General features: G+C 47.2%; 37 protein-coding genes across 37 annotated transcripts; 14 read left to right on the forward strand and 23 right to left on the reverse strand.

The window, feature by feature from the left end:
- Positions 1-16,209: 16,209 nt before the first annotated feature.
- On the forward strand, positions 16,210-16,978 carry C8R40DRAFT_1074413 (uncharacterized protein; the record flags this gene model as incomplete). The annotated part of the gene is made up of 5 exons (XM_046226705.1): positions 16,210-16,218; positions 16,269-16,421; positions 16,476-16,622; positions 16,679-16,747; positions 16,802-16,978. 5 exons carry the CDS (start codon positions 16,210-16,212, stop codon positions 16,976-16,978), a joined length of 555 nt encoding a protein of 184 aa, XP_046080015.1.
- Positions 16,979-17,265: 287 nt separating this feature from the next.
- On the reverse strand, positions 17,266-18,297 carry C8R40DRAFT_1074414 (uncharacterized protein; the record flags this gene model as incomplete). Its single annotated transcript, XM_046226706.1, has 7 exons — positions 17,266-17,457; positions 17,516-17,575; positions 17,629-17,691; positions 17,737-17,793; positions 17,846-17,881; positions 17,929-17,982; positions 18,034-18,297. 7 exons carry the CDS (start codon positions 18,295-18,297, stop codon positions 17,266-17,268), a joined length of 726 nt encoding a protein of 241 aa, XP_046080016.1.
- Positions 18,298-19,279: 982 nt separating this feature from the next.
- Positions 19,280-19,501, reverse strand: C8R40DRAFT_1060595 (uncharacterized protein; the record flags this gene model as incomplete). The annotated part of the gene is made up of 1 exon (XM_046225364.1): positions 19,280-19,501. A coding segment is annotated over one exon (222 nt), but the record flags the coding sequence as incomplete, so codon positions are not given.
- A 709-nt stretch (positions 19,502-20,210) lies between these two features.
- C8R40DRAFT_1074415 (uncharacterized protein) lies at positions 20,211-21,049 on the forward strand (the record flags this gene model as incomplete). The annotated part of the gene is made up of 4 exons (XM_046226707.1): positions 20,211-20,382; positions 20,495-20,560; positions 20,616-20,711; positions 20,925-21,049. 4 exons carry the CDS (start codon positions 20,211-20,213, stop codon positions 21,047-21,049), a joined length of 459 nt encoding a protein of 152 aa, XP_046080018.1.
- Positions 21,050-21,863: 814 nt separating this feature from the next.
- Positions 21,864-24,028, forward strand: C8R40DRAFT_1155932 (uncharacterized protein). The gene is made up of 9 exons (XM_046229607.1): positions 21,864-22,093; positions 22,144-22,185; positions 22,238-22,319; positions 22,373-22,417; positions 22,470-22,568; positions 22,618-22,776; positions 22,826-22,872; positions 22,922-23,600; positions 23,662-24,028. Exons 1-9 carry the CDS (start codon positions 21,997-21,999, stop codon positions 23,780-23,782), a joined length of 1,371 nt encoding a protein of 456 aa, XP_046080019.1. The 5' UTR covers positions 21,864-21,996; the 3' UTR covers positions 23,783-24,028.
- An 82-nt stretch (positions 24,029-24,110) lies between these two features.
- C8R40DRAFT_1220178 (uncharacterized protein) lies at positions 24,111-25,356 on the forward strand (the record flags this gene model as incomplete). The annotated part of the gene is made up of 4 exons (XM_046233258.1): positions 24,111-24,156; positions 24,193-24,270; positions 24,328-24,412; positions 24,483-25,356. 4 exons carry the CDS (start codon positions 24,111-24,113, stop codon positions 25,066-25,068), a joined length of 795 nt encoding a protein of 264 aa, XP_046080020.1. The 3' UTR covers positions 25,069-25,356.
- Positions 25,357-25,566: 210 nt separating this feature from the next.
- C8R40DRAFT_1060708 (uncharacterized protein) lies at positions 25,567-28,527 on the reverse strand (the record flags this gene model as incomplete). The annotated part of the gene is made up of 6 exons (XM_046225371.1): positions 25,567-26,089; positions 26,244-26,332; positions 26,402-26,563; positions 26,623-27,998; positions 28,085-28,158; positions 28,349-28,527. 6 exons carry the CDS (start codon positions 28,525-28,527, stop codon positions 25,567-25,569), a joined length of 2,403 nt encoding a protein of 800 aa, XP_046080021.1.
- Positions 28,528-28,714: 187 nt separating this feature from the next.
- On the reverse strand, positions 28,715-31,368 carry C8R40DRAFT_795619 (concanavalin A-like lectin/glucanase domain-containing protein). Its single transcript, XM_046236237.1, has 14 exons — positions 31,161-31,368; positions 31,054-31,094; positions 30,972-31,000; positions 30,790-30,870; positions 30,667-30,736; positions 30,481-30,618; positions 30,285-30,419; positions 30,168-30,235; positions 29,969-30,102; positions 29,806-29,900; positions 29,492-29,739; positions 29,060-29,413; positions 28,904-29,006; positions 28,715-28,855 (listed from the first exon to the last, which is right to left on the reverse strand). The coding sequence occupies exons 1-13, from the start codon at positions 31,232-31,234 to the stop codon at positions 28,950-28,952; spliced, it is 1,524 nt and encodes a 507-aa protein (XP_046080022.1). The 5' UTR covers positions 31,235-31,368; the 3' UTR covers positions 28,715-28,855; positions 28,904-28,949.
- Positions 31,369-32,376: 1,008 nt separating this feature from the next.
- C8R40DRAFT_1060684 (glycoside hydrolase family 47 protein) lies at positions 32,377-35,029 on the forward strand (the record flags this gene model as incomplete). Its single annotated transcript, XM_046225370.1, has 18 exons — positions 32,377-32,543; positions 32,593-32,695; positions 32,753-32,770; positions 32,826-32,899; positions 32,959-33,094; positions 33,174-33,233; positions 33,287-33,310; positions 33,371-33,463; positions 33,531-33,546; positions 33,614-33,669; positions 33,726-33,817; positions 33,871-34,016; positions 34,075-34,159; positions 34,211-34,338; positions 34,397-34,611; positions 34,672-34,685; positions 34,745-34,788; positions 34,854-35,029. The coding sequence occupies 18 exons, from the start codon at positions 32,377-32,379 to the stop codon at positions 35,027-35,029; spliced, it is 1,647 nt and encodes a 548-aa protein (XP_046080023.1).
- A 77-nt stretch (positions 35,030-35,106) lies between these two features.
- On the reverse strand, positions 35,107-36,970 carry C8R40DRAFT_1060594 (major facilitator superfamily domain-containing protein; the record flags this gene model as incomplete). Its single annotated transcript, XM_046225363.1, has 8 exons — positions 35,107-35,344; positions 35,403-35,514; positions 35,571-35,716; positions 35,774-35,853; positions 35,908-35,952; positions 36,003-36,239; positions 36,299-36,694; positions 36,743-36,970. 8 exons carry the CDS (start codon positions 36,968-36,970, stop codon positions 35,107-35,109), a joined length of 1,482 nt encoding a protein of 493 aa, XP_046080024.1.
- Positions 36,971-37,142: 172 nt separating this feature from the next.
- On the reverse strand, positions 37,143-38,873 carry C8R40DRAFT_1177228 (uncharacterized protein; the record flags this gene model as incomplete). The annotated part of the gene is made up of 3 exons (XM_046232643.1): positions 37,143-37,277; positions 37,306-37,416; positions 37,503-38,873. The coding sequence occupies 3 exons, from the start codon at positions 38,871-38,873 to the stop codon at positions 37,143-37,145; spliced, it is 1,617 nt and encodes a 538-aa protein (XP_046080025.1).
- A 2,087-nt stretch (positions 38,874-40,960) lies between these two features.
- Positions 40,961-41,942, reverse strand: C8R40DRAFT_1074420 (uncharacterized protein; the record flags this gene model as incomplete). The annotated part of the gene is made up of 4 exons (XM_046226708.1): positions 40,961-41,023; positions 41,196-41,252; positions 41,356-41,787; positions 41,844-41,942. 4 exons carry the CDS (start codon positions 41,940-41,942, stop codon positions 40,961-40,963), a joined length of 651 nt encoding a protein of 216 aa, XP_046080026.1.
- A 1,634-nt stretch (positions 41,943-43,576) lies between these two features.
- Positions 43,577-44,147, forward strand: C8R40DRAFT_796634 (uncharacterized protein). Its single transcript, XM_046236241.1, has one exon. The coding sequence runs from the start codon at positions 43,683-43,685 to the stop codon at positions 44,046-44,048; it is 366 nt and encodes a 121-aa protein (XP_046080027.1). The 5' UTR covers positions 43,577-43,682; the 3' UTR covers positions 44,049-44,147.
- Positions 44,148-44,246: 99 nt separating this feature from the next.
- On the reverse strand, positions 44,247-46,349 carry C8R40DRAFT_1074421 (uncharacterized protein; the record flags this gene model as incomplete). The annotated part of the gene is made up of 3 exons (XM_046226709.1): positions 44,247-45,460; positions 45,510-45,798; positions 45,852-46,349. The coding sequence occupies 3 exons, from the start codon at positions 46,347-46,349 to the stop codon at positions 44,247-44,249; spliced, it is 2,001 nt and encodes a 666-aa protein (XP_046080028.1).
- A 124-nt stretch (positions 46,350-46,473) lies between these two features.
- On the forward strand, positions 46,474-48,195 carry C8R40DRAFT_796475 (uncharacterized protein). The gene is made up of 10 exons (XM_046236239.1): positions 46,474-46,675; positions 46,739-47,041; positions 47,091-47,138; positions 47,188-47,282; positions 47,338-47,475; positions 47,524-47,626; positions 47,679-47,751; positions 47,808-47,877; positions 47,946-47,987; positions 48,075-48,195. The coding sequence occupies exons 1-9, from the start codon at positions 46,546-46,548 to the stop codon at positions 47,967-47,969; spliced, it is 984 nt and encodes a 327-aa protein (XP_046080029.1). The 5' UTR covers positions 46,474-46,545; the 3' UTR covers positions 47,970-47,987; positions 48,075-48,195.
- Positions 48,063-49,755, forward strand: C8R40DRAFT_796537 (Alpha/Beta hydrolase protein). Its single transcript, XM_046236240.1, has 7 exons — positions 48,063-48,491; positions 48,547-48,680; positions 48,737-48,868; positions 48,920-49,071; positions 49,131-49,418; positions 49,472-49,559; positions 49,610-49,755. The coding sequence occupies exons 1-7, from the start codon at positions 48,335-48,337 to the stop codon at positions 49,667-49,669; spliced, it is 1,011 nt and encodes a 336-aa protein (XP_046080030.1). The 5' UTR covers positions 48,063-48,334; the 3' UTR covers positions 49,670-49,755.
- Positions 49,756-49,840: 85 nt separating this feature from the next.
- C8R40DRAFT_1060635 (uncharacterized protein) lies at positions 49,841-50,586 on the reverse strand (the record flags this gene model as incomplete). Its single annotated transcript, XM_046225368.1, has 5 exons — positions 49,841-49,947; positions 49,999-50,103; positions 50,157-50,192; positions 50,247-50,399; positions 50,457-50,586. Coding segments are annotated over 5 exons (531 nt in total), but the record flags the coding sequence as incomplete, so codon positions are not given.
- A 458-nt stretch (positions 50,587-51,044) lies between these two features.
- On the reverse strand, positions 51,045-52,013 carry C8R40DRAFT_1060743 (uncharacterized protein; the record flags this gene model as incomplete). The annotated part of the gene is made up of 2 exons (XM_046225375.1): positions 51,045-51,556; positions 51,614-52,013. The coding sequence occupies 2 exons, from the start codon at positions 52,011-52,013 to the stop codon at positions 51,045-51,047; spliced, it is 912 nt and encodes a 303-aa protein (XP_046080032.1).
- A 3,074-nt stretch (positions 52,014-55,087) lies between these two features.
- Positions 55,088-56,149, reverse strand: C8R40DRAFT_1060590 (PIN domain-like protein; the record flags this gene model as incomplete). The annotated part of the gene is made up of 3 exons (XM_046225362.1): positions 55,088-55,648; positions 55,698-55,941; positions 55,989-56,149. The coding sequence occupies 3 exons, from the start codon at positions 56,147-56,149 to the stop codon at positions 55,088-55,090; spliced, it is 966 nt and encodes a 321-aa protein (XP_046080033.1).
- Positions 56,150-56,497: 348 nt separating this feature from the next.
- Positions 56,498-58,971, reverse strand: C8R40DRAFT_796235 (uncharacterized protein). The gene is made up of 14 exons (XM_046236238.1): positions 58,511-58,971; positions 58,407-58,449; positions 58,274-58,346; positions 58,160-58,209; positions 58,076-58,099; positions 57,984-58,020; positions 57,874-57,926; positions 57,735-57,817; positions 57,528-57,681; positions 57,367-57,463; positions 57,238-57,309; positions 57,119-57,183; positions 56,969-57,071; positions 56,498-56,915 (listed from the first exon to the last, which is right to left on the reverse strand). Exons 1-14 carry the CDS (start codon positions 58,551-58,553, stop codon positions 56,763-56,765), a joined length of 1,050 nt encoding a protein of 349 aa, XP_046080034.1. The 5' UTR covers positions 58,554-58,971; the 3' UTR covers positions 56,498-56,762.
- C8R40DRAFT_1074425 (uncharacterized protein) lies at positions 58,908-59,983 on the forward strand (the record flags this gene model as incomplete). The annotated part of the gene is made up of 4 exons (XM_046226710.1): positions 58,908-58,952; positions 59,200-59,287; positions 59,366-59,532; positions 59,795-59,983. 4 exons carry the CDS (start codon positions 58,908-58,910, stop codon positions 59,981-59,983), a joined length of 489 nt encoding a protein of 162 aa, XP_046080035.1.
- A 1,258-nt stretch (positions 59,984-61,241) lies between these two features.
- Positions 61,242-62,950, reverse strand: C8R40DRAFT_796977 (uncharacterized protein). The gene is made up of 11 exons (XM_046236242.1): positions 62,803-62,950; positions 62,675-62,747; positions 62,569-62,618; positions 62,464-62,487; positions 62,317-62,406; positions 62,184-62,266; positions 61,896-62,127; positions 61,732-61,828; positions 61,614-61,672; positions 61,451-61,547; positions 61,242-61,393 (listed from the first exon to the last, which is right to left on the reverse strand). The coding sequence occupies exons 1-11, from the start codon at positions 62,886-62,888 to the stop codon at positions 61,283-61,285; spliced, it is 1,002 nt and encodes a 333-aa protein (XP_046080036.1). The 5' UTR covers positions 62,889-62,950; the 3' UTR covers positions 61,242-61,282.
- An 836-nt stretch (positions 62,951-63,786) lies between these two features.
- On the forward strand, positions 63,787-65,072 carry C8R40DRAFT_1060615 (uncharacterized protein; the record flags this gene model as incomplete). The annotated part of the gene is made up of 5 exons (XM_046225366.1): positions 63,787-63,975; positions 64,026-64,117; positions 64,166-64,297; positions 64,349-64,458; positions 64,513-65,072. 5 exons carry the CDS (start codon positions 63,787-63,789, stop codon positions 65,070-65,072), a joined length of 1,083 nt encoding a protein of 360 aa, XP_046080037.1.
- Positions 65,073-65,326: 254 nt separating this feature from the next.
- On the reverse strand, positions 65,327-67,912 carry C8R40DRAFT_1060736 (uncharacterized protein; the record flags this gene model as incomplete). The annotated part of the gene is made up of 9 exons (XM_046225373.1): positions 65,327-65,773; positions 65,824-65,967; positions 66,015-66,568; positions 66,615-66,730; positions 66,782-66,858; positions 66,914-67,012; positions 67,224-67,406; positions 67,475-67,537; positions 67,589-67,912. The coding sequence occupies 9 exons, from the start codon at positions 67,910-67,912 to the stop codon at positions 65,327-65,329; spliced, it is 2,007 nt and encodes a 668-aa protein (XP_046080038.1).
- A 237-nt stretch (positions 67,913-68,149) lies between these two features.
- Positions 68,150-72,720, forward strand: C8R40DRAFT_797027 (glycosyltransferase family 20-domain-containing protein). The gene is made up of 11 exons (XM_046236244.1): positions 68,150-68,174; positions 68,225-69,474; positions 69,543-69,687; positions 69,748-69,828; positions 69,898-69,992; positions 70,050-70,496; positions 70,549-71,010; positions 71,065-71,612; positions 71,664-71,790; positions 71,846-71,991; positions 72,048-72,720. The coding sequence occupies exons 2-11, from the start codon at positions 68,284-68,286 to the stop codon at positions 72,415-72,417; spliced, it is 3,612 nt and encodes a 1,203-aa protein (XP_046080039.1). The 5' UTR covers positions 68,150-68,174; positions 68,225-68,283; the 3' UTR covers positions 72,418-72,720.
- Positions 72,721-72,880: 160 nt separating this feature from the next.
- Positions 72,881-74,274, reverse strand: C8R40DRAFT_1177242 (uncharacterized protein; the record flags this gene model as incomplete). The annotated part of the gene is made up of 6 exons (XM_046232644.1): positions 72,881-73,574; positions 73,626-73,661; positions 73,715-73,789; positions 73,847-73,906; positions 73,964-74,200; positions 74,252-74,274. The coding sequence occupies 6 exons, from the start codon at positions 74,272-74,274 to the stop codon at positions 72,881-72,883; spliced, it is 1,125 nt and encodes a 374-aa protein (XP_046080040.1).
- Positions 74,252-75,921, forward strand: C8R40DRAFT_796986 (uncharacterized protein). Its single transcript, XM_046236243.1, has 4 exons — positions 74,252-74,754; positions 74,807-75,173; positions 75,220-75,288; positions 75,348-75,921. Exons 1-4 carry the CDS (start codon positions 74,714-74,716, stop codon positions 75,744-75,746), a joined length of 876 nt encoding a protein of 291 aa, XP_046080041.1. The 5' UTR covers positions 74,252-74,713; the 3' UTR covers positions 75,747-75,921.
- Positions 75,922-77,270: 1,349 nt separating this feature from the next.
- On the reverse strand, positions 77,271-82,869 carry C8R40DRAFT_1177244 (acyl transferase domain-containing protein; the record flags this gene model as incomplete). The annotated part of the gene is made up of 4 exons (XM_046232645.1): positions 77,271-79,708; positions 79,759-82,436; positions 82,488-82,707; positions 82,791-82,869. 4 exons carry the CDS (start codon positions 82,867-82,869, stop codon positions 77,271-77,273), a joined length of 5,415 nt encoding a protein of 1,804 aa, XP_046080042.1.
- A 3,024-nt stretch (positions 82,870-85,893) lies between these two features.
- On the forward strand, positions 85,894-87,552 carry C8R40DRAFT_1060607 (uncharacterized protein; the record flags this gene model as incomplete). Its single annotated transcript, XM_046225365.1, has 7 exons — positions 85,894-86,361; positions 86,415-86,572; positions 86,622-86,714; positions 86,764-86,836; positions 86,902-87,064; positions 87,122-87,243; positions 87,304-87,552. 7 exons carry the CDS (start codon positions 85,894-85,896, stop codon positions 87,550-87,552), a joined length of 1,326 nt encoding a protein of 441 aa, XP_046080043.1.
- C8R40DRAFT_1132775 (uncharacterized protein) lies at positions 87,462-95,385 on the forward strand. Its single transcript, XM_046229248.1, has 15 exons — positions 87,462-87,482; positions 87,546-87,560; positions 87,717-87,773; positions 87,823-88,707; positions 88,763-89,188; positions 89,240-89,605; positions 89,655-89,768; positions 89,823-90,203; positions 90,257-90,343; positions 90,393-90,481; positions 90,538-90,685; positions 90,734-90,991; positions 91,045-91,121; positions 91,177-92,573; positions 92,630-95,385. The coding sequence occupies exons 3-15, from the start codon at positions 87,717-87,719 to the stop codon at positions 95,188-95,190; spliced, it is 6,846 nt and encodes a 2,281-aa protein (XP_046080044.1). The 5' UTR covers positions 87,462-87,482; positions 87,546-87,560; the 3' UTR covers positions 95,191-95,385.
- Positions 95,386-100,877, reverse strand: C8R40DRAFT_1132791 (uncharacterized protein). The gene is made up of 6 exons (XM_046229249.1): positions 100,500-100,877; positions 100,313-100,445; positions 100,093-100,260; positions 96,544-100,032; positions 96,349-96,491; positions 95,386-96,297 (listed from the first exon to the last, which is right to left on the reverse strand). Exons 1-6 carry the CDS (start codon positions 100,785-100,787, stop codon positions 95,587-95,589), a joined length of 4,932 nt encoding a protein of 1,643 aa, XP_046080045.1. The 5' UTR covers positions 100,788-100,877; the 3' UTR covers positions 95,386-95,586.
- Positions 100,878-101,557: 680 nt separating this feature from the next.
- Positions 101,558-104,599, reverse strand: C8R40DRAFT_1132795 (uncharacterized protein). Its single transcript, XM_046229250.1, has 4 exons — positions 104,200-104,599; positions 102,834-104,144; positions 102,596-102,760; positions 101,558-102,540 (listed from the first exon to the last, which is right to left on the reverse strand). The coding sequence occupies exons 2-4, from the start codon at positions 104,137-104,139 to the stop codon at positions 101,915-101,917; spliced, it is 2,097 nt and encodes a 698-aa protein (XP_046080046.1). The 5' UTR covers positions 104,140-104,144; positions 104,200-104,599; the 3' UTR covers positions 101,558-101,914.
- Positions 104,600-107,701: 3,102 nt separating this feature from the next.
- Positions 107,702-108,636, reverse strand: C8R40DRAFT_1260031 (uncharacterized protein). The gene is made up of 2 exons (XM_046233809.1): positions 108,216-108,636; positions 107,702-108,165 (listed from the first exon to the last, which is right to left on the reverse strand). The coding sequence occupies exons 1-2, from the start codon at positions 108,621-108,623 to the stop codon at positions 107,821-107,823; spliced, it is 753 nt and encodes a 250-aa protein (XP_046080047.1). The 5' UTR covers positions 108,624-108,636; the 3' UTR covers positions 107,702-107,820.
- A 78-nt stretch (positions 108,637-108,714) lies between these two features.
- C8R40DRAFT_1177249 (NAD-binding protein) lies at positions 108,715-110,153 on the reverse strand (the record flags this gene model as incomplete). Its single annotated transcript, XM_046232646.1, has 8 exons — positions 108,715-108,858; positions 108,916-109,127; positions 109,184-109,375; positions 109,432-109,572; positions 109,624-109,633; positions 109,707-109,817; positions 109,859-110,061; positions 110,114-110,153. 8 exons carry the CDS (start codon positions 110,151-110,153, stop codon positions 108,715-108,717), a joined length of 1,053 nt encoding a protein of 350 aa, XP_046080048.1.
- Positions 110,154-111,370: 1,217 nt separating this feature from the next.
- Positions 111,371-114,169, reverse strand: C8R40DRAFT_1177250 (uncharacterized protein; the record flags this gene model as incomplete). The annotated part of the gene is made up of 6 exons (XM_046232647.1): positions 111,371-112,665; positions 112,726-112,927; positions 112,986-113,641; positions 113,703-113,875; positions 113,935-114,009; positions 114,066-114,169. The coding sequence occupies 6 exons, from the start codon at positions 114,167-114,169 to the stop codon at positions 111,371-111,373; spliced, it is 2,505 nt and encodes an 834-aa protein (XP_046080049.1).
- A 2,428-nt stretch (positions 114,170-116,597) lies between these two features.
- Positions 116,598-117,728, reverse strand: C8R40DRAFT_1060729 (ribonuclease H-like domain-containing protein; the record flags this gene model as incomplete). Its single annotated transcript, XM_046225372.1, has 4 exons — positions 116,598-116,731; positions 116,781-117,090; positions 117,138-117,413; positions 117,603-117,728. Coding segments are annotated over 4 exons (846 nt in total), but the record flags the coding sequence as incomplete, so codon positions are not given.
- Positions 117,729-117,867: 139 nt separating this feature from the next.
- Positions 117,868-118,170, reverse strand: C8R40DRAFT_1024714 (uncharacterized protein; the record flags this gene model as incomplete). The annotated part of the gene is made up of 2 exons (XM_046223062.1): positions 117,868-117,999; positions 118,051-118,170. Coding segments are annotated over 2 exons (252 nt in total), but the record flags the coding sequence as incomplete, so codon positions are not given.
- Between the last annotated feature and the right edge of the window lie 12,298 nt (positions 118,171-130,468).

Raw genomic sequence — 130,468 nt, forward strand, 5'->3', positions numbered from 1 at the left:
GCTTACGAAGTAGCTAGGGAGCTCTGGGAGGTTTGGAGAAGGATAGCTCACCAAAGCGTGTAGGCGTTGGGAAGCTTTAGTAATATTCGAGGGAGTTCGGGGACTCACTCGGAAGGCTTAGACTTGAGGTAAAAGCGTATATTCAATCGTATAGACGATCAGAGAGACGATAGATGAGAGTGAAGAGAAATAGAGGTAATGAAACAGAGAGTAAAGAGAATTCCGTATAGGTAGCAGGTACAAAGGGACAGGGACTGGACCTATGTAAAGGGTGTGTGTTCAAAATATACCAAGCTGGGCTTCTGGACGCTACTGGACTGCTTAAATACGTATAGGGAAGTTAACAAAGAGACATAGTACGAAACGGGCACTTAATGGGGTTTCTAAGTACATCAGGACGGAATGATGGGCGCATGTGCGGGGTTCCAGGACCCTGTCGTGGAGTGGTTCGGTTGCATTGAGGGGAACTAAGATTAGTGGAGGTTGTCCTAGCCGTGAGGAGGTTTGCGGCGTTGGGAGTGTTCTCAGGGGTTCAGGGAAGTGGTTGAGGAGGTAAGGGGGGTTGAGGAGGTTGGGAACTACGTCAAGGAGCTTATGGGCTATGGAATTTGGGGCGAGGCATGACATTACCCCCCCCTCTACTCCTCCGAGCCTCCGAGGAGGTTGCTGTTGTCGTCAGGTGCTTTCCACGTGACTCGACTTTTTTCGTTTATAAGTTCGTTTCCCGTTGTTTTTTCAGCATCTTTTCATCGTTGTCCGAGTCAAACTCGATCTACTATGAGCCTCCCCTCTTCCAGTGCCGCTACCGGAGCTCCCAATCCCGTGCCACCACCGGTATCTTCCCCATCCCATCCTAATTCCACTGAACCGACTGAAGATGCCGCTATCGATGAGCTGGCTAATACACTTGAGGAGCCTCCTCTAGGACAGTTGACTCTTTTTCGTTCTGTTTTCGGCGTGGGTGTATCGTTGGCGAGATATATCGTCGACGATCCCCTTTGGCCGTTGCTCGCCTGCTGCTGGGCTCCCTTGCTCCTTTTGTATTAGAGGCAAGAAGGAGGCAAACTGTTCGGTCGTCCCCCACCTTGCTCGTTGTAGTAACTGCGACGACAAGAAGCCCTGCGTCCTAGGTCGACTTGCTCGCTTTCGTTACTTCTCACGTAAGTGTTCCCGCGACTTAGCTTTTGCTCGAAGGTTTCTGGAGGTGCATGGGGACCCGGGTCAACGAACCCGTTTCACTCTCCCTCTGAGCAGTGGAGGAATATCGCAGCGAAGATCGAGGCCAGTACGAACTCTACTGTCGCCTTGATCGAGCTGAATTCGCTGGACGAACAAGATCAGCAAGAACTGGATCGTTTGGAGCTTGGGGAGTTCCTTCGAAAGCAGCCTCAGCTCCCCGGCCTTCAACCACTACTTCCTTGCCTTCCCCACTTCCTTCTGTTGTGGCGACTCCACGCGCTTTGGCGAAAAAGAGGAAAAGGTCCAACCGGCAGGAGGAGGGAGGTTCTTCCTCTCTACGTAAGCGTCCTGTTAGAGAAGTTTCGGAGCCTGAGGTAGCTCCCGAGGTCCACGACCGCAAGCGTAAACGTCCTGTTGGGAAGAGTCGGGATGCTGAGGTACCCGATTACCGTAGGGTGGTGCTGGTTCTTCGTCCCCCCCTTGTCGATTCTTCTGGTTCGGTCCCTGTGACTGGTGATCGTGTTGACGGGGTGGTGCATGCTCCTCCTCCTTCTGAGGAATCAGGGCGCGCACGAGTTCCCCTTCCACCGTCTCAGGCGCAACCTTCAGATCTCTTGGGCCGTAAACGGTCCAATTCGCCAGGTTCGTCTAGCCGCTTCATTCCACCGGTGGTGTCAGAGCGTCGGTCCGCAGGTGACCATAAGCACCCCTCCTCCTTCTCAAGTGAGTTCTCTACGTTACTGTTCTTCAGGTCCGAAGTTTTTGTCTGATATCTGTATCCCAGCGTTCCCGCGATGTTCCCCATCCTTTTCCTCGAGCTCGAGCTACTGCTGCCTTGAAGGCTGAAAACGACGCTTTACGGGCTGAAGTAACGGACCTCCGCAAGCTCCTGGAGGCTTCCCGGACTGAAACTTCGACACTTACCTCTCTCCTTCGCGAGACTACGACTTCCTTGGACGACCGTAACAAGGACCTGGAGGCAAGTCGTCGCGCCTTGCAAGAGGTTGCTGCAGACCGTTTGGAGTATGGTCGTGTTCTGTCTCAATTTAGGGCCATTGAAGCTGAGTTGCCGCAGGCTCCTTTGGAGGTAGATGTCGTTCCTCCTATTCCTTTTCCTTTTCGACTGACCTGTAACTTCTTGTGAATCCCAGGACGCGCTTACACGATTTCACCTTGCAGTTGCAGAGGTAGACGCTTATAGGGAGGTGGCCGTCAGGCAAAAACAGGAACTTTCGGAACTTCGCGCGCAAGTTGAAAAGGAACAGAAGCGGTCCTATGAGGCCCACGAGGAGTTGGACGCCGCCAATGCGCGTGCTATTCGTGTACGGGATCGTTTGGAGGAGCTTGAAGAAACTGTCCATCGTTATCGGACACGGGCTCATGTTGCCGAGGAACTTATCCGGAAGTACCCTGAGGATGAGGGACTGTATGAGGTGGACCTACCTTCGCTTTCTTCTCTGCAGGATAAGTTGACGGCTTCCGAGGTAATGCTGCGCCGTATGGCCACCTTTGCTCATCGATTGCATTCTGCTGACCCCGCCAACCTCCTCCACCATCACAACACGTATGTGGGGGGTCTCATTGAGTCGGTCATTACCCTCCTATCACGTAGCCTCCTCCATCCTCCGGAACAGATGAGGGCTGTTGTCGAACTGGCTCTGGATTATCTGTCCCAAGGTCGACTCACCCATGGCGAGCTGCACCTCCGATCGACCAGTAGCTTGTTGTATTACTACTCCAATGCTGCAGATCGTGTTGAGGGTTTGTATCAGGACATGTTTACGCACTCCCGTTTTTCGTCCGACGAGGCGTTCCTTACTGCTGCGCAACACGCAGGTTACATCGATGCTCGTCCTGGTTCCCTAGAGCCGCCCTTACATCGTCGCCTCTTTTCTTTTGATCATCCCATACCCCTTCCTGGAAGTCCCACTTCTGATCATATCCCCGCTGTTCCCATGATGGACGCTGTAATGCTGATGTGGGAGGATATGATTGGGGCCTATGTGAGGGAGGTTCTCGGTTATCCTTCCTCCCCGGGTCGCATCTTGCCTCCGGTAGAAGTTCCCAGTTCCAACAATCCCCGCCGGCAACTACTTCCTTGGTCGTGGATGACCCTCCTCCCGTGTTAGGTGCGAGTGACTCCGTGTCGCGGAGCACCCCCTTGTTCCTACCGGGATCCCTGTCTCCCACCTCCCCTCGTTCCCCTTCCCCCATCCCTTCCTCCCCCCGTGTTCCTGACGTCGTTCGCGAGGTTGTCGATTTGACTATGGATGACGCCGAGGACTTGTACGAGTCGCAGGAGGAGTTTCTCGCTCGGACGGGTGGGACGGTGACCATTAAACAGGAAGTTACCGAGTCCGATGTATTGTAGTCATTTTTTGTTGTATCTACGTACCCCGAATCATATCTTTTATTGATTTTGTCGCCTCCGTTAAGTCTGAACTCCCCTTGCGCCTTCTTTTCCCAAATGGAGGTAGCTCAAAGGGTTTGTCGATGCAGGGTCCCAACGAAGGGTTTGTCGATACAGGGTCCCAACGATCCGGTTCGGTTGAGAACTGTTGCAGGAGGCACATTCTGGTTTGGTTCACCAGTCGCTTCTTCCCTTTCTGTTCTATAAAGGGTGTCGGGTAGGTCCTCTTTCCTTCCACCATGCCTCCCACTACTCGTCCCACCTTGGTACCCCGTACTTCCAATGCTCACCCTTACCGTGCTGAAAACCCACATCTTGTTGCTCGGATTCGTTTGCTGGAGTCTCAGCTTGCTGACTCGCGGCGGGAGAACTCCTCCCTTACCTCCGCTCTTCGGGATACCTCCCGTGCTCTCGAATCTCGACAACGAGAAGTGGAGCAGCTACGGCTTTCTCGTCGTGAAGTGTTAGAGCGTGGAATGGAAGACAGCCGAGCTTTGGATCAGTTTCCTGCTCTAGATGAGGCCCTATCGGGGGCTCCTGGTCAAGTGAGTACTTCATTTTCCCTTCGTTTCCCTCCCCTGTTTGACCCGTCCTCTCAGAGTATCTCGGAACGCTTCCGGAAGGTGCAGGAAGACCTTCACAACGCCACTAGGGAGCGGAGAGTCGCTGTGGAGAAGCTAATCACCTCCACTCGTAAGAACTCGCAGTTGAGGACCACCCTACTGCACCAACAAGGTCTGGTGGATGAATCAAATGCTTTGGCAACACGTCAACGTCGTCGCGTGGAGGAGTTGCAGGAGGAGGTCCATCGGGTTCGCGGTCGTGCCGTCTTCGTCGAGCAAATGCTCAAGGAGTACCCTGACGAGGGTTACTACGAGGTCGTTCTGCCCCCTCTCTCGCAACTTGAGGGGGACCTTAATAAGGCTCATGAGGACCTCCGCCGTGTCGCTACCTTCGCTCATCGCCTTTATCGTTGCGATCCTGCCACCGTCCTTCATCATCACCATCGTTATCTTGGGGCGATTATTGAGGCCGTGATTGCTTTCCTTCGTCGTGGTCTCGATTCCGATGATCTCGACGTTACCGTTCACAACTTCCGGTTGGCATTGGATTATGTACAGGCAGCTCGAGGTGTCCATGGAGACATGTATATGCGATCCATAAGCAGTATCCAGTGGTTTTTTAACAACGCTGTCGACGAGGATGAGGGTCTTTATCGTATGATCTTGGAACACTCTCGATTCGACAGTGATAGTCCCTTCTTGACGGCTGCTCACCATGCCGGTTTTGTTCCTCCTCCTGATGATTCTGTGGAGCCTCCTCTTCATCGGCGGATGTTAGCGCTGTCTACCGCTCTTCCTCATAGCGACGGTGTTGGGAGGTGGGAAGACATCGTTCCTGCTCTCCCCAGTATCGACCAGCTGACTGCTGATTGGGAGCAGATGATGTTGCAATACATTCATCACATCACTGATACTCCTTTGTCTCGTATAGATACCCAAGGTCCCATGTCGTCGGTGGAGCCTGCTAATGAGTCGTTGCCTGAAGCACTTGTCCGGCAGTCTCCTGAAACTCCGGCTGCCCTGGAATCTACCTCCTCTGTCGTCCCCACCCCCAGGTCCCTCTATTTCTGCCCGAGCAAGGGTCGTTAACCTCCCCTTCCCCCACTCCGCCCCCTCTTTTCGGGTCCGTTGCCAATCTAGTCATCGACCTTACGGGTGATGACGACGAGCTGTATGAGACGGAGGAGGTTGGTGCTGGTCGCTTTTCTGTGACGAGGGAAGTTATCGACTTGGCGGCCAGTCAGGATGTCGTTAAGGACGAGTCGTTGTAGTGTTCCTTTCTTGCATAGTCTTCTTGTCGTCCTGTCCTTTTCTTTTTGTACCTTTGTTTTATGCGAAAAATCCCTTTTATAAATAAATGAAAATCAATAAGACTGAAATCATGGTGCCTTCAGGTTGCTTGAACCCTCCGATGCACATAGTCGTTGGTTCGTCGTGAATGTCGTGCGGATGTCGTTCTCATCGTTCCTTCGTGTCGTTGTCAGCTCCGGTCCTACCCCCTATCCTCCCTTTCATCCTCCTCGTCTTCCTGTGCATCCTTTATGAGGCGAGCCCAATGTCTTTGCGATGGTTGTCGCTTCCTTGGATGTTTCTCGTGCCAGCTCCGCAGGAGCTCCAGGGATCCTGCCATACCTTCCCATCCTACCCAAGAGTTGAATTCTTCGCTATAACCCTCCCATTTTACCAGATATTCCACTTCCTCCGGTCGTCCCTTCTTGGGTTTGGAATCGAGGATATCCTCAACAAAATGCTCCGTCTCTCCTTTTATGAAGATTGGGGGAGGTGGGGAGGTCTGGCGTTTGAATTTGTCGTGGAAGTGGGGTTTCAGTCTGTCTACGTGGAACACATTGTGAATTTTGTGGAGGTCCCCAGGGAGGTCCAATCGGTACGCATGGCTCCCTATTTTTGCCAAGATTGAGTAGGGACCCGTCCACTTGTGGTCTAACTTCTTCATAGGTCTTCTCGTCCTGACGTTTTCCATATTCAACCAGACGTGATCACCCTCCTTCCAGTCTGGGGCCTCCTGGCGTTTTTGATTCGCGTACTGAGCATAGACCTCGTTGGCTACTTGAATTCGCTCCTGTAGGTAAGCGTGTAACTCCTTGAGGTTGGATGCGTATTCGTTGACCTCCGCCCCTTGCACCAGTTCCAATGTGATGGAAAGCTTTGGGTGATACCCTTTATTGGCAAAGAACGGTGAGACGCCTGTCGTTGTATTTGGGGTGTTGTTGTATACGAATTCCGCCATTGGTAGGAGAAGGTCCCAGTCATCCTGGTCATAAGAGCAGTAGATCCGAAGGTAAGCCTCCACGGCTTGGTTTACTCGTTCCGTTTGTCCGTCTGTCTGGGGATGGTACGCAGTGGATAGGCGGGATTCGATCCCTAGTGCTCTACAAAGCTCCTTCCAAAATTGGGACACGAACAGGGAGCCTCGATCTGAAACTATATCGGCGGGCATCCCGTGCTTCGAGAAGACATGAGTTATGAAGAGATTAGCGAAGTCCTCCGCATTATCCGTAGTATGGCAAGGGACATATATGGCCTGTTTGGTCAGTCGACACACTACTACCAGGATAGCATCGTACTTCTCCGGACCTGCTGTGACTGGGAGCTGGGTGATGTGGTCAAGTGAAATTGAAGACCAAGGTCATTGACCGATTGGCAGTGGGCGGAGGTTCCCGTATGGTTTGGATCGACTGGCTTTCGCTCTCAGACATGAGTGGCAGCTCCGCACATAGTAGTTTACGTCCTTGGACAACCCTTTCCAGAAGAACAGTTGGCTTACGAGCTTCCTGGTGCGTTTCTCCCCGGGTGTCCTCTCAACTTATGGTCGTGGTACGACTGTAGGACCTCTCTTCGTAGTGTTCCAACGTCTGGGACATATATACGACCTCCCCTCTTTATCAGACCATCCTCCCACACGAGAGATTCCTCCTCGTTCCGTGCAATCCGCTCAATGCTTCAACTATAGTCGTATCCTTTGGAGCTTCCCTTACTCGATTTACTAGAGGTCTCGTTCATAAGAATGGTCGCGTTGAGTACGTTCTGGAGGTATGAGTACCCTTTCCCTCCCTGCTAAGGACCTGGTCCCTTGAAGCTCCCTTCTTTGGGTACACGTCTGATCTACGGGTGAGCGCGTCCGGCTTGGCTCCCAACCTCCCTGGGCGATAGTTGATGACAAAATCGTATCCTGAAAGGAGCTCTGCCCACCGGGCTTGTCGTGCTGTTAACTGCTTCGTAGTGGTGAAGTACTGGAGATTGTTATGGTCTGAGTATACTTGGATCTGGTGTCGGGATCCTTCGCAGTACGCCCTCCATTGTTTAAAGCAGTCCACGATAGCTAGGAGCTCCTTATCGTATATGTCGTAGTTTAGTTCCGCGGAGATCATTGATCGTGCATGGAAGGCGATAGGGTGTATCTCCCCCGTTTCAGGATCCAGCTGTGATAGGATCCCTGCTATTGCCAAGTCGGAGGCATCGCATTCGAGGATTACGGGTAGGTCTGGATTGTAATGTCCCAGAACCGGGGCTTCAGAGAATGCTGACTTCAGGAGTTCGAAAGCACTACTACACTGTGGAGTCCAGTTCCACACTGAATCTTTTCGGAGGAGCTTTGTGAACACCTTGGTGATTCCCGAGTAATTGTCTATGAACCTCCTATAGAAGTTTGCGAATCCGAGGAACGCCTGGAGCTCCTTAACCGTCCTTGGTTTTGGCCAGTCCAGTACCGCTTTCACTTTCTCTGGGTCCATGGATACTCCCAACGGTGATATAATCACTCCCAAATACTCCACGGTGTCGACGTGGAATGTGCATTTTTCCGGCTTTGCATGGAGGTGATTGGCCCATAATCGTTCCAGGACCTTCTTAACGTGCTCCACATGAGACTCCTCGTCGTCTGAGTAAATCAGTATGTCGTCCAGGTAAATCACCACACAGACGTCCACCATATCGTGAAAGATCTCGTTCATGAAGAATTGAAACGCGGAGGGAGCATTCGTGAGCCCAAAGGGCATTACCAGGTATTCGAAGGACCCATACCGAGTTCGGAATGCGGTCTTCCACTCGTGTCCCTGGGCTACCCTGACGTTGTTGTATCCTGCGCGGAGGTCGATCTTTGTGAAGATCTTCGCCTTCCGTAGCTGATCCACTAAAGTTCCTATCAGCGGTAGAGGGTACCTATTCTTCTTCGTAATCTTGTTCAGAGCTCGATAGTCCACGCAGAGTCGCAGGGTACCATCCTTTTTCTTGGCAAACAAGACAGGAGCTCCCGCAGGGGAGCTGGAGGATCGTATGAACCCCTTGCCTAACATCTCATCGATGTACTCCTTGAGGGATTTCAGCTCCTTCTCGGACATGTTGTAGAGCTTCCCTATGGGAGGTATCGCATCCCCTTCTGTCTCGATTTTGATATCGTAGGGTCGGTGAGGAGGTAGCGTTCTTGCTTCTCCAGGTGAGAACACGTCCAGGTAGTCCTGGTATTGGACGGGAATGGATTTCTTTAACTCCTCCGTCTCCTGACGCTTCGACTCTTCTTTGTCGAGCTCATTGACGACCCCTCCTTGTTCCGAACTAGGGTCCCCACTCTCAGGATCCTTTGGTTGCTGCACTCCCTCTGTGGCGCTGCTATCACTTGCCCGGAGCATTTCTTCAGTAGGGGACTCCTCCTTCGTCGGCGATATATGAAGGAAGTACGCTGGGGTTCCCTCCCTCAGTAGACGATCCATCCCAGCGGCTCCTATTAAGCTGATGGGTTTCCCTTGTATGGATGGGTCCGATTTTCGTTCCACCACATGGGTACCCGCTATGAGCTGCTTTCTCCGGAAGTTGTTGCGTCGTATTGAACCCTTGGGAGTCAGACCAGACCTTGAAGGAATCTTGGGTATGTTCAGGCTTTCGATGTCTAAGGTGGGGAGGTCGGGATAAGGTCCATGTTCCCTCCTTTTCTTCCTCCACCGGACTTTTTGCTTAACTCCAGGCCAGGAGGAGGACCGTTCCGTGTCCCTGCTCTTCCACTTTTGATAGGCCTCCTCTGAATCCTTCGCTGGTTCGGGGTTACTTTCTCTATGGCGGATCGTCCAGCCTCGAGAATTTCCTCCACCTCTTCTTCCGTGCTTTCGCTCGCGAACGCTAGCCATTCGTTGATCCCATAAGGATTGGGTCGTCTGGCCCTAGATTTTGTCCGAGGGGAATAGCTCGTGTGGACCTGGTTGACTCGCCTCGTACTCTTCGTCCTTTACTTCCTCTAATTTCACCCCCGTCCGTGGAGCTCTAAGGGGAGCTTCTGGAGGTTGTTGAGAACTCTGGGTTGTGGAGCTTCAGGAGATTGTTGAAAAGTTTCAGGAGGTGGTTGGAGAGGTCCTTCGTGTATTCCCTCGCCGTTTACCCCCCTTCCTGGCTCCTCTGTACCTCCCTCGACGCCTGGTTGGACAATTTCCGACGCAAGGGCTGCTGAGATTCGAACGTTTCGGTCCTGGAATGTCAGGCAAAGTTCCTTCCAGTCAATTACTGGGTTGTGCATGCGTAGCCACGGCAGTCCTAGCACAATTGGAGCCGTGGGGTGTAATCGAGTTACTAGGAACTCTACCTTGTGAATTGTTCCATCCGCAAAACTGATCTGGTCAGTGTAGGTCTGAGTTATCAATCCTGCGGAGGTAGGTTTCCCGTCGAACAGCTCCAAAGGGATACTGTTTGTTAGGTCGACCAAATTTTCTGGGTGTCGCATAGCGGCAGTTTTGTCTATGAAGCATCTAGTTGCTCCACTATCCACTAGTGTGGCATATTCTTTGTCTTCATCGAGGTCGGAGAACGGAAAGCGTGTAAGGATGATGAAGGAGTTGTAGGATCGGGATGTGAGACGAGCTGGCTGACTCCCCGCGAGTGCAGCTCTTATTGTGGTAGGCGAAGGTGTTGCGGGGCTTCGCAGTTCGCCCTGATCTACCTCGAAGCCCCCTGCCCATTTCCCACTTCGTCCAACAGTTCTTGCTCACCTCCTTTGGTGAGTCTAAGATGTGGACGTTCCATAGATCGTCCATTCCTTCCCGTTCTTCCACCACGATCCCGGCGCGAATCCGTTCTAAAGGACGAGTTGAATCGTCCTTACGACCTCCCCCTTGGTTGGCCGTTCCTCTTCCTCGAGTTGAATCGGCCTTGGAAGCTCTTTCTGAGCTCCCTTGATCCTCCGCTGGACGTTCTAACGATTCTGGGTTAGGGCAGTCCTTTGCCCAGTGTTCCTTTCGTCCACAACGCATGCAGAGCTCTTGCCTTCGTCTCCTCCACTTCTCCGCTCTTTCCTCAGGAGTCCATTTCCTCCCGGTGTCGGTGACTCCTGCTCGGAGGACCGCTTCAGTCCATTCTCCTCCATCCCTGCAGTGACAGCAGTCTTCGTCCTCCTCTCGGTTTTCGCTATCGTAACTTTCTCCTTCCCCCCAAGCTGCGGACGCCCTCTGTCGTCCCTCTTTCCAGTTGGGCCTGCTTTGGAACCTCCTGTCGCAGCTGGCTTCGGATTGGAGGTCCAGACGTCAGCTGGCTCTCTCTCCCTCCGCAAGGGGGACTTGTAAGGAGCTTCAGGTGCTAGTTCCAACCCGGGGAAGCGACTCAGCCATCCTTGCAGCGCTTTTTCACCGTGGAGGTTCCTCAAGCTCTCCGCTTGCGCACGTACAGCTCCGTCCAACTTTGTGAACACTCGGGTCCACTCGTCGTAGGATCGAGGTTCCTCCCTTCCGGTAACAACCTGTAGAGGTAACCAAGGAGCTACCCCTTTCTTGAGGTATGTTACCAGAGCCTCGTCGTTAAACCCGGTCAGAGGAGCGTATTCGTTGAAGCGAATGAAGAAGTTGGCGAAGCTTTCCTCCGGCATCTGCTTCATCCAGGCTAACCTCCTCCTTGCCTCGTCCGCCTCGTCGATGGGTCCGAATTTGGAACCGAACTCTCGTTTGAATTCTGTCCAGTCTTCGAGACAAGTGTACTCCCCCCTCAGTCGTTGCCGATTCAACGTGTCGAAGTGGGAGAGTGCTGCACCAGTGAGATGACTAGCTGCGGAAGCGCACTTGTCCTTTTCCCGAGCATAGATGGTAGGTCGTACTCCAAACATCCTTTCCAAACTGAGGACCCACGTCTTCCATGCAGACCGGTCGTCACCTGCGAAGCTTTCGATCTTACCGACGTCGAGCTTCGACTCAATGGTAATCCGATTTTTTTCTTCGTTGCTCTCCCACGTACTTCGTCCCTCGTTGGGAGGTCTAGGAGCTGCCTTACGGTGCCAACCTTGTCTTGGATCGTAGTACCAGGGTTGGTCCGGGTCATAGCGTGTTGGAGGTACGTCAGGAGCTCCAGTGGGGAGCTCTCCTCTGTCCTCCTCTCTCCTTCCACCATTCCTACTCGATTGGTTCTGTTCCCCTCGTTGGAACCTTCCGAATTACTATCACCCGGTCCCCCGGAAGGTGGTGGAGGAGGAGGAGGCGGAGGTGGTGCCCCTCCCCCGCTCCTTCCTCCCTGTTCTCTTTGACCCTGTCCCCCTTGACTCAGAGGTCGTTCTCGATCTCTCGATTGACTAGAAAAATGTGGGGGAGGTACTCTAGGAGGGGGGTTAAAACCGCCTTTGCCTCCTCCCTCGTTTTCCAACGCGTACGCTCCTCCTTCTGGTCTCCCATACTCCCCTAGTTCAGCTCTTTGCACTCGGGCTCCCCACTCGTGAATACGTCGTCGGTCCACACTCGGAGTATCCGGGATCTGTCCTGCTTGTTCTACCTGGGGGTTTCCATCCCTAGCTCCTGTAGGAGTGTTTCGGTTAAAGGATATTGGTTCCGTAGCTTGCCAGCTCCTTGGCTGGGGAACTACAGGAGAAGGACCCCCCCTCGTATATTCTCTCATTACCCTAGGTGCTCGCCCGGATAATCCCGCCGTGTTTCCTGTTTTGGAAAGGGGTCCTCCAGTCGGTACTTCCCCCGCTGTGAATCCTTTCTTTACCTCACGGAGTTGTTCCTGGAGCGTCTCAATGACCCGAGCCTGTTGTTGGATCATTGCTACCGATTCCTGAGAGTGTGCCGACTCGAACGCCATGCCAGGTCGGTTCATCTGAGCTCCCGTTACAAAGGGAGTTCCAAAAGGAGCTCCCTGCGGGGGTACCGCCTCTTCGTGAACTGCCAACGTTCTTCGTTGGTTCGGACCCCTTTGACTTTCCGTTCCCACTGCCTGAGATTGCATCGATACCGACCCTTGATACGGAATGACTGATGGATTGCTCAGTCTTGGAGGAACGTGTACAGGGTTGGGAGCCAACCGAGCTGTCAGATCTTGTCCGGAGATCCGGGATGAATGTTGTGCGCCATCCATCCTCACCTCACCAAACTGGTATCGCTGCGTCGAGACTGGGGTTAAAGGTTTCGTTTGCAGGTTAACTCTGGGGGGAGGAGTCGCATTTTGAGCCAAGGCATGTACAGTGGGGGAGGTCCCAGAGCGTAACTGGGGGCTCCTCGTGGCCGTGTTACCGGGGTTAAGGAGTTCAGGAACCTCGGTATTCCTGGGCGATGAATGTTTCTGTGCCAGGAAACGACCATCAGATCCATGGAGCTGCCCTTTCTGGTCAAATTGCTCCGGAGGGAACTCCCCTACGCTTTCGAGTTCGCATTGAACCATATACGAGGTTCCCCGATTATCCGCGACCAGTCTGCGACGGAATTCCAAAGCTCTTTCTAGATTCGATCCAGAAAGTTCCTCCGACAGCATCAGAGTGTCTGATTCCGCTAGTAGCGTCCGATGTCGGGTCTCCTGCGAACACAACATCGCTTCAGACTCCTCACTCCTCACCAGAAGCTGGTGCATATGCCTCATGGGCGTGTACGTGTATACCGTCTGTCCGTTACGGACCCGGACGGGACTATCCTGATCAGGCATTGACTCCACTGGGGCCAGGAGGTGAGCCGTGGTGTACCTCCTGCGTCTACGATTTTTTGCAGCGATTGCGTTAGCATCCTCGTTACTTTCCTCATCGATTTTAGCTGCTGCTTCCGCTAGGTTTGCGTTCCGAAGTATTTGGATCGCCTGGTAGTTCGGTATGTTCACCCTCGAAGGGGGAGGTTCAAACCGTACGGCTCCTGATCTGTAGTTAGAGGCTCGGTACAATATACGTAGCCCTGCTTCGCCACAGAATTCCTTCTCCCTTCCATGGGTATGAGGGAGGAGGGGAAGTATTCCCCTCGAGTTTCGGAACGATCGCCCGTAACGTGCCTCTGCCTCTAACAGTTCCAACATCCTCTCTGGGTCCAATAGGACGTTGTACAGCCAGAGAAAATCTGATCGGTTCGCGGGGGTCATCAGCCACTGCTGGGCCTTCTCTGGGAGGTCTATCTCCAGTTGAGTTCCCACTGTTAGGAACTGTACTCGTAGGTCTGAGAATTCGAGACCGTCTCCCAATATTTCGATCCCCATTGACTCCAATACCTCCCTTAGGACCATAGCTACATCCTCCGGGATACACTCCTGAATTCGAATGACGTCTTCCAGACGCAATGTCATTTCGGACAAGGGTTGTACTGGGAAGTTGGTCCTGCTATGGTGTATTGCGTGTGTACGCTCCCAGTTGGGCGTATTCATAGCTGGGCTCTTCAGGAGACTGGAGAGTGAACTTCCTCGTCTCGGGGGAGGAAGGTTAAGGGACTGTACTGGAGGTGTTGGTAACCTCCGAGATGAAGTCCGAGATTGTTCGGATACGGCAGGGGATACCCTCCTCTCTGGAAGTTTCTCCTGTTGTCGTACTGTGAGAGGGTCAGTACTTCCCCCTTGTATCCTTTCGATAGCGGCTACTTGACCGCTGACTCTTCCGCCCGCGTTCGAAGCTGACTCCATATCTAGCTGCGGTATCGGTCCAGGGGGAGGTCCTCTCGTTCCCCAGGTAGGGGAGTATGCGAAACCTCCCATGGGACTACTGGCAGGTTGGGCGTAACCCATGGAGGTAAACCTCCGTTGTGGTGGTCCCATCCCAGGTTCCACTGGAGGGGGCCCCTGAACTTCCGGTTGACGTCCCTCTGGGGTCCGGATGTTGCTGGCGGTTTCATCCCCGAACGACTGTTCTGGGATGGACATCAGGCGTTGACCAGCTGCCACCGTGATGACAGTGGAGCTAGCAGCCTGGTTCGATTTTTGAGCTTGTGTCGTGTTTCCACGAGATAAGGCGCTCTTTTGTTTCTTCAATTCGGTCTTGGAACTAGAAGGTCGTTCCGTTGACGTCGCCGACATTTCGTCGCGACGAGTCCGTTCGGTGACGGGAGAGCTTGGTATAATGTAAGACCTGGGTCAAAATAGGTCTTAGGGTAGGTTTTGGTATGCGGAGGTTTATGTTGTAGCGTGCTAGGAGCAGGCTGGAGCTCGAAGGGAGCTACGAGAACCGCGACCGAGGACGGGAATGACCTAGTAGTGGTTGGAACGACGAGATGGTGACCCTTGAGGGGTTCCTAGGAGGTCCAGGGAGGTCCCTAATGCGTAGGGAGGTTCGGGACGAGTGCGGGACCGTAAGATATTGCGTAGTAGGAGTTGTACTCGCTAGAACGTCAATATAGAGTCGAGTAGGTAGTTTATGCAACGGGGTCTCGAGGGTGTAAGCTCCCGAGAAGGGATATGCCAGGGAGGGTAGGTCCCTGGGGGCTAGGTTGGAGGATGGTCGTCCTCGAGTGTGGGAGGTGGTAACGGAGAAGCAGTACGTAGTTCGTCGTGAGGGGTAGCTTCGACGTTACCTAGATCGAGGTCCCGAAGCTTACGAAGTAGCTAGGGAGCTCTGGGAGGTTTGGGGAAGAGTAGCTTTACCAAGCGGATAGGCGTTGGGGAGCTTTAGTAATGTTCGAGGGAGCTCGGGGACTCACTCGGAAGGCTTAGACTTGAAGTAAAAGCGTATATTCGATCGTACCGACGATCAGAGAGACAATAGACAGAAGTAGAGAGAAACAGAGGTAGAGAAACAGAGAGGAAAGAGAAATCCGTATGGTTAGCAGGTACAAAGGGACAGGGACTGGACCTATGCAAAAGGGTGTGTGTTCAAAATATACCAAGCTGGGGCTTCGGGACATTGAGGCGTTACTTAAATAGGTACGGGAAGTGAACAAGAGAACATCTGGAGGCATGAGGTAGCTAATCGGAGGGAGGGAGGTAATCGAGATTAATACTTAAAGGGGTTATCGGCTAGAGGGCTTTCGTACGCGTGTCGGGATGAAGGACGTTTGGGTAGTGGCGTCAGAAATACTTGGGGAGGTGTCGGGTGATACTTGGGGAGGTGCGGAGGACATACAGGAGGTGGTTAGGACGTATGGCAACGTGTGATGATTACTGGGACTGGTCTGGTTGTAGCCAGGGCATGACACAGGCTCACTCTTTGCAGGGCGTCGCAATCGGGCGGGTAATTTACTCTCATAAAGTACGGCAGAATTCTGTCATTTTTCGCCATGAAGGAGAATTCCTTGCTGGCACGATCGACCAAGTCTTTACTCACTCTCATCCCCATCCTGTCACCCAGGAATTGATTATCATCACATATCTCGAAATCTTTGTTATGGAAGCTATCGAGGAACGGGATGATTTATATCGGAAGCTTCACTGCGGATGGTTGTGTTTGCAAACACCCACAGCAAGAACCCTCACTATACCGTTGTCGTGTATCATCTCTCACTTCGTCCGGACAGACCTATCGCTCACTATAACAGGAAACCCGGTTACGCATGTATATCCTGTCCCAAAGGTGAGTGGGATCCGATCTCTTTGTTGATTACAAGTTATGAATCTCAACTAGGCATTCTTTGACAATGATTCAGCAATGCCAACCCCGACCAATTGAGTTCGATATAAGAGGATACAAGGGACATAGAAATGACAAGTTTTCTTTCGTAATATCATTTGGGATGAAAGGATCGATCTGTATCAGCGTAATGAGAACAATAACTATCCTTTAATTTTAATGGTGCCTTTATATCCTTAGCCTCTGCTTTATGCTCCAAGGCCTTCACAAAGGAAATAGACGTCACATATAAGTTAGGGCAGCTAGCTTTCTCTCCAGAAACACCTTTGTCCGTCATGAGCTCGGTAAGTGTCATCTCACTCACCTTGTGATCAGTCCTCTCAAACTGCTGTAGAAAGTCCGCATCCTATCATCTAACTCACAGAACTTGCAAATTTTGGAGCAGCAGGTCGAGGCAAAGCATCGAGAGATTCTTCAGCTTCGTAGCGAGGCCCAGGATCTGCGCCGACAGCAAGAAGCTCCGCCTCGAAATACACTAGAAGTCAAGGTAAATATTGTTTCGTCTTCGATTGATTAACAAAAGTATTCAAAACCTAATCAGATTGGCATGCAACCTGAACACGAGCATGCTCTTGCTCGGTTAGAGAGAGCGACCGCATTGACGCGAAGTTTCCGTACCCAGATACTGGCTTGCTTGGATTGCGATTTGAATGACACAAAATATATAGACGCAATCACGACAAAGGAGGTTCGTACGATGTTTCATTTGCTGACGGGAGGACGTGTTGTAATTTCAACTCCTAGTCGAAGCAATTCTGGGCTTTATTGGAGCAAGTTAAACAGTCGAAAGCAGAGATCGTCATGCCAAAAGCTGTAAGTTGTCATCTTGAATTCTCGAACATCAACAAATGATACAAACTTCATTAGGAACCTTCCCCTGTATACACTGTTCAAGATGCCCCTCCATCGACTTTAACGGCGCTCCTGAAGGAGCAATGCCTAGCCCTTTGTAATATGGCTCAGAAGCTGAAAGGTTCTGGTCATGAAGATCGTCTCTTTCAGGAGTGTACCGAACTATATCACAAAGCATGTACAATCGAGTAAATGTAAACTTTCATTGCTGTAGGAGGGCTGCAAGTAGGAATGAAAAGTACATGTCAACGAATGTAATTCAGACAAAATATGGTATAAAGGTGATATACTAGTAGCATCACTGCCACGAATTCTCCCACAACTGAGATTACCAACCATGTAATCGAAGTGCAGATGAAAGCGCCAGTTAGAATTGTCATGTCTATAGCAGCTTGCAAAATAACGGAATCCTGCACAGAAGTAAGTCTATGAGCATAGAAACATAATATACTAGACATTACCATGCCTTCAGCCTCGGCTCAAACTTGAATTGGGGCATAGCGCTGGACAAGTGTGAACATCAGAACACTGGGAGGTACAAATCCGAGAGCAATCGCATGGGGTTGACTTTGAAACATCGTTGAGACCTTCCAGAGAAGTTTTATCGAGAACAGGAGGTAGCTTAAGGCACCTGCATTGAACAGGATCTTGGGGAGCTGAAGAGTATCTAACTGATGAAAATCGGGTGGGTCATGTAATGTAGTTCAAACCAATTTGAATATTACTCACCGCGAAAGCCGTGAAAGCAACGAAGGGAAGACCATTCAGTCTTGGAATTCCAGGCATAAACTAACGAACGGACTCAAAAGCGAACGTCAACACCAGGAAGGTCAATGACCTACACCGCGATTACTGTTGTTGTCTCTTTTGTCCTGTTTAGCCTGATTGGCGCGAGTGATCTCATTCTGATTTGAGAACGGGATTAACTACCAGAATGAGGACTCGCTCACTCGTTTTGATTCTTGATGGATCGTCTCCGTCGTGTTGTTGTTGTTTCCTGCCGCTTTCTGGAAACCGTGAATGTTTCCTCTAAGATGGCCATCTACATGGAGCACTCACCGGTGTGTTGGTCCGCTTGATTGGGATGGCGTTCTCCTTCAAATAAAATGAGCAACAGGAAGGTTAATCCAAGTACAACTCACCTTCCCAAGTGTTTTGTCGCGTTGAGAATCATCACGTTGGAGGTCGATTAATGCCTGCTGAAGGAATCAGACCTGTAACGAAGCGTATCGGATATGAGGACGGACTGGTTCTGCTTCCTCCACATCCATGCTTTTGTACCGCCGTTCGATCTCAGTAGTAACAGCTTTTAGGAGTGTGTTTTGGGAAGGGTGCTCGTGGATGAGTGCGAAGGACATCCGATCCTCGTGTACGCCATGCGAGATAAGATATTGCGACAGCGCGTGAATTGTTGGATCGTTGTTTTCTTCCAGATCCCTGCGAGCACAGAGGACGCGCAGAGATGTCGTTGAGCTTGGTCCGGTTTGAAACCAGGACGTAGCAAAGGCCATGAGAGAGGTCCGATTTGAAAAACCGATTGCATTAATAACTTGATCATTGGTTCGTACAATCATGTGACACCAAACTTCCTTCCTCTCATCGACATTCCTACGGAGTCAAACTCGGTAGCAGCCAAAAATCGTCGTCGCCACCTGAGATCAGACCTCGAGAGGAATAATTGAGCTCCTCTCCCTTCCCATACGGATACAATACACTGCAATACACCACTCCACACTACAGAGTGCTCTACGACTAACGAACGAATACATGAAGAGTCGGACAAACCCTTCTTCAGTCTTTTCTGTCGCGATGAGCGCAGACACATCGCTCTAGCACTGTAAAAAATTCTCCGGACAATCCGCCCTCGACGTTAGATATGGAGCTTCAGTACTTGCACGCGGACTATGGACTGTAGATGTGACATTGAAAAAGTGGAAATGTGTACGAGAGCGTACAAGCTCCCTAAACTCTGGGAGGCGTAAAGCTTGTCATTGTGTCCTCGTATCTTGTTTTTCACATTTAAAATCCAAATCCACGATTTGTCAATGATATCGCCTTCCCAATAACGCAAGAACGCCCAAGTGAAGTCGATTGATCATACGATCGTTATACACAGCTATTCCAACCTTCAGAAAAAACATCTCGCTTCAGATTTCAGCTTTCATGGACGAGGAAGCCACGCTCTACTCGAGTCATGTCTTTGGATGTCTTCCATTTGAAGAAAACTTGAAATTTCAGGAACAAGACTGTCGTTCAAGTCGTTCACAATGGATCTTAAATGGAACGCGAGAGAAGAAGCTGTCGTGCTCAGGGAATGTCTTTTGCACGGGCCAGAAGCCAAAAGTTGAGGACAAATAATATCACCCCAATTGTCGAGGGTGCAATCTCCTCAGCCATGCCCGATGCCAGCACCACGTTGTTTGTACTACCTCTCCCAGCTCCGATTGTCCGACGACCTTTGGCCTGTCATCGTAGCCCTCGTTTGCTACAAGTCTAGGACAACAAGGAGCGAATATCGTTCTCGTTTACAGGAAGAGCAGTTCCACTAATTCTATATGCCTCTGATCTCATTTCACTTTGCCCGAAATCTGAAATAACACAATGAATCTTGACATCGACAAGAACATTAGAAGCCTTTAGATCTCCATGTAGAACTCCCTGACCATGCAGATATTCCATACCCTTGGAAATCTCATGCATAAACCTCAATAAATCCCATTCTTTCGGGACATTTTCTACTCCCGAACCTGAATTTTTGACATCTGCGTTTCCGGCACTTCTAATGCTATCTTCAAGAGAGCGAGACCCACTAGTGTCAGCCCTCGTTGGACCTCGAATATGAGCTTTCGACGCAAGATGGGGTGGTATTGGAGGAGAAGCGGATGATACATCAGGTGGATTAGCAGCATTCGGTCCAAGACCCAAGCCTAGGCCAATACTCGCTGAATCTAAAGTTGCTGTGGACGTATGCAGGTCAAAACCCTGTATAGCCACCTGCCTCCCTAGTCCACCTGCAGTAAATTCCGTATATCGCGACAAACTTTCCCTCCTCCCAATCACGCCGCCTCATAGACCCCATACGCACTATTACCCGGCAAAATCAGGCCCCACGGAACCTTCGCGTCCCAAAATCCTCTTTGCGTAGTGTGCGGGATCGATCTAGCAGTCGCAAAGCGACGCTAGATGGCGACTGATATTGAGAGCGTGTCGTCATAGATCCGCTCTATCAGCACCTCCCGCGCCTTTTCCTCGCGCGCTCACTTCCTGTCCCGCCTCTTTCTCCAAGACTCCCCCGTGTCTCTGCTTCGTGCAGGATTCGGCCTGTCGGTCCTTAGCTCCCAAATCTCACCTCCAGACTCCTCGCCTCCCAACACCGCTGCCAACGTCGCTCGGCTATCTTGTGGAACGCTCTTCAGATCACAAAATGACCACCCTACGATCCGCTAAACAACTGCGAGCTCTGTACGTTTCGCGAAGAGCACGCGGCGTATCGTTAGCAGATGGGCCAGGATTTTTGTATGCCTTTGTCGAATACGGTCATCACTGGAAAATTGGGATGACCGATAATTACGATCGGCGGAAAGCTGAATGGGATCGTCAGTGCCCATGCGCTGACAGATTTTGGCTGCCACCCTTGCGCGTTCCGAGGAGGAGGCGATCTGGTAATCATCTGAGCTATCTCCTCTGAACGTGCTCATTCCTCTCAAGAATCTCTAGCCCACATTCTATTAGAGTCGAAGTGTTTCCAAAGACCTCGCATTTGGTGCACACAATGTAAGTATTTCTTCCTTACTATGACATTATCTGAATTTCTACAATAAGGTGGTAGGCGTCACATCGAAAAATTCATATTCTTTGGAAAACGGAGACGCGTTTGGCGAAGGAAGATTCGGCCAGTGCTTGTGCACGCTGCATTTTTGTAAAGGTACGTTCATTCTGTATGCTTCTTTGATTTGTTAACTTACAACTCTCTTCAGACTTCGATAGTTCTAAATATTCACTATGTATACTGAAATACTCTACACAGCATAGACAACAGACATGCTTTATGAAATTAAGCCAAAGCCATGACCCGTGGTTCATGAGATACGTATTTCTTATAGATAATCGTCATCCCACTGACTGATTATGTGCATAGCTCTCAAATCGCCCGCATGGTTCAAATATCAAGATATGAACACTGAAGATCTCATGGGCAGCTTCAGATCGTTGGTTCAAGACCTTACTCAATCAAATTCATTGTTGCTCCTGTATATATTGTAGTTGTGCAAATAAAAATTAGAGATAAAACCTTGCTCGATGAGGCACTACGCAGTTTGCGCCCGACATCATCTACGTCACCCGTCCCGACATCCCGACGCCAATGACATCCGGACGTCCTGATATATCGATGTCGGCGACGTCCCGACGTCCCGACGTCCCGACATCGGGTCACCATAAGCTGGGCGAGCTTATTTTGAAAAAGCGCATGCTTTGCGCGAGGCTATTTATATGTGAAAATTCTGAATTATTTCTGGTAGAATATTGGGCCACTATCTATACTAAGCTCTCAATTTTCTCTGTATTTCCTCCAACAGCTTTCAATGGAATAATTTTGGATAAACGGTCCCCGAATAGATTGAAAAATCGGCTCGCATTATGTCAAAATAGGATTGTGAATATTAATGGTAGGTTTTTCATATAAATTGCACTATATTAGTACCATAACATGCAAACAAATTGTGAACAAATATTAACAATTTTCGGGGCTCGGTAATCTGAATAATTTTGTACCAAACCTCACTATAAAATCAACCTTTCGGTCGCCAGAAAATCGGCTAATCCCCGCAGTGTTATATATCGGAATTGATTTTTGCGCTTTGAACTGACTGGTACGAATCATTAGAACCTACTATAGAACCTCATTCACTGTGATTCCTCCACCGAACTTGATTGCGTCGAAGGTGTCGGGCGGTGTCGAGGTGGTCACATAGAGAATGAAATCCTGTCTACGACAAGGCTTCGCGTCTGTGGCGTGTGAAAACAGTTCCGCTTAAATTATAAATCGATAGAACGCTGGACCATCTTCTCTCTTTCTCTTACTCTCATCTTCTTGCTTAGGCGGGCATTGTGCTCGCGCCCACATATACAGCTCAGCTAATATCTTGATAGACTCTTGCGACCCCTTATCCTTCAGTTCCTTATAATCTCCAATTTCTTGAATAACGAAGATGACCTCTCAACGAAAGGGTTTCCAGCCCCACTGTGACTCGGATACGAAGATAATGAACACGAATACGATCAAGATTGCCAACGTATCAAACCATGGTGAGCTTCACTTAGCTGATATCATGCAAAACTCAACCAATAATCTACAGTGAATCGAGCAGAGGTTGTCGCCTTGTTCGGCACGCTCATCGGTAAATTTCATACATCTATCTCGCCTAGTGCTTTTGTTAATCTCGCTGTTAGGCGATGTCCGCAACACCTCTGAATTCAGAGATGCGATCGGTACACATATCGAGATCACGTTCAATACTCATGATGCGGCCAAGTGAGTAGCTATCTTGGAGTACTGCTTCAACGCTGATGGAATGTTCAATGTAGGAAAGCATTGTGCATGTCCGGTTATACCATTGGTGGCTGCTCCCTGTGACTTTCGTTTCCCATAATCTCCATATATGCGCCTAACCTTGGCACTTAGCGTTGTGACGCCTGTCTTCAAAGAAGATGATATTTCGCCCAAGCTTCCTGACAGCCGTCGTAATCTATACGTTCTTGGGATTCCTTTTGACCTCACTAAGTGCGTGTGCATTCATTTCTCGAGGTAGTATGATTAACACTTGTCGTAGGAGCGAGTTTGCGGCCATCTTTTCTCGCTTTGGCAAGGTTGCCCATTCCGTCATCCTAGCCACCGTTGACAACGCTTCGCGCCGTCGAGGATTTGTGGTCATGGCCTCGCACGAAGATGCAAAATGTGCGATGAGGGGCCTTACGCACACGCAAATCAAGTACGTCCTCTTTTCGGTCATGCCTGTCATATCAACCAGTATATTTTAGGGGTCATACGATTGATGTATCATGGTCTATCGTTCAGCGTTCTGAGGGTGTGTCCTTCGATATCTGAATATATATCTTATTCTCAATTTTTTGCAGGCTTTCTTGACGGGGGTGATCGTGCTACGGTCTTTGACTCGTATTCTAACTCTGGCCCAGAAATAACTCAAGAAAATGATGCTGTGTTCCCATCTGCCGACTCTTCCGAAACTGTTGCCTCCTTGCCTCAAGAGAAATCCTTTTCGTTGACGTTCACTCCGACCAATCACCTTCTTGTAACCAACCTTCCCTTTATCTTATTCGCCAATACTTCGGATTTGGAACCATTGCTGTTTCCTTTTGGGCCCATCAAGAAACTTGAAATGATTGCCTTAGTTAGCCCTCAAGAAACTTCTTCTGCTATTGTGGAATACGACGCGCTTGAAAGTGCGACAGATGCGAAGGAATCACTTCAAGGACAGTGCTATGCCCAGTACCGAATCAATGCTGAATACATTGTATTACCCGATGCTTCTCCCATCCCACCCGTTCCGGCCTTTTCTGAGTTTGACGACTTTGAGATCAAGTTCGACCGCACTTTGGCACGGAACAGTTTCTTTTCCAACTCAGCTCCACCGTCTCGCACTCAATCTCGTAACCATTCGAGTGCCTTTCAACACAAACGACCTTTGCAAGATATCAGCAACTCTTCCAACTATCTTCAACATTTCGCGCCACCCTCCGCTCTGTATGCTCCAAAATCAGGACCCTTGCCTCGGTCGAACTCTTCCAACTCCAGGTATGATCATATCTTGCTTTGTTTATAAAGGTGTTTTTGTTTATGACATCTTTATTCGTAGGTGGAACAACGATCCTACTCAATGCTACTCTTCTCGTATCCAATATCCCTATCCGAGCCAAATGCAAACGAATGGATACAAGGCTCAAGATCGTGTTGTGTATACTCCAGTTCACAACTGACCATTAGACAAGCTGCAATCCCTCGTTCTCGTTGACAAGCTCTCTCCTTGGTACCTCATACATCAGTAATTCCACTTTCGTGGCTTTTTCGTTTTTCTGTAGTTTTCTTTGTTCCAGTATAGTTATAGTTTGACTTTCAAGCTTTTCGTCAAACCAGGGATTCGGTCACATGTATGTATTCTTTGACTCTTTTTTATTTTGGCAAGTAGTTTACTCGCAGCACTGTACATTGAAACGTAATCTGATCATAATAGCGTATGTATTGAATTGTTTTTCCGATAATGCATGCGTTTCTGTTGTACGCTTTTATTATTTATCCTGAACAACCATGTCGGAAATTCATATTCGAGAACTTGAAGCAGGCCCATCTGAAAGTCGACTTCGTGTAAAGAAATCACCTCGAATATCAGATATACCCCTCTTGTTCTCGTATACTCCAAGTGACGATGGAACAGATGAGAATTTATTAGTTCTTTTTCACGGATTGGGTGCGCGTTCGAGAATATTTTTCGACTCCTATACTCACCTTGACCCTCCAACCGTAGGTGATACACATATACCTTTTGCCAAACTGGGACGTCAGCTCAAGCTTCCACAGACTGCAACGCTCACGTTGAGAGCACCTGAAAAGTATAATAATCCATATCTCTGCAACTTTCTGTTATTGAGTTGAGTATCTTTTTTTTTCTCGCGACCTTAGGATACCGTTCTTGTATGAAGAAGCTTATCAGTGGTACACATCCTTCGACCAGCTAGGAGAGCTAATCGATCGACCTAATCCAACGTTTACTCTCGAGATCTTATCGAAAGTCTTCAAACATCTCATCGAAGATTGTTCTTGGCCGAGCCATAGGATTCACCTGTTTGGATTCGCACAAGGTGGCTCTGTCGCTCTCGAGTTTGGTATCAAATTCTGGAGACAGCAGCAAGAAAAGGCGAAGGAATCAACTCCAGAGTTTGACATCCCTACGTATTCTCTAGGCTCTATAGTATCGATCTCGGGGCCTCTACTTTCGTATCCTACCCTGTCTTCATCGAGTCCCACGCCCGTCCTTGCTGTTTACAGGCCTCCCCCAGCTGAACCGTCGTTGTCGCCTACAGACCTGGCTGCTCTCAAGAAAGGTTACAGCTCGGTTCGAGAAGCAAAACTCGGTGCTAGGGGACCAGGTATGCCATCGTCAAAGGATGAGTGGGAGCCCATCATGAGGTTTTGGAGTGAAAAATTGAGTAGGAGACAGGTAGACGGTCTGTATGAAGTAATGAGTGGAATTTCCGCCCCCAAATGAACTCAAAAGACAATAGGTGGAACTCGGATGCGACAGAAGTGCTTTTTTGTTGAGGAGGTTATGAAAATGTATGTACATAGCAGAACATTATAGCAGAAGAACGAACTTTGGGTCGACGGACACGTAAAAAACTCGAAAACTTCGTGCAGGGAAGTACAGAGTACTAAGTAGCAGGTATGTTAAAAGCAAGAATGCAGCAAGAAAAAAAAGCAAGTGTGAAAACAACCTGATGATGAAGAAATATTATACATGAAACGGACCTAAGAAAGAAAATGGAGCACTTATGTACATAGAAAGGTAAGTATATCCCGAGTTGACTGCGAAACAGAAGACAGAAAGGTAGGTGGTCAAACATCAAACCAAGAAAATTTTTACTGCATTCTTCCTTTCCTTCATTCCGTTCTTTTGTCATCTCCTAGAAGTCTTCGTGTCCCGAAGTTTTCCATCTTCCGTCTAGTATACCACACTCATTTGGGTATCATCCAGACATCTCTCCACCTAAGTTCCCCTGATAACAACGCCATCCAGTCGAGCATACTCCCCTACGATTGCCGCGTACGTCATGAATGCGTCTGTGTCCGGTTCGGCGACTTTGGCTAGCCCGAGTTGAGCAAGCTGCAAATCATCTTCGTAGGATGTGGTGGAGACGGGGGAGGAACCTGAATGGGGATTGGGCGACGGTGAAGGAAGGGGGAGAGCAGATACAGGAGTGAGGGTGCTTGCACCTGGTACGTTTGCAGAAGCAGTTCCCGAGGAGGGGTTGTTTACATCCTTGACGGAGCCGGGTGTCGTCGCTCCGCTGCCTGGGTTGAGAAGGCTCATGTCGGGAGTCGTGATGTTAGTACCCATCGAGCCCATTGAGCTCATCGAACCGATGGTGCTCATCGTCGCCATACTTGACATAGTTGCGCCGTACATTCCCCTCTGGCTAATCTCGTATTCTTCTTCCTCAAGGACCAGTGAAGGACTTAATCCTGTTCCACGTGGAGGAAAACCTAGCCCGGAGGTTACCGTAGGTGTGCTAGGTGTTGGTGTTGGCGTCGCTCCAGTGGAAATGCCAACCTGGAATTTGTACAGTTAATGATCTATCACTTGTTTTCACTTATTATCGCACCTGGTTAGCAGGTACCCCACCGATGACCTTTACTTGTGGAACTGGAGAATTCGTGGCGGACGTATTGGAAATCGGAGGGTTCACATTGGTCCTTGCCCATACACCTCCAGACATCGTCCATCTTCGAGCGTGTAGGCGACGCATCTCTTCCTCGAATGTGCCAATCAAATTGGAGGAATTCGGTGATGAGACAACCGGAGAGGAACTTATCGAGGAAACGTTGCTTGATCCCCAATTTGGTGATCCTCGTCCACTGTTACTAGCACTTGATGGTCCATTTTGTTCTCGTCCCCACACCCAGCGTCCTAGCATCGCTCCGCCGAGACTGGCACGACTGAAATAACCCTTTGCAGGGGCATTTCGGTGTGCGTTGCCAACAACCTAGATTTAAAAAAATACACGTAAGATCAATACTTTAGGATCCAGGAATTCTGACTGACTTGAGCGCTATCAACTTGACTAGCAGGAACATAGATAGTAGCATTGAACGCGTCGCCAACTAAATTTGCCACACTTGGAAAATTAGTTGCGGCACCGGTACAGATAACGCGGCGCGGAAGGGGTGTAGAAGTATAGGGGTTGAAGGAGAGACCAAGAGAAGCGAAGGGATTCGACAAAGCCGCAGATCCACCTTCACCATTCATGCTCGCCGTTCCCTGCACACCATTAGCGACGATCGACATCCATCTAATCCTGAATGCTAGTACTTGACTCTCGATCAAGCACCTCGGATTTGCTCTGAGGTCTCTGAACTCGCTGACTTTGACTCCGCTTTCGAATCTGTATATTCCCTTGACGTGGGAGTATGGATACGAATCAGCCTGAAGGTGCCAGAATGAAAATAATTTGTCGTCCAAGCCAATGGATCCGCCTGGGGGAACGATAGCTACAAGACGATCAAAAGCGGACCAGGATTTGGTGTACATATCCCTGACCAGAGCGCGGGGGATATCGGCGTTGCGTGAAGTCAGAACGGCAACGTAGCGTCGTTTCTCTGTTGGATCCTGTGCCGGATGTGGGAAAAGAGAGTACGATTGGGAAGGAATGTAGCGTGCAGCAGGAGTGAGAAGCATATCCATCGGACCGAATTGTAGAACTGCGGTTGCGCCGGTGGAAGGGTCACTAGAAGGGACACAAGAAAGATAGGACGCGAGATAATCCGATGTAAATGATGTGACGATTGTCTCCGGGTCAAACCCAAATCGGTCAACAAGATACCGCGAGACATTGCCGACTTTTCTTCCACCGCCGCTGACATCAACTTCGCCCAGCCATCCACGTACACGTCTGCCTTCTTCTCTACTTCCGCCGACAATGTCGAGAACTCCTTCGTCCCAGTACCCTTGTTGACCATTAACGCCATGAACCCAGAGTCCCGTGGCACATGCTTCCGCCTCACTCATAGGAACCCATTTACCACACACCAAGCTGCTCAGGAACGCACTAGCAACCTGTATCCTGCCCGTCCTCGCCCAGACTTCCTGCGGCCAGGCCTCTCGAACCATCAGTAACTGCGCAGCAACTAAACTGGCTTGCGCGCAAGTTCCTACTCTGATCGCCATTGCATTAGGACCTCCAAGTAGAGCTTCGATGGCTAGAGCGTGTGTATGTGCAGATGTATCCTGTGCGGTTGGCGTGTTGGGAAGGGAAAAAGACGGAGATGGAAAATGTGTGTGTAGGGCAAGGTGTGGGTCCAGTGACGAGAGAGAGGGAAGAGGGGTCGATTTCCACCATACCAATGCGTGCTGAGCACTACCGCCAATAGCTTTAATCCGTCCTACATCGTAATTCCGGTGTAATTTTAGCAGAATGGTATCTGGAGGCGGGCCACGTGCGGTCAGTACGGATTGCTATTCCCACGCTCGAAAATTTTGCTTCCGTCTCTGGCGAGATGGAACTCACCCAAAGCTTTAATCCACATTTCCACCGGGGTTGTGTATGCCTCTCCAGGAGTAGTAAAGATACCTCCTGTGGTCCTAATAGAACGAGGAAGTTTTATTAGTTAACGCGAAATAATCATATTAAACTACGGAGACAGAAAGAAAGATAAATTGCAAGCAATGCGGAACTGAGAAAAAAATCGCGACAAAACACGACGCGAAAACGATTTTTCGGCAAGAATCTGTATAAAGAAGGAACACTTCTCGAAAATCAAATTAAACTTACTTGTATTCTGCCAACTCGGTATCAAAATCCACAGATTCTACCCCAACTAGCTCCAGATTTTCATCGATCACACACGCCCGTAGTTGGTCGGTTGCTAACTCTAATCCAAGAAACCACGGCGAATGTGAAGAAAGATGGCCGCCAGGATGAGGAGAGGATAATTTTGTATTCGGGTGCATTTTTTGTAGTGCGGGGGCGTGCTGTTGGACACAGGGAATTGGATGTACGATGATGAATGCGGAGAGGTTACGAGTCGGCTGTAAGATTTGGTTGAGATATTCGTAAGTCGTGCAATTTCTGAATGCCGTATCAAGTCGTAACGTGAGGTATTGCTAGGTTCTCTATGAGATGAAGAAAGATGAACTTGATTATGGCAATTGCCAACAAGTTTCGACGGACACGGAGGTAACGCGCGCGCTAATCATCAGGACCACATGATGATGATAATACTGATTCGGCCTAACGCCGAATTGCCTCGAATTGCCTTCACAAGTTTGAAGAAGCACCCTGAGTCTACCTTCAGAACTACATACATAGTTAGACAAGGATACTAACTTCGAGACAGCAGATGAGGCCACTGCGACCCATGGATCTACTTGAATTATTCTGCATCACACAGATTGAAGACTCCGGTCGGCGCCGGGGGTCCAAACGGAAGCTGGAATCGAGTCAGTGGTCCAAGCATGGAGCATGTAAATCCAAGTCACTTACTTCACGAAAGGATCTCGAAGTTGTCAAACAAATTCGAAAGATCGTGCAAGGACTATTACACAATGCAAAGACATACAAAGTGTGGGGTACCTTCAAGGTTGGGCCGAAACTTGAGATGTGACGCGACGCGTCAATATGTCGATGAGCACAGTCCTTGAGAACAGGGATATTTTGATAGAGGAACGAAGATGAAACCAAAGTGCTGTCGATTAGGGCGTCGTTATGGACATGGCGGTTCAAGAAAAGGGGTAATTGCCTAACAGACCCTAAGACGCTGATCCAGTGCTGCATGCATATAGTGTATGTATGTAGCTCAGAAATCGTGAACACAATTACCCAGATACAAAATGTGTACTATAATATGTAGATTGTAAGGCAAAAAAATGACCATCTTCGATCAAAAGAATCCAATCGTAGACGGATGCATCATACCAGACTAATCGCCAAACCAAACAACGTAGGTATTATCAAGCTCACAGTCTTGCCTCCAAGTCCCATTCCGAATCCAACAATTCCGAAGAGAGGTCCGGCTCCATTAACAGTTGTCTCATTACTAAACGCAACACTGGGAGTGTCCGTTGTCTGATTCGAGCCGTATACATAAGAGGTTATGTTTGCACCTGGAGACTGTGGGTCTGCGCATTTGACAGTGACGGATTGGACAAGGGTATAGAAGTGACCTGAGAGGAAGTTCTCCGGGATTTAGCAGCATATTAAAGAAAAAAATATTGAATCCCTTTGCTTACCTGCAGAGACATAGTCTGGGTCCTGCCAATTAATCATACCGCCCGCCCATTCGACAGTGCCGGGTGCACTTGTGTTAATTCCAGCTGGCCAAAGACTAAGTGGAACAAGACGGCAAAGAAACTTGAATAAAATTCCGCCAACGGATCAGGCACAGATACATACCTGAGCTGGATCCTAGAAGGAGTGTTGGGATATTCATTGACCCCGGTTGTCGGGTTGACAGCGTCCGACTCTTTGATAGTGCGGACGACGTTTCCGTCGACGGAGAAGGCCAATGCGTCAGGCTGCCAGTCAATCTAGATTTCAACAATGTCGGTGAGTAGGAAAGAACAAGGGGGAATATCGACGGAAAAGCACGTACGGTGTACTCATGGTAATTGGAAAATGTGTCCGAGATTCCTGTCTCTGTCTGTCCGTGTGTAGCATTGGCTAGGAATAGTTCAGATCGAATCTGGTTCTGCGAATATGCCCCACGTACGAATGACACCTTGCCAGTAGTAGTTCGTTTGTCCTGTGGTAGTATTGGTTCCAGGGAACTCCCAGTCAATCTCGTCCTTGATATTGCTCATGGTGATGAACGCGGTGACCACACCAGCCCAGCGCCCAGTTTTGACTACAGTCGAAATTCATGACAGAATAGAATCCTCGCAGGAAGACGAGAAAAGGCCACGTACGTTTGGCAGTGATAGTCCCATAGTGCACGAATCGAGTAGACGAAAGACGAGTGCCGCCGTTCGTTTCGGTGAGGATCAATCCAAGTTCGCCTCCGGATGAGTTGGTATTAATGATAGAGCCTTTGTCGACAACCCAATCTACTGGGAGATTAGACGAAGACAATCGAAGGATTCCTGGAAGCGCACCATATTCGGAAGCATTTCCGTCAAAGTAGGAGGCATTGGTGAGAATACGGGAGTTATCCGCAAAGGAGTGCTGTAGACGTCCATTCAATGATGGCACAAGAAAGCAAAGGTCGATCGGCGTACAGTTGCATCCTGACAGAGCGGATTCGGCAAGCAAGAATCGAGTGAATTCGAGTATAACGGGTTACATCCACCAAGGCAGAACTAAAAAAAGGACAGGTTAACAAAAGGCAAGTAAGCGCTCTGGAACAGACTGCGGAATGGCAGTGTGTCCAACGCAATCATTTCCCAAATAAACAACGTACATTGCCTGTGCCACAAAAACCATATTCACCTATAAGACCAATCCCTTAAAACAACTTTCTCTTAGTCTGATAATTAACTCACTGCAGCAAGGTGTCGGTTCAGGACAAAGCGACGTAGCGTTGCTGTCAAAATCCGATACATTGAATCAGCCTTCGAATAAATGCGCGCTCCGGCCTATGAAAACACACCAAACGATGCCTTGAGAGTTCACTGTGAACAATAAGGAGGACGAGAGGGCTACGACCACCAGGGTCGAAAACATTGCGATAAAAGAGTGGAATGTGATCAAGAGAGCGAGGGGATGGTGGGAGTAGGGGAGAAAAAGCCGGATTACATGTGTTCAACTCTGGATTAACTCTGGATTAACTATGTATATTGATATTCGCTCCCCTATGGCCGTAAAATGCGCTCGGCTTTCTCAGATTCTCGGATTTCCAGCAGACGATCACGGCACTACTTGGGACTTGGGGTACGATGAGTGAGGAGTCGGGCGCGGCGTTTAGAATTCGATATCAGCTTTTTCATGCACAATGTTTCCCCAGCTCTGTGAACTTCGTTTTGGGCCCTTGAAAGTATTGCTGACCGCAATGCAAGTGGGGTGGAATAACAACATGCCTATCTCTAGCAATCTCTTCATTATGTCCGTTCCTTGGTTCTTCTACTCAGCAGATTCCAGAGCACCAAACATTTTCAAACAACGAACACCTCATGCATACGCTTTTGCATGACTAATTTGTCTTCAGGTTGTCTTTGAAAGGTGGTATCTGGCAATAGCCTACAAATAGAGAGGTACGCATAGCCTCGTGGACCTTCGTTTTGTACCATACGCATCGGTACCTTCGTATGCTTGGACGGAAAATCCGGTGTTTGTACATGTCTCCTTATTGAAAAGTATCACGTGCGCAACTGTGCGCAATAACTGCAGACGAAGCTCTTCCTTCCGAGTATCTCGAGCTCCCGAAAGCAGGCTTTGGAACAGCATATCAGTGCTTTTCACAGGACGGTTTATCCGAGGGCCCACCGAGTCGAGGAACTTGCGAAGTCTTCAAGGTTTTTGCGTTCAATGCCTTACAACAGCGATGCTTTCATCAATATCGCCACGTCGAAATTACGAAGAATAACAATACATATATCTTCACGTACATTTTATCCATCTGGATTCTGCAATCACAAGCATTATCAGAAGCGTTCTTCGGAAGCATGAACTCTCCTGAGGTCACTTAAGCGGCTACTCTGGGAGCTACAGCTCAAAATCTATTTCGGTATTCTATCCGAGTCTAGGATTGGTGTAGTACGAAAGAAGCATCACTGACAATCGCCAAAGTATAAAGGTTCATTAAACTTTCTCCCTTCCCCCTTCTATCCGTCTTCGTCCCTCCTTGTCGCCCCACACAGTCGATCACTATGGTGCAATTCTCTAGGCCGCTGAAGCTCGTTCTCGCAGTGTCTGCTTGTGTTGTGCCTGCACTAGCAGGTCAGGTCCAGCTTTCGAATCTCCAGCTTCCCCCGAGTGCAGCTGTTACACAAGCCACGGTGAAAGAAATGTTTGTCGACAGCTACAACGCATACAGGTCTGTCTCCGCCTTCAAAGTATCCCCGGTCGTTCACGATGTGCTTCAGAACATACGCTTGGGGCCACGACGATCTGCTTCCTGTCAGCGCCAGCTTTACAGATGGACGGAATGGATGGGGTGCATCAATCGTAGACGGCATGGCCACCATGGTTTGTTAGCATATATGACTTATTATATTTCACCAATTGACTTCTCTGACAAAAAAGTACATCATGGGTCTTGACGTAAGTTCAATGCGTTCAATATGCACTCATCATAGTTCAACAAATTTCTACATAGGACTTCTTCAACGAAGCTTTGAACTTCACTCAATTCATCAATTTCAATGAATCCCAGGTTGTGGAGACCGTCAGGTTCTTGATATTTCACTTTCTGATGAGATGTACATATCATTTATGATGGAATTTTGTAGTATCTTCGAAACCAGCATTCGATACGTCGGTGGCCTACTCAGTGCTTACGAACTGAGTGGTAAGCAACACCAAATTCTTGTAGACAAAGCGAAAGAAGTCGCAGATAAGATGGCGTATGCTTGGCAGACGTTTCCGGTGAGGAAATTAATCAGCACTAATAACTCGATGTGCGATTTCCTGATTTCATCTTCTCGATTTTAAATTGCCCACACAGGGTCAAACAATTCCATTTGGCGAAATATGGTTCAGCGACAACACGGCCGTCGTCGACACCGTGAGTCGTGTGGTCGAAATTGTCTTATGAATTATTCTAACACAAGGCTACAGTCCAATATCGCGGAAGCGGGAACGGTATGTATGAGTTCTTTGGGCCAATGCCTTGATGATCATCTCGTTGTTTGTGCTCTACAGCTCGATATCGAGTGGTCAAGACTATCACTATATACCGGAAATGATACATATACCAAACTGACAGAGGGATCTGTCAGAGCTATTGCTAACTTGGTAAGCAGGCTTCCCTCACAATATTTTTGAGATGAGTCCTTGAGACGTCAAACATTGTTCTCTTTAGGTCACACCCCTCCCAGGTAAATAAACTCTGGCTATTTCCAAACTCCATCACAGGATGGAAATTGACAACTGATCTTGTATCAGGTCTCGCTCCACAAGGGATTGACCCTTCCAGCAACACTTTTGTCGGCGACTATCTGGTGAGTTGAGTTCCGTACACCTCCTTATCACCGACTTCTCATCTCATTTTTCGCAGACGTGGGGAGGAGGGTCTGACAGTTACTTTGAGTATCTGATTAAGTATCCGCGTGTAACAAATACCGACGACAATCTTTTTGCTGACACTTGGTATGGGACATTTGAACAGTGTACCAACATTTGGGCTGATATAGATTGGTCAGGCATGCTGCTGTTGACTCTTCCATTTCGGCAATGGCGAGGAAATCCACCGTTGGAAACTACACTTACATTGCTGATTGGGACGAGGGCGAGCTCATCCATGTAGGCTCACATTTGGAGTGTTTCCATGGTGGAAATTGGATCTTCGGTAAGTAGGCTATGCTTGTGCGGGAATCGTTAAGCAACATTTGACGTAAATCACCTAGGTGGACACCTCCTCAATAACCAGACTATCATTGATTATGGTTTGGAACTGGTTGCTGCATGTTGGAATACATATGCCAGCACTTCGTGAGCTTGAAATTACGGGCTTGCTTTCCATCAATCTGATTACACATTTAGGACTGGAATTGGTCCTGAAGTGTTCTATTTCTTAGCAAATGATCAGTGGAATGGAAATGGCGTTCCATCCAAAGACGAACTAACATTCTATAACGAGCACGGATTCTGGATCACTGGTAAGATTTCCCGTAACTCGAAGTATGTACACCCGGAAGGCTAACATTGGTATGTTCCGCTTCGTCACAGCATCAGACTATATTCTTCGTCCAGAAGTCCTTGAGTCAAACTTTTACGCCTGGCGTTCGACCGGTGACACCAAGTATCTCGACCGCGCTGCAAGCGCTGTGGAAAGCTTGAAGAAATACCTCCCTCAACCCTCAGGAGGATATGCTGGTCTAAACGACGTGGATAATCCCAGCGCCGGTTTCATTGATGACCAGGAATCGTTCTGGTTTGCCGAGGTGCGAGAGAGAGACGTTTCTCTTCCTACCAAATCACTAATGTAGCTCTGTAATCTTTAGGTTTTGAAATACTTGTGAGTGACAAGTATAGTTTCTATATCTCAATTTGATCGTCTGTCTTCCCTTTCTCTAGGTATTTGACTTTTGACGACCCAGAACATATCAGTCTCAATGACTGTTCGTATTGTTCTTTATCTGTCAAAAGTTCCCTGATTGAGACATATTACCCCCACCCTTCGTAGATGTGCTGAACACTGAAGGACAGCCCTTCGAGGCACCTGCTGCCAAAGACGTATACGGAAGTGGCCAACCCGCGATAGTCCTAGGTCAGTTTGTTAGCAAGACGGGCCTACCTTTACCAGCAATCAGCCCGAACAAGTACCTGCCTTCCCCACTGCCAACGCCGACCAGTTCGTGATATTGGGACAAAGGAACGTACTGAATAAGAGCGATGGAGTTTGCGTCACACATATGACATTGTCAGATACAAGCGATTCATAATCGATAAAGCATATCATAGCTTTGCCAATCTGTCGTGTCCTTGTCAGGCTCATTTGCCTCGACAGTAATGCCATTTTCTAACAACTTGATCTGTCGCTTCTCATTCATCCAGGAGAGATAAAGACGCAAGCCCAAGGCTTCAACTATGACCAATGCATAGCAAATCATAATTGAGCGGAAAGCTGTTGAGTAGGTTGGTGCTTCCGATGTCTTGAAGAACTGCGGTCCGGCACTGCAGACGCAAACAAGGTTATTGAGTGAAGAATTTTTTCAGTAATATGAGAACATACATGTTGCCTGTACAATATGCGAGGAAAAGGATAGCAGTCATTGTCATCTTCTTTGTTACACCCTTGTAATTGGTTGTCATCAGAGACATGGATAACGGGAGGGCGCCGGGGCCTATCAGGAAGGTTCATGAGGATAAGTTGATGAGAAACGACCCCTTGACCCCGTACCTGTCGCAAGCAGGTAGTACGCGAACAACTTGACCCCATTGTTAACTTTCGTGGAGTAAATGAGTGCACTGCCCGCCACAGGAGCAAGGACAACAAGGACTATGAGATAGCAGGAAATATTACTATATTTTCCTGCGAACCACCCGCTATGATGAGATGAACGAAATGTGAATATCAGAGGGTCCGGTGCACAACTCACGTACGTTATGAGGATGGTAAAAAATGAGATGAAAGAGGAGGGTATTCCGACAAGGGTCGTCTCAAGGTTAGTAAATCCAAAACCCTAGTCGAGATCAGCAAAACAGCAAAGCGAAGGCAATCTTGAACCTCACCTCACCTCTAGTACAAGATTGCCAAAATTTTGGGTTCCGGAATTAGGTATCTGTATTATATTGGATCGTTGAATACGAGCCAGCTTCATCAAAGGCTCACTTGAGTGCACACAGAAATTCCAAAGAAAGCCCATGTCTTTGGATCAATCAAACACTCAACGACCTGCTCGGATTTCCAAGTACTGGTCGTTCGATTCGTCCTCCCCGTTCCCGCTTGCGAAACCTTGGCGAGAACGTGTTTCTTCCCTTCCTTGTCAAGGAAGCGAGACGACTCTACGCTATCAGGAAGCGTGAACAGCATGATAATCCCCCACAGCCCAGTTGCAACCCCAAAAATCTTGACGAGAAAAGTGTTGGTCTCTATACATAGTCTTGCGTCGGACTGATACGACTCACAATGAATAACCAGCGCCATGTGGCAATGGGGCTCTCAATCTTCCCTATTGCATATGCTAAAACACTAGCGACAAACCCGCCAAATGAATTCCCCGCGAACCATGTTCCAGTCCTGAATGGAATCTCTTCCCGTGTGTACCACGTTGAGGTGATATATACAAACGCCGGGGTCGTCGTGCTCTCAACCATTCCTAACAAGAAGCGTGCTGTGATCAAGCTTCCAAAGTTGGTACAGAGTGCTGTACAGGCCACTATAAGTCCCCAGATTATAGTGTTGATTGATACATATCGTCCAACAGGCAGCCTTTGGATCAAGATAGTCGTAGGATATGTCCACAGCAGGTATCCAAAGTAGAAAATACTAGACACCCAACTATATTGTTGACCAACAAGATGCTTTGTAACGTGTAAATTTGCGCACAAGATAAGAAAAAGCGCACGAACAGTGTCAGCCCTTAATCCAAACACAGCAGCACTCGACAAGATGATTTTGTCGATGAAGTTGAAGTTATAAGTGATGAACATAATGGGCATAAGCCGCCAGTCGGTCTTTCGAAGGACTCGACGAGTTATGGCAGCATCGTTAGAGGCAGTGTAGCTCAAAGAGGGGAGATCGAAAGTCGGCGAACCATTTTCGAGCGCTTCTTCAACATCTTTGCGCACTACTGGCATAACCAACTTGGGCCCTGGCAGTGGGGGAGCGAAGGCAAATCTTCTTCAATTTGGCTATCTTATAGTGAGTGCGAGTGACACTGTTATCATCCAGTAGTGTCGAATTCAGATCACACGATTCCTCACGATTCTCACGAAGAATCCTGGAGAACCAACTTGAAGATTAGAATAATCAATTGTGTTGTTTCTGTTGTTCTTCGCCGTCTGAGCCAAGCTCGTCCACCATGCCACCTGGGGGGATGTTCCCCGGCTGGAAATAGTTGCGAAGCCGGCCCAGCGGTCTTTCTTGACCACCACCCACCACCGACTACCTACAACAATCAATGTGAGCCTACTTTGGGTTCCTGATTTCCGATGAGCAGATCGAAACCCTGGGCGTCAAGATTCGTGGTGCAGAACTCCCCAGAGATACATTGGGGCAATACTTTCAGACTTATTCCCCGAAGCTTGAGATACAAGAGTAAATTATTATTCATACAAGTTCGGTTATTCCTACATTATTGAGACGTCCAAGCCTTGTTCATGAGCATACCCCATTCTCGACAATTGCAATCGACTTTGTTCTCCTTCGTTGAAGATTCCGGTTCTGCACAACCGCCATTGACATTGCTCGAGATCTGGTAGTCGACTTTCTATCCGACTTTTCGTGCTTCGCCCTGCTCATTGCCAAGTTGAACCCTGCCTCCCTCCTCTGGTGGCCGAACACCGGAGCACTACCAATTCTTGAGTGCCGCGAAACGATAGTGGTGGAAGATGGAAGAGAGAAGAACTCTTCGGGTGTTAAGAGAGGCACACTCTTCGTCGAGGGTGCAGTATCATCAAGATGATGATCTGAATTAACGGAGCACATGGAATGAGTATAGTCAGACGAAGTCACTGAGAATCTGCTCCGCGGAAAGTCGGTGACAATATCTACAACCTTGGCTTTCTGAGGCTTCTGAGGCTGCAGCTTGGACTGCTGACCATTGCCCAAGTCCCTTGTTAACCTGAAGTATGACAGAAGCGAATCGCGATGATTGTGGAAAGGTGATATTTGACTTGGAAGCTTCATCCATGCTGGTAAGGCAGGAGATACATGTTGCTCCGAATCGCTATATGTATTCCCTTTCGAGCCAGCCTTGACCGGAAACGCACTTGTCTTTTCTGGGTTATTGTTGACGCGGGGATCTGGGTCGGGGTGCACACCACGAGCGAAAAGTATACAGCGGAGACGCCTCATGTTGATAAGAATACAAGTAATCATTGAGAACGCCACTAAACCAGAAAGTACGCTGCCGACGATGATGGGTGCGCGGTGAGAGATCGCGGAGGCTGTGGTCTCAGAGTCATGAGTGATGAAAGGGTCTGATTCACGGGTATTGGTAGGAGCGAATGCAACTGTTGAGGTAGATAACAAATTACGCGAGTATGGCATGACCGAAATAGTCGAATGAAGGACAACTCCTGGTCCAAGAGGAGGTTCTATGGATGTGCCTCCAGAGGAACTAACGCTCAATGAAGTAGTCGTCGGTGTCGAATCAGGGGAAGAAAAAGGATTGAACGGATCGAAGAAAGTGGTATACGATTCGGTCGAGCCAGTAGCAGTTAGAGCGGGCGGATTGAAGAATGTTGTGAAATCCGGGTAGCTTGAATCGCTCATAGTACTTGGGGCGATGTTTGGAATCATCTCAATAGGAGCCACTGGCGACATCAGACTAATCTCCGGCGAAGGAATGTTGAAGATACTGGCAGTATCCACTGGCCTAGAGTATTCAGCTGGCATAGACAGATATTCTGTAAGCTGCGATGTATCTGGAATGACTTGTTTTGGAGAGTCTTGAAGCAGTACGGGATGGGCGAGAATTGTAGATCTGGTGGCAAGAAACCCGACGAGCAAGGTCAGCGCGCTTGATGAGATAGACATGATGAGTTTGAGGTGGAGCTGCGTAGTGGTGTAAAAAGAGCGTAGAGTGCCGATTGGCGAGATATAGTTCGATAGTGAATGGAAGTAGGGCTAGAAAAGTGTTAGACACAAGACATGTACACTGGAGGACATTTTATGAATGCGTAGGGTCACATGATCGGGCACAGAACTTTTGCCGTAACCCCTGCGGCACCAGTCCCACGCAGTGCCGCACAGTTCCGCGCAGCTCCGCGCAACTTTATGCAGCTCCATGTAATCTGTAAATATGCAATATTGTGTACAAAATCCTACCACATAGTCATATTGCTTCTCAATTTGAGCTCCAGACAATGATATTGTACAATGGAGCTGTATAGGTTCAATGTGATTTTCCTATCCTGAAATTTTATCCAATCCTTAAGTTTGTTCAGAATCACTGGATCACTAATTAAACTATCTATTCTGGTGTATCACTAACCATAATTCAACAATTAAGAGCAAAGATATGATTGAGCAGATATTCTGAAGCTTATCTGCTTCATAATCTTCAGATGTGAGTAATTGTTATTTGTGAGATATTCTATGTAGTAATTGCCAATGGGATTCTTATTGCTCTGATTGTTAGTAGAAGCTGGGTGCGGAAGTTACATGTAGGATCCGCGCAAGTTATATGCAGATCCGTGCAAGTTATATGCAGGTCCGTGCAAGTTAAGTGCAGATCCGCACAAGTTAGGTGCAGATCCGCGCATGTCAGGTGTGGATCCGTGCAAGTCAGGTGCAGGTCCGCACAAATTACATGCAAATCCATGCAGATTGAGGCACAGAACTTTTGCAGTAACAGTTTCTGCAAAGTAACTGCCACACTTCACTGCAGTTCTGTTTACATTTAAATGTTTCTCAGTTGTCTGTGTCTGATTGTTCTAAGCTTACTTTTTGTTCAATTTTTTAATGCTCTCTTCCTGTGTGTCAAGTTCAGATATTAGTCCTTAGTTACATACACAAGTAAGAAACCAAGTCCCCTGATCAATACACATGTAATACCCCCACCATGGAATGAATTTCATGTCTATGACACCTGCATGAAAATGGCATACTATATACTGAATATACTTGATGATATTCTTGGAGGCTCATCCACTCGCCATTGCTCAGCACATGCTTGCATGTATACATTGTAGCTGCATGCTTCTTTATTGTGAATGTATACATATAGTGCAACTGCATGTGTCATTATCCTTACTTTAATTGTTCCTCCATTGTTACACTTATCTCCATAGTTTGTACACTTGCCAGAGATGTTAATTTAATCTGCAAAGTTGATCATGAGACCATCAAGGAACTAGTACTAGTGACCTAGTTCAACACAATTCCAAGAAACTACAAGAGTACTTCTCAACAGTGTTGTAAAGCCCTTCTGAGTAGAGAAATCACAACATGCTTCCACCAGACTAGAAGGCTGGTATACTCTTCAGCATTATATGAGCCAATGAATGTCATGCTACCCTCAGATACCATTGAAATTTCCAACAAAAGATTGAATAATAGGAATGTAGTGCCATTGCAGGTAAAATTTTCCAGTCTATTGTTTGATTCAACAGTCTCAATGAAGAGACCTCTTTGACCTCTCAATATCACACTCTCAAGATCACACAGTCTTGTCAAGGCCTGTAGTCATTGTCCATTATGTTGAACAACTGAGGATTTACCATTTCTTATCATTGATGAACAATTGAAAGGTGATAAGGACTACTTCAACATACATAAACAATCACTGTTCTCCCATTACTGAGACTAGTGAGCAGAATGGCCTGCTCATTAAAGCATGAGATTGCCAGAGTGAAGTAGGTGAGTGCAATGCTTCTAGGGTGTATATAGCTCCTGATATTTACTAGGATTTGGACTCAATGATTTGTTACAATGTAGTTGGTGATCAGTAAACTCTTAAAAAGTATTTATTGAAGTTATACTTTGCCGGGTAAGCGATCCGTGCAAGTTCCGCGCAAGTTACATACAAGTTCTGTGCAGAAGTCCGTGCATAGTTACGGCAAATGCTAATGGCCCCACATGATCATACAGATAGCCTTTTCAGACCAAAATCAGACCGAATATCAGGTACAGCTGGATGCAACAAGCTCGAGGCTGTTGCCTGCTGTTGCGTGGTCTTTGGAGCACTACATTGATTAGTGCAAAAATGAAAGAAATGCAGGATGTTGGGTTCATTTCTGCACCTTAGGACAGTGATTGGGGACAGGTCGACAGTCAAAGCGGCCTTGATAATCGCACTCATTGACGAGATATCCAGGAGTTCAAAAGAGTTACTTTCCAAAACCAGATACAACATACACAACATAAAGCATTTCTAACATCCTCTCTGTCATCAGCTTTAGACCACCCTTCAGCCTAGAAAGGAAGAGAAAAAAACTTGATCAGAGAGTAGATGAACTTAAGCAACTTTATACTTACTTACTCTTCAAGTCTACTGCAGTGGAATGGTGAATTTTACATTTTCTGGGACCCCATACTTGCGAATCCGAATGCCCTCATCATCTGCTGGGAAGGAAATTTTCACTTTGACAGCAGTGGCTTTGGAGTTTGTGGTAATCTCCCCTCTGGACTCGAACATATGGTTCGGACCACTCCAGGTAAATTTGAGACTGACGTCGCCGTCATAACTTGTTCCGGGGGGTAAAAGGCTTGGAATTTGGGGTAAGTGAGACACATCGTAGCATATGGTGATGTCACTGTTTTCACTGATATGATATTTGATATGATCTACGATGTGCTTTTTGTAGTGTCTGATTGTGTCGACTTGCAGTGACTTTTTCTGAGGATACAACACGCTGATCTGAACTGTCCAGGGGATATGGAGATCACCCAAATTGTGGTTTTGATTGGCCGGGCCAGCCAGAGCCTGGTCGGCTCGGGGGACGAGTCCCTACAGAATCATGTAGTTAGAACACACTCATACACATCTGCACAAACATGAATTACTGAGCCAGAAACAGGTAGCGCAACAACATATGCAACAGAAAGGATGACAATGAAGCAAATTTTGAGATACAAGCTCATGCCAGAAAGACGAGACTGCATCGATGTTTCGACGTAAAAAAATGTATGTCGGATCTACAAATGTGAATGCTAGGTCAGAATTGAGAAGAGAATTATAGTGGGGCATGCAAGGTGTACCTGAATACAACGACCAGTGCTGTGTTTGGAAAGTGAGAGGAACTGGGAGAAAAAGAACGAATTTTGGAGGCTTTTTATGGATAACTTCCCATAAGGAACATTTTTTCTGACTGAGCTGAGTTCGCGATTTTGCATTCCCATCAAAAGACCCCTTCAACAAGTCCGGTCGTGTCCCTTAGATATCTGATGATATCCATCTATGTTCTATGAGAACTAAGGCTATACATGCAAGCAATGAAGCAGACTGTAAGTAATGGAGGCTGTTGTGCGACAAAGGTAGAGTGTAGGGCTGTGTAGGGTTGGAGTTGTAAAGGCAGTCAAGTGCTTTGCTCCGCCGTCGGACCGGACAGAGACAACTATAAAAGGAAATTTTGCACGGGCGCTTGAGGGTACACAGTCAGGCGCGGAAACTATCAAATTATCATCTGAGAAAATATGATCTCTGATCGATGTCAAATATGGTAGGATTCTAAAAAGGTCGAGTGGTGTTCTCCTTCCAAACTTCGGATTATGCCAGGATTATGCACTGCAGTGCATCCGTTTTTGATATCCTTCCAAATGATCCCGTCTAAATTTTTTGCTGGATATATTCCGAATCCGGTCCTCTGGCGTTGCTTGAGCGTGCAAATTTTCAATGAAATTTTTTCTACCGTTGCGTGTCAAAAGGGATAATATTTCTACCATAATATTTCAAGTATATACGTGTACATTAATAAAGGAAAATTTGAACAATACATGTATGAACAGACTACATATGGAGGCCAAGTTGCAAGTAATATTTTGAACATGATATTGCTGTCATTGAGGACTTGTGCGACAATGGATGTCAATGGGGGACTTGAAGGGATTTAAAGAGCATATTGAAGTATTGAACTTGAGGCTTGAGAACATGACTAATTTGTTGAGGGAAATAAAGGTACAGCGCAACGCAACAGGTGGGCAAGAGAAGAAAGACGACATGGGGGAAGAAAGAAGAGCGACAAAAATGAAAGGAAAAAGACGCGATGAACTTATATAAAATTTCTGATGGGGGCCGATTCTGTCCGGTTGCCATATGGTGTGTGCGCAGCCACTATCTACAGTTTGGAACAAGAGCAAATTCAAGTAGATTTAGGAGCAAGAGCATCTCTCAGTCCATACACAGAGCAAATTCATGTGTATAGAGCAAGAAAGATTGACTTTGAAAAGATATCATCTCATTGATTTGGATTAACAAGCATAAAACCATTATGATATCAAACCATTCCTAAGCCGTTGCAGTGTAGGGTTGCAGGCCTGACTTTGCGAAGGATGCATTTCATCTCTTTGTAACAAATTTTCGATAGCAGATGATTTCCTGGTCTCTGTTTCAACTTTGACTTACTATGTAACCCTTCCAATGTGGTACCAGTTTTTGCTCGTTGTCCGTTTTCTCGTTTCTTTCTCCTCAGCATGTGGTCAGCTGAGTAAATGCACTGACCAGCCAATTTCCTATATATGTCATTGTGCCACACTTCTGTTGCTTGCTGTCTGAAGACACTGAAGACAAGATGTATCTACCTGAAGCTCTCCTAATGCTTCTACCAACAATATTTGTAGCATCTTTTGTTATTGTGCCCCCCCGAATTCATTGCACCTTGAGCTTCAAAGGTACTGGAGGGCGTCATGATTTTCGTACCGCCCTCAACCTACTACACCATCCCCAGAACTCTCTACGCATGTACCCTTCTCCTGGAAACAGACAGGAATGAGACAGATGTCTTATTAGCAACTTGGGAAATCTATTCTCTTGAACCTCCGTATTTCCCGATATCCCAATCTACGGACAATGGCTCGACGTGGATTAAAATATCACGAGTAACAGATCATGGGGTTTGCGGTATCAGCCGTTTCTGTATGAGCTCCCCAGTGACAGAGGGTTCCCTGCTGGTGCAGATTTATGTGCAGGTTGTCTTTCGAGAGTCATCCAAGCTGTACCACAAGTTGATGCATATAGCGCAGTGCCTACACAGCTGCATTACAACATGTTAAATGCGTGTTTGTATGATGAATTTGGTGTCTCGTTTTTGTTCAAACCAAATAATAATTGATTGTTTTTAAAGCTTGGTCAGTCGTAGCTATAGAGCTTAGCCCGGCAGCCGTCTGGTACATGTACAGTGTTAGTTGATATGCGTTCTGTCATTTTCACATTGAAGGATTAATGGTGATCGACCAACATTTGCTTGGCGTTCATTTTTTCCATATCCGCTCCAGAATCTCCTTTGGAAGTACAGGTCTTTTCATCCACTCTACCATCCAGCCCTTGTTTTTGTTAAAATCACCTCGGTCAAAAGGTAGCCCAAATACGGCAGAAACAAGCCATATGTCCGTGTCCTTCTCCTTATACCCTGCACGTAACACAGGAAGCACTGCACGCGCCGCGATGAGATTTGTATTGGCATCCGTCCGAAGAGCTTGGCCTTTCCTGATCGCTTCTGGGGAAAGGTCTACGATACCTGCTACACCCGCCCTTGACACAAGTCGCGCAAGTCCCCCAGCTGCAAACGTGCCTTCGCTCTCGGAGTGTTCACCATCTTGAACGGGTTCAAGAGCTCTTTCATCCTGACCTTGTCCGTAGATTGCCCAACCACCCTCAGCAGTAGATAACACCCTGTCACCATTCTGCATACGGATACGATGAACACGAAGGTGCCATAAAGGGGCGTCAAGAGTGGGGGGTATAAGCCACGTCTCGATCTCCACATCTGGGAAAGGATACCACATGGAGCGAAGCCATTGCCTCTCATCTGTCCCTTCAAATCGCGCCTCCTTCGTGACCCGTCGACATTTCCAGGTCTCTTCACCATCTCCGCTTATTGCTAATGTGCTGTCTCCGCCGAGCTCCTCCAATGTCAATGAGGCAACGGGTACACTATAGCCAAAAGCAGCAGAGTATGCAAGTTTGCCATATTTTGCCGCGCTTTGTTTGACCGGGTACGAGCACTGTTGTCCAGATGAAAGGAGATAGGTATGTCCTCCGATATTCGTTGTAATCTGTAAAGCGTGTTTCAACACTTTAGTCGTATTTAGAAGACTACTAGGATAATCTTCCTCTTCTTCAGTCCAGAACAAGCTAGTTTCAGGAAGAGCCAGGCAGAGGAATGCTTTGCAGGCCCAATAAGGAGATCCGGGTGAATTGTAGTTCTCGAGGAGGTTGTGATTAGGGTACGCAAACCCAAGAGTGAGGATACCAGAGCGATCAAAAGCACCAGGCTGAGTGTGTGCCCAGTAACGGATATTGCGCAATTGTAGTCCTTTGATTACACCCCATGTAAGAGGTGCAGGAAGTGAGTAATTCACTCCGTCATCACCGTTAGAGGGATCAAAAGCGAATGCTAGAGCTGACCAGAAGGCGGACATGGCAAAGCGATACACTAAACTTCGCCCGAAAAGAATTGCCCGGCCTGAAGGAAAGCATTGAGGTTGAGTTTAGTACAGGAACGTGATATATACCTTCGGAATCGAAGTAATGAATGAAGTCCAAGGCAAACATGCGTGCCCTGTTTCTAAATTCTTCGCAACGGTTGGGATCTTCCTTTTGCGCAAGCTTGCTGTAAAGAAGCTGTGCGACCTGAATAGCAAACGATGAAGAATAATAATCAAGTTGCACGATGCCTTCAGGCCCATCTCTTGACCAACCATTGCCAATGTAAAAAGTATCAAGATGGTCCAAATCGGCTTTCATTCGTTTCGCATCTGCACGAGGAGAATTAACTTTGGAAAGACCGAGATTGGCAAAAACCTGACGATAAGTCAATCAGTCAGGGTTAGCAAAATTGTAACGAAGCGTTGTACCCTGAACCAAAGCCAGTTTGTATTTGGCATCTCCTTGTCATTCATCCCACCTAGCCAATTCCCGATATTCTCCTTGGCTGTTTCGCTCAACGGTGCCCAAAGCTCCTGGCCAGCTACAGATAGCGCATAGCCAATGGCAGAGCATTCAACCATTCTCTGGTCTTTGTCTCTCATATTTCCCCAAAACTCTTCGCTTTTTGGGTCGGATCCACTTGCTAAACCGCTGCGCCAACGAGATACTCCGTCGTAAGAACCTCCACCGGCTATTAGGGAGGCTAACCCCCAGATTGGGCGGGAGAAACCTTCAAGTTGAGCTGCAACTTCGTCGAAGTGGGTGGCAGTATATCCAAGATGAATTCTGGCACCATTCGGTGAGGTATAAGGTTCAAGTGCATCAAGGATAGAAGTCAAGAAAGATGCAACATCGCTGCGAGATCGCAAAGGATTTGTGCGGGCTTGTTCATGAAAGAGCGAGGAGGACACAAAGGCTTTTGTCATAGCCGACAGCAAGGTGGTGAGATATCGCTATTTAGAACAGACTCCATTTTTATGCCTGGTCGTATCATGGGGAATCCGATTCAAGGTTTCGGTCCGTTAGCCGCATGGGTCTTTCTCGGCCCGATTTCGGGCCAGAGAACACAACTCAGATTCCGACGCCTTGCTTCACTCTTCAAACTTCAAGCTTCAAAATACAATGGACACTCAATCCCAACCTCTCTCTTCTCTTCCATTACCTCCTTCCACCCTCGCTACTCTTTCCAAAGCTGGCTATGAAACTCTCGAAGATCTGCCGCCCTCCGATTCCGCGAATCAACTTACAGATGGTCGGGATAGCGCGTCCTATCTATTGTCGAAACGCGGAAAAGTCTAATACATGTTGCTCAAAGTTTTGAAAATTCCTTTGAAGGCCTCTCAAACAATATACTCTTCTTCACAGAGACCTGGAAGCGGTGATAGTCTCAGTGTCTTGCCCTCGACGCAATCAGCAGCTGCTCTAATGGGATCTATAAGCAGACGAAAGCAGAGAATGTTCAGCACACGCTGTCCGCCAATTGATACGCTCTTGAATGGCGGTGTGCCCGAGGGCGGTATCGTAGAGCTATCAGGCCCACCGGGTAGTTCAAAAGAGCGCATCCTCCTTAACATTATACTCTCATGTGTCAAAGTTGGTAGAAGTGTGCTCTTTGTTGGTCAGTGTCCGCTGTTCGGTTTGGTTTCTCAGATGTAACATCTTTCCAGATTGTCAGTGCATGTGCGATCCCCGTTCCATCGACGAACATTTGAAAGGTATTCATAGGACACATTCATCGAAACTGATGTTTAAACCCTATGTCAGATGTTCCTACAGCGCGTCGGCTTGTGACCTATGTTAAGATTGGGGATTTAACAGAGTTCTTGATGTTCATGAATAACTTGTCCTCGAATACTGACGTGCGTTTCTCTTCCTGATGTCTCATAGCCTAGGATATCAATGAACATCGCATAGAAACCTTTCGATATGCTTGCCATTAGCTGCTTGACATTTCCTTTTCAGAACGCGCAGATCTCAATCGCTGCTAGGAACAACCTTCTGGAAAAGATAAAGCAAACGCTAACTAAACTTTCTCATACCCACAATGTCACGGTAAGATCGTTGCGTGTTCATCATGTGTCCAAGTTACATCCCTTGTAGATTGCTATAACGTCCCAGCTGGTTACCAGGCTCATGAATATTGACGGTACAACCGGGAATTTTGACAGCGTTGGTGCTAAGGGTATCATGGTTCCTCAATTAGGTCTGTGTTTGGTACACCGAGTTCATTATGATTAGTAAACGATCTGCGTTAGGTCCTGCATACCTTCCTTCTGGAAAAGTCTTCAGACTTTTAGTGGCCCTTGACGGCGCAGAACCACGTACAGGGTATGCCAGATTGGTTGTTTCCAAGTTGTCGTCTATCTGTTGATCTAGGACCACAGTTTTGTTCGCCTCCTCGCTCCGCTCAAACCGGGAATTCCCCCAGAAGCCTCATTTCTTAGATTTGACATGGTTCGTCAATCAACCTTCTGAATTCTGTTTGGAAGCACGTTTTTTGACTTTTTGACTGTCTCCTCAAGCGAGATGAGATCCTTGAACAATAATCTGAAGTTGGCATATATGTACGTAGTAGATAGATAATTTCACTAGCTCCTATATATATTGTGTTTTCTTTTTAATTCCCGTACAATGCTGACAGAGGCTGCTAGTGCTGACCTGGTACTGACCATGAGGACAGATGTGGATCCACGCCTGACCCTGTAGACGTTTCCAATATTCGACAGGAGGGGGTTAGATCTGAATTGCGAACATTTTGCGTGGTGCTATCGCGATCTCGGTTCTCTACCCTGCAGACTTGCAATTGGTCCATATTTTGTGATTTGCATGAGCCACCATCTGCCCACAACAAACGAACCTCATACAATTTCCTTCTCTTACCTTTTCCCGCATCTCAAGACTCACCGTGACAATGCCTTTCGTTGAACTTGATACCGCGGTCGATGGACCGGTGAAGATGAATTATCACATCTCTACACCAACAGAAACTTCAGCGGAAACCATCGACCCTACTCGCCCAACGATCCTTTTCATACATGGCGTCTTTCTAGCCCAGGAAACCTTTATAGGTGAGTCCTCTTCAGATAAATTCTAGATGTGAACTTATCTGCAATATTTCACCAGCGCAGTTCAATGACGTCCATCTTCGACGATTCAACTTGATTGGGTTAGACTTAAGATCTTATGGATACACAGTGTCCACAGTTCCAGATGACTACGGTCCTAAGATAGCGGCGCAGGATGTTTTCTTGTTCATGGTGCGTCGCAGACTCCATCAACCAAGCAAAGATTTGACATAATATATTTTGGTTAGAATGCATTGCAGCTTCCGCCTTGTCACATATTCGGTCTATCCATGGGAACAATTGTTGCCTTACAGCTTGCTATCGACTATCCAGACAAGGTTTTATCGTTGTTCTTAATATCGCCCTTAGTTCTTGCGGAGGTGTGTTCTGAACCATTGATGATATGTGCTTTGAATAATGTACTTTGTAAGCCTGAAGAAGTGGCGGAAGGGCGACGAACAGCGTGCGAAGCATGGGTGGACGGCTGTACTGCTGAAGAGCCCGACGAAGAACTGATGTTCTGGGGAGTCTCGGGCGGTCTAGAGCTTGTTTGCAAAGACCGTCACAGTAGTATCATGGAGGCGTGAGTACAAAAGAAACTGCTCCCTTATTATTGCTAAACAGTATGTTCCCTTTGGCCAGCTTGGTATCCAACGTCATGGTGCAAGTAGCTATCAATTGGAACAAAGATCACATACGGGAATATCGTATGACAACACTCAACTTTATCATCGACAGTAAAGCCCGCACAAGAGAAGAATTGTCCAAAATCAAAGTTCCCGTCAAACTTGTGCACTGTTTGGGCGACGTCGCATATTCTTTGGATTACGCCACAGAATGTTGGAATCTACTCAAAGAAGCTGGTGTTGACGCATCCCTTGAAGCCATTCCTGAAGCCTCTCATTTCGGTTGTTGCGAGGATGCACATCAGTGAGCATCAAAGAACCGTCTGATCACCCTTCAAATTGACACATATTCGACAGAATAAACCCGATTTTTCACGATTTTATCATGGCGAATACGAAAATAGAGGTACCGGCCGGAGTGGAGGGCGTTAGTTCACCCTGGAATGTACGTCCTCAACTAAATTCCTTAATATTCAATGTCACATCTCACTCTAGGAAATTCTGAATTGGCGCCATATTCAAAATGATTCGGACGATGAATTGATAGTTCATTAACACTTTACAGAAAGCTGAGTAGCTTTATCAGACAAACTAGTTCTTCGGACATAAAAGTCAGCCTCTATATTTGGACCTATATACCTACATCCTGTCATACCCTCATTTGTTGGAACTTGGAAACGGGTAGACGGGATTGTTAAGCCTAGTATGTGGCCTGGTCTCTGGATTTCATCGATGTATCACTTCCTCCGGCGTAATAATCATATCCATTTTACAATCGTGCTCCCCAACTGGAATAGTTGAATCCAGTAACTGGTCACGCAATCCTAACGCTACTAATACTATCATTGAACTAACAGAAGAGCCGATCCATTCAAAGCGCTCACCTAATAGGGGACGAGGTCTTCCACTGGCTATGTAACGTGCAATATACCTATCGTAGTAACCTTTTCCATGCCCGAGACGCGACATTGAACGGTCGAATGCAACGCCTGTGAAAGTTGGATCAGTCAGTAGTAGACATGGAACTGTGATTGTCCCATACCAGGTACTAGAATTAGATCCAAGCCGGCTTCCATAGCTTTCAATGATAATCAGAGACTCGCAGTACTAGATACAACAAATTTAAACAGACCGTTCAAACGCGGACCTGTATCCGATTCATAAGAAGGTTCGCGGATGCCCCATTTTCCAGACGGTAAAGCATCAAGATCACTCTGATTTTCCACCTTTAAGAATTCCATGGCACCAGTCTGGGTAACCTTAGGCACAAACAAAGACTTGTTACCTACCGAGGACGGTCGTTCAGAAAAGTAGCCATTAGCCATCAAGTCATGAGACAAACCTATTTCGAGGATTGATCTCAAGATTTCGGATGTTTGAAGCTCGCCAGTGGGCATGCTAATGTAGCAGCTCACTCTAGTACAGTTTTGGAACTCGGGAAGAAGTAGGACTTTGGCTGTAACTGCGCGCGCTAGATTTGGAAATCCTGCTAGTCTGATTTTGAACGTGGAGTGATATAGTTACATTGCTCCTTGATGTTATCCAATGAGTGAACCACAGCATAGATAGACTTCCGGAGAGCTCCCTTCTGTTTGTGTAAAGTTGGCAACATGTTATCGTTCAGAAACAAGGACAGTGGCAACGTGGCAACAGACACCACGTGAAGGTCAAAGCTGGAAATCGCAACGTAAATTTAGATGTGACAGACTTGAGATCAGTCTGATGTGACCGTTTTGTCTTTCCTGTCGTTCTCAATTGCACTTCCTCCGATCTGATACTCAGCAGTGATAGATAGATTAGATGTATGTCAAATATTTACAGTCTTAATACGATCAACTTTCGCGCTAAGAGGCGTTATCTCCCAAGCTTCAGGGATCAATTGAGCGAGGAGTTTCGACCACTGGACCTGGAAGGCGACGATACTGTTCAATTAATCGTGAATATCGGTTCTGTAGAGAAGATCGAGAAGAGGAACCTGCGAGGCATGGTAGGGATAGATTCCAGCTTCTTCGTACGAGTTTCGTTCCTCAACTTGTTCCTCTACATAGGGCTCTTGCATAGGGATTCCCCTCTCGGAGGGCACTACAGGCTGCAGAGGAATTGGCAAGGATAGGGCACAATGTTCAACGATCGGGTCTTCTTTACCATCTTCCCAGTCTGAGTCACTGTCCTCCGAGATAGATCTCAATGATGCCGCATTTGTGCGCGAAGATAGACTAGGGGGCATCCACTTCAACTGTGGCACAACGCTATTGAGTTCGTGGTCGTGGTCCTGCACGACCGGTTCATCAAAATTGACTTCAAAATCGGGCGCAGTAGACCGAGGTACCATAGAGGCTGCAACTGCATCATCCGGATGAATTCCGTGTGTGCGAAGGTGTCGTTTTGCGTTAGAGCGAACAGTGAATGTACGTTCACATCCTGGATAGGCACAAGAAAACGCTAATGTAGATTTGTTTGATCAGTTTGTGAAGGACTACAAAGACGGTGCGGACATACGTTTATGATTATTATGCGCGTTCATATGAGTTTTCAAACCGCTGGGCCTCGGGAAGTTTTTCCCGCAAAGTTTGCAAGCATGCATCTTCGCCTTCTTCTTTTTGACAGCGGCAGTCGGTTCATTTGCGTCATGGTCCGGAATCGCTTGACGAGTATGATTATCGACAGGAGTTACGCTCGTAGATTCTTCCGTGTCCGGAGATCGAGGTTGAAGTTCATCCGGGAATTGTAGGGCCGGGAGAAGGGCATAAGGTGATGGCCTCCTGCGAATGTCACGACAAGGTGTGTTCGTAGAATGCCAACTATTGCCAGTGTTAATGAGAATGGAAGGACTTCGTGCCCTGTTAGTGTCCTGTTCAAAATAACCTCGGTGGCCCGTGGCAGATTCGAAGGAAGTCATCATCGAAGACTCAAAGTTCCTTCGAGCGGATGGAGAGAGAACAACTGGACTATCCACCATGTGAGAGTCATAGGGATTGTGCCAGGAAATAATGTCTGATATATTCTGTGGATGTTCGTATGCGGCGTGCACATCGTTCTTCGGCGGGGCAAGACCAGAGCCGGTAGCACCGAGTTCACAATCGGTTTCGCAAGAATCCTCTTGAAACGAAGGCAAACCGGTGCTGTACGACTGATAGACCTTGTATGCACCATTCTTTTGCATCGAATCTGATTCTTTATCTCGTTGAGCTGATGTCCCACGAGATTGATATTCGGGGTCGGGATCGCACAGAGCATAACGTAGAGAGGACTGAGGATAACCAGTATGAGTCAAAGTTGATGGGGATTGCGGAAAGGAATAGGGTATAGTCAGTGACGATGCGGGACTAGGCGACTGAATATTCGAAGGGGAGAATGAATTGGTGTCCAGCTGATCGTTCATTCTATAGGGCTACTGGAAGCAGGATAGACCGGGCAGAGATTAATCTGAGCACTGTCGAGTTCAGCGAAAGGAGGCAAGAAGTTGCACCGGTATGTGCTTGTGAATAAGCTGAAATATCATTAGAAGATCAGCTACTATTCCCCATCAGCGAAGGTATTATCCTACCACTTGATGAATTTCTCTAGTGAAGTCTGCTTAGACGCATGCAGAGGGTTTTGAAGAAAGCAAGGAGCAGCTATAGCAACATATAAGTCTACGGGTCCGCAATGATCAGTTGAGGATAGGAGATAAAACGAGGTTAAGAATAATGGATGAATGAGGAAGTAAATGAACCTCAAACACTGTCCATCTGTCCCGAAGCGCTTCTTTTTACCTTCGAATCCGACATGGACTGCCAGAACAATATCCGTTACATCCGCTCAATATTATGACCATTGAAATTAAGGGCCCGTAGGGCCCCGTCCTTCGCTTCTTCCTCGTGGGGTCATTCGACTATCCTCGGTCGAAAGAATTTGACAGCCAACTGCAAGTCAAGGCAGGCCAGTGCTACCTCGACAATGAGTGCTAGAGTGATCATTGATCGAAAGGGCAACAGAGGGCAATTTCTGCGTTTTCATATCTCGAAACTGTGTACGACGCAGCAGGATGAGAAAACATCAACATCGTAGTGTCTGTTTCGTTGATGACAATACCGACAAGAAGTCGTGGCACTGTGGGACACATCAATTCAAAGCCAACATACCAACTTGAAGTACAGTTCGGTCATTGGCAATTGCACACGTCCGAGCAATCTAATGAAGCTTGAAGCGCCAGAGCCTCGCCGATCTAGAGCCTGAAACTGAAACTGGGAATCATACCGAAGATGTCGTTTAAGCGTACCGAAGGTACCAAAAGGAACACGCAATTTCGATAAATGAACGTACACCACACTACGTGAAAGATAACAAATTAAAGATACATACATATTCAATGCCCCGAAAAGAGATCCAAGTTCAAGAAGAGTTAAACGGTTATGAGCAACTTCAATTTGCTTTGAGCGACTTGCATATGAAAGTCAACCAGGACCGACTTACCGAAACCGTTCAACTTTAAGTCGGGTCCGTGCTTGAGCCGAAATCTCGGTGTTCTCGGTGTCGAAGTCCAGCATTTTGGTATTAAACTTTCCTTTCCCATTATCATCCCAGTTGCCATCGAAGAATGTCAAACTTTTTCTGTTTCTGTTAGTATCCACGGGGGAGTCAAGAGTGGATCTGTATACATCTCCATAGGCAGTGCGCTGTGAATGAGGTTGTAGACGATGTCTTCCCGTGGGTGTGATGTTGGTTTCCCGGCGTTTTAAGAACGCTGTGTTGGGGTAAGACGAGCCATGTGCCCAACGTTCTTGCCATCTCGCAGCAACGACCTGGGTACGCGAAGCACTGGCCTTCAGTTCCTTCTCTTCGGGATCTTCTGGTTCCAGCTCCTCAAAATTTGAATCCGTGATGAGAGCACGGTTCTGAGATTGGTGAATAAGCTCATCCGGAGTTAGTGGTGACGGATACGGGGGAGTAGCAGAGTCCTCGTCAGACCCAGAATAGTCAATTTCACTGGAAGGATCATTGCCAAAGCAGTCTCTGAGGTTAACAATTCCTCTCTTCACCTCCAGACGTTTATCAGGGGAGGCTTCGACGAGTACTTTGACCAGATCTATATGTACGGGGCTAGGAGAATGAAATAGACGCTGAGGTCGCCGGAGCGAGACTGATGGCTGTGCAGCAGGAGGACTCGATATTGGATCGACAAAATCATCTTTGTCAGCCAATGGGGAAACTCGATGTTTTGGATGAGGTTTAGGAGGAGACGAGAAGTCCTCCTCGTCTTTCGATATCGACGGTGTAGGTGAAATGTAGCCATCCTCTTGCTCCACAGAGCTGGCTTCGAACTGAAAGTCTTCCTCAATTTCCGAATCAACACATGGTTGAGCAATCAGGGAGTCTCCGTCAAACGCTGGTTCCATTTCTTCACTAGCTATATTTTCCTTCTCAGCTCGAGAATATGAACGACCCGCACGAGATTGAACGGTCGCACTCGACGTTCGCCTGACACCAGACTGTACGAAAAATTTAGATGATGTTACCGGTGATGTTGGTGCAGAGGACGAGAATTTTCTCTTCTTCGTAGCCACGTCTTGATCCATCACCTCTGCCAGAGTTCGCTTGCCGCTGGCCTTGCCAACAGTCATTATCGGTTTTGAAGGAGACTTGAGTCGCGGAGGTATGGTAGGGTTTGGTCCTGTAAATTAAGAAAATAATTACTTTTCGAATTTGAAGGACCAAGGTTGAGAAAAAAATTACCGAAGAAGTTCAATATGCCTCCGCTTTTTGGCTTGCTTTTCTCCATGCCTTTGTTTTTAATTGACCGAGGGGCGCCTGTACCCTTGTCGATATCTCGTATCATACGGGATGGACAGAACCCAGGATTGATATCTATCATGGGCTCTAAAGTAATAGGATCGAGATCGCCTGTGGCGAGTTTCTTCGCCAATGTAGCTTCTAAATCACTAGGACAAAAATTGTGAAACCTCAAATAAACGAACAAATATATATTTCTTCTTACCCTCCGATATATGCTTCTGCTAAATCATCCCAGCTTTGCAAATCCACATCACTTAAATATACTAGCTTCTCGGACGAAGGATCATAAACCCTCTGGTGGAGAAAACACTTCTCGGCCAGTCTAAACTGGTCGAGGTATCCCTTGGGAACGCGCTTTTTCCCCTCCAGTGCAATTTGTCGAACGACGGCTTGTGGGGTCTTCCATCTCCTTAGCATAGCGCATGCAGTCTTCAGTCCAATACCAGGAATACTCGGAAGATAGTCGCAGCCGCTGAGTATAGCCATAGCCCGGAACTGGTTATCGGACCAACCGACGAGAGAGAGGCCATTGGAATCTAAAGAAGTAGCGGTGACAGATGCAAAGTCGGCTCGAGAGATCGAGACGACAGTTCTAGCAACGGGATCAAATTTCAATAGAACATTCTTGCAGCCAAACACAAGAAGGTCAGAATCCTCTGTTAAAATTGCCGAAACAATGCCTTGGCGTTCTAGAAATGCTAGTTGTGCATCTGCTTCATACGGAGCGACAATATATTGAACAGATTCCGCGCGAAGTGCCTGAACAGAAACAATGAGCAAGGCGAGTGAGAAGCGCGTTACGACACACCTTGATGAGTTGGAAGGCCATCTGGGGGGTAACATCCACACACTTGAGATAACAGTCTCGCGCCTGAGCGTGTTTTCCCTGAGACGCTAGCAAGTTCCCCCGGGCAAGATGTTCATCACGCTTACGCTTCCGCTCGACCTCCGTGCCCTTCTTTGCCGGTAATGGGCCACCATCGAATACAATATACGGTTCTATGCCGTGATGTCGAAGTAGTCTGACTTTTTCCATCGCATAATTGACATATCTAGGTGAATGTTGAGTGATTTGTCTTTCATATAGCATAAAGCTCACTTGTGAGTTAATATCCCAGTTGCCAACTCAGTGGCACAGGTGAAAACTCCCTTATGAAGCCATACATAGGCATCTACTGCGATAGTTTGTCCAGAGAATTCCGAGAGATGTCTCGTGTTTTGAATAGATCTTAGAGCAGGCAATAGACCTTGAATACCCATTTCAGATGATGAGGAACGTTTGAGTCAAGAAGAAAGCTGGGGTGGTCATCAAGATCTACTCTTGAGTCCCGGTTATGGAACAACAGGACCGTGCCCAGAAATGTCACATTGTGACTGACGCGACCGAACAAACAACGCGTAAATATTAAAATAAAGGTTGACGTGTCTCTTTTTTCCCATGATATACAAGTACATGTGCCATTGAATACTTGGAATTGTAAAAATGGTTTGTGACTGAAAACGAAGGTGGAAAGGCAAAGAAGTTCACAAAAAGAGTTTCAGCGCCATGTGAAGATGAATTTACAATGATAAAAATACCTATGATTACTTGGTGATTGCGATGCTTTGGAAAAAGAATAAATGTATGAGACCTCGAACGCCAGCAGGTTATGGAAAACTTCCGAGTCGAGAAATGTTATCAAAAGTGTGACGACAGTTGAACAATGGCAAAATCGATTTAGAGCGAGACAAAGCGACAACGGGGAGTGAACGATATGCGGACAATGTGGACGTAACTGGTGTATACTTTATGGTATAATGTTGAGGAAGGGGGTGCTGCAATGCGATCTCATTGCTCTAGATCTTACCCGCTTTTGATGAGTTCGGTGTAGCTCTAATAAGGAGGACGCTTGAATTCGTTACGGATGTCCTGAGCCTCTAGATCATATTCTTCCGCAGGAGAAACATGGTCGATGATTTTGCCCATAGCGTCGTATACAGGATCTGTGTAAGTTCCTCCACTCGATGGTGACTCGAAAGTTTCCATCTACATGACATAATGTGAATTCATAGGGAGGAAAATGTTTCAGATAAGCGGACCTGAACATGAACGCCCTCCGACTTCAAAGTCGTATTTAACCTAGGTGGTCGCATAGTTGACTTTGTGTTTGAACGGAATGCTAACGTTGACGCTTGGGTAGATCTGGAAGACACTGAGTAGAGCGATGAAGATTGTAACGAACCACGTACGCAAACATCTCCGGTGAAGATGATGTGAAAAGAGCAAGCCTCCGGACTGCCCTACATGCAACGATCTGCAGGTACTCTCCCAATGAGATTCAGTATTGAATCAGAGAGAATGTACTCACAGTCGACCCAATCGCAGAAGGAACATTGGCGATAATCGACATGACTGGATTCAAGTCCAATAACATGAAGATCTGACCAAAATGGTTTTAGTATTGAGAATGCACATAAGAGCCACAACGGAACCCCACAGTTGCGAGTAAGTTGGACAAAAAAGCGATGATGAAGTAAATCAGCCCATCGCCGAAAATGAGGACAACGAGCCTGGAGCGGCCCATGACTTTCGAGCTGATTCGTGTACGTCAGTCTCGGCATTGAAGAAAAAATAAAGCACAGCCTGGGATTCACGTACCTTGGCGCATTTATGACAAGTTTCCAGGCGGTTAAACTAAGTACGACAAAGTCAAAGCACATTGTATATGTGAATCCCGCGAGAAGTAGACGGCTGTCAGTTTCAACTATCACGCATCCTTCGGTCGGGCTGTAAGTGGCTTTGAGCAGGATACCTGAAGCAACTTGGTTTAGTGTAAGCGTTAGCAGCTGCATATATGCTGCGCACCGTGAAGAAGAAGCGACCATTGACCAAGTATGAGGAGAATCAACGGAACCACGATATACCATTTTTGCGTCCAGACGGCCATACTAGCAAATAAAATCAGTCGGAATTATGGATCGTTTCCTTCGTTCATTTAACTCACGTTCTCAGGGAAAAATTGATTGACGCAAGGCCAATGGCGGCATTACCAACACACTGGAAGATACACGTTGTATGGGGAAAGACATCTACACGAAAGTGCGTTATTCATACCTGGTTGAATGTGTAGAGAGCCTGACAGTTAATCTCGCTAATGGAATCGTCAAAAGCGAGAAGATAAACTCTAGCGTCAAAGAAGTTCTTACGTCGCTACGTTGAGAGCAACAGCTCTTTATTATGGAACAACACTGAGAATCAATAACCTTCGAGCAAGCGGGACAATCACCTACATTCCGATTAGAGCGAATAGCAAGCAATAACGGTTCAAGAAGTAGAAGATCTTGTGGGAAGCGAAGAGTGAACGATAGGTCGCACAATTTTCCAGAACATAGTGAACAACGTACCAAAGGCCAACGAAACTGTCTCTTCCCTCTGATATAATCCCAATCGAAGTCGAGCGAGGTGAACCATTCCCATCTATACATGAAGAGACGCGCAATCAGAACCCGGTTCCCACTTCAGCAAGATCGCGCATACATGTACAGTCCAAGAAGAGCGTGCATGAATCTTGAGAAAACAACTGGAAAAAACGAATGTCACCGAACAGATCTGGAAAATACTACCGTCATATAAAAGCTTGCCTCCATCCTTCGAGATCTCGGCTGGCGAATTCCAATCGGGCATCGTGTCTGAGAGTGCTGGAATCCAAACGAAATAGCGTATAAAGGGATGTCAAAGACGGCAAAAGGGAAGGTATCGACAGCGAGGAGTATATGAGGGTATAAGAGGAAGAGGGACACAAGTCGGAGGTTGAAGCACGGATGAATGTAGTTATAAAAGGCAAATTACAGCACCAAAACTTCATCTCAGCTTCATCCTGAGAAGATTCAAAAAATGTCTCTTCTTTTCTTCCTTCCTTCCTTCATGTTCCTGATATAAACCAAAGCTAAAGATTTCCAGTTCCTACAGCTGATCTCTTTCTATCTTTGTATCCTCAGTAAAAGTATTGCTGTAAACGAGCATCGACCAGGAACTTGAATGATTGAGGAAGAAACGGTAAACCCCGACAGGTTGCTGACTAATGTGCGTTCTCTACTTAGCGCGCCACTTTGCATATCATGATCTCTTCATGGAAGGCTGTCATCCAGGTGTCATTTTTGTAAATCTACACAACGTATTTTCTGATATTCAATAACACTAAGAGGTACATACTTACTTTATAGAATGGTTAACCAGGACCCCCAAATCCCGAGGAACATTGGTACCAATCCAGACATATTTTGGCAAAATTTGTGCTCTCACCTTAGTCGTATCCGGACATTTTTTCGAGATTTTCTTGATCACCCTCGGTAGTACATGTCCACAGTCCGGACAGTGGACACTCCCCAAGTTCTTTGCCGCTCCGATCCCATTCAGTGGTGATTTTACCGCCATTTTTGTTTCGTAGTTCGAACCTGTTCGAACCCTACCCTGAAAATTGACACACCTTGATGCAGGCTGTCCGGACGAAAAGGGAAATTTGTCGAGGAACCCGGGGTCAAATCAGGACACAATTGGTGGACAAAATCCTCGAAATATCTGGTACCAAGGTTCCTCGGGTTTTTTGGAGGTCCTGGTCAACTATTTAAAGATCTGGCCTGTTTCGGTGTTTCTGGTGTCGCTTGTGCGTAAAAGTGGTTTATCCTTATAAAATTCTGATCCTGACCGATAGCCTAGGTGCTTATGTATGTTTATTCTTACCAGAACTTGCCGTGACAACTGTCAATCTGTGTTCATGATGATTCATGAGGAGAGAAGTTACATATTAGAACCCACAGTGTTGCCGTGCAGTAAATAATATATGGACGTCGCCGTCATTATCAGCAGTTGCCGTCGCTGTAGGTTTCCTATTGACTGCTATGTACAATTGACGATGCATTGTGAAGGTTCCGGAACACTCTCTAGACCTAAACTTTGGCCATTGGCAAGATGAACGAACACCTTTGAATCTTCAAAGAAACACAGGAACTCCGATTTCTCGGGACTCAACCAACGACGAACACGGTCTCCAAGGCTCGCGACCCTACCTTCCTCTTCGGGACAATCTATTCTCACTCACTGTCGCATTATTTTAATTTATGGAGCTTGCTTTTATCAGGATACCACAAGTTGATTCTAAATTTCAATAAGGTGCAGTATACAACGCATTCACTTCCACAAGCAAGAAATCATACGCTGTAGGTTCAATATCACAACCACTATGGCGCCCAGGCTAGGAAGCATCGATACCATTATACATCTGCATGCACCATTAGGCCCGATACCATGTAATGTTTCGTTGTCTACATTAAAGACGCCGAATGGGAAACAATAAGCTCATGAGGAAGGCAGACCCCATCAATGGAATATACTGAAGAACGAAGTCCTCGTTGCTCGCTAGTAAGACCAGACTTTTTTTTAGCAATGGTTAACACCTACGTGTTTTTCTCAGGACTTCTCAGGGCACTTCATTTGGTGGACGCAGTAGATGGGTTCGAACGACAAAAACAAGAATGCTTGACACCTCATGGAGAAAAATGAGCTGCTCCGAAGAGGCCACTGAATGTACAGTATAAGCTTGTAAGCCCAACAAGGATATGTTCATGCATCGGTCTTAGTAGAAAAAAGTAGCATTCCCATTTTGCTGCTATGGGGAAAGATAGTAACACCCTGGCACTGACTCTACCCCATGTCGCAACTCTACTGTTTTGGAGACCGGTGCGTACCGCCGCGCGCGACGGCCTACTTTGGTTTGGGGGGAAATGATGAATGCGTAGAATATACCTTCATGGACCTTGCCTCTAACAGCACCTCAACACCCTGCTCCCTGCCTTATCATCATGAAAAAAAATTTATCCTTTTTACAACTTTAAGATGACATACTACGAAAGATAAATTTCACCCTTAGTTTACTTCCTATTTTTCATACTGATTTTCTGAATTTTGAGGAGAAATCTCTGCTCCGTAAAGACTAATATTTACACCAGCACACTTTTTTTGAGCATTGACCAAGAGTCATCAGTTCAAAGTTGTGGCTCTAGTGCTATATTATATAAGTCATCAGTTGTGGCTCTGGTGTTGTATTTCAATGAACCAAGGTTTCTGTTGTTCTTGTTGTTCAATGCGAACTCTTCGGTACCGTCGAACACTTATCGAACGTACTCGCTGGACTTCATCAGTGCATTCAACTCAAATTACTATGTTGATTGCTGTAATCAATCGCAGCTGTTCTGACGTCCATTTTGTGATTATGGTCTACCTTTGCACGTCCTTCAAGAATTTAGTTTATTGTGGTACCGATGGGAATAGATGATTATTAGATGCCTATAGGTATTGCAGAATCATGCTGGGTACTAAGAATATAAACGAGTGAACGGGTGGGGTGTTGCAGCATTTTATAGTGGTACGGCCTTAGCTTCTACGTCATAAGAGTCAGGTTCACCCTTGAATTCCTTTCCATCGTAGTGCAAATTTAGACCAACATCGGTATTGCTAGAAGGAGAGTCCTGTTCAATGATAGCTTCAGTATGAGTATACGTCTCCTGGGCAATCTGGACATGTACGCCAGATCCGATATGGTGGTTGCCTGTTGATGTGATTTTGAGGATCTGTGGCCTCATTCTACTTCCTCTACGTAGTTCAAGTTGAGCTCCAGAATTACTGAAAGATCGCAACTCAAGTGAGAATTCATGAGTATGAGGTAGATTACGACCGACAACTCACAACATTTCGGCACCTTCGTTTGTGAATGTTGATAGTCTGCGAACCACCCGACACGCGACTATCTGTATTGAACATGAAATGTCACTAACTCGAGTGGTAAGGGGACGGGAAAGTAACAAACCGTGCTGGAAATCGCGGCTGGAATGTTGAATATGACAGTCATGATAGAATTTAGATTGAGAAGCATAAATACGGTCGCAAGCAGATTCGACAGGAAACTAGAAGGGAGAATTTATCTTTCATCAGTACAAATCAGAAACATTTAAGGCAAAAAAAAGCACGAACGCAACGAAGAAGTATACTAAGCCATCACCGAATAAGAGTTTCCCGAGACGACTTTCTCCCATGGAGCTTATATTTCCCTTGCGTGATCCAAGTTTGTAGGCATTCAGAAGGAAAACAAGCAAATCAAAAACCATGCTGTAGATAAAGGTCGCGGCGAGGATGGTATTGTTGGTGGAAATTATGATACACTGATTGGCCTCCGGGCTCCAAGCTGCCTTAAGGAGGACTCCAGCTAAGATTAAGTTAAGCAGGTCAGTAGGCCCTAAGCACGCTGCTCTCTGAACACACCTTGCAATATCAGCGACCAATGACCGAGAATGGCAACGATTAAAACGATGGCGAGTGTTCTGGAGTTCCCGTAAACGGCCAAACTGGTTGGCCGGTGAGCCCCACGTCATTTATCTTCGTCAAAGACACTCACGTGCGCAAGCCGAGATTGATACTTGCAAGACCGACAGAGGCATTTCCAGTAAGCTGATTGAAAATGTAGATTGCTTGACAGTTAAGTTTGCTTTGGGAGTAGTTGTGATTCCCATTAGGGTGCAAATGAATGAACAGGTGAACTTACGTTGTGGTGTCGAAGGAAATCAATCTGACGGGAAGAGTGCAGAGAAAAGTTCCGTGAGTAATGGATCTAGGCCTGGTGTTAACGAACGGATAGGCAAACACTCACATCCCGATGAGTGCGAAAAACAGAATATATCGATTGGCAAAATAGAACATCTGATATTTTGTGTTCAGTAAGAGATTACATCAAACAGACTCCAGCTTGTACTTACGATGGGCCATCGAAATGGCCTTTTTCCTGTGATAAATTCCCAATCAAAGTCGACACTCAGGAACCACTCCCATCTATAGCTGGCATTTGGTAACCATGAACATGCACAACCAGGATTAAAAAACTGACACATAGATACCCATAAGGGCGTGGGTGAACTTGAGAAGTACCTCGGCATCTAGCTGCACCTCAGCCTGAGAAGACCATTCAGTCATGAGAGCTCAGACGACCGTGATCAAGGGGGATGTGGGCTGATGTGGGTCTTTGGACTCTAAATCTTCGAAAGGAGCTTTTATGTACGAATTCTGAGCACCTCGGAACATGTGTAATGTTACCTTGAGTCACTCAGAAGAAGAACAAACGGAAAGAACCGAGATACCGTACAAATTGGCCGGTATTTGAGCAACTTCGAGGCCTTTCCTGAATAGTAAAAAGCAGATATCACGAAGAGATCGGGTGTTGTGCACAAGCGAATGGCAAGGGCGGGTATGTAAGTGCATAACTATCGTCAAGGAGCTGCATCTAGCTGCATGCATCAGGGCTTGATTGATATGTATGCTGTCGGTCAGATATGACTGCAAGAAAGATTTTCTGACAAAGAGATGAAGATCATGGACGTGTTGAGGGAGCTGCAAAGAGTTCCATGTCAACCTAAGTGAAATCCCGGATTGTAGTTTGAGATAGCCGGACAGCTTAACAAAAGATTTGAAGCAGCAGGGAAGTAGAATGTCTGTATACCCAGCGAGATAAATAGGTCATATGGGAAAGAGCCACTATCCGTAAGAAGATCAATGGCTGCACTGTTGCTTCTGTTCTCGAATGGAAAAGGGAGCGCACGCCGCCGCAACGAGGATCTAAATGAAATGACAACGACCAAGCTACGTACTTCGTTTTAAGCAGAACAGTATTATATAATCCATATCCTCGTTCGCCAACGGTCTTAGCGCAGTGTATAGAGCTAGGAACGAAGATGTGTAGGAGGGAGAGGGAGGACGGAGGAAGAAGAAGAAGAGGCAAACCGACACGGTCCATTGACGAGGGCGCCTTATTCAATGTGGACGGCAGCGCCACTACTTAGCCTATTTGTTTCTATTTGGTTCCACGGTATAACGGATGCCTCCACTATCCCCAATTTTCACTCCTGAAGCAGCCCAAGTCATCTCTTCCATTCGTAGAAGAGAACTCGATATTTCGAACGTCCAAATTCCTCGCCTGAAGACATGTTTAGGCCCTTTATCGCTTCAACATAAACTCTCCACCGAACTGCGTGAAGACATCGACGTCTTTGCTCGTCAAATCGAGGTAAAGTTGACAAGAATTCCATTTTGTATCAAGTATTGAATTCTCATAAGACTCTAGATGCTATGGTAGATGACCAGAAAGGATCAAAAAGTCGTAGAGAGTTGAGGGTTCTCGCAGACGAGTTTAACCAAACACTCTCCAAGTATGTTCTGGCAAGGCTATTTATACTTCTTCTGAATCTCTGAGACAGGTTACGAAAGGACTATCGTGCCGCTTTGCTATTCTCAAAGCGCACAATCGATTCCTCAAACGTCTCGAATAGAAACGAACTGCTAGCTTCAACTGTCGTTAAAGACAGTAGAGATGTGAATGAGAAAGTCACGTTCGTATCTCATGGAATGATTTTTCAATCCACTTTCTCAACATTCTGTAGCGAAGATGCAGTGATGCAAGCGAACAATGATGTTACGGAAGCTCTGCAGCGCACTCTGAGCCTCATGCAAGGTGAACTGGAACGTTCGGTGCTGACCACCCAGATGCTAGGTATGTTGGTTCGCAAACAAGACTTTTCTTATGCTAAATTCCCCCATAATCTAGACTCATCGATGTCTACTCTGCGCGCCACTTCATCCACACACGATGTCCTTTCCAATGCAATGGACGCATCCAAGCAACTCATAACAGCTTTGCAGAAGTCCGATCGAATGGACCGTCTCCTCATTTTCTTTGGTCTTATCTTGTTTTTCCTGAGTGTCAGTATCGTCCTCAAAGAAAGAGTCCTCGATCGCAGTGTGCGACTAGCCTTTTGGTGGACTCGGTTTTTACCTTCCGGAAAATCGCCCGTTTTCATATCAAACGTCAGCAGCTCTGTTGTCTCTGGAGCAAGCACATGTCTTCCAGAAACTACTATAATAGCTTATACCTCTAGCGTACTAGCTACTGCCACTGCAGCTGCGACATCTCTGACATCGATCTTACTACCCACCCCCGAGTCTGCATCGGATGGCGACTTTCTCTCGTCTGGTACCGTGGACTTCACCCAAGCGTTACCAATAATATCGACCGAATTACCATCAGAACCCCCTTCCTCTTCGACCACTGATGCTGAAAAAGTTTTTGCATCTTCGATTACGGTAAATCCTCCTGATGAGCTGTAGCTGACTCATATCTCGACCACACCCTTTCTTCGCTGAACTTGATTACTTGTACGAAGGTACACCATGTAAGTATACACGAGTATTATTTGCGGATTAGCATACAAATCAAATGTCTTTCTGCCTGTGATCATTACTTCTTTGGCCATTGGAGTTCTTGCGTACAAATGAAATCCTCGTCTCGGACCGAACCGATTTTATGACTATGACCGCGGCAGTTAGGCTACTGGTTGTGATGACTGGAGACAATCATGCACTTACAGTTCCTTGAGATGGGACCTTAGACCGTCAAAGATATAGGTTGCAGGTTTGCGACATGGTTTTGCGGCTGGAGAGTGTACTTTGCGAATGGCGGTATCGGCGACAGCTTTCAAATGTGTGTCTGTGGTAGGAACAGAATCATCAATGTTGATGGAGATATTCGTCTTGGTAATGGCAGCAGGAGTAGATGTTGATAGAGTATTTCCAGAAGTGGCCTCTGCTGCCATTCCAGTCGTTGGAATCGACATTATTTCAGGCTTCACTTGCATGCAATGGCGACACATATACACTTTCAACTTTCGCATCTCAAGAGAAATTTTGCCTTTGCTCGTCAATCTCGCGGCGAGTCCATGAGAGAGGGGATGGTCACCAATGATCTTGCTGGCTTCATCTTGGGGTAAAATCGCGAGCGACATGGATTCGTGACGATGCGAGTGGCCGATCTGAGAAACACATAGGTTGATTTGGGAAGAGATACAACGGCAAAACCTACCACGTCCAAAGGTTCCAATATAATTTGTGCATCGCAACTCAGGCATAAGACCCTGGGTCCAATCGCGGACAAAAGTTCATGCGAGCCTTTTTCGTCTTCAGAAATATCGCATGCTTCTAGAAGCGAAGATATCGCGGCTATAGCCTATGAACCAGATCAATCTGGATACAATGGGTTTAAATATGCCTTACCTTTGTGTCCTTTTCAAACCTCGCAGCCTTGAAGGGCCTTTGAGGGATCGACTTGTCAAGAGTCACAGAACATGAATGCATGATAGCTCCGGCATAGTCTAGCGATCCAAAGTCTTTATACTTAGCCTCTACCCTGTGGCACGTCCGACACTGAAATCTCGCCGTCAGCCTATCCACTGGGTGCAGCTTCCTGCTACTCGGAGACTTCCAATTTTGGAAACCTAAAATCGCAGCGAGACTGTTTTTTGCCTCCAAGTGAAATTTTGCTATTTCCGAATGAACGAGGGTTTGAATAGCTTGGGATTGAAGGCTGGTGTCAACCTCCTTTTCAGATTGACCGACGGACTGTTGAATTTGACGAATCGTTGGGAGTCCACGGAAGGAAGGAAGGGAGGGCAAAGGAGTCTCTTGTTTGAGTGCACGTAGTCTATTGTAATGCTTTTCAACAGCACGACGACAGGTAGAATAGCCAGCTTCATGTGCACGGCGAGATCTGCTTTCTACGACTTTAACGAGCTCAGCGGCAATAGCGGCTTCCAGTGTCTTATAATCTGCTGGATGCTGAGATCTACTGGGCATACTTCGGAGAGAAAAGCTCACCTAAATATTGTATTTCTTCCAACGAGGCATTTTTCTGCTTCATTAAAAGACTGTATGTCGGCGTGTTCATCATGTCCCAAAAATTCAGTCCTTCTCTGGTGGCCAGTCCTTTTGAGCTGAGAGTGTTTCAGAGGCGTGAAGAGAAGTTATTCCTAGCAAGAACTCACAACTTTGTATTAACATCTTTCACTAAATTTTGAGCCTCCGCATATTCCTTCCGCCAGGCATGCAAAGCAACACACATCTGTTCTAGGGCTTAGCTTTGATAAAAAGAATGTCTCAATATTCAAATTACTGACCTCCATGTACATCTTTGTCTGGGCACTCCTCCTTGAGCAAAGCTGACAGTGATAAGATGTCAGTAAGTAGTTGATATAAATAATTTGAATGACTTGCATCTATATATCCTTCAAGTGTATCAGGCTTCTGGGACACATCGAGGTATTCTTGAAGTGCGCGACTCCAATCTGAGTACAGATAGACCGCCCCGGTGTAAGGCCCTGAGTTGAATTGTAAGCGTATGCTGTACGCGAAGAAACCGAAGAAGAGAACACCAACATTGTAGGACAAATGGGGATTTTTCTTTCACCATCCGACTTTAGAAGAGACAAGCAAATTGTTCAGAACATGCGTACCAAAACAATCCGACCTCTCGACGACTGGTAAAGTGGTTTCGAAAACCTTATATGCATCTTTGGGGGGGTGGTTCACATGAAGTTTGCGACTGATTACTGCACATGAGATGGCATGCTTTCTTTGCTGAGAAAGTGGGCTCACTTGTGGAGAGCTCTTCTACACTGGCGCTAATTCAGAGTAGCCAGTTAGATGTAATCGCTGTCATTGGGATGAAAAGGGCTGACGTCGGCACATAGTCGCACTCGGAGACCAAATGAGCTGTAGAAGTTGACCTGTTTATCGCATATCTATAGAAAGCGTTAAATTTGCGCTGAAAATAGGTGAGTTTTATTACAAACCTCGCACGGGCCAGCGTCAAATACGAAGGCTGCAAATGAAGATTCTGTAAAGCGTGGACAGGGTTCCGGAAGTCCTCCTTGAAGGCAATTCTGCCTCGCATATCGCCATATGTATTGATTTGCCTCATGGAGAAGGGTGCGGCAGAAGAACTTGCTGCATCTAGAGAGAGCAAGAATGTCTTTGGGAGATTTGGTGTAAAGAAGTATTTCGGCAAGTAATTCGAGAGGTAGCTTTGCGATATAGGATGTTCTAGGAAGTGTTGGGGCCTTCACATCAGATTCAGAATTCGAGGTCTTTCGCTTCTTGTATCGCCTGGTCGTCATTACAAAGAATGAGTGGAAGACAAGCCACAATCTAGCTTTTGAGTTATCTTATCTTATCTTTCCCGTTTTGGTGGAGGCAATATTCGCGCGGTTCCTATGTTTCCCGATGGCTTGCATCACTACTGACGATTCCAAGCCAGTCCGAACCATAATGACGCCTCGCGATTTCACCGAGATCATCCGTTAGTTATTTTTCACCCGCTGTATTGGTCGTGTCTTTCTTCCAAAGACACAGATTAATTTGCAAGTCGGCCAAAACTTGGTGCGGAACTTTTTTCGTACGATCTTGTTATAATCTAAAGGGTTTCGCAGCAGATAAACTTTTGGATCCTACGCCAAACCTTCATAACACACAACACGTAGGATTGAATATGGCTTCATCTTCCTCATTTCGCAATCACCGTATCCTCGTTGCTTCACTGTTTCTACCTCACACCGCTGTACTTGGGCCAGATCCAGCAGATGAGCGTGTATTATCTATAGACTACCCTTCCGAGGACGATGGAGCTACGACACCAATTGAACCCAACACACCATCGGAAGATGTCTCCGCTCCTGAGAGTGTTCGGACATTCCAGAATGAAAAAGCATCGACCATTCTCACCTCCTCGGGATCCATGACACAATCAGCAGCAGGTTTTATTGCAGGTCAACCTCTTAGTATTATCGAAGATCTCAGAGACCGAGCTGCTGCGGGAAGAGAGCGTCCAGGAACGAGCAGACAGACTAGCCACGCATTACTTGGACGAGTAGCTGCTCCTGGGTCGCCTACCCATGAGGCCATCCATCCGTTCTTGACACCAGGAGGCAACCTGACAGGAGCGAAAGTGACCGATGGGAAACTCAACAGAAAATTCCAGCTGACACTTCCTAGTACTGGAAATAATCCGTCACCGTTGTCACACACGGCTGCGCCAGATGGAATTAATGAACCATCATCAGTTTCATTTTCCTCTCCCGCCTCTCGCTCTTCAACCGTGGCTCACGCAGCTGCTCTGAAACGCAACCTTTCTCGTCAGCGTAATAGAAACATCGTCTCACCCAAACGGTCTTCATCTCGCACCGCGAAGCATACACCTTCAGCATCTATTGCATCATTGGCCTCTGCGAGTTCTGCGGCGTCGTTCGATTCACTAGAATCTATCAGTACACGCCTAGATGAAGAGATTGAAGAAGGGGAAGAGGAATTCCATATTGCCCCAAATCCGCATGTCAACGGAGGTCTGAAAAACGCAATAGATTCTGTTTCGGCTGCTATGATGCATGGTTTTACACCTCAGGCAGCCTCTGCACCTCCCACGAAAACGTCTTTTTCTGCTAAAAGCCATGTGCCTGGGCACGCCCGGAGTATGTCCTCAACGTCTGTTTCTGCCGCATACGGGCAGAGCAGTGAATTTAGCCGGCTATGGATTGGATGTCTTGGGACCAAGACAGATGATTGGAACCTGAAGCTCAAGGAAAGAGTAGAAGAAGCTCTGCCCCGCCAGGAGGGTGGAGTGGAGGTACCAGTCTGGTTGGAGGATAGTGTTTTTGAGGGATGTTATGATGAATTTTGTCATCAGGTGAAAAATTCATTCTCTCCCGTCTTTTCGATTCCGTTTTCATTATTTACACATGCGATTCGTTATAGGTCCTGTGGCCAGCTCTTCACTATGCCGTTCCCGATGCACCGAAAACACGATTATTCTACGAATCTGCATCTTACAAGCAATATGTCAATGCGAACTGGGCATTCGCTCAACGTATAGGAGAAGTGTGGAAGGAGGGTGACGTCGGTATGTTCTAGTCTCGTTACAATGATTCATCTACATCTCAAAAATGCTTTTGATTTGCAGTATGGGTAAACGATTATCACCTCATGCTCGTGCCCCTCATGCTAAGAAGCTCTGGCCTGATTCCCAACACTGCGCCCATAGGTCAGTATCTTTGGTGTAACAACCATCTCTACCCAAGCAATCCGCACGCTGATCTGTTACGTATTACAGGGTTCTTTCTTCACGTTGCCTTTCCATCCTCAGAGATATTCCGCTGTCTGTCCGTTCGGGAACACTTGTTAAAAGGGATATTGGGCGCCGATTTGGTAGGTGCACTCTGATTGACTGGTCTGTAAATTGGATACTGAGCCCGTCTGACTCAGGTTGGCTTCCAAACTGCAAATTATGCGCGACATTTCCGCCAAACATGCGGCCGAGTCCTCGGCGTCGAAACACTTCCAAGTGGGATTGTCATTGTCGACGACGAAGTCAACGGAGATGACCCGACGCTCGATCTTGAGCGAAAAGCCAAGGTCGACCTGGGACGGAATGCTGGTGCAAAGGATGGCGAAAGTAGCCCGGAAGAGGAACATCCAAATTCACCCGGTTACGTTCGTCAAAAACAGCTGCCGAATCCCACCGCAGGTAGACTTGATGCACTTGGAAAGGGAAGACTGGTCGACGTAGGGGTGTTCCCGATGGGCATCGATGTTGCGAGACTCAATGAGTGGAGAATGGAGCCGGAAGTTGCTGATTGGATCGCAATGTTGAAAGAAAAATACCAGGGGATGAAGCTAGTCGTCGGAAGGGATAAATTGGATGAGATCCAGGTTGGTGCCTTCTGGGTTTCCATGGAGGCTTTTCTCTTGACGACGTTCATAGGGTGTATATCAGAAGATTCAAGCATTCGATGTTTTTCTCACCAAGCACCCTGAATGGGTTGGTAAAGTTGTCCTCATCCAACTAGCGATTCCCAATGCGCAGCCACATTCTTCGAATTCTCATTCATCGGGTTCCGCTTCAAACTCGGACTCTGATTCAGGCGACATCACATCCGCCATCATGACCACCGTTTCTCATATCAATTCCCGGTTCAGTACGCTCACGTATCAGCCGGTGGTCTTACTGCATACCCAAGACGTTGATTTCAGCCAGTATTTAGCTTTGCTCAGCGTGGCAGATGTGTTCTTGGTTACCAGTTTAAGAGAGGGCATGGCTCTCAGAACACATGAGTTTGTTTGCTGCCAAACTGGAAGAGCAGATGTTCAAATTCCGATCAGTGAAGGAGTAGTTGCAGAAGGGGCTTCAGGATCTGATAGAAAAGGGGTTTTAGTCCTGAGTGAGGTAGAGTACTCGTTTTCCAAAAACACAATTCCTGAACTGACTTGTTGTTCATAGTTTACTGGTTCTTACTCGTATTCAGGTTTTCGTTCTTGCATTGCTATTAATCCTTGGGATGCTCGGGGCACTGCTGAAGCGATTGATACCGCCCTGAATATGCCGAGAGATGAAGCGCGGACTCGCTGGGAAGAATTGCATAACCATGTAATCACCCAGACAGCACAAGCCTTCGTCGTCAATTTTTTGACAAGATGCTTGCGTGCCAATGGTGAACATATATTTCACAAGGACATAGAACGTGCAGGTGCAGTGCGAGTTTTAGACGAGAAGGCAATCCTCGACAAATGGAGCAGTCAAACACAGGGGAGAAAACTCATCCTCGTCGACTGGGAAGGTACACTGATCGGCGATTACCTTCCGGCTGGCGCTCCTGGCGCCACCCCAGAAAGAGAGATCCAGAAGGAAGAAGAATTCAAAGCTGCAACCACGATATTAAAGAAACTGGTTGCTCAGGAAGAAAAGAATGAAGTCTGGTTGCTGAGCGGCCTACCAATCAAAGTGTTGGAGCGTATATCAAAGGAAGTCGGTGGCAGAATTGGTATTGTGTGAGTGTTTTGGGTTCTCAAATAGCAATCCTGGATGTTGATTTTACTCAGCTCTGAGAACGGATGCTTCCTTAAGACGATAGAACCCAGCGTGGCTGGAGGTACAGGAACCTGGATAACCATGGTAGCAAATTTTAACATGACCTGGAAAAGCTCGTGCCTCGAAATTCTGAATTACGTGGGTGCTTTCGCGATACTGCCAACATCCAGTAACTGACTTGATGTTCTGGTAGTTTTCGGAGCGCACGCCTGGCTCATTCGTTGAAGAGCGCGAAGCTTCAGTGGTTTGGAGATTTTGGACCGGTCCAAGTGAGGACTCTTCAGATCGCCAGTGGGCCAGAAGACAAGCTGCTGAAGCACAGAATCATATCTTTGATAGGTAAATGTTCCACCCGGTTTTTTAATCTGGGAATTTAATGTTCTATGCCATTTTAGTCTCGGTGAACGGTACGGCCTTCGCATTATTCCTGGAGCGAACTCTTTTCTCGTTATACCCACCAAAATCTCTCGTTCAACAGCCGTTGGGGCAATTCTCCACCCCGATGGACCTGCTCAGTCTCCATTCGCTGGCGCGCGCCCTTGGATGGCCATCACTGAGTCGGAAGTAGTTCCCTCTTCAGCTCAGATTGGGGAAAAATGGGACTGCATCCTAGGTTTGAGCAGCGATGAGAATTTGCTGAGAAGATTAGCGGAATTAAGCATCGCTGAGACGTGCTCCACTAGCGGGAAGGGGACCGATGCGAGTTGGAAGATCGAGAGGGTTAGAGTACTGCCTTTCTTGGAAAGTCTGGCAGATGTTGCTTGAGGGATCTCATTTGTATGCGCGAGGACACTGTTATTGTGAAGGTTGCTTTCCGACCGACAGACTGCACAACCGTATGCATATGTATAGAGGCGATATGTACACATCTGTAAGTTAATTCTGGGGTTACCTGACTGCAGGTTTGTCGATCAGGCCATCCACCTGTTGCTTTACAGCAACGGTAGCGGTAAATGCATCTCATCTCAAATCGATTGCATAACTGAATATGTAGCCCAAGTATCCTCAAGTAAGTATCCGCCTCAAGTAGGCGTCCCGATCAGGATAGGATAGGATAGGATAATCAGTATCTATCGCCTATCCCCGTATCAGCATATTATTAAGAAATGATGCAGTACTGGGGAGTGCCACAAAATATACAGCGAACTGATGGCTCGAAAGTATCCGAAAGAGTGTGCAATAATGATAGTCTGGCGAAAACGAAGGTGGAAATTGACGGTTGACTTGTTTAACAAGCTATCGATTGAGGTCCATACAACCCCTTCGGAACAACGTCAGTGCGTCCAAGAGCCCAATCTGAACCCATCAACTCCTGCAGCTTTTCGATCTGGTTTCGCCATTTACCTATACGCATATTATGCGTCATGTTTATCAACGTTCTGGAGTCTTTGCGTCCCTCTGGAACTCGGATACTTCGTTGCAGTAAAGCAAGTTTCCCGTTGAGTTCCTCGATTCGCTCCTGGATCTCCATCTGGCGTTCTGTCTTTGCAGAAAAGTGCATACTACTGAGGGATGTCTCGGTGCCGTTTGACACATCAGTACCCCCACCTGGACGAGGAGAAGGGGATGCCTTCTTGACGAGCGCTTTGGGGGGAGGACGAGGGGTATGATAAAAATTGATTGTATCTGGCCAACTCGGTTCATCTGCATTGTTTCCTTTATTCTGGAGAGTAATGGAAGAGGTCTGTGCTGTGGGATTGTCCCAGAATGTTCTGGTAAACCAAGAACGAGAGGATGGGCGAGATAAACTCGGAGCAGAGTTAGAAGGGAGGGAAAAGGCGTATCGATCGTCTAGAGCTCTAGGGAAAGATTTGCGGTGTCGCCTGCGTAGCACGAGAAAGACGAGGAGAAGGCCAATGATAGCGAGAAGCACTGTGCCCAGGCATACCGCTACGATGACGGGGATCTGAAAGTGAGAAGGGCTAAGAGTTTTGTAAGCTGTTTGACAATGGGGGACAGGCTGTCGAGCTCACGGTGTACTTGTTGTGGAAGAGGAAGTGGGTTTATTACTGTTATAGATAGTAAATTATACGCGGTTCCAGAAATATTAATCACACCTTACCCCATAGCTGTAATGGAGGGAGTTTCAGCGGCATTCACATTCAAACGGATCGGCTTGGACAGTGTGACTTTGTTTCTGTAATAGTTTCTGTTAGTTTTGGAATTCGTGCTCGACTCAGTGCAATTGGCATACTGCAATTTCATCGTGGTATTCAACTTAATCTTGTGATCGAACGCTACTAGATGAAAACTCCTATATATACAGTGTGCTGTTAATGAAGGAACGTCTCCGAAATACAATTGCACTCACCCGGTTTCATTGAAAATAACGGATGCTTCCCCCTTAGTCTGCCATTCGGCTGCACGTATAAGCACTGGTTCTGACGTTAGCACATTTTTTCCATTCTTCAAGCCAACAGCAAATTCTGTTGGGTCGGACTCATTTCTCGTCCACACCACGATCGTTTTCGAACCAGCTGTAATGGGAGTCTTCTGCGGCTGTAGATGAATCTTTGCCTGCGCATAAAGTACCAGAAATATGATATTCCTGTGAATAGAGATAAGATGAAATACGAGTTGAGCGTGGATCCGTACGTACCACAAGAGCAATGGAAAGTTCATTGGACCAGCCTCAAGCTTTGGAAAAATAGAAATCGATTAGAAAGTCACTGTCAAAGTGAAATAAGAGAAGAGGGGAAAGGATGGGCAATGCTTCGTCTGATCATCGAGGATGCTGTAGAAGTATCAACAGTTTGATGATGAGTCCAAACATCTCAATGCGCTTCCTTTAGATCCTATGGAATGTTCGAGGTTGTCAACTACCACAGGCTGTTGTTGCAATGATAGTCATTCAGTAAATTAGCAACTGAGAACACGACGATCATTAGATCCGAGGTACCACCAAGCTTGGTTCAACAGCCTGCAGGAAAGCCCGGCACTTTTGACCGTGATGGAAGCCGGATAGGAAAGACCTTCCCGTGCGCCACACGAAGCCTGGCAGTGCTTGTTCAAATGTTCAAGTGGTTCAAACTTACAAAATGATTCTCATTAAATCTCAACAATGTCAATTGCTGCAGCAGCGGGGGACCTTGAGCCACCAAGGTAAATATCTTTGTGTTCTGCATCTTCATCGTAAAACCAACGCCTCTTTTAGATATACCCCACGAGAACAAGCTACAACCTCATCTGACGAAAATGCCCCACCTGAATACTCGATAACCTACTCCTTCTCTGCCCTCTCTGCCAACTCTATGCTCCTTCTGCCACCTCTAGCTTCCCCAGAGACACGGCCCAGGTACCACATCTCCGTTTCTCAGAATTGTTTCACCCCAATGTCGTGGATCACCACTGTCCGGCGAAGTTCTGCTGCAGATGGAGAAATTCTAGGAGAATTCGAATTGGGCATTCAAATGGGCGGAATGGGCAGCTCTGAGAGGCGTCCAACTATATTCATGCACGGTAGGGGTCCGGACGAGGGAGAGAAGTGGCTGGAAGATGTATACAACGACAATTATGCTCATGTAAGTGCTCTAACGGTATATCGAACAGAGTCTCATTATCTTATAGCATGTAACCTGGCAATTGCCTCCTGGGCAAGGACATCTCTACTGGGACATCCTTCGCTCCAATAAGAAAGTACGTGCTTATACCAATCCTTATCCTACGGTCAATCCTCAAAACCATTCCAAACAAAGTGTTACGCTTCCAACTCCCCTCGCCCACATCCTCTCCTGGCAGAATTTATACCTCAACCCTCAAACTCCAACTCCAGACTCCGTCCATCCCCTCGATCATCTCTATCCCACTCGTACCAGTCTTACCAGCTGAAAGTATACCCACAAGGTTTTGAATACCTGGATGATATCCTCCTCTCCGCTCTCGTATACGAGCGTAAGCGTACTACTCCTTGCTTCCAGACCAAAGCACCCGCGTCGGTGGCGAAGATGAAATATGAACGGTATCCCGTCATTGCGTCTTCGGTATCAAGCAGTTCGAGTGTGCGGAGTAGTGTAACTTCCAGCATTTCTATTCAAGCTTCGAATTCTTCAACCTCTCGAGCCGCTGGGTCAGAAGCCTCGATACATTACCTGTGATATATCTATGTTTATTGAAATATAATATACCCATGCTCAAGATATAAGAAAGAACTCTTCAGCTTGAACGGTGATATCGGTCGGATGAAGAAGCAGTGTCAAATCTTTTATCAAACACATCTATGGATTGTCCTATTTGACGTTCAGCGCTCTCTACTTGCACTGTTCAATGCACATCATTACTACGGTTCTTTGGAATCGACGCAACAGTCATCGGAAGCAGTTACTCAGGCGGAAGCAGTATAGTTAGGATCAAAGTCGGCAGGGGATTGTGAGGTCGAGTCGCCGTTAGTCCTACTAGAGCATGCGATGATTGTAACCACACCGTTCCGCAAGTTTGTACATGATCCTACAGCGGGTTTACAAGTCCACTGAGTTCCATTTGGAATAAGAGCTGTCGATGGTTGGACCGGAACTGGGTACCATGGGCAGACGATTTAAACGGGAACAATCGAATATATTTCTGGATGAATGAACTTAACGAGCCACAAGTCACATTAGAATCGGCGCCATAGGCTCCGCACATACCAGTAGGATCAGCAGAAATTACACCACAGTCGTTTGCTACGATCATTTGTGGTGCTTACAGAGGTCGCGAAGCTCTGCGATCGACGAAAGGAGGGGGAGATTTCATGATCAGTGCGCGCATGCATACGCACAGTGCTAGGTCTTCACCGGAGATGGGGCGATACCGATTTCAGTTGAAGGACAAACAGACCCTTAGTCGTCTGGGAACTGGAATAGCGGCAGCGTAGAACGGTTGCAGCTGTGCACAGCCTAGAACCAAGGCAAGGCCCAAGTTTAACTGAAGTAGCATCGACATTGACGAGAAACGGGATGGAGACCAGCAGGGAAGGATCGTAGTTTGTATAGTATAGTGCGTGTCCAGGACACTCGATGTATCAGTGACGGGAATGAACCCTTGCTAATCGGAACCACTAGAGTTGGCGTTCAAGTAGGACCGGGCACTATTTCCAAGGGGAGATACTAAGGGCGCTGAGAATCACGGTCCTAAGGAGTCCTCTACAGTGGCTGGTATTTTATTCAATAAGTAGTGCCGCTCCGCTCGAAACCATTTATTTTCAGACGGTGCCAATTTGGTGAAGAAGTGTACGAGTGTTCCAAACACTTCCTTAAAACCTATGTACATCGTAAGATTCGGTAAGAGAATCCATGTTTACAACGCAGATCTTATTGCATACATTTTTGGACTGTTCAGTGCAAATTCAGAGATGGGGGTTCCTGTCATATGAGTTGCTGAGCAGTTGACCCGGACCGCTCTTGTCCGGCAACGACTCCTTGTCACACACACATTTGCGATTTCGTTCTTCCAGGTTCTTCCCCATGATATGCACAGGAAATGCAGAAGCACGATCAATTTTCCAAGTCTAAAGTCTACATAATACTACACACATTGTAACTTCGAAGGTATCTATATTCAATCCATCTACTTGTATATCCGACATTGTTAAAATCTAAAGCTCACTGACACATCTACTCCAGGAAAACTCGAAATTTTCGTATCTATCCCGACTCCTCCTTGAACTTCGCCATGAACCAAGGAACCAGATGATTGACGGTTGGGTGATTCCACGTCAAAGTGGGCGGGACCTTGACCTTTAGCGCGGATTGCAGCTTCTGTCTTAATGCCACCGTCATGACACTATCGACTCCCAGCTCACCCAAAGGTACCAGCGGATCAATGTCATCAATATCAGGGATCATTAGGACTGCACCAATACACTCCCGAATTTTTACATTCAGCCATTTCTCCAAATCCGCAGGCGCAGTTGGTCGGGCATCTGAGGAAGTGTTGCTTCCCTCTTCGGTAGCCGGAGCAGAACCATTTGTGGCTCTACTTCGACGTACTACGACTTGATCCAGCATAGGCACTGACACGGCTTCACCCTCATCGAGAACAAGACACCTCGTTATCACGGCAGTCTCAACATTGTACTTGCCCACGTGTTCCCATGCGCGGAAAGCCTCTTCGCTCGAGATATCGGTGATTCCCTTACTCTGCAACTCCAGCGTCAAAAAATCGGTGCTGGTTGCCATGCCCTTACCGCGCCAAGCAGTCCATTGGAAGGCAACGGCGTTGTCGCCATGAGCACGACGGTACATGGCCAGTCCGTCCAAGAAGGCGTTTCCGGAACCGTATGAGGCTTGGCCTGCGGTACCGACAAGTTGACCGATACTGGAGTAGAGGACGAAAAAGTCGACAGTCCCTGGTGGGAAGGCCTTGTGCAACGTGATTGAACCGTCAATCTTGGGTGCGAGAACTCGTCCGAAGGAGTCTTTTGTTGTTTCAAGAAGTAGGCTGTCTTCGAGAACACCAGATGCATGGATGACACCAAGGACTGGAGGGAGGGACAGGCTGTCAATCGCGGCCAGCAACTTGTCTGACGCATCAGGTGCGGATATGTCCAACGATAGAGCGTAAATGGTAGCACCCAAAGTCTCGAACTCCTGAATACGCTGGACCATGGCTGCAAACTTGGGATCGTTAGATGACCGATCTGGCCAAGTACTACGAGGAGGTAGACCGCTACGGGAAACAGTCACGATACGGTGTGCACCTTTCTCGACCAAAAAGTTGATGGTCTCGAGACCCAAGTCTCCCAACCCTCCAGTTATCACATAGGTTCCCTCGGGTTTAGGCAGAAGTGTTTTGGCATTTTGTGGGGTATAGCGCTGGTCTCTTGGTAGGGGTCGCATCATTGCGCATCGTGGCATACCATCGACGACACGAATGATATCCTGGTTCTGTACGTACTTGGTGGCCAGTAGTGGGAACACAGAGGACGATTCGTTATCAATCAAACCTCCCCAGATATCAGGGTGCTCAGCAGCGATGATACGACAAAGACCGTATAAAGCACTGTGAGCAAGTCCTGTGGTCGTCTCTCCAGCATACGCGCGGTTCGTGATCACATAGAACTTGCAGGTTGAAGCCAGGGATTTTTCGAGGAGTAGTTTGGCTATGCTGGTTGTGTTCCAGATGAAATCTTTCGAGGCCGCGGACACTTCTTCTAGCGTCTCGACACTGCTGGGAATGTAGAAAACTGCGCTTCCTTTCTCACCTACACTCCACAAAAGCGTCAGTTCTAATACCGGAGACGTAAAGTCATTCTTACCTAACGCCGACAGAATATCTGAGTTTTCCAGTTGCTCGACGCTACTCAATTTGAAGAGCTTTTTCACCTGAGGTTCTAGTTGCTTGGCGTATGTATCGAGAACTTCCGAATCGGTTGAGACCAACACTACTTGGTCCAGTGCGCGCGGCTTTTCCGAGAATTTCGGAGGAATCCATGAAATGTGGTGGACAAGACTATCTAATCCGCCACCACTGCCACTGGCACCCTCAACCTCTGAAAATCTCATCGACGTGAATTTCGCAAGGATGACTCCTTGCTCATCTAGTACACTGACATGGGAAGCTGGTCCTTTTGCATCAGCCGCCTCCTCAACGAACAAATACCCAATTTTAGGAATTGGTCCAGTTGCATACAAACTGACAGTGTCGATCTGTGAGACAATGCGCAGCTTGGGATCGTTGAAATAAATGGTAGATCCAATTGACGTGGCAGCATCAAGCATGGGCGCCCACGAACGCTCGTCCCAAGGAAGCTTCTCGACAGCCGGATCCATATCGACTTTGGCAATCATCTCCTTCTCATTGCCATAGTGCTCGACAACCTGCCAGGGGAAAGCAATACCCGCCACGCCAATTTTAGTCAAGTAATCTACGGAGAAGCTGTTGGGCAAACGCGTGCCAATGCGCTTCTTGATGGATTCAACGTCGAAAGGTTCGTCGGGTGGCGCAACTCGGTGGACGTTACTCCATTTCACAGAGCCATGAGACACCCAGCTCTGCTTGTCCGCATCCGAAATTGCGCTGGAGGCAACACTGACGGTATCGCCTTGAACGATTATTTGTACATTGCGAGTTTCGGGACCCACTAAAACATTCGTTAGTAAATTATTGTTGACAGGAAGAATCCGTACTCACTAGATACTGGTACTCGAAGGCTGATGTTGGACAGCTCCGTAGCACCAGTGGCATAGTGGAACGTATTGATGTACACAGCGGCGGGGATAATCTCAGTGCCATCGAGTGGGTGAGTACCGGGGAAAGGTTTGGTTTTGTCATCGAGCTTAGTCGTGTAAACAATTGTTTCTGAACCTGCAACGGGGACACGCTGTCCTAGCAAAGTATGTTTCTCAACATCATGAGTAATGCCTTCACCCAGGGGTCCCGACTCGACTTGCTTCCAGTATGGCTTATGTACCCATGGGGTACCCGGAACAGTCTTGCTCCACAGTTGCTTAGGGCCAAGCAGTGCCTCGAAATTAATATGAGCACCCTTGGTGTACAGTTGAGCCACGGCGTTGGAGATAGTCTTGCTCGCTAAAGTATCTCGCTTCATGGTCGAAAAAGTAGCAAAGTCGTTTTCGTCGATGTTTCGTGCCACCAAAGTCTCAATTACTGAGTGCATGACAATGGGATGTGAGGACACCTCAATGAAGATACGGTAGCCATCCTCGGCGGCAGCATCAACAGCTGATTTGAGATGGACGGGGCTAACCATATTATGAACCCAGTAATCTGCGTCTCTCGCCGCCTTGGTCCGCAAGTCACTACTGGAGGTTGAATAGAGAGGAATCTTTGCAGAATCGGGATGAAGTGACTTAGTTAAGGCTTCCTTGAGGGGCTCAGAAAGCTGATTGAGCATGGGGCTGTGGAAAGCAACATCTGTCTTGACGCGGAAGGTCTTCACTCCGGAAGTTTTGAGACTTTCAACATATTTGGCTACAGCTGCTTCGTCTCCACTCACTACGCATGTCGAAGGAGAAGAATCAATCGCAGCAACTAGGTCTGTTCTGCCTTTGAGCTCCTCTGTAACCTGAGCGAACGGGAGATTAACAAGTGCCATACCCCCAAGCCCTTGCACCTTGGCGTACAGCTTGGCTCGTCGAATCACTACCAGTGCACCCTCCTCAAGGGTGAGACAACCTGCTGCAACAGAGGCAGCAATCTCTCCTACGGAATGGCCGATAATAGCCTGAGGTTCAAGTCCCGTAGCCTTTAAAACATGGAGGAGGCCGATTTGTATGGCATATGTGACTGACTGAACCCGATCCGAAGTGTCGAAGTCACCGTGCTCAAGCACATGTACAAGAGAGAATCCAGCTTCGTTTTGGTAAATAGGCTCCAACAAATTAACCACTCGGCGGAAAACAAGGTTATTAATTAGCTCCTTTCCCATATCCTTCCATTGAGCACCATGTCCGGAAAAAACCCAGACTGCGTGTCTCGCTAGGCCTGCACCATTACCTAGAACTCGTCCTGATGCTATAGGATCTGCGTCGTCTTGGTTGCCTGCAGCAAATTTATTCAAGGCTTCAATGGCTTCGCTCTGACTGTTGACAAAGAATGCCGCTCTATAATCGTGGTGAGCCCGACGTTGAGCGAGAGTATTAGCGACGGCATTCAAGTCCTCGCTCTTGCCGGAAGAAGAAAGCCATTCAGCTAACAACTTGGCCTGTTGTGCCAATCTCTTCTCTTGCTGGGCCGAAATCACAAGAAGTGTGGGACTCGCTGTATAAGGCTTGAAATCTAAAAGAGCTTCAAAGGTTCTGCCAACGAATTCCTCGATGATAGCATGGGAGACAGTTCCACCATAGCCGTATGAGCAAACTGCTGCTCTCCTGGGCCCGCTCTCGTTCGACCAATCAGTCACTTCCCGGACAACCTGCAAGCCAGACTTTTCCCAATCTACTCTAGAGTTAAGCTTGTTCAGTCGGGTCTGCGGTGCTAATTGCCCTTTGTTAACAGAAAGGACAGCTTTCACGAGCCCAATGATACCAGCAGCAGCTTCTAAATGGCCGACGTTAGGCTTGATAGAGCCCATCATTGCTGGTTTGAGAGCATCCCTGCCCGCTCCTTCACCGTATACCGCTTGGATTGCAGAGATCTCGGTAGGATCACCCAATGGAGTAGATGTCGCATGGGCCTCGATAAAAGAAACTGTCAAGGGGTCGACGCCCGCTCGCGCCAAGGCCTGTCGGGCTACCAATTCCTGAGCCTTCGCATTGGGAGCCATGATACCATTTGTTTTTCCATCTTGGGCTATAGCACTTCCCTTGACGATAGCAAGAATGTTGTCCCCATCCGCAATGGCACTGGCGACGCTTTTGAGAATCACAATGGCACCTCCCTCGCCGCGAGCGTAGCCATTAGCTTCATCGTCAAACGAACGACAGATACCCTCGGGGGACAACGCTCCGGCTTTACCTAGCATACGTGTGAGGGCTGGTGCAAGGAGCACATTTACACCACCTACGATGGCGATCCGCGACTCGCCATTTGTGATAGCTCGGCAACCCATGTGTACGGCAGTAAGAGAGGATGCACAGGCGCAATCGACTGCTGTACTAGGGCCCATGAGATCTAAGTGGTACGAGATTCTATTAGGGATTCCGTGAGCCGCTGTGCCTATGCCCATCCAGGCCTCTATGTTAGCCAGGTCTTCAAGCAGCAGACGCGAGTAATCATCTGAGTCAACGCCCATGAAAACAGCGGTATCAGAGCCCGCTAGAGACTTAGGATCGATGCCTGCATTTTCCAGGGCTTCCCAGCTGAGTTCAAGACCCAGACGTTGGTGAGGATCCATCTGCTCGGCTTCCCTAAGTAGAGGTCAGTCGCCAGTACTAGAATAACGACTAGTCATCACTAACTTAGGCGAGATACCAAAAAACGAAGCATCAAACTTCTCCAAATCTTGGATGAAATACCCCGTGGAGATTGTCTTCTCAACCTCTTTGACATTGCGAACATCTCGTCGCAACCATGGCTCCCAACGCCATCGGGGGACCTCTCCTGAGGCATCTTTCTTGTCCAACAAGAACTGCCACAATTTTTCTGGCGAGTCGTTACCACCAGCAGTTCTGCAGGACACTGTATAAGTTGGGATAAGTATGTTTGTTCGAAAATGCAGGAAAACTTGCAGCAATAGTGATAAAAAATTTAAGATTACTCACTTCCGACGATGGCAACGTCTTCATACTGTCGTCGACCATCTGCTGACGGTGAGTCTGTCGAATCGGCTGAGTTCCTCATTTAATGCAGCAGGAGTGTTGGAGTACAGAAACAAAAGCAATGAAAAGGAAATGATTTGGAAAAACATGTCGTGAAAGCTGCTTTTATAATAGTCTTGGTATACTACCCAACATTGTAACTCACTGATTGTAGATAGTATGGAGATAGTTGTACAGTTGAGTAACTTGTCTTCGATACGCAAATTTTGGTGTCCCTCCGCATGGATCAATACAAGCAGTGGATAGGCAAAAGGACCGAACTAGTCTCACGGGCCAGATTACCGAGAGTGAACGACTTTTTCAGGCAAGGTTTAACCGCCGACAACAAATGCTTCAGCCAGGTATGGAACTTGATATTTGATCACAAATAGACAAGAGGTGTTTCCAATTTGGGAATATCTTCTACCGATACCGTCAAACCGACAATGTCAACTCTTGATTCGCATCGAGCTCTAGACAGATTGTGCAATCAGAGCGGTACTTGTCTCCGAAATTGCCCATCTCCAAACCATCTCGTAAAAGCACGAAGGAAATACAAACCTCACCGAGAACCATTCCTACAGTTCATTGACAGGTACATTTAGCAAGTTGCTCGAAGGTTGAACTGTGCAAAGTTAGCATGTTTGGATGCGTATTAACAAAATTGGTGAAAAGGGATCTTCGGCGGACCTGTGATTTACCACTAAACAGTTTACCTCACTAGAAACCAAGCAGGCCCGAATCCCTGAGACGATCTTTCCGTCAATTTAGTCTGATCCCCCTGCAGTCATGAGAGTATGAAGTCGGAGATGTAAATTGTAAATTGTCTCTGATACTCACCGCATTCCGTGCGGATGCGGAACGATATCGGCCTGTGCTCCAAGCCTAAGTATGTTGTTTATTTGCATTTGGTTATTGGGGTGTAATAAATGGGATTCTTGGACCCGGACACGGTGCGAGGAGAGGCCTCAAAACCAAACGGGTGCGAAAAAAATACACGAAATGCAGACAATTATGCAACCGGCAATAGACGCCTAGTCAGTGGCCACCAGAAGTTTGTTGATCTTGAATATAAATATATTCTGAATTTTGGCTACGCAAAGAATACTGATGTGCGACTGCTTTCACTGTCGTTTGATTATACGTATGGTTCTCCCGCAACTGCTTTTGCGTTTGCTTGATTGTTCGCCTGGCTAGGCCTGGCTGTTCCGCTGATATGGATAAGAGTCTCTGGAGAATTCGTATACGTAGAATGTCATACGGACCCAGGTGAACCTGAAGGACAAAAACGTTTGCAATGAGGAGTGAAGTTGAGATATGAATGCAATTCACCTGCGTAGAAGTCGGAAGAAGTTTTGTACTTTGACAAGTAGATATCATAGTGTATAAAAATATAATGAAGGTACGCAGTCTTCACACTTATTATCATTGATGAAATCCATATAGTCTCGAGCCGAATACAACCTGTCGAGGATTCCGGGCCAAATCGGATGGCGTGCGTGCTAAGGATTTTTTGCCGTACGATGTCTTGTCCTAGGTTTTGGAGTGAAGTAGGTCCCATTTTTTTTTGTATATACACGGGCACTACGTTCGGACTGGATACCGAATGTGCGAGTTTCAGAACAATTGGCATAAGTAGGGACTCTTAGGGAGAACTCCGTATTAGCCCCAAGGCACCAGGAGCGGGTGATGACAAGCATAATAGTCAAGATCCCGCCATTCAGTAATCATAACACAACTCAAGGCTCAGTGAATGAGATTGCAGGAATAAATGGCACACACCAATCAGTTCTGATACTCTTCCGCAATATCCTTCGAGTTGTAGTAGAACTATTTTGGTCCTGTACGTATGTACTCAGGGAGACCGTCAAGCTGAAAGTATCGAATCATTAGTTCCACATTATGCGCCAGTTTACTCACAAGGTCACGTAGAACATGCCATTCGTCAAATTATTTTTGTTGTTCTGCATAGGCTTGTAGGATGTAGACAACTAGAAAATATTCGGAGGCGCAAGGTAGATCTGGTCGGTCACCAGTCCGAACTCATCACTCAGCGGTCGGAGTTTGATCATCGCCCCCAGGTAGGTAGGTCAGGAATGAGTATAGTGTATGACTTGTCGTTTTTGTCTCCTTGCTTCTAAGGGAATCGCAGACGGAATTAAGGACGTCCGCAGCCCAAAGGTAGATCAACGATAAATCATCGATCATCTCCCATTGCTTTAATGGAAGGATGAGTAGGTGTCGGGGCCTTGGCGCCATATCTACGATCATATTATCCTGGTACAAGGTAAAATTTAGCCAATGCAGAACCAAGAGGTTGTCGAACACGCACCGCAGCAGTTGTTTTATCTCCCACGTAATCTATATACGTATATCAGCAGGATCTGTGAACCCGCATATGACAATTAGATGGATATTTAGATCTAGAGTGGCCAGGACAGAGCCATGCGTGTAATGGTTGAACATGATTTAATGATGCGAAACGCGATAGTAGGAAAGAGCACCGCTGAGTAAGGCATCTCACGCCCTAGAAAGCTGGCTGGAATGGGTTATTGTATTAAGCAGTTTGAAAACTTTTGAAAGCCGGGAATGGTCAAGAGTAAGAAACGGAGACTGAGGGAGAAAAGAAGCGTTGGATTTGCGCGCCTATGTTAGCGCCCGATACTACGTGCCAGTTCGGCCCTTCGCCTTCGGGGACTCTATGCGATCTCATAATCTACGCACTTTTCGAGACCGTCAATTCGATTCGAAGTTAACGAAAAATGATGCATAGAGCCACTGCACTAGTGGGGGGTCGGCTTAATCTATCAGACGTATCTAAATTTGAACAGGCAAGCAAATATAGTACCCGGGAGCACAAGGGAATCCTTATCGCCACAATCAATTCCTAGTCTCACCCACCTCTTCACACCAAACGACGATGCTCTTCTCTCCCTCCATAATTGCTGGCTTGCTTAGCGCGGTCCTCTCTGCGTTAGCAGCAAAGGAAGTCGTTTTCATGCATACTCCGTTCATGGATAAGGAGGCGTACGACTCCGGCGAAGCCCATACGGCGTTGATGAACCTCATGCAAAGCTCTGTCGATAAACTCAAGTCTGGGTTTGAGGCGACGATCCAGTCCTTGAATAGCGACGAACCTATTCCTCCCTGGCACGCCCTTTCCCTCGATCCCATATCAGAATTCGTGCCTTGTGTGGACGGATATTCTTCCTTTTCCTCTAACCACACATATGCGTGCAATAATGTTGATTTATATGCGTTTGTACCGCATTGGGCTACGGGCAGCAAAAATCGTGTTGGGAATGATGTATGGGGCTGGACTGATAGGGAAAGTGGACGAGAATTCGGAATGGTAGGACAGGGAGACGGGACAGCGTTTGTGGAGATTCAGCCCGACGGAAGCGTTGATTATCTCGGGCGTCTTCCGACACAGAGTGTTGATAGCATCTGGAGAGATATCAAGGTTATCGGAAACATTGCGTATATTGGAAGTGAAGCCGAAGGACACGGTGTGCAAGTGTTCAATCTCAGCAAAGTCAATCTATCAACGTGTATTTTTCTTTCCTTGACTCTAACCAATGTCGATAGTTATTGGTACCTGGGCTTAAAAACGCACCCAAGAAATACAACATCACCACGGATCTGACTGCCCTCTTTGATGAGTTGCCGATTGGTAGATCACACAACATAGTATCTCACAGCGCCAAGCCTCTTATCGCCGCCGTTGGCTCTATGCCTAGAAACGAGTGAGTTGTATGTCAGGCGTCGATCTCACTTAGACTGATTCACGCAAAGCTCCTGCGCCGCTGGATTGATTTTCATCGACGTATCTGATCCCGAGAACCCCAAGGGCGTTGGTTGCGCCAGCGAAGACGGATATGTGCACGAGTACGTTCATGCATTGCAGAGTTTACAAATATTGAAAACCGAAATGTAGCGCGCAGTGTTTGACGTATCATGGTCCACATGTTGAGTATGAGGGTACTGACATTTGTTATTCTTTCAATGAAGTGAGTTTTCTCCCAGGAATTCACACTTTTTTACTACCCACTGACTTGATTGCCTCCATACATAGGATGCATTTACTATCTATGACATCTCCAACACCTCTTCTCCTATCATCATTTCGACCACGCCTTATTATGGCGTATCGTACTCTCACCAGGGCTGGGTAGTCGACGAAACTGACCAGAGATATCTGTTATTGGACGACGAGTTGGATGAGGTTTTTTCTCGAGGTGTGTTCTTTATTTAATTACAACGAACGCAACAAGATTTAAACGTTACTCTTGTAGGATGGGCCTCAGACAATACAACCGTTACCTACATTTGGAACATCGAGGACCTTGAACATCCCGTCCTGACAGGTCATTTTAACTCGGCTGTTAAAGCAATTGACCATAATCTCTACATTGTCGTATGCTTTTTACTTCGAGTTTAGTCGCTTTGAAGTAAGTTGATATCATTGATCTTCTAGGATGGTCTCGCATACGAAGCCAATTACAAAGCAGGTCTTCGTGTTATCGACGTCAGTAGTATCACAGAGGATCCTACCGGATCATCATTCGAGGAAGTTGCGTTCTTCGATGTTTTCCCTGAAGACGACGACGTTGGGGGTGTGGCTGAATTTTCTGGTGCTTGGAGCTCTTATCCATACTTCGAAAGTGGTTTCATATTAGTGAACTCGATGGATAGAGGGTTGTTCGTCTTGAAACTCACGAATTGAATGTTTTCCTGCACGCACGTATTAGTAGCTAGTCTAGTACAATATATGATCCAACGCGAATTCAACACAGATTGAGACAGTGTACATACATACATAGTGCTTATGCAATCATTTTTGCATAACATAGCTTTGACCAGCTTCTCAAACTTATACTCCAATGTGCAATGGAGAATCGTGGTAACAATGAAAGGAGAACACCTCGCCGATTGTTCTCGTTTAAAGTCTTCTTCTACGCGTCGCTCGTCCTCGGACACACCTTCTAATATAGAGAGGAAAGCGTCAAAAGGATCCTTGCATACAATCGCTTCAGAACAGTCGGAAGGCAACGGAAATTGGACCTTGCCGGACATCACTGAATCACCTCGTTCTGTAACACCTCGACCGACAACTCCCTTCAGTGAGCGGGACAAGCGCAAAGGTCCCCGGCCACCTCTTCCTCCAGTCGTCGTCGACACTACAGCCCGGTCCGTCACTCCGGATGGCCTCCCTCCTTCTTCACCTTCATCCATCCGCTGGAACAGTCTCCGTCAGCACGTTCTCCCTCCTTCCAAGTCCACTCACTCACAACAATCCTCCTCCGCATCTCTCACTTCTATCAGCGCTCAGGCAGCATCGCGCACGGGCCATGCTAAACAGTCGTCCAAGTTTGCTCAGCGGTTAGGGTTCCGAAATGTCGTGGATCAGGCTAAGCAAGTAATGGTGGACGAGATACAGCAGTTTGCTCATGATATTCAGCGCGCATGTATGGCTGCATATCACATAGAGCTTCCGCCCTCTGTGAAATCAAGGATAGACCCTCTACATATTCCGGTGGGCTCGACGTTGTCTTTGCCATTTATATCAAGTACAAATTTGACGGTTGGAGGCATAACGGGCTCAGCCAACCCGTCACGTAGCGATTTGCGGCAACCTTCAGTGTCTTCGAGTATCGCTCCTGGTAGGGTCAGGCCTCTCTACCAAACCCTTATCAACTACGCCGGCCCTTTCGCAGACGGTTCTTCTCCTCTTCCCCAACTTCCACTGGAGTCTCTCGTGATTTCTACTCTCCTTGTTCCCTTCCTCACGACGGATAGCGCCTCAGCGACAGAAGAGGATCGTTGGCTTAGTATCGAAGCTTTCCAAATCGTCATAAAAACCTGGAATCCAATCACTGAAGTTCGTCTCCACTGTTCTACCCACATGTGTACATTATTGACTGAAATCTGATTAGCTTGTTGCTGCTGAAAGATCAATGTGGTGTGTACAAGCAGCACTCTCGTCACCACCCCCTCTGCGCACTCGTATTCTGAGCATCCTATGGTCAATCACTGTCCCCGAAGAAAGCCATTACCCTGCATCCAATGCTAAAGTTCTTCAGACCCTCCTTCATGGCCTCTTCTTGCTTCTACCTTGGATCAGTACCCAAGGCGCAGACAACGAGGATAGTAAACTTCTGTCAGAGATTATATCAGAAGTTTGCGCAGGTAGCTGCGACCAGTTAGATGATCTTTACGTTGAGGAAGAGTACAATGCGCTATTCGTAGATGCTGATACTCCGCAACGTATCCGAGACGCTGTCGTCATCGAGGCGCTTGCTAGATGTCTAGAGTTCTCCCCTGATTCGACGAGGAGATGGCTTCTCAAGAACTCTGTTGAAGTGAGTCTTTGCTCACTATGTTCATGGTACCATACTCAATCTTACCGCTAGAATCTTTGGTCGTTGCCAGAGGAACCGTTTTTTACGCCTCTCCTGACGGCAATACATTCTCGCGCCTTGCTCAGTTTTACTCGTGCGTTGTTGGCGTTACTCTCATCAACTACCCACGATACGAAATCGTTGCGGAATGATGCGCATCTTGTCGTACAAGCGTTGCAAAGTCGAGTATTCCCGGAGCTAACATCTATCACCAATCATACTGCTGAGGACGCCAAGAGAAATGTTGTCTCCATCACTTTCAGCCTTGTCTCTTCAGAAGTGAAGGAATTAGTCGATTGGAGCATTTCGACTATGGTGGAATGGTACAGGCAAATACCTGAGTGGAAAGATTGTTTTGCAAAGAGTTTCGAAAGCCTTGTTAGTATTCCTGCTAATTATAGTTGGTTTGAACTCATGGTTTGAACAGATTTTGGAGAGTCCATGGATCAATTTACTCAAACTACTACCTCCCTTGATGCGCTTATTGCCGGATGATGTGCGAAAGCCACTGACTGTCATTCTGCTATTTGCCCTGAACGAGGTAAGTACCTACTATCGACCTTGACGTATCATTGACAATGGCCTTTTTTTTCAGCGACTGGTCGATGAACCTCCGCCCTATCCTTGTCTTCCATTATCCTCCCTCTTAGATTCGCTCTCCCAGTCGTACCCGCAAATATTCTACAAACCCTTATTCCAATGTGCTGCTTCCACTAGAGAGCATGTCGTTGTAAAACATCTGTGTACACTTACTGCTCTCGCACGATTCATGCCGGATTTTTGGATTAGAGATGCAGAGATGGTGTCTATAGCAATCATGGGTGACATGGGTATGAAAAGTCCAGGTTCGGGAGCTACTCAGGGAATTCCCGGTGCTGTAGAACATTGGGGCACGGCGAGATTGGGACGGTCTGTGTTGATTGTGGAGCTTATAGCTCAACTGCAGAATATGCGTCGTGTCAGAGAAAATTCCACCGTGAGTCAAAAATCATAGAGGATCAGTGCTTTGATGCTTACTTCGTGCGGTAGAATTCAGCATCGGATACTGCATTTATAGTTATGGCTAAATTTGCATTGTCATTAGAGCAAAGATTAAGCATTTTGATTGAGACAAAGGTGTGTGAGACAGTGCATATTGTTTTCGATGTTTTCATTTCTCACATAGGAGCACACCAGTTTGATTCCTCTTTCGCAACGGCTTCTATTTTGTATGCTGTTCAGGGAAATCAGGCTTCTTACGCGATCACTCAAGAGGTATAGCTTCATTGGCAGAAAGGGCAGTGCGTCTGAATTTTCATTTCTGCTTGTAGTGCACCATGGCTTTCTCGATTTGTGGAATGGTTTGTGAGCTATAACGAGCATACAGATGACGATTCGGATATGGTCGCATTGCGTGCTACAACGCAAGTCAAGGCCCTCTACGCTCTTGCTCAAACGGGCGGACGCCCTTCGAACACTGTGAGTCATTACCTCGACGTGGATATTTGAGCTCATTACCTGATCCAGCGTCGAAGTACTGCTATTCTCTCTCCAACGCCGACTTCTGGTACATTCGTAGATGAAAATGTAAAAAATATTGGATTGGCGGCAATCTTTGCTCAAAGAATTCCCATATTGGAAGCCATGTCTAAAGGTTTCGAAGCAAGAGCTCTGAAGCTCTTGGTAGCCATGTCTAGTTTGATTCATTTGGACGACTATAGACGCATTGGTACCATTCTTTGGCAACAACATCTGGAGGATAATGATCCTAGAACTTTGTCTTCGGTAGGTCACTATTGATTCGATACTTTATCAACCGCTCAAGTAAAGCCGGCCAGATCTGTTTTCTGGTGATGCAGTGCGCAGAGAAGAATCCTCATGATCTTTTAGCTAACATAGAGATTGATCTTCAAAGGTACAAAAGATTTGATGATCCGCTAAATTTCAGCACTAATCAAAATCCTTCTCAGCACCAGTGATGATACTCGACTCGCCGCTATCCGAAAAGTGAGCACTCTGGCTAATTCTCGTTTTCAGATCATGTCACAGCATGTAATCGCCGATCGAGCACATCGTCCTTTCAAGGTCGCTCGACCACCTTTACCTTTTGTAACCACAGATATAGGTTCCGGGACGTTTGTTCTTGAACTGGACCCAAGTGAGGTACAAGATAAACTTCCTCTGGAGCTACGGAAGAAGTTGGCTGAGATAGGATGGGAAGACGGTGGCTCACCGGTCAATCAGCAATTAGAATGGATCAGAACCCCGATGTCGAATCTTCCGCCATTGCAGGTGGAGAAGCTGGATTCCAGCGGAAATGTGCCACCTTCTCCCAATCTGAGCCCCGTATCGTCGCCCTCTAGAAGTCCTATATTAGGAGAAAAAGCTGAAGAACTCGGTCTTCTTCGTCGAAACTCAACCTCCGGGGGACCTTTATCTGGATTCAAAAGGCGTGCGATCTTCGTTCCTTCTCTTTTACAGATCCTTCCGCGTATTGCTGCAATGACGTGCGATCGCAGTCCAGTAGTCGCGCATGCTGCTCGAACCATGATACTCGACTTGATGCGTAATGATCCCGGTCTGCTTACTAGACCTGTTTGGGATTTTCTCACTGGAGAGGGTCAGGATTTGCCTATTGCGGTCACAACCCTACGAGCATTCCTCCATTCCCGACGGGTACTCCCACCATCAATGGCACACGTCATGCTCAATACCCTTGCCGGGTTTTTGAAAGATTTGGCGAAGCACACCGAGAATGCACATACACTTGAATATTTTGCACAAACTGTACCCATCATAGCAAAACTTGTCCCTCAAGTCTATGAGATGTCTGTACGAGACTTGCGCCGCAATAAAGTGGACGTGTTTCTCATTCCTTCCGGGTCCCTCTGGTTTTCGTCTCCCGCACCTCCTGGACCAATGTTTCCTCGGGGTCCGGGCGTTCTCGATAACCCCTTTGATGATTGTACAACCCGTATCGTCTCGATTACTCTCATTCGGATATCCCAGAACATGTTATTCTTTGCGATGCTTAAGCGGAATCCATCTGAAGTGCAGGCCGTACGCAAGAGCATGACCAAACTTGTATTTCCATCCTTGACCGGAGCGGAAGAACCCGATTTACAGCTCAGAGATCTTGTACCATCAAAGAAGCCATCTGTTGCCGCTAGTTCGGCCATCGATGTCGAGATTCGAGGACTATCTTTGACCCTGTCACGTAGTTTTATCCTTTTGGTGGCGCAGATCTTTCGTTGTCTGTCCCGGCATTTGAATGACAGAAACGAGCTTTCAATTCTCGTTGAATCATTGAATCGAATACTTCTGGCTCACGGAAATGATGTCGGTATTGTTGCTCAAACCTTGATCGGTACGATCTTCCTTTGTATCTTGTGATATTCGTTTTCTGAAGCAAATCAAGAGTAGCTTTATTAGTTGCAAGTACTCGGTTCAGGCGGCTTTTTGCTTCAGGAGGTGGATATACTCTATTCATGCCTGTTCTGTTCAAAGTATACGCAGAGTCGGAGGCTCACCATGGTATAAGATGTGCCATAGAATATGCTGTCAATCGATTCTATGCATACCACGAAGAGACTTTTGTCTTCCAGAGCTTGGATGCTATTGCGCATGTCCTGGCTCTTCCGGATATCGATCGGACGTGGATAGTCAGGAATATCTATACCCTTTTTGCAACTCTGCGCCGAAACACATCTTCCAATGAGCCAGATATGGCTGGTATCCACCACGCCAATAAAGATGAAGAACGGGAGGCTTTGATGGTACTTACTGCGGAAGAGAAACCACAGGCGTTCTTTGCCTCTCTTCGAAATACTGGAGGTCAATCCCAATCACAATCAATCAAGTCGCCTATTGCAGTTGAGCTCCCTGTCGAATACGAGAGCAAACGTTTGGAAATGAGCAACTTCATCCGTTTGTTCCTTACAGTCATCGCTCATGATCTATCGATTGCACGTGCTGAGCAATTTTTGAAGCTATTCCGATACCTGGTTCCTTCATTGTACGAGACCTCTGCCTCTGCGCGAACTGTATTGAAGGATGGTTTAGTGGCTCTTGGAGCCATTTTATTACGACCAACATTGTCGAAGGCTAGAGCTGCAGAGTATAGTCGACAAAATGATGCTCAGTTCGAAAAAGGCTACCCCTCAGAAATGCACTTGGCGGATTTGTCGAAATTGCCTAGTGATATGGCCTCAATGCGAATGGATTACCTCTGGTCCCTGGTGTCATTCGCGGAGATCGGTGGTGAATTGAATCCTGACACTGTCCGCACTGCGTTTGATCTTGTGAAAACCATACTACGAGAATCCCCGACTACTGCACTCTATGAATCAATAGCTTCTTTCCTTGCCGCTTTCTCTAAGCGTTCGATGGAAGGTGGCAAAAGACTGAAGACGGTAGTTCATTTTCTGCGCGACCTGGCTCCAATACTCAACGAGCACGCTCACGCTATTGACTTCACAGAGGTATTTGATACCGTCAGTCAGCTTTCAAAGAACCCAATGTACTTCAACGACTCCATCTTCTGTAATTTGGTTGTGAATCAAATTTGTGCTGCTGGACTGAGAGCATGTGATGCAGCTGCCTCGGAAGATTCACTGCAGTCCCTTCCCGGTCGGCGTTCATTAATCTCGTTAATAAAGAACGCAATTCTTCTTCCAGGAGCAGACATATTCAACCAAATTGAGGGATCCAAAGCGAGCCATAATTTCCTAGCATTGGTAATCTTGCCTCTGGCATTAACCATGAAAACTCTCAATGAAATGAATTCTGATGGCGCGCAACGTGATCCAGTCCAGCGCGCTTTACAAGCCCGTGCTTGGTCTCGTCTACTTCTATACGTTATCTCCTGCTGTAGAAAGACTCAAGGGAAAGGTTCCCCTAACCTCGAACGTTCCAAATCGCAGGATAAGCACAACTCAACGATAGGATACGGGACACACCTTCCTTCTTTGTTGGTGGCTCTGCAAGTAATCAAGGTCATTGTTATTCGTGCTGGGGAGGATTTGAACCATAGCCTTCCTGATATGTGGTTGCGGTTGGCCGTTTTTCTCAGAGAGGTTCTCGGAGACGGGAATGCTGAATTTAGTCTTCGATCCGATGAAAATTCTCCCAATCCTTCTCCGACTCCTTCACCTAGAAGTAGTGGTCAATTTAATATCCCTTTCCTTCGGCCAAATACAGCTAATTTTGGTGTCAGCCGGGGATTTATGAGTCCTCGGATAGTTGACTACTGCTTATGGTCGTTCCTTGAACTATTGTGTGTTTACCGCAATCCTCTATTCATCCAATTGCGAGCTTTCGTACATGAAAAAGTTCGCATTTTGGACCAGGAACTCCGATATCAACAGGATTCACACACACCAATTAGCTCCAGGGCACGAAGACCTTCCTCAGTGTTTACAAAATCACGTAGACGCACATCCAATATTTCAGCAAGCAATTCTCCCGAAGCTTCCCCGCGTTTAACCAGCCTTGCCACACCGGACTTGTCCTTTTCTGGCAATTTCTCATTATACCAGAACTTACCTACTCCCTCCGCTACATCAAATTCCCCTCTTCGTGAATCTTCTTCCCCGAGTGCTCCGAGACCGCGGATTGTCCATCTCGGTTTGGTATCGAATACGAACACTTTTCGGCGATCCTTGTCTCCTGGGGGAACTAGTGCCATGCGGCACATGGTGAAGTCGACCAAGGTCAAGTCCCTGATTTTGGTTCGCAAAACATATCTTCGCATTCGTGTCGTACAAACTTGCATGGGATATCAAAGTGAACTACTTCCGCTCCCCCAGACTTCGATTGACTCGGCTTCTGGAATGGACGACATTCCTGTAGCGACACCGTGGACCAAACGGCGGGCTTTACACGAGGTGGTTAATGAGACTCGGGAGCTTCTGGTAGAGTTTGATGAAACAAACGAATTGGAAAGCGAAGGTGTCCTTATCCAGGATATCGACGCATTGCAATGACTGGGGGCTATCGAGAATCGTCGTGGATGAGCAATGCGATGTCAGGAGTTAGCGCCGGGGCGCTTGTATCAAAAGGAAAGATAGCCGTGGGAATAGTTCGGGAGGCATGACTGGCGGTTCCTCTTTGCCGCTTGCGGCCATCCCCGGTCATTATGTAGATTGTAGAAATGTTATATGATTCAACAAAAGTACAAAGAAAGCAAGAAAAAAAGAGTTAATAGAGGTATCGTCATAAAGAAGGGTTGATGTTCATTAGCGGAAGAAACATACTTAGAGAAACCAAGTGAAAAACAAAAGAAAGTAGGAACTCAGCAGCTGCGAAATCAATAACAAAGAGAGCGATTAGAACATATAGTAGAACCAATGAGCGTGAATGGCCACCGCCGACTACGGGGCTTAACTTTGAACCGTCTTAGTAGAACGTCGTGACCCAAATTTCGATTTACCATCTTCAGTCCTTCCCCTACCCCACGAAAACAGAGAGGCACTACCGCCTTCATGTGAATTTGCGCTTCCAGTGCGAGAACGGAACGACCAAGCAGAAGGAGAAACTGGCCTAATTGGGCCGTTGTTACTGCTCCCGGTATGGTTATGATCTCCATTCTGCGAATCAGATTCATGATGATGATGGTGATGGTGATGATGTTTGCCCGAATGGCCAACGGTGTGCCTTCCGTCACAACAGGCACGGACATTTTCCAGACCTTCAAAACCATCATCAGAGAAGGAATCTCCGTGAAGTTCAAAGTCTAGATCATCTTCATCTTCCTGAGCGGGGACATCGACGAACGATCTGGAAGGACTGTATGGGCTTTCCGGTCCGTTCCAACGAAGGTACTCAGCCGCCGGTGTGCCCGCACGTCTTCCGATAGAACCACCCATTGACATTTGTGAACGACTTCGCTTTCCACGAGGCGTCGTATTGAACGGTGTGTCGCTTCGAAGACTTCGCCCAGTCCGTTGACTTCGGGGACTCGAGTTCACAGTGAGATGGCGATCATCCTCCGGTAAAAATTCTTCACCGGACGTAGGACTGTCCGGTACGACGGTTGCATTACCGGGTGCACTTTGACTAGGGCCATGCCGCGCCAACAAGTATTTGAGAGACTGAACACATAATCAGCACAATACCACCATGAGAGCAGTTTGATCCATTACATTCAACCATATTTCATGTCGATCCTTGGTTGGTGCTGTGAATTTCATTTCTCTTTGAGGAGTGGAAACCACGACACTATACTGGTACAGGCCAGGAGGCATGGGATTAGGATCAAGCACCTGCCTCACACCTTCAATATAAGCTACAATACGTGTATTAGAGATCATGACTGATTTGAGATCTGCGAGACTTACCGCTCTTTGCACTTGATTCAGCTACGTTGGTGGAATTTGGGTCTGCAGAGCTCCAATACAGCGTTTTTGTGTACGGATGAACCCAGAAAAAGCGCTTATGTCTAGCAGTGCCATATCCTTTACCTAACGCCTTCCTGGTATATTTGTACAAAAACTCCCCGATCATTGTCTGAGTAATAGCATGAATTACAGCAGGATCAGTAGGATCCATGGGCGGAGCACGACCGGTAAGCGGGTCTCCAGAAAGTGCAAATTTGTTAGGAGTGATAGTGGCATTGGGATTGACGTTCTGATTATGGAAAGCATGCTGGGAGCGATTCAAGTACAAATGGTGGTCCGATGACAGTGATGATCTTGGTGACGCGAGACTCCTGTCAGACGCAAGAGAAGTAGTGGAAACTCCTACCCGCTCGCCTCTCAACGAGGGGATAACATGGGCACCGTGTTGATGATAAGCTGTGGCGTTCGCGGCTGAACGGAAGCTACTGGTCGACGGAGGCTGTCGAAGCCCGGCTTGAGATGGAGGCATACTGGAACCGTGTTGCCTCAGAGCAAAGCCATTTCCTTTTCCACCAGGAACTGAAAGGACCGAGCCGAAGGTCGGTGTCGTGGCTCGTTGTATAAGCTCTGGAGGAGGAGGGGAAGAAGGCCTTGGGGGAGGGGCGTCAGAAGAGCCGGTAGAGTTTGTTGGAATTCTTCGTTCCGGGATGAAGGAAGGCGGAGGCATACTTCCAGGAGGAGGCGGAGCTCGGGGTGGCGGTGGAAGTGACATCATTGGAGGTCTAGTCTTATCGACTAGAAGAGTAGAGGGGATTCTTGAACGCGTTCCAGTATTTGCAACATCGTCAATTACTGAAGATATTACAGAATCCATTGATTGTCGACGATCATGTGAAGACCTTGTGTTACTCATGATGGTGGCGAATCCAGTAGGTGTTTCTTTGAACACGTTCGTGGATGGGGAAGGAGTGGGTACTGAAACGGGTGCTGAATATGGAGCTTGAAGCGGAGCCGGTGGTATGAATTGGAATTGGTGTTTGCTCGAGGAACCAACACGATATAAAGCAGGAGAACCAGAAGAGGGTGCGGAGGATCCAGCCGGAGATAAGCCAACGGGCGCAAGCACGGATGGCACCCAGTCATCTGTTTGTGTCGACATTTCCTTAACCTCAGGCTTAGGCGCAATAGTTGGCAACTCGGGCAAGATATCAACTTCAACGCTCTTGGAGTCATACAATGTCGGCGGAGTCATAACCCTTGCCTCAGAACTGGAACCGGCAGGAGTCTCGTAGAACGATGAAGTCCGGAATAAGCTGGGTGCGTGAGGTCGACGGACAGGTAATCTGGAAGCTTTAATGCTTTCTCCATCGTCATCCGAATCCGAGACTTCACTATCCGTCATCGTCATCATGGAATGGAAATCGTCTCTGGACGCAGAAGCAGTAGAGGGGATGATACTTTGCGTCGCATCCTCGTAATCATCTGTGTCGATCTCTGTATCAGGGCCAGTCTCCGTTTCTTCTCCGCCATCATCAATTTCATCTCCATGGCCAACAGCCGAAGATGAGAGGAAAGCTCTACCGGGTGCATTCTTGATCGTTGAATCGCCAACTGAGCTTCCGATAGAGACATCACCAGGAACGAGAGTATCTCTCCGCTCTCGAATCGCTTCATCCATGCGTGCTTCCACTTCCACATCATATTTGGTCGGAGGAGGGTCCGTACTGGTACTCATGGATACAAGTGGAGGGAAGTGTTGTACACCAACCTCGTCGCGGTCTACCACAGGCTCCGGGGCTGTTTGCATGGATGCTTCAACAAGATCTGGAACAGGTATAGGAGGCAGCTCTAGAACTAATTCCAGTTCTGGCTCGTGCTGCACAGAAGCTTCAGACATCAATTTTTGAGAGACTGAAGGCGCGGGTACTGGTATGGTAAGAGGTTCCGGTTCTGGCTCGTGCTGCACAGAAGCCTCAGACATCAATTTCTGAGGGAGTGAAGGCGCGAGTACTGGTATGATAATAGGTTCTGGTTCAGTCTGACAACCAAATTCGGCCGTCTCTATTATTTCCGCACCCAGTTCTTCCATAATCCCAATACCAGAGCCATCGCCTTTGATGGATACAGGTGAAGCACCGATGCTCGATCCCAAAGCACGGGCTAGATCTTCAGGCTGATCGACTAGCGATGGCGGTCTACCGTCATACCAAGCAGCACCACCTCTCGTCCGTCTTCCTATAGTTCCTCTACCTCGGGTAGACCGACGAAGGAGCGATGTGCGCAATGGACTTCCGTTAGCCTGCACTGAAATTACCGAGCTTGTGGAAGGTGTACGGCGCAAAACATTAGCAAAAGCAGGATCCATGCCTTCCACACTCGTGATACTCCCAACACTAGTACGGTTCGAGGGGGCTGGAGAAGGCGAAGCTTGGAATCCCATTTGGTCTGGCACTTGATCCTCGTCTTCTCCTTCGAGACCGTCAAAGGCGTCTTCATCGGTGAAATGGACAGGCATGGCAGGAACAGCAGGCATTGAAGTATCACGTTCAAGAGAAAAACGGTCCTCGTCGTCTTGATCGTGGGCCGCGAAATTGAGGCGCTCAGTAAGAGTAATACCTCCGCGACCGCGTCCTCTGCCCCGTCCAGTTCCTCGAATACCTCGACCAACGCCAACTTTGAACGTCATCAGCCCTCTTCTCTTCCCACTGACAGGATTAAGAGTACTATTCGGACCAACGGCTTCATCACCCACTTCCTCCTCTTCCATGTCCATGTCCTTTTCCGCGTCATCTTCTTCTTCAGGCCCCTGGACTTCGTACTTCCTCCTTAAATCCAACTTCTCCTTCTTTTCTCGCTGAAGAGTCCCTTTGAGAGTCAAAATTTGCCTCTGAGCGTGAGCAAGACGTTGTTGAAGGACTTCGATCTCGTTGAGAGGATGGTTGGCGGATCGGAAGGGACTGCCAGGTAAAGGACTACCCTCGGGAGAGTCTGCAAACTCATCCCCGAAAGCATCGTCGTAGGCACCTAATTCGCTCATTTTATTCCGGCGGTTGGTGGACGCGACATTGCTGAATACTTCATCGCCAGGATTGGAGAAACCACCAGGAGTGAGAAAATCATTTGGTTCTGCCCCGTTGGGGGTCAAGGGAGAGCCGAAACGTGGAAGACGACGACCAGCTCTCGCCACTTCTGTTTTAAGAGTGTCGATAGTCTGTTGTAGATCACTTTTGTCGCGGGCGAGGCCAGCCGCATGTTTCCTGGCCAAGGCAATATCTGTTTCGTGTTTGTTGGTCAATTCCTCAAGGGCACCTTGTAGTTGGCTAGTCTCATTCTTGAACTGCTCGGAAGTGTCCCGAGAAGCAGCAAGGAGTTTGGTGAGACGCTTCTGTTCGGAGTCAAGACGAGAATTGGTGGATTGGGCATTAGATAGCTGAGTACGGAGATCTTGCAGTGTGACTTCTAGGTTCCAATTTTCTTCTTTGTACTTGTCTAGATGAATGTTTAAGTAACGTAACGTATTAAAGAAGCATAAAGCTTCGGCCAACTTACCTGCACTTTGTTCCTGCTGCTTGAGAGCTTTACGAAGGCTCTCTACAGAAGCTTCCAGGTCGTCCTTCTCTTCCTTCATATCTTGAATAGCCTTATCACGTTCTCCAAGGAGGCTTTGCAGTCTACGGACCTCGTTGAGTAGGCCACTGCCGATCTCGAAAGCGAATTCTTTGAAAGAACTATGAGCTCAAGAGCTCTGTATACAAACAATGGCACTAACCAACATCATCTGCTCGATGTGCGGCGTTCTTAGCTCGCCTGGACTGAGCGGCAGAAGAACTTGCTGAAGCCTTTGAGCGCTCAGGCTCCTCTCGAGGAAGTTGAGCGACTGGAATAGATGGTGAAACTGAGGACTACGTATGAGTCATATTAGTATGAATCGTAGAGCATAGATTTATTGCACTCACCTTGCCAAAAGCACTGGACAACTGAGCATTCTCTGCGTCCCAGGCTATTAATGACTCTGCCAACTCTTGATATTTTTCCTTCGCCTCCATATCCAAATCTTCTTCGTCTGCTTTACCCGCGTCTAGTTCCTGCAATTGCCGAATCCTTTCCTCCAATTCCATTTGTTGAGCAAGAACCCGCTGCCCTAGCGTTCCGGCCTGCTGAAGTTGCTTTTCCTTTGCATCGAGGAGCGATTGAAGGTGGGACCTCATGTCCCCTGCAGAGTCGTAGAGATTTTGAATTGCCATCACCGTCGTCGTTGTCTTCGTCGGCGAGCTAGGCTCGCGACAACGAACGGAGGATGTATAGTCAATGGTCAAGTTAGGCGAAGTTCAACACGAGCAATTTAATCTCACGCTCCAAAATGCCGTGATGTTGTCAACAATCGGAGCGGGCCGAATTTCCCATTGAGGACGTATTGTTGTATGTACTAGTCCGTTTGTAATTATTAATTATCTGCAGGTCGCCGCCTGTTTAGGCTTTGGTAAATTCTATTGGGGATGACGGAGAATTCGGGTTAACGCAGGCCTTGTCTGGAGAGGACAAGTAAATATCCATTAACCCTTCGCCCGGTTGATAATCTCATCGAGCCCGCAAATGAATCCTGATTTGTATTTTCAGTTACTGTACTACTACATCCTTAATTGACTGCACCTTCCAGAACTAGCTATTTAGGACCTCCCCCTAGTACTAGTACTAAGCATCTTCTAATAAGCGACTTCACCTCGGTATAACTAAGTCTGAAGACGCGAGTGGGTGCCGATTTCCGAGAGGGACGCGATGTCCATTGCCTCGAAAGTCATGATATTAGCGCGTAATTATCTCATTGTAGCCAGATTGTACCAGATGTACCTCAACAGAAAAGTCACCTTGTGACGGCGCGATCTGCACTTTATGATTGTCGCCTTGTCAAAATTATTATGATTGAATTTTACCGCGGGTCAAAGCTGACTATACGAGTTCCTGTGATGAACTTAGGAAGGCCTCGAATTTATTCCTCGAAATCAAAGGTAAACCTTTATATTTTTCCCACGAAGTAAATCGGTATCCCTAAATTAGTGGTATGCGCAAAGTTCGGTAATAATACACTATGGGTCACTGGGTCAATACGGATGACAGCACGCACCATACGAGAATGTTCAGAAATGGAGGGACAAAGAATAGCATAAACAGCATAAACAGGAAATCGTCAGAGCATACTAACTTAACGAACAGAAGCGAACCATAGTCGCAGAGAGAGAACACATTATTCAGCAGGTGAACAGAAAGCGAGCAATACATACACGAACATAGACAAAGAACTTGGGCGTCGAGTCAAAATCGAGGTAAAGTAAGAAAAGTAGATCTGCGCCTGACCGGCGATTGTGCTTTGTGCTCAATGCCCAGCCAAAGCAGGGAATGCCTGCCCGCTTGTTCGCAGACGCGTAGCGTCTGAGGTCAGCGGACTCAACAGTGTTCTACCTTGAGGTGCTTGAAGGTGTGGAAGCTGCTGCTGCTGCCCAAGGTAACAAAGCGGGGGTAGAGAGGAGCTCACTGCCATCCCAGGCCGAATTGCCGCGTTTAGCATAGACAAAGCAGGGGAATGATATTGTCGTACGCGTTCCTGCTGCTGCTGCCGGTGAAGTTGTCTTAATGCTGACTCCGAGCTCGGGTTCGGGTCAGGTTGCGGATTCGCTGCATTTGGCCATATTCTAGTTACATTCATCACATCTTGAGTGGATGGACTCTGAGCTGGATGGGAACTTGACAGAGCGGAAGTTGGCGAATCGGATGTTGTACTAGATGGGTAGCTCATTCTCGTAGAGAGAGCTCCAAACTTCAAGGGGGTCGGAGACTGAGTGAATGGCCCGTAGCTCGTCGGGTATGGTGATGGTGGAACCCGGGTATTGGGGGAATCTGTATTCAGGAGAGTGGGGATATACATGGAGCCATATGAAGCACGTTTATGATTCAGATTATGCCTTGAGTTCATTGTCGATGCCGTGTACGGAGCTGCTAGCGCTATATACATCATTGGATTAATATATCGGAGTACCCCAAAGCGGAGATAACTTGCCTTTTGAATGACGCGAAATGTTCAAACTTCCTTCAAACCCAAGTTCCCTCACCGAATGCAAAGAATTCTCATTCTCTAATTGGTGACTCGGCGGATCACGAGTATATCCTGTGCGAAAGGGTATTTCACGATTATAGCTCCTAGAAGTAGGCGAGATCGGACGATCTGAACGAAAAAGACACAAAAATTAAATTAAATCGGGCGTCCAATGACTTTCTGAATATATTCTAACGCTCACTATCATCTGCATGAAAGCTGAATCTTGGCTTTTTGTACGACGGATTGTACGTTCCTGAATCGAGAGACCGACCATGGAATGAGTTTGCGAGACACTCAGAGTCGTAGACAGGAAGTGGATTTGTGAGGGAAGCGTTGCTTTCGTAGCCGGAGTCGTAACTGCCATCGCGCTGCTGCTTCGTTTCCACCTGCTTCGGACCAAAATTTGGAAAGAAGGATATAGTATTCGGAAGCGTTGCTGGTAGGTCAACATGTGTACGCTGGAACTCGGTTTCGACTGGGGTCGAGAAGCCCGACCGACTCGCAACTTCTGATGATAAGAGCGACTCGGAGGGAGAGAAGATCATCGGAGATTCTGGATCTTCTCTCGGAGTCGCCTCGAGGATACTGTCTTCAGGATCAGTAATATCCAAGGAACCCTCTACATCACCTAGCACAATGAGCTGTGGTAGCTCTCCCTCTAAACCACTCCTATAATCATCGAGTTGCCACTCGAATATTAGTGGCTCTTCATCTAGAGGCTTGGCTATCTCACCACACCATGTGACGACTGGATCCAAATCACTGCAATCGCTAATGTCCGATTTCAAATCTTTGCCATTGCTAGTAAAGATTGAGAATGGATTTAATCTGAACGACCGCATCATCTGCCTCATATCATCACAAGCTTGCGTGGCCCGCAATGGGACTTCGGTAGGAGGAGCAAGGGCCTGAGATAATAGCAACTGCGATTCGAGCTCGGCCTGCGTTGGCGACGAACATGGTTCTGGGGAAGATGAAGACGACCGCTTGGTAACCAATGACGAAGGCAGTAGTGGCTCTATAATGAATTTAGGAGAGTCTGGCTCTTCTTTCTTGACGAATGGAGATGAGAACGTATATGGTGTAGAAATAGCGGGAGATGGTGAAGATGATGAGCTACCCCACCATGTAGAGCTAGCTAGAGATAAAGAGGGAGAAACAAAAGAAATATTGCTCTCGTTCGCGGAAGGTGCAGAAGTCAGTGCCGACTGTGAATGGGGGACATAAGAACCAACGTCGACACGTAGTGTGTTCTTGATAATGTTCTGTGAGGCGGGAGCACTACAATTTGAGGCACGAAAGGCCGTGTTAAACGGCTGAACCTCCCAGGACTGACGAGGCGATGAGGTTAACGTGTGTTCAGATCTACGCGATCGGTGGGAGTTGTGCCAGCGTTCAGTTGTCGGCGCCGATATATTGTCACGACCAAAATCGAAAGAGTAGGCCGAATTCGGAGATGTCATTGGCGGAAATGGTTTTCCAACAAGGTCATACTGCGTTGACATTGAGCCTATATCCCGGCTCGGTTCAGAGAATTGTGACCGAAGGCCAAAAAAGTAATTTACCTTCTTTGCAAGAGAATGTCGAAATGAGAATAACAAAAAAGTAACAAATTGCTGGACAAGATGACGAGGAAACCTGTGGCAGAGCGTTATTAAGTAGTACTCTGCAAGTTCCAGCGCCGGAATAAAGATCAAATACTTTCCGAGGATCATGCACTTCCTTACAGAATTTTAGTTTGTAGCCTCTTCAGATCGCCGTATGCCAGGGCGAAAGCTTTGGTCAATCAACAACTAGAATCCCACTCAATCCCCTCAGTACCATCTCTATGGGTCTCGTTGACCAGCAATGACCCTTATTAAAACCCAAGGTCTCCCGCGTCCTTGCCCTACAAGGAAATGCTCTTGAATGGATCCGCATAGAAGTGATGGCTTCTACGCCGCATGTGTTCTGTATCAAGAGAAGAGCACATCCTGGCGAAATCGGCACGGGCCACGGAAGCCCTGTTTTGAAGCTCCGATACCGTGCCGCAGCTGATCATTGAAGGACTTAGTCTTCACTTCAGTGTATTTCTCCAGCTTCCCTCGATATGTAATACTCTTCACCTAGGACCCACGTTTCATTATCGATAATTCATCTTCTCTCATCTGACATAGAGACTCTCGAATACTCCATTGAATGGAAGGTTCCCATAAACTCAAATAGAAAATTCAAAGACTCTTGGGATTCGCTCATCCACAAAGGATCCACGACCACAGGTCAAAACCAGGTTCACCTAAGCGCCACTCAATATCCCAAGAGACAACATGATATTCTAGACAAACCCACTAACTCTGCATCTAGCTCTAGCACTGGGATTCTAGTATTATCGAATGACGAAATCATAATCAAGGGCAATACTTTCAGAAATTTCCAATGTCCATTCTCCCGGTTCCAGGGAACTCCAGAGAGCCCGCATTAGAGCTTATTAGCAGTACACAGCAAAGTCACTCTACGTTGAAAAGATCCCCGATCCTCTTAAAAAGCCAGCAGCTCCACTCACTTAGAAATGTATATGGAGAGCTCCACCTATCGAATTTTCGAGTATATGCTTGGCAGTTTTCTGTCCAAGAAAAGTAGTTTGGCGTGCTTTGCTAATAAGCTCTATTCTATAATATTTCATCAGCAGAAATTCAACTTCACGAACTCGTACGGCTATCAGACATGCGCATATATTCATACTTTCATACTCAGGTAAAACGGCCTGCACTCCGAGAATCAAGGATCGGCTGCAAAAGAAGATAGTTATGAAAGCCTATCATCTTGAGTATGTAAGTAATCCCCGTATTTTTTTTGAATTTACTTGAAGACCGCATACAAACAAAGCGCTTTTTGCACTGTAGTAGAGTGGCAGCGTAACACTTGCCATCGAACACCACCGGTCTCATGCTCTGAAGATCCAGCACATTCAATTACTCAATCTGTTCATGATAAGAGGCACTATATACTACCTGATTCAGCCTAGCGATTCAACACTGCCAGTGCGTAGCAAAGGTTCACTTTCCATCCTTTCTCTTACGTGCATCAACAACCGGCATCTATCAGGCTATCTAAGTGATAGATATGAATCCCGCCGTCCACTCAAAGATTAGCGATCGGGGTTAAGTACTGTAAACGTATTCGAGACCCGACGAGCCTCGAAATATTGTGATGGTAATGCATACTAACATCATGAAACTTGTATGTTTAACTGTACCCGACCTATCCAGCACAGTTTCTCTCGTCACTTTCTGAATGGATCGTCATCCTCCGGTGTATAATCGCGTAACATCTTCTGTGTTCTTAAAATGGCTCTACGCGGCCACTGCTCTATGAACACCACGATGACATCGGGCTAGTACCTTGTTGGAGTATGTAGACTTTCAAGTCCGTGATCATATGTCTCGTTTGCCGTTGAGTATATAGCTACTGTAGAGGTCTGGAAGGTCTTAAAGCCTTTAATGACGATAGAGAGAGCGATAAACACACCAGTTCTCAGGACCCCCGAGTGATTGGAAAAGCCAAAAATTGCAATTATCTCCCTTCACGTTGGCTCTTAACAAGTGAGCCACATACGTAGAAATATCGCACTGTCTAGACCGTGATCTCATTCTGGGCACTTTGTTGAGAACCAGACGTCTAAAAGCGCACTAGTCCTACTCGTGGCGAGCTGCGAGAACCTGAGGACCAATGGAATGTGGGGGGTTGAACATTCGATTATCCCCGCCGGTTATCAAGTATAACCTGCGTCAGTTTGAAGCTCTTGGATCTACATCAGCAGAACTGTATCCTATGATTCGAAAGGCATACAAGGCGCAGGCTGCTACTGTGGCTACCGAAATACATCAGGGACCTGTATATCATCGACTGTGTTACAAATGAGAATCACACTCAAGCAGTCTCCTCCCTCACCCATTCCACACGCCATAATATCAAAACCCAAAGCGGGAAAGTGACCGCCCGATGCGACAGGAAAAAATTAAACTTCGAAGAGACTCCCCACAGGTGTCAAGGCGGAGATGTTTATACGTTGGTACTAACATCGGGATTACGATAACGGACAGGCCCACGACAAGCAAGGTTTTTGTCCCTTAGGCCAACTAGTAGTGTCAAGGTGAGAATGTTTAGTCGATATCCATTTATTTATGCATTACATGAAATGCATTCTAGACGTGCACTGACGATGTCTGAGTCAAAGAACGCAGAGATTTTCTGGTGACGTCGAAACTGGTTGTCCTCACTTTTTTTTCGCTGGAACTTGAAAGTTTCATCCAGGTGGGGACCCATGCATTCCCAAATCGCCTGCCTTTGTTGGTCAGCACAGAAAAAAGACTTTGCAAACCTGGCTATCTGGCTAAAGAACTTGAACTTGAAAAGTGGAAAGCGAATGTGAATCAGTAGCGGTTGAATTATGACAACCTCCGAGGACCATAGTATATAACGTCGATCGAGTCAACAGATCGTACTGTTTTTTTTCAGTGTCAGGCTTCAAGTTTCAAAAGCGAGGGTGGCAGCCGTCAATTTGAAGCACAGGAGAAAGAATGGGCAATTATCAACCATGAGTTTGCCCCAGTGTAAGCGAGTACAATTACATTGTAAATGGAGAGTACCTAGAATCCACGGCACAGCATATGATGGAATCAGATTTCAGTATATCGATGGCAGAAAAAGGGCTCGATAGCTTTATATGTGCTATTCTCATGCCAGGGGGAACATTCAGTGGATCACTCAGAGAAACGTTGCGATGTTCTGAAAGTTCACACTGTTTGGGTAACTTCAATAAAGTTGTATGTTGCTGTATTCATAGAACTTGAAGAACACACGCACGAACCATGCGTAGCCACTAAATCTTGTCCAATGATAAACCGCTCGAAAAACAGTTCTTTCTCCTGAATGACCACGTCTCAGGTTATATCAGAATTCGAACAAAAGTCAAGACAGACAGACCATATGAACTAGGGCGTACGTACTTATTTTTGGCTTCAGGTTTTTTTCGCCAGGCTTGTAGATGTGCTTGAAGATCTCCTGTCAATGAGCCATTCGAGTAAAAGTCTCAATGTTTGGCTGGTACAATCGATAAGCAGATAAAGTTCATTCATAATTTTGTACTCGCTACCTTCGAAATCCCGGAAATTCCATATAATTGTTTCCTTTTCAAGCTACTTTTATTATTCACGAGCGTAGAGCTCGAACTCCCAAGGAAGTTTTTGGCCAGGTCCTCCGTCGCCGAACCACACTCTACGAAGCCTACAAGTAGAGTAAATTTTAATATAGCAGACATGTGAGTACTGTCCGGCCGGAGATAAGACTTGAGCATGCAAAAAGTCATCCTCAGTGGAATCTGATGTGTGTTCGATAAGATTTGTATTCGTGAAATGGGGAAAGAAGGTTGGAAGGTGAAGGTTAACCGTCGACCAGGCAGTCAACTGCGTTGAATCTGAAGGAAAAGAGAAAGGAAGATGAAGGAGGGGAAGGCCATTGGAATCTGCGGGAACTTTGAGTCGTGGTTGTTTCTATATTTCGAGATTGATAAATCGAAGAAAGAGAAGAATTGGCGACATACTTGGAAGGTTGAGAACCGGATGATACCTTTTCTCCCAACACGGTCAGCGATGCCAACTTCAAAACTCCATTCCCGACTCATATTGCGAACTTGCAGATGGAGCCATGAGTGTTTCAAGCCTAACTCGGTGCGATATTGAGCTGGACATTGAATATACGTTTTTGGTAGCAATGGTGATTGTATGTGAAGCACTGTCTGGTCCAGCAGAAAACCTGACTGGCTAGAATGGGGAGATACAAGAGTAACAGTGCCCTCTGGTTGAGGTTCGGATGAACGATCGTTCAGCAGTCCTATGAACGCGTCGGAAGGGAGCGATTCGTCACAATGTATGGAGAAAAGCTGCAGTTGATTGGAGCCGGTGGAAGAAAAAAGAGATACTTGTTCTGATTGCACAACAGCAGAGAACATTTCCAGAGATTTCTAACCGCCAATAGGGCGCTTAAGAGGATCGGTACATTATTACATCAAGCGCTCTATTTATTTGTACGTAAGTGATTTCTCAAAGGCCCTTGGCAATAAGAACCTCCATCTCGTATTGTACACTCGAAAGCATATCCCTCAAACCTAGTTTAGGACTCCAACCGATTGCCTTCGAGCGCGTGGACAAGCAGCGACAATTGCTTCCAAAAAAGGGTGCAAATTGCTGATTGAAAGGGCAACATTGAGATAGAGATTACATTGCAAAGTGAACTCAACATACCCCGAAAAACTTGTCGAGCTCCTCCTGCGTGAAAGATGATGGCTCAGCGTTGGTCCCTCTGTTCAGCGCGACAAGGCCTTGCGACAGACTGGTAGCCAGCTGATTCATGGAATATTCTTCATAACCAGCATTGTAGTATCCTTCTCTTCCATGCCCTGCTTTAGGATGCTTGTTCTGAATGGCATCGTACAGCAAGCTATAAAGTTCGCCCACTAATCATGGGAGAAGGGTCAGGGTTCGTGAAATGAGGCAGACGTTCGAAACTTACGCTCATGAATTTCAACTATAGGCCATACGTTCTTGCCTTCGGTCAACATTCCACCCCTACCACGGGCCAGAGCAGCTCGTGCAGAATAGGGAATTTGTACCGAATGGGGATTCGAAATCTTGGCGTCAAAGAGTAGTCCTGTACTAATTCCCCAGACGGTCGAGGGAAGTATAATGTAGCTGCGCACATAACCTGAAACGAATCGTTTACAGGATTGTCATGAACTCAAAAGAAAGTTCGAGACAAACCCTCGGCATCCCCAGCGACAATCGCTAAATCAACCGGACGATGGGGGGCAGTGGGCGAAATGGTCTCGATTTGTTCGGGATTTCCGTCGTCAAAAAGTTCCGAATTGGCATGCTTGCCACCTACAAAGTCCACATACACACCTAATACAAGCACTATTAGTATCGCACTTTGAGACGACCCTTGGAGCTCACCAGTCCCCGACTAGGGAAAATTAGAAAGTGTACTCTTGTCAGTTGCCGAGTCACCTCCGAAAACGTCTGGTGCTTAAGCTCACTGTTTGAATGAAAGTAGGGGGGATCCCCGTCATTTCGTATCGTTTTTTGAGCCCTCTAAGAGTGCTTTCTGCGGCATCAAGGCTGTCACAATCCGCCTGCCAGTACACAGTCTAGCTTAAACATTATCAGATATTATAGGAATGTTGCTCACGGTCGCGATAACAACATCTACTTGAGATGTCAATTCCTCCATGAGCCCAGCATCCGTATGGGATCCAATGAATACAGTGACACCCAAATTTAAATCCTGAATACTCTTGGCCTTCTCATGACTTCGAACAAGAAGTCGTATATCGAAAGATGATATGTCCGGACGTCGTAGAAAACGAGTCAAAACTGTTCCACCTATATATCCTGTAGATGGCGTTAGAATAGGGGTAGCAAAAGTTACGCGTGATGTTATCACCAGTGGCTCCGGTCAGAAGAAGGGGTACTTTGGTGGCCATGCTAATAGTAATGAAATCGTGCTTTAACGAAAGGCATTTAAAGCAAAAGCAGTTCATGGTAATCCATCGGCTTAGGCTTGCGTGTCTTGACTGTCGTCGCTTTGGTCATACGCCGAGAAAGACCAGATTAATCATTAAAGGGATTACTTGCGGAGATTTATATATTATTTATGTCCGACTCGACCGGTTTTCAGAGGGTAAGTATTAAGTAATTAATCGCCTAGCTTGAAGTTTTCCGGTTTACTAATACCTGGGTTGAAAGCTCCTTGAGAAGGTGGTGGAAGAATCACGGATGGTAATGGTATCCGGAGTATGGCTTGATGCCAATCAATATTTTGCCTGTCGGGCAATCACACGCTACGGGAGTTGAAAACCTGGAGTCTCCTGGAGTCTAACATTGTAGGTGAATAATAAGGGTGGGTGAGTGGGTTAATGAATTGTACTGCGAGTGACGATGAGAGACGAGGATGAGAAGTGTAACTAGTGCCTAATCGGGGTATCACTTATCTTAGCTTATTCTCTTGGAATCCACGGTATGTATGTCGCAGATAAAAGGTGGACAGCAGATATCGATACCTGGGAAAGGTCTCAATCCTTGAGAATTCAGGATGTCATTATACAGGAGTATAGCTGTTTTGCTAAAGCTACAATGCAATACACAAAAATTGTGGCAGAAGTGAACAACGTTCTGGACACAGCAAGGGAAAGTGCAGAGGAGACAATTCGAGACACATAAATACCATGTTCAATCCGAGTTGAACAGTACACGTGAGGGAGTCTGAGAAGCCATCGACACAAAGAACATAGAAGATCGAAAGAGGATACGAGGGATAGAAAGTTACTTGGCAAAATGACACTGAGCGATGAACGGAATGACAACATGTTCAAAAGTTTCAGAGGGGATGCGTGAAGCACCATTGGAGAACCGTGACGAGCGCAATTGCAACAACGATATACAAGATACTTTTCGAACAAACACAGATAGAGGAACAGACGAGAACATGACCCAACACAGGGAACCCAATGTGAGAGAATCGAATGAAAGACTAAGGACAAAAGAAGAAAATCTAGACTCTGGGTCAATTAGAGCATTCAACCACGAGCACACGGAGTGCCCTGGAGTATACGATGCTGTTGGACGTGCGACGAATTATTTTGATGGACAGCTCAGCGAGACAGCCCCTCTGTATTGCTGAATAGTCGCGTCCTTAGCAACATCACACCGGCAAAAGATTGACTCCAATCTCCCGAGGATGTGAATGCGGTTGGGCAATGACGATGGTCGGCCTGCGCAAATTCTTCGTTGCCTTTGGTGTAGTCCTTGCTGACGGTGACTCGGATGGGATAAGTTCTGATTTACCGAAACCGTCGCCAAGAGCCGCGGGGCTACTTAGCGGAGGCGGGCGCAACGAGGCATTGTGCAAGGAAGCCACCGTACATGCGCTGGAAGATACACAATTCGACGAAGAGCGTGCCGCATATTCCCCTGGAGCGCCCCACGACTTGCGATTCAACATCGATCTTTGTTTCCTCAACATGGGCTGAGCGCTAACTGCTGCTGCTCGGAGTCCAGCGTGTGGATCCTGAATATGAGTTGTGCCATATGAGCATGAGCCGCTTGTAGCCTCATTTGCACTACTGATAGTACTCGTAATCGAGCGCAGGTGGCCTCGCACGAATTGATGATCTTGGGATTGGCTACTGATACTGTCATTGCGTCCTCTGTTAGAGTTTCTGCCGATACGATCGACGCCGGTAATGTGGTCGTAGCCATCACCACTTGTGCGATACGAACTGGCTACACCATGACTTTCTCCACTGATGCTATTCCAGTCTGCAACAGACATATACTCCGAGTCTCCGGATACGGAGGACGAGGAAATATCCGAGCCGCTTTCGTAAGGCGAACTGAGCGATGAGTTGGAGAAAGAGGCTGAGGCTGAGGCCGAAGATGAGGAGGACGCGCTTCGACCTGCATGTTTACCACCCTCTTCATTAGTTGGTTGGGCGCGAGGAAGAGCCACATTTTGTGATGGAGGAGAGAGGCAGGATTGATCCTTCTGTTGGTTACTCCCTATTATGGCGGAAGAAGGCCAGACCAGAGTGGCACTGGTAGCTGTTGAGGTGGAACTGCGTGGGAGAAGAGAAGTTGCTATACGATCAAAATCTGGGCATTCCTGTGCAGTTTCCACGATATCTTGAGAGTTAACGTCCTTTTCTGGGCCGCCATCGTCCTCTCCTACAGGACTGTATTGTATACGATCGACATGCGAAATGTTCCGATAGGGATGGTGTTTCGGAAGTGCGAGCGGGAATGCTGTGAGATAGTCGTCTCTTCGTCTTCGAGTAGAAGAAGAGGATGTTGTGGATATCAGCGAAGTGGAGGACGATGCAGGGAGAAAGTCAGCTGAGTTCGTCTTTTCGGCCGTTTCGAGAACAGGTTTGACGTCAACTTGACGAGACTGCCAGAGTCGGAGATTGTCTTGGCATTGGTCCAGATGTGGTTGCAATTCTACAGACCATATAGAGTTAGGTCGTCGAGTTGACCTGGACGGACGGAATCGACGCTCACCTGGCACGGCCTCGACCATCAATTCGAGCAACGGTTTGGCAAATTTGTTGATGAAGAATACTTGACCGTCAGCTTCAGAACGAGGATCATCTGAACATGGATTAGTGCAGGGCAAGTCCATGTATTTCTCAAGCATCGCCTGCGATGTCCATTCGTCCATCAATGCCGCTGCCCAATGTTGCGAAACATGATATGGTCGGAACTAAACAAGTAATCAATTCAGTCTTGATATATGAGATCGTTTCTACAGTCTTACTCACTGGATTAGAGATGTCTGCACACTTCATGATACCTTGACACAATAGGACCTGCCGTCTCCAGAGCTGGCTTTCCCCTTCCTCGGCCTCGTTTTTGGATTGCGTTATCCCATCATCCACTAAGGCTTTGAAGTTCTCCATGAAATTCGTATGTACACTCATATCTGTTGCCAGCACCGTTTCAGATAAGAGTTTCCTCACGCTCTGGGTACTACCGTTTCCACCGCTGCCGCAGTTGTCGTCCAATAACGGACCTAAACCATAATGGCGCATGACCCGCAGTAGCAGGCTACAATGCATTTGTTCTAGAGCTGATTTTCCGTCATACACCATTGAGAGCGGCGTTTCCGCGTTACGCATGAACAGGTTTGTAAAACCCGGGTGAGCGACGTCGTGTCCGATAGCTGCTATGTAGACGACGAAAAGCTCCTTCATGCCAAGACAGGTTACGAGTGGCCCGGAATCGAATTTCCGAGCAGAAGTCCACGTCCGTTCAGGGTCCTCATCCAAAAGTATGGAAACGGGTGGAACCATACCAGCTGACCGTAGGAAGATGTAGGAGCATTGAAGAACGTCTAGTGCGTGTTCAAAGTTGTGATAGGTGTTTTCCCATCGATAGATTCGACGAAGATGGTGGATTAGAGGGTAGATCTGGTCCTCTATGAGTAGAGAGGCAAGGGAAGGGTGAGAGACAGTCACACGAGAGATGAATTCACCTACTGAGAGAAAGACCCACGGAATCCTGCATATGTTCTATCCGGAACAGGGCCTCGAACAGCATCATAGTACAAGCAAGTACTTCTTCATCTGGCAGCTTATGGGGTTCGAAGTTCCAACTATCGAGGGAGTGGATAAGACGAGTTCGGGTTTCGCTAGGAAGGTCTGTCGGTGCACTAGTAGTAAATTGTTAGCTCTGTAACAAATATGGATTAAAGAAGGAATTTTTTTTTACAACTCTGCGTCCCGTTCGTTAACAGCGTTTGAGGTCTCGTTATACATATCCGTCAAAAGTTCTGCGAAACGAGTTCTACGACGACTGATAAGCTTTTGTTGGTTGACAGAAGGGACTGCATAGAGACATACTGCATTTCGCCTGAGTATCCTAACCATCCATTCCCGGAGCCACTGCCCGCTGTAGCGAGATGAAGGCCGCCCAGATCGGCACTGCGAGGACGAACTTGCTTCATGCCAATAGCTGGACTAAGGACAAATATGTAGGTTGTGGGAGATAAAGTGTATATTGTTTTAAGTGGAAAACAGGTTGAGAGTGGAGGGGAGGGGTATCTTGATAATACAGTGAGGAAATAAGTACAAGGCAGAGATCCGGATGGTTGATGAAGAGGCTATCGCTTGCGTGTGAATATTTGAATTCCGACTTCGAATCGCGTGGCAATCGTTCCTTTGATATAAAGGGAAGGTCCAAGCGTCGAATCGTTTTGTTCAATTGCCGACGAAGCCACGTTTCAACTTCTTTCAAGCATTGCTATACATCCTGTACATTGTTGGAAACAAAAATCAATGTTAACAATAATTACTTCGTTTTTGACAAAAGAAAATTCAATGGTGTTTCTCAATTTTTTACACTCGCACTAAGCAGATAACGTCCGATTCATCGATGGAATCAGACGATCACGTTGATATTCTTAATGCCGTAGTCTTCGCAGCAAGACCAACAGCCTCTTGAGTTAGATTTCAATGTATACGAAGTTGAACAGAGTTGTGGTTACTTGTTCTGTGTTAGTCTCCAACACACGCGGCCAGGTGCGGTATATAAGTAATATCTCCGCGCTGATTGTCGTCCGACATGAGCAAGGTCACCCGACTACCTCCTCTTCTCGAATACCAATTGCTAATGAATTTTGGCGTTATGGTCATGAAAAAGAGCAGATATCGAGGTCATGACAGTGACTGGATAGACTGCAGTGTGTTTCGTTCAGGTAAAATATGATCATGCGATCATTCTTCAGGTTGACTCTTCGTAGTGTTGCCGGAAGGTGAGGTCAAGGGAGCTTGAGGGATGGACTGACGGACCTCAAGGCACCTTGAGGTCGTTTCCTTAAGGTAACCTCGAGGTCAGTAATCAAATTTCAAGCTTACAGTCATTCCCATGTCCTTTATACATCTGATGTCCTTTATACAGTAGCCCCGGAATGATGAACAGTGTCCCTTTTTGCCTTCGGAGTTGTGATATATCTTTGGAAAAATGCTTGATACATGATATCCGATACTTTGTCAGATGAAATTCCCTAAAGTTTGAGTTATGCTCGCTGTATAATGCCAAAATACACCAAAGTTGAATTTTATACAGCAAAATGCTGAACTAATAGATGACTTATGACTAGAAAAAAACTCCATGGGCAAGGTATGACAGTAAGGAGTACACTAGAACATGCAGATGGAACTACAGATGAATGTCATGTCCAGAAATTCTCGAAAACAGGTTTTGGATGCAAGGACGGAGCTGACCATGTCACATCACGCTTCCTAAAATGGGGCGCATGATCAGACAACTGCATTCAATTACATTGATTATCAATCACCCAGTATGTAAATCACTGTCAATGTGACCACTGTATAAAGGAGCCTGTATGGACTGATAACGAGTTTTTACACTGATAAGCTTGATCGCATGCATTCCTATCCTGCCTCTGCAAATTCTTAGAGCACATATGGTTCAGTATGATTTATACCTACTTTCTATCAAATCAGATTTGAAAACAATGCTTTGCTTGCCCATTCCGAGGTGCAACTAGATTTGACTGTATAAAGGAGGTGGGAATGACTGTAGTCAGGAGTATGGCAACACGGCACTCCGTTGTTGCTGTAACCTCGATGTCGTCTTTATAGATAGATAGATATATAGTTTGCCAAATTATACACACAACATTATCATTACTTGATATTAGCTATTATACGATGATTCTATAAGTTCAATGAGTTCGAGAATCTGACCAGAAGCAATCATTGAACGTAGTTCCGAAGGCTCAATATCAAGCATTGTTCCTCTGTCTTCTTCTTTCACCCGTGAAATCCAAGAGCTTGAAAAGTCGAGTCGATCCGAGTGATAGTTGTGTTTCAAGACCTGAAGCACTTCCATCATTTGCGATGATAAGTTTGAACGACGCAGGGTATCAGTTTCCTTGCCCGAAGAGAATGCGCGTTCGCATGGTACTGCTGACGCTTGTACGGGAAGCAAATCGAGCGCAATTCGGTACAAACATGGAAAATTGTGTTGATTCTAAGGTGATTGCTGAGCAAATTTGTAATGCATAAGAACGTCTGCTTACCAGATCCCAAAAACGGATTATATCAAAATCATTGAGCTCTGACTCGGCAAGTACACCCGTATCAATCCACCTGTGAAGTTCTTGCTGAACAAGTTCTTCTGCAGATGGTGCTTCGGAATCTGGCTCCTGTGAAGGCGGAGAGGAATTCGAGCTGACAGAACAAAGGCTGGCTGATTTGGTAAGTGAACTCTTCATCCGTTGCATTGCAAGCAGTCCCGCTCCTTGAGCACGAACAGATGAAGAAGTAATACCCAATACAGGATGTCGAGTAGCAGGGGGTTGGCTTGATGAAACCGGCATTGAACACCGGTATTCCAGCATCTGTTCATCATGTAAATGAATAGTAGATGGATAGAAGCAAGAATGTACATACTGAACTCTTGAGCCACTCCCGCGCTTGATCTGCATCGCTTCGAGGCCAATTCTCATTGATCCAATTGAGCTTCGTTGTGGGATTAATAGCTGATGCAAAGTCTGAGAATTGCAGATAATTAAAAAAGATAGGCCTTACCCATGGCAAGGGCGTAAATTCGAGTACCCCGAGCTTTGTCCACATATTCATGAAGCTTACGAAGAGATACTTCGATAATATGTGCTAGATTTGGAAGAGTGGATTTCATGAGTCCGAGCATTTCAATGAGACCCTCGTAAAGTGGAAGTACAATGGATAAAGTAGGAGTTTTCTCAGCAGAAGCGAGTTCCTGAATGGAGTGGAATAAGTAAAGATACTCCCGAATATCATTCAGAACTTGGATATCCACAGCGGAGAATAGCACTGTGTCTGAAAGCTTGGGATCATTTGTGATAAACCGCTCGATAGCCTGCTGGATGGATTAGAAATGTAGTTAAAAAGGATCCTGAGCCTTACTGGATAAAGCTCAAGAAAGCGGTCAACCATAAAAAAGGTAGAAGACCAACGGGTATCCACATCCCGCAGGAGAACGACTACACGTTCGAGAAGTCCATCCATATTGTCGTTGTCATCAGCACACTCATGCGCGCCATTCTTCTGCATCTCTTTGCACATGGACATGACAGTTTCCCGAAAGTCATCCCGGCGATTTCCTGATGCACGGCATAGCGTGATTATCTGGCGTACTCTCGATACGAGGTCACTTTCAAGTGACCTCCGGTAATCTTCAGTCTGGACTGGATTGTCATCAAGCCATGCATCAGTAATTTCATCACCTGAGACACCGTCGTTATCAGTCTCTCCTTCATTCAACGGAGGAAGTGAAGTGATGAATGACAGGCCTGTCTTCACAGCAATGTTGATTACATGAGGAAAGCACCTAATTGTATAACATGAATGCTGAATAGGACATAGTACAACAGAATGAACATACCGGATACGGTTTCCATCTCTGTGAAATGGTACATCACGTACAGTGAGCTCAAATTCAAGGGATGCCATCATAGTGTTATTGTTGGATGCATTGTCGAGTGTGATTTGGCCAATCTATTCCAGTAATCAAACGGAGAGAAAGCGAGATACAAGAGACACATACCCGATCAGAAATTCCTAGCTCTTCCAGAACGCTCAAGAAACTTTTTGCCATATTCGGTCCATCATGACTGCCCCGGACTTGACGGAAAGCAATCAGACGCGACTTCATTGTAAGGTGACCAGCTGCATCTTTCATCATATAGTGCACAGTAATGGCCATGAATCCCTTGAGAATACCATTGGTCCACATGTCAGAAGTGAATGATATTCGACCCAACGAAGCCTTAACAGACATGTTTCTCGTCAGAAATTCCATTGAAGGAAAAGGATTTACCTTCATTTCACGAGTCATTTCATGCCAATGTATCTCATACTGCTTCAGGATGAGCTCCGTCAGCTTTGTACGATGGGGAATATCTTTATCTTGTATGTCATGACCGATGTAAAGAAGGAGTTCACGGAGTTCAGGACAGTCGACTACATTTATTGACTGTATAGCAGAAAAATGAGACCATGTCATACCTGAGTCCAGTAGACAAAAACTCACTTGATCATCCACCGTAACCCAACGAACGACTTTCTCATGGAATGTTTCCAATAGAAATGGTTCTCTTTGGGTTGAGTGATAGTCATAATCATGGGATTGCGCACCAATCATATCATGACCTTTGAGCTTCTCTCTCAATACCGTTTCACGGTACAGCCCCCAATGCTCTTTCTGGAGATGGTCACGAATTCCGTCAGTTTGACCATCAGCATTCTTCCAAGCATGCCATTTGCCAATACCGCTGATGGTTTTCAGAAGTAAGTCAGTGAGTCAAAAACGAGATTCAGACTACTTACATGCAGAATCGGCATGCCAAGAACGGTGCATTTTGGACTTTCGGTCGTTTCTTATCCATCTTGTAATGAGGGAGAGGCGTTGATGGCTGCTGCTTCGAGTCGCAGGGACATACATTATACCAAACATCTGATGCAACATTAGTTGAACCTCGGCCTGTTTTCTTTGCCATTGCACGGAAGATTCGTGAATTTAGAGCCGGATTTTTGCTGGGAGAGGGTGGTCTCTGCGTATGATTTGGTATCGAGCCTACTCCACACACATCTGCAGTCACCATTGCGGAAAAGTGTGCTGGTGGCTCCGGTGTATCCAATGCTGAGTCATTTTCCTTTGCCAAAGTCGGAACTGCCATAGTCCGTCGACGCCGCCCGCCACGATTTCCCTGATTGCGTTTTCGTCTCTTGCGGGTGTCATCAACCTGCTCATTATCCGAGAGCTGGTCCGGAGAGGGCTCTGTAGGCAGTTGTTGAGGTGGATACCAAGGGAGTGATTGAAACAATCTTTCTTGAAAAAGTGGATCTGGTGATGGAACACTGGGTATTGAAGATGATGAAGATGGTGTGCTGAGGTGGTAAAGGTGCGAAGGTACTGCATGTGGACTTTTTGGAGGATAATGGACGTAAGGATATGGATATGGAAAAGCTGGAGGATGCTGAAAGGATGTGGTACTGTGTGCCACAGGTTGGGAGTTAGAAGAAGTATTTGTAAGACCTGGAGGAGGAAACATGGCAGAACGCTAGGAGTCAACTCAGATCGTGCACACCACTGAGGTCAAGTATGAATAAAAATCAAATTTTCGTTGCTAGCCTTGTTAGTCGCTAACTAAATGAATTACACCCTGCAGCCCCATTGCTATACCTCATTTAGCAAATGACCAATCAAAGACCCGCCCGCCCCAACAACAAGACAGAGAGAAAGCTAACTGATAGTCGGAGGCTACTAGTGGGAACTTGAAGAGAAAGAAGACAGTGATTATTATTCAGCTGCGTATTGAGTATTTACTATTGACTGCAATGCCGTTTCTGATTTCGCTGTGATGGACCTCAAGGCAACCTTGAGATCACCGAACTTAAGGTACCTTGAGGTAGCGGGGTTTCGAATTTTCGACCTCAAGGTACCTTACCTCTGGAGGGACCTCACCTTCCGGCAACACTAACTCTTCGGGTCCACGGAGGCCATTTTCGAAAATCCTGGAAAGGAAGGACGACTGCAATTCTGAATGGTATTTTTTAATTGTATACCAATGTACCCTATTGTACCCCAGCGGAGATGACACGCCAGTGCGCGCCTTTTGACACCTAAGTATTACAAAAGAAGTAAGACGACATCGAGGGGATCTGTACGATCCGTGCATAACTACTAACATGATTCAAGTTCCCAGGTCATCTTCAATACGGTCTCAAGGTGATTGTAACTTGGCTTTCGAACTTGAAGATTGCATCTCGAAATTGGCGCGTTGAAGTTACGGCTGCCGACAGGACCCCGGAAGCTCCTACCAGACCCCATCCGAATTAGCGTACTTTAGGACCCAATTTTGCCATTTTCCTTGGCCGAAATTAGCGTACTTTAGGCCTCAGAAGGCTCAATCCCTGTCCGAGATAGCGTACTTTGGGTATCTATTGGCTGACTTGGTGGCCCAATGGACGTAGATGGAGCTCTGACACCGGAGTTTGGGCAAAGAAGCTCAGAAGAGCTCCGGATGCAGCGATAATAGTCAAAAAAACGTACAGAAAGATGATTCCAGGCTTGGGGAAGAAAATTCGGTATTTTGAGAGCAATTTTTACGATTTCACGTGACATTCCTTATCCGAATTAGCGTACTTGAGGCCTGCTTGAGGCCAAAATCGTAGCGTACTTGAGGCCGCCTGGGCGGGTGGGGTTTGGCAGGAGCTTCCGGGGTCCTCTGCCGACACCCAGAATGGACCGCAAGGGCTATGTACAGCCTACAGTCGGGGACAATCAAACCCGACAAGTCTGTAATCAGCCGATAGCGGCCGAACAAGAGTTTTTTGAGGAAAACTGATGGCAGATTCAGATTCAGAACGATGAAATACATCTAAAAACGCACCTCCGAAGTTTTTCCCACGACGTTTTAGGTACGGCCAATTTTTTGGCAGTTTTCAGCGCATCTTTAGGCCCCTTTTGACAAGGATTTCCACTGATTCATCTGCAAAACCTGGATATTCGGCTAAGGGCTGAGAGCAGATCCCAGTGCCAAAAGCACTGAAAGCAACATGCTCTGGGTGCTTTCACTGCTGGGAAGTGCTCTCAGCTGCTTTCAGACCCTTAGCCGAAAATACAGGTTTTGCAGATGTTTTCAAAAACTTTTGAGGCAAAAGTTGACTCTAAGCTACTTCACTTCATGTCTGAGCACTATGGAGGTCACTGAAAGGTATGTTGAGGAAAGGATTGATTAGAATTTTCATTAAATTCTACCCACTTCATTTCCCTCTGTATGTCCGAGCTGCTCCGAGCTGCTGCAAGCATCACATGACAGAGCTTTCCCACCCTTTCACCTTGCTTGCAATGGTCATTGAACATCCATAACCTCAAGCGCCCGTGCAAAATTTCCTTTTAAAGTTATCTTTGTCTGGTCCGACACATCGCTTTTGCCCTATAAGGCAATCATGTGACCCTTTTGTGAACCTTCATGCAGCCCCTGATTTACTTTCCCTTGCCCCAACCCTGCGCTCGCCCATACTATGTAAACAGCCTCCCTCAGTATCGCTTCGCTTCATCCCTATCCTTTCCCGATGCACTCAATTGTTCCCTTCTTTCAAATGGTCAGTCTTTCCTTTGTATGATTTACTTCTCTTTCAAAGCCCCCTATGCTGCGATCTCTGTTTGATGTCCACTGAAATAACCATCTGTTTCTTATCTTTTTTTCACTACTTTCTGTAGGGAATCATGAAAAGATTATGTCCACAACTTGCAACCAAAATTTATGATTTCCTTGCTGAAGTGGGAAGATTGTACTGTGCTACAGTTATAGTGAGTGCACATCACAAACACATAGTAATTGCTTACCTGCATACAGAACCTACCAAAAGTTATCCTTCCATATCAGCAGCAGCCACACTTGAAAATTAATACCAGAGTAGGTGTCATGCCTCACCCCGAATTTCTTAACCCATAAGCTCTTTAACATAGCTCCCGACCTCCTCAGACCCCTTCCATGAATCCCTGAGAACACTTCCAACGTCCCACAGACCTCCTTACCACTAGAACCACCTCCGCGACCCTTAGCTCCCCTCCATTCAACCGAATCACTCCACAACAGGGTCCTGGAACCCCGTACAGGCGTCCATCATTTCATCCTCATGTACTTAGGAACCCCATTAAGTGCTCGTTTCATACCATGTCTCCTTGTTAACTTCCCCATACGTATTTAATCAGTCCAGTAGCGTCCAGAAGCCCAGCTTGGTATATTTTGAACACACACCCTTTTGCATACTTTGTACCTGCTAACCATACGGATTTCCCTTTACTCTCTGTTTCACTACCTCTGTTTCTCCTTATTCTCGTCTATTGTCTCTCTGATCGCCTATATGATCGAATATACGCTTTTACTTCAAGTCTAAGCCTTCCGAGTGAGTCCCCGAGCTCCCCAACGCCTACACGCTTTGGTGAGCTACCCTTCCCCAAACCTCCCAGAGCTCCCTAGCTACTTCGTAAGCTTCGGGACCTCGATTTAGGTAACGTCGAAGCTACCCCTCATGTTGAACTACGTACCGCTTCTCCGTTACCACCTCCCCCACTCGAGGACATCCATCCTCAAGCCCAGCCCCCAGGGACCTACCCTCCCTGGCATATCCCTTCTCGGGAGCTTATACCCTTGAGACCCAGTTACATATACGACCTACTCGATCCTATATTGACGTTCTAGCGAGTACAACTCCTACTACGCAATATCGTACGGTCCCGTACTCTTCCATAACCTCCCTGTCATAAAGTACGCAGCCCCTATCATTTTCCTTTTCTCACCGTCTCGACGCCTTTACTTGTACGATACATCATCCCATCACTGTCAAACCCCCATCGATTACTGATCCACCTGACCCATCTTCTCCTTCTACTGGCTTCCGCCACCTTCCTTGTTCCTAAACTGTACAGTATTACATCGTTGTTTCTCGCAGACCGGATTATGTATATATAGCCAACCCTCCACAGCCTGGTCCCTTATCTTGACCTCTCTGTCATTATCTGGGACCAGGTATGTGCTTACTTATTATTACCTATGACTACGATACTCAATATATCTCTGTCATTATCTGGGACCAGCCTGCCGCCGTTCTGCTTAGTCGCTCCGCCTTGTTGCCCTGTTCAGTTGCTCCGCCTCGCCGTTCTGCTTAGTCGCTCCGCTTTCCCGCTCCGTTAGTCACTCCGCCTCTGCCGCTTCGTGACATTAGGTCAAGATCCATTACTGCACTGACAGCCTACCGATAAGGTTGTCCTTGCAGGGTCTATAGACACCACGTCTTCCCCAGTTCCGCCCGACTCTGAAACACCTGTTGCCAGTATAGACTGCTCCGCACTCCCGCACGCACTTGACCCCAGAGACCAAGCTCACGCCCATAACAACGACGATACTTGGCGCGATTGCCAGTCTCAACCTTGCCCCAACGCCCTTTCGAACTCAATCCGAGAGCCACTCACTGTGAGCAATATAACCTTCCTGCCGATTCCCCAGCCCCGATTGCCTACTCCCATCATGTCGACTCCTATCCCGCCTGCCCCAAACACCTCTGCGGAGGATCTCATGGCTCAGCTCATCAGACAAGTAGCTAACCTTGCTACAGCTATGGAGGAATGCTCATCCTCTAAGTCAAGCATAAACAAACCCGAGGTTTTCAAGGGTAAAGATGGCGCTGAAGCCCGTCGCTTCATGGCTCAGTTCCAGAATTGGGCGTCAGAACAACTGGATCTCGCCAAAAGCCAAGTAAAACTCATCAAGTCCGCCTTGGGCTTCTTCACAGAAAGTGCCGGAGATTGGGCAACTCCCCATCTGCTACATTTCAATGCGGAAAATCCCCCTTTTGGAGGAAATTGGGAGGCGTTTCTGAAGGAATTTAGCCAACGGTTTGAACCAATGGACCCAGGTATGGAAGCCCGTAGCGAGATCAAGAATCTCAGGCAAAGTAAAGGACAGACAGTTGCGGAATTCGCTCAGAAGTTCAAGGATATCGGAGATCGGACTGAAATGTCTGATATTGACTTGCGGGAACGTTTCTTCACTGCATTACTCCCAGAGATCCGACAACACCTCATCACCGTAAACATTGCCCAAGGAATTGCTCCGACTCTGAAGGAGGCAATCAAACGGGCCATATCGGTGGATGTCTACCTGCACGATCCCACCATGACTGGCCGGAACTCTGGATACCCTCCCACGCATACCGCTCATACTACCCCTGCTGACCCCCACGTTATGGACATTGATGCAACCCACACCAGTAACGGGAATACTAGGGAGGCATTCCTAGCTCGCATGCGAGGACGATGCTTCGGCTGCGGTGCCCAAGGTCATGTCAAGCAAAACTGCCCACACCGAGAAACCACCTGCCGCTACTGTGGACGCCGAGGACATCTGGAAGCAGTCTGCCAAGACAAATTCATGGGACTCGGACGAGACCGAGGCCGACGCCAGCAACCTCGACGCCAACAGATATCCGCTACAGGACCCGCGCCATTCTCCCTATTCCCAAACGAATCCGTCCAAATCGCGTCCTCGACCCCAACATTTGCTCCTGCACCCGTAGCTGCTACTCCGAGCCCTCCTAACCAGGACTTTTCCAATCAGATTGGTCAAATAAGGGAATTACTTGATCGTGCTAACGCTATGTCCTCCTCGTCCTCTGGCTTTCAACAGGGTTTTTAAAGAGGGTACCCGCTTCGGCTGCACCGAGAGTACCCCGTAATCAGTTTGTTATGTTCGCTACTTCTTCGTATGACTCGCACCCATCATGTACAATATCGTCGATCCGGGAATTAAACTCCACTTCCCCACATTTCCGAATTCATGCGAGACTAAGAGGAAGGAATCACAGTATAACAACTGCAGCCATGGTAGACTGTGGAGCTACCGCCCTGTTTTTAAACCAAGACTTTGCCACCCGGAACCACGTAAGATGTGCACCCCTCCATAAACCAATCGACATTTTTAATATCGATGGAACACCTAACCGAGCTGGACGGATAACCCATTTTGCACGTCTAGCACTCACAGTGGATAATCAAGAGCGATGGATGGACTTTCTGATCACCAACCTAGGGGGTGAAGACATCATTCTTGGACTCCCCTGGCTACGGAAGGTAAACCCGGAGATTGATTGGGAGAAAGGACGACTCTCAGTAAAGCCTCCTCGAGTAACGATAGAAGAAGTCCCAGACGAGGAGATCTTGTACTCTCATCTAGCCGCCACTCACACAGAAAGCCCGATTCTCGAACTCCCGGAACCGGAATCTCCCGCAGAAAACCCCCACATTGAGGTGCCACCAGAAGCGACCCTTGAACAGAGCGAATCAATAGCAGTTGAAGAACTACCAATACACCGAATTCGAGCCAATCATAAAACTCGCCGCGCATGGGTAAAAGCAGGAATTCTAGAGGAACAGACGGAGGAAGTCTGGTGCGCCGCAGGATTCACTTACTCCCAGCAGCTAGCAGAGGAAGCCAACCGAGACAAACCCATTAAAACCTTCGAAGAAATGGTCCCTGAGCAGTATCGTGATTTCAAGAAGGTTTTCTCAGAATCCGCCTCCGAACGATTACCTGCCCACCAACCTTGGGACCATGCAATTGATCTCGTACCTGGAGCACCGGCAACCATGCGTACCAAGATTTATCCCATGTCCCTAAACGAGCAGGAGGAGTTGGATCGTTTCCTAGAAGAAAACCTACGAAAAGGCTATATCATCCCCTCAAAATCACCAATCTCATCACCGGTCTTCTTCGTAAAGAAGAAGGATGGGAAACTCCGTTTTGTACAAGATTACCGGAAACTGAACGAGTACACTGTGAAGAACCGATACCCTCTCCCATTAGTTGCTGACATCATTAGCCGACTTCAGGGAGCAAGATACTTCACGAAGTTTGATGTCCGCTGGGGTTATAATAACATACGGATTAAGAAGGGGCATGAATGGAAAGGCGCGTTTGCAACAACCCGAGGCTTGTTTGAGCCTAAGGTCATGTTCTTTGGTCTCACAAATTCCCCTGCCACGTTCCAAGCACTTATGAATGCTATATTTGCTGACCTCATTGCAGCCGGCAAGGTGGCAGTCTACCTAGATGACATCCTTATCTTCAGTAACGATCTCGAGGAACACCGACGAATGGTACGGGAAGTATTAACTCGGTTAGAAAAGCACAACCTCTACCTACGACCCGAAAAATGCGAATTTGAACAGCAACAGATTGAATACCTCGGACTCATCATCTCAGAAGGGGAGGTGAGAATGGATCCGGTAAAAGTAGCAGCTGTTCGCGACTGGCCAGTCCCTACTAATCTTTGGGAACTACGAGGATTCTTGGGATTTGCAAACTTCTACCGACGCTTTATCCGGAACTTCGCCAAAATAGCACGACCTTTGAACGACCTGACGAAGAAAGACACCAGCTTTACCTGGACCGACACTCGACAGAACGCATTTGACACCCTTCGAGAAGCCTTCATCTCCGCACCGATCCTTGCTCTATGGACACCAGACAGGCCTACTCGAATTGAGGTAGATGCATCAGGCTTTGCCACAGGAGGCGCCCTTATGCAGAAGCAAAACTACGGCCAATGGCATCCGGTAGCCTTCAGATCGGCATCCATGCAGCCAGCGGAACGGAACTACGAAATTTATGATCGAGAGATGCTTGCTATCATTGAAGCACTGAAGGATTGGAGGAACTTTCTAGAAGGACTCCCTCAACCATTCGACATCATTACGGACCATTCGAACCTCGAATTCTGGCGCACTGCACAAGACCTCACCTGCCGACAAGCCCGATGGGCCCTCTATCTGTCACGGTTTGACTTTCATATGATCCACCGCCCTGGCAGAGTAAACACCCAAGCTGATGCTCTCTCCCGCATGGCAGTTCATCATGTATCGGACAGCGATGATAACCGGCAACAGACAGTCCTTAAACCCGGCCACTTCGTAAAAATTGCAGCTTCGATCCTACAGAACCCCTTAGAGGATCGTATCCGGAAAGCCTCAGAATGGGAAGCACAGGTATTGGAGGGTCTCAAAACAGTCAAAGAGCACGGACTACAGCGCTTGGCCAATGGGATAGCCGAATGGGAAGAGGACAATGGGTTGGTCTACTACCGAGGTCGAGTATACGTACCAGCAAACGACGACCTACGCACTGAGGTACTCCGTCAATGCCACGACCATCCAACTGCAGGACACCCCGGACTACACGGGACACTTGACTTGGTCAGTACCCATTTCTGGTGGCCCACGTTAACGAGCTTGCCTCGTTTTTGTGTGAAAGAGAAAGGAAGGAATCTAATGAGCACTCCAACCAACCAATCTAATACACAATATGCGAGTTCACTGCTATCAAATTTATTTAATAGCAAGGGGTAGCGTTGGCAAAGGTTCCGCAAAGCTTTGAGAGCTAAGTACGAAGCTTTGATCAATCAATTTGAATCGTTCTAAGGATTCGATATATTCCTTTGATCAAGGTAGATTCAGCACGATTTGTGCTTTGGTTTGTATTGATTTGGGTATATCAAGAATTGGGGGTTTGAATCAAAGTAAATTAAAACCGAAACACACAGACCCCTACAGAGGGCTAGAACTATGTGCTGGCACAACCACACAGCGTGATTTGCCCTTAAGACCAACGACTGATCCTAAGTTCGAAGAATACCCAACAACTGGATAGACTTCTCGCAGTCACAAGGAGCAGAACACGACGTTCCTATACTCACAAGTGCCGGGCCCGAATGGCTGCTAGCGAAGAGGTTTCAGTCTGGCGGGAGTGTGTCTTTCCTTTTTACGGATTAGCACTGCAACGTCGTCCCAAAATCACTTGTATTCCAGATACATCGGATCGCTATTTATACATACAGAATATAGAGTCGCATAGTACAATTAATTTAATACAATAAACGTTCGGAACCGCAAGGAAACTTCTACACTCAGTCAGATACCATTTAATTTGAATCTACATGTCCTTATTTGGTCCATATTGGTTCCAAGATTCTAGTATACCTCCAAACATAGGTAGGTACTTCAATATTCATTTAATTTAATTGTTTTTGGAGGATGACTCGAATGGTGTTCAACTGTCATTGCTGTTCAACACTTACTTCGATCGTTTGTCACCTCGTCCAGAGGCAAATCAGCTCTCCTCAATTCTAATCCTATCAATCTGATTCATCTGGATTAAACTAACTGCTTCTCTCTTTCAATAGACACCCATTGTGCCTATACTCAATCAAGGGAGTTACACATAGTATTCATTTAATTGCATTCTTCAATATTTTCTACGTCAGGACTCTTTGACATTCATTTGATATGTCTTCGGAGCCTCGCAGTACTTCGATCGTTCTTCTAGTCATTTTCCTCAACCATGCAACTTGATTGGTCTATTAGACTAAATTGCAGTCCTTTAGATTAATGCATGATCTTGTTCTAGAAGGAGTATTTTGATAATTCCTGAGTTCTAGAAAGTCATTTCGAGTCAATCCTCGGTTCATGGTCACTTGAGTAAGTTCTTCCAAACTCCTGCCAGTGTAAGGTCCAATAAGAATACCCTTGGTATGTCATACGTGAATGGTCATCCTTCGGATGTAGTCCGAGTCTGGTATAATCCTGCTTGACAAACAGGTAGACTGCTATCCGTAGGTAGTATCGGGGATGGGTAAACTAACCAACTTGTGGTAGTATGGGTATATGGTCCCTTCAACTTATTAGACTGATTCAGTATCGACTTTGACTGTCAATCTGGGTCTCAATTACAGTCCTCTTGATACAAATCTATACGTGAAAATGTCACAATTCACAGCATAGACGTCTAGCCAAAATTTAGGCGTGTCAACGTTGCGCTCTTTTGTGGAAAAATACGTTGAGGGATGCGAGGTTTGTGCCCGTAAGAAGATCCAGCGACACCCACGGGCCGTAACTCAACCATTAGATGTACCATCCGGTCTATGGGAAGAGGTAGGGGTTGACCTGATAACACAGCTACCTAACTCCCAAGGCTACGATGCTGTCTTGGTTTGCACAGACCTGTATGGAAAACAAATTCACGCTATTCCTTGCACCAGCTCCATCACAGCCGAAGGCGTTGCCGATATTTACTACCGAGAAATCTTCCGTCTCCATGGTCTTCCTCTTCACTTTAAATCCGACCACGGACCCCAGTTTGCAGCTAAACTCATGCGATCCCTTCTCGCTAGGCTAGGAATTAAATCAGATCTAAACTCCGGATACCGTCCTCAGTCCAATGGCCAAACTGAACGAGCAAATCAGGAAGTAGAGAAATACATCCGCCTCTATGTGGGACGACAACAAGATGACTGGGCAGAGCACCTTCCCATGGCGGAGTTTGTGATTAACTCACGGACTCATTCTGCTCTAGGCATGTCCCCGTTCGAGCTAACCTACGGCTATCTTCCCCTGTTCAATATCCCAGTGGGCCAACGCAGCGGTATTCCAGCTGTAGATGACCGTATACGGATTCTCCGAGAAGCGCGACAAGATGCCGGGGCTGCCTTACACCTAGGAAAGAAACAACAGAAGGAGGGATACGAACGCGGGAAGCGGAAAGCTCATCAATTTAAAGTTGGAGACCTAGTCTGGCTCAGTGCAGAGGACATTAACCTTCAGCTTTCCAGTGAAAAGTTAGGAGATCGACAGCTTGGCCCTTATCGCATTCTGGAGAAAATTGGCCCTTTAGACTATCGCCTTGACCTTCCCCTATCCCTAGATCGCCTCCATCCCATCTTCCATGTTGATAAACTATACCCCTGGAAAGGTAACTCCATTAATGGCGAAATACCAACACCACCAGAGCCGGTATACTTAGAGGATGAAGACAAACCGGAATACGAAGTAGAGGAGATCTTAGACAGCCGGGTTCGATGGAAGAAGTTGGAATATTTGGTTAAGTGGAAAGGTTACGACGCAGGGCACAACTCTTGGGAACCCGCAGCCAACCTCAGTCGAGCACCAAAAATTGTTCGGGCCTTTCATAAAAAACACCCAACGGCGGCAAAACCTTGACCATCGAGGACAATGGTCATAAGGAGGGGGGTAATGTCATAAAGTACGCAGCCCCTATCATTTTCCTTTTCTGACCGTCTCGACGCCTTTACTTGTACGATACATCATCCCATCACTGTCAAACCCCCATCGATTACTGATCCACCTGACCCATCTTCTCCTTCTACTGGCTTCCGCCACCTTCCTTGTTCCTAAACTGTACAGTATTACATCGTTGTTTCTCGCAGACCGGATTATGTATATATAGCCAACCCTCCACAGCCTGGTCCCTTATCTTGACCTCTCTGTCATTATCTGGGACCAGGTATGTGCTTACTTATTATTACCTATGACTACGATACTCAATATATCTCTGTCATTATCTGGGACCAGCCTGCCGCCGTTCTGCTTAGTCGCTCCGCCTTGTTGCCCTGTTCAGTTGCTCCGCCTCGCCGTTCTGCTTAGTCGCTCCGCTTTCCCGCTCCGTTAGTCACTCCGCCTCTGCCGCTTCGTGACACTCCCTCCACCTTAGGGACCTCCCTGGACCTCCTAGGAACCCCCTCAAGGGTCATCATCTCGTCGTTCCAGCCACTACTAGGTCATTCCCGTCCTCGGTCGCGGTTCTCGTAGCTCCCTTCGAGCTCCAGCCTGCTCTTAGCACGCTACAACATAAACCTCCATATACCAAAACCTACCCTAA

Source organism: Lentinula edodes (genome assembly GCF_021015755.1).
Source record: "Lentinula edodes strain Le(Bin) 0899 ss11 chromosome Unknown C8R40scaffold_61, whole genome shotgun sequence".
NCBI classification, from domain to species: Eukaryota; Fungi; Basidiomycota; class Agaricomycetes; order Agaricales; family Omphalotaceae; genus Lentinula; species Lentinula edodes.

Excerpts from the sequence above, each read along its gene's own strand:
- C8R40DRAFT_1155932 (XM_046229607.1), top strand. The coding sequence starts at position 21,997 with ATGACCTCTCAACGAAAGGGTTTCCAGCCCCACTGTGACTCGGATACG. Across the intron at positions 22,320-22,372 it reads AATACTCATGATGCGGCCAA|GAAAGCATTGTGCATGTCCG; the intron begins GTGAGTAGCTAT and ends TGTTCAATGTAG. Across the intron at positions 22,569-22,617 it reads ATTCCTTTTGACCTCACTAA|GAGCGAGTTTGCGGCCATCT; the intron begins GTGCGTGTGCAT and ends CACTTGTCGTAG.
- C8R40DRAFT_795619 (XM_046236237.1), bottom strand. The coding sequence starts at position 31,234 with ATGTTTTCGACCCTGGTGGTCGTAGCCCTCTCGTCCTCCTTATTGTTC. Across the intron at positions 30,236-30,284 it reads CTACTGGCAAGGTGTCATTC|CCAATGCTACACACGGACAG; the intron begins GTACGTGGGGCA and ends AACTATTCCTAG. Across the intron at positions 29,740-29,805 it reads CCCAGACTATGTCTCTGCAG|GTCACTTCTATACCCTTGTC; the intron begins GTAAGCAAAGGG and ends ACTTCCTCTCAG.
- C8R40DRAFT_796634 (XM_046236241.1), top strand. The coding sequence starts at position 43,683 with ATGATTTTCGTACCGCCCTCAACCTACTACACCATCCCCAGAACTCTC.
- C8R40DRAFT_796475 (XM_046236239.1), top strand. The coding sequence starts at position 46,546 with ATGGACACTCAATCCCAACCTCTCTCTTCTCTTCCATTACCTCCTTCC. Across the intron at positions 46,676-46,738 it reads CGCGAATCAACTTACAGATG|TTTTGAAAATTCCTTTGAAG; the intron begins GTCGGGATAGCG and ends TGTTGCTCAAAG. Across the intron at positions 47,627-47,678 it reads TATCATGGTTCCTCAATTAG|GTCCTGCATACCTTCCTTCT; the intron begins GTCTGTGTTTGG and ends GATCTGCGTTAG.
- C8R40DRAFT_796537 (XM_046236240.1), top strand. The coding sequence starts at position 48,335 with ATGCCTTTCGTTGAACTTGATACCGCGGTCGATGGACCGGTGAAGATG. Across the intron at positions 48,681-48,736 it reads AGGATGTTTTCTTGTTCATG|AATGCATTGCAGCTTCCGCC; the intron begins GTGCGTCGCAGA and ends TATTTTGGTTAG. Across the intron at positions 49,072-49,130 it reads CACAGTAGTATCATGGAGGC|CTTGGTATCCAACGTCATGG; the intron begins GTGAGTACAAAA and ends CCCTTTGGCCAG.
- C8R40DRAFT_796235 (XM_046236238.1), bottom strand. The coding sequence starts at position 58,553 with ATGCCCGATTGGAATTCGCCAGCCGAGATCTCGAAGGATGGAG. Across the intron at positions 58,450-58,510 it reads CGAGATCTCGAAGGATGGAG|TTGTTTTCTCAAGATTCATG; the intron begins GCAAGCTTTTAT and ends CGTTTTTTCCAG. Across the intron at positions 56,916-56,968 it reads CGGAGGGCGTTCATGTTCAG|ATGGAAACTTTCGAGTCACC; the intron begins GTCCGCTTATCT and ends TATGTCATGTAG.
- C8R40DRAFT_796977 (XM_046236242.1), bottom strand. The coding sequence starts at position 62,888 with ATGACTGAATGGTCTTCTCAGGCTGAGGTGCAGCTAGATGCCGAGGTA. Across the intron at positions 62,748-62,802 it reads GCCCTTATGGGTATCTATGT|ATGGGAGTGGTTCCTGAGTG; the intron begins GTCAGTTTTTTA and ends TGCCAGCTATAG. Across the intron at positions 62,128-62,183 it reads TTGGTCGCTGATATTGCAAG|CTGGAGTCCTCCTTAAGGCA; the intron begins GTGTGTTCAGAG and ends ACTTAATCTTAG.
- C8R40DRAFT_797027 (XM_046236244.1), top strand. The coding sequence starts at position 68,284 with ATGGCTTCATCTTCCTCATTTCGCAATCACCGTATCCTCGTTGCTTCA. Across the intron at positions 69,829-69,897 it reads TCCCAACACTGCGCCCATAG|GGTTCTTTCTTCACGTTGCC; the intron begins GTCAGTATCTTT and ends TACGTATTACAG. Across the intron at positions 71,011-71,064 it reads GGGTTTTAGTCCTGAGTGAG|TTTACTGGTTCTTACTCGTA; the intron begins GTAGAGTACTCG and ends TGTTGTTCATAG.
- C8R40DRAFT_796986 (XM_046236243.1), top strand. The coding sequence starts at position 74,714 with ATGTCAATTGCTGCAGCAGCGGGGGACCTTGAGCCACCAAG. Across the intron at positions 74,755-74,806 it reads GGGGACCTTGAGCCACCAAG|ATATACCCCACGAGAACAAG; the intron begins GTAAATATCTTT and ends CGCCTCTTTTAG. Across the intron at positions 75,174-75,219 it reads ACAACGACAATTATGCTCAT|CATGTAACCTGGCAATTGCC; the intron begins GTAAGTGCTCTA and ends ATTATCTTATAG.
- C8R40DRAFT_1132775 (XM_046229248.1), top strand. The coding sequence starts at position 87,717 with ATGGAGAATCGTGGTAACAATGAAAGGAGAACACCTCGCCGATTGTTC. Across the intron at positions 88,708-88,762 it reads CCTGGAATCCAATCACTGAA|CTTGTTGCTGCTGAAAGATC; the intron begins GTTCGTCTCCAC and ends AAATCTGATTAG. Across the intron at positions 92,574-92,629 it reads TGTTGCTCAAACCTTGATCG|CTTTATTAGTTGCAAGTACT; the intron begins GTACGATCTTCC and ends AATCAAGAGTAG.
- C8R40DRAFT_1132791 (XM_046229249.1), bottom strand. The coding sequence starts at position 100,787 with ATGGCAATTCAAAATCTCTACGACTCTGCAGGGGACATGAGGTCCCAC. Across the intron at positions 100,446-100,499 it reads TGTCCAGTGCTTTTGGCAAG|TCCTCAGTTTCACCATCTAT; the intron begins GTGAGTGCAATA and ends ACTCATACGTAG. Across the intron at positions 96,492-96,543 it reads TGAATCAAGTGCAAAGAGCG|CTTATATTGAAGGTGTGAGG; the intron begins GTAAGTCTCGCA and ends CACGTATTGTAG.
- C8R40DRAFT_1132795 (XM_046229250.1), bottom strand. The coding sequence starts at position 104,139 with ATGTCAACGCAGTATGACCTTGTTGGAAAACCATTTCCGCCAATGACA. Across the intron at positions 102,761-102,833 it reads CAGCTTTCATGCAGATGATA|ATCGTCCGATCTCGCCTACT; the intron begins GTGAGCGTTAGA and ends TTTTTCGTTCAG. Across the intron at positions 102,541-102,595 it reads CATTTCGCGTCATTCAAAAG|CGCTAGCAGCTCCGTACACG; the intron begins GCAAGTTATCTC and ends TGATGTATATAG.
- C8R40DRAFT_1260031 (XM_046233809.1), bottom strand. The coding sequence starts at position 108,623 with ATGTTCTCTGCTGTTGTGCAATCAGAACAAGTATCTCTTTTTTCTTCC. Across the intron at positions 108,166-108,215 it reads TCCGGTTCTCAACCTTCCAA|AAACAACCACGACTCAAAGT; the intron begins GTATGTCGCCAA and ends CTCGAAATATAG.